The following is a 119,615-nucleotide window of genomic DNA, read 5'->3' as shown; positions in this document are numbered from 1 at the left end:
ATCCCGCTCCACTGCACCCAAGCAGCAGTCATATCTTGCTAGATAAGTTTGAAGTATCATAATAACTTTTATATTTGTAGCAATAGTAGTTGTTCTGTTTATATGCCGACAATAGAGTTTTACATATCAGTCAAAGTACATTATCATAAGTATCATTTTATTCCAGCCAGGTCCGATTATTCATCAATCAAGTGTCTTGTTATGCAGATGACACTTGTTTATACATAGGCTATCAGTAGAAACTAACAGCTCTGCTGCTCTTACTTAATGTCTTGAGGACATTTAGTCCTATTTGTCTCACAGGTTTCTTCTAAATTAAGCAAACTGGATTTTATTCATGTGACTCACAACATCATTTATGGAATACTGTGCAGTCATTAAGTATGTATCAGATTATCCGCCAGAAACGTGTTGATGCTGTTTGACCAGGAAGTCAACACTGATTTTCCGTCATATTGTCTCACATGTTCTACTTCTCTATTCTTCAAATAGTGACTGTTTTTGTCTTATATTTTCAAAATTTCAAACCAGGTTTATCCCATAATTAACCCTTGATATATGTTTCTTTTTCTGATGTTTTACAGATACTGAAGTGTGTATTTTAAAGGAGAGTTGCATCTTACCCTGCAGTTTTAAACAAGGTGATCAAGTACTGGTCCACTGGATCCAGGTGAAGGGAAACACTCCTGTCCACTCCTACTTCTATAATAAGGACCAGTTGGAACGTCAGGACCAGCGCTTCAAACGCAGGACATCACTGTTTCAAGACCAGATCTCCGAAGGAAACGCCTCACTCAGGCTGACAGGGGTGAAGCTTGAAGACCGGGGCAGATACAAGTGCTACACCAGCACCACCAACGGCAACAAGGAGTCATTTGTTGACCTAAACGTGGAAGGTATGACATCCATGGTTGATGCTGAAACATCAAACAACAGCAAGAATTGCCTTGTATACAGATCAACCACAACATTATGACCACATGTGCAATCTAATGCAATCAAATACAGGTCTACAAAGCTTCTACATTGGTTGACATGGTCAGACCGGTGAACATTTTAATTTTTGATTTATAATTGAGGCCACATAGGTGGTGTTGGTGTAATGGAGTGCATTATATTTAAATATGTTCCTAAAATTTGGTCCCCACTTGAATGTTAATGGGGTGGTCAAAAATATTAAATTTAACTCAGCACCACCACCTGCTATGACTTCAGTATTATAAACAAAGTACAACTATCACCTTTCTGACCATGTCAGCAAAAACTGAAAATGTAGAAGCTTCTTAAAAGTAGACATTATGGTTGAACTGTTTTATTGGATTGCAATAGATTGCACATGTGGTCATTATCTTTTGACTGATTGGTGTATATTTACATTGCAATAACTACTGTAGTCAACCTAAATGATCATTTAAACTTCATTCCAGCTGTACATGTCTTGCACACACACCTTTGCCTTCATTTAGTAGGAGTGGATGTTTAAATCTAATGATGTACCAGAATGGTTTCAAATTTGATGTTTTCTAACAATTTGATGTTTTCTCTCTGTAACAATAGCTCATAACTTTAATATTTAGCATGAACCTTAGCTTGACATTCAAAAAGCTGATATTGTGTTGCTAGATATAGTAAACCTTGGTACTTATGGCTAGCTCTGACAAGCTAAATGAAAACTTCCAAGTTTAAGATAACCATCACCTGGCCTGTTACATTACACAGTGAAGTTGAGTAGACTGGTTTGTTTATCTGTTTTGACATTTTTTTACAAACCTGTTTGTTTTTTTGGAGCGGAACATAAGTGACAAAGAGACTAACAGGACCGCCATAAAGAAAGTATTTTACATCAAAGTGTTCGTTTAGACAATAATTCCCACAACTGCTCCTTTAAATGTATCGAGTTCTATCACAGAGTAAATGCTAAATACACAACATGGATTTAGTGAAACCTTATTTTCTCCATGCCACAATCTGTAGAGCTCTCTGAGATAAAACAAACACAAAAGTAGTGAGTAACCTTCCACTCCCAGTTACAGGAAGCTGATACCATTTTAATGGAAGGCTGTGTTGAAGGTCGTCTGGGTGATAAGGACGCTTGTCCAGTAAATGTGGTCTCTGAGTTTGTGGGAAATTAACTGTGATAGTTAGAAAAAAACTGAAAATAATCAACAGCTTTCAGTGATGAAATAGTTTTTTTAATATCTGTGTTTCTGTTTTTCCTCACTTGTTGAATACTGTAAAACTACAATTCAAACTAAAAAAAAAAAAGAATTGACAAAATTGACTGTGCATGGAAGAACAAGCATTTGCACAAATAAAGCTTAACTCTTTTGTGATTTATATTTGTATAATGGAATGTAATGTTATGGAGTACTGCCGGATGGAAGGCAGTAAAAAGTATGATTAGCACATGATTTTTTATTTGGCATGATGGGAGAACAAAGTCCTGTTGTAAATGTTGCTACTTTCATTCCGTTATAAATGAATGTTCTCCTTCCCTTGACATTATATTAACTTTTAACTTATATTAACTTAGTTTTCTGGTAAAGACAGAACAAGAAAATTGACAGGTTGCTTTTGTCTAGGACATAAAAATTCAAACGTTCAATGGCTTTCAAAAATGGAATAAAAAATGAGTAGCAAAAGAACAGAATCTTAATCAAGTCAATGTAAGTCTAAAAAGCTCCCAAAGAGACCTGAATGAGTCATCACCAGGTCTCCCACACCACAATTTTAAATACATGTTCCAAAATGTTTAACTTTTTCACAGCTCCACCCAGTAAAGTTGGAATTCAGCAGGTAGGAAACAGGATCACCTGCAGCTCAGAGGGGATCTACCCTATGCCTAAGCTCACCTGGTCCTCCAGTCCTCCAACCAATCTGAATAATGAAGCAATAGTCCAGGAGACTGAGCAGTTCGGTCTCCTGTACAACATCAGTAGCTCTCTGATAGTTCATGTCGGTGTGATTGATCTGGACTACAGCTGCACCATCAGCACTGGCAGAAACAACAGGACAGCAACTTTGTTTAAACCAGGTACGTTTTTCAAAGAAAACTTCTGGTCACTGCATGGGGTCCTTCAGGCTGCCTTAAACAGCTGATATGAAAAGTTCACATTGACATCAACAAAATCCTTACAAATAAACTTTGTCATTGTGTGTAATTCTTGTGTTTTGTCTTTCAGCTTCCATCAATATTTCAGACACTAAAACCACAATCCCCTGCACTTCTTCAAAGACTCACTTAAAAAGCCTAATTTGGACATTCAATCACAATCAAAACATCGTGATCCAGACCTCCGCCGAAGTCCCCTTTGAAGTTTCAGAGGAGTGGAGGAAGCACGTGAAGGATGTGTCTGAGTCAGGAAGCCTCGTGTTACAAGACTTAACATCACTTCAGGAGGGAATATACAAATGTGAACTTAGTACTGCTGAAGAGACTTATGTCTGGAGCACACTGTTGAGGATAAAGGAAAGTCAAAGTAAGTAGCACCTCTACAAAAGAACAGTTCATCTGAATATCTGGTTACTTGTTATATTACAGCTCCTGCAGTCCAAGTAATGTTCAAGTGTCCTTAAAGAAGACACTGAATCTCAAAATGCCCCTGATGGCATTGCTTTGAGCGAGAGAAAGATGAATGAACTGAATCTTTTTTCTTTTTCAGGCACTCCTAATGTTGCAGGAATTACAGTTGGGGTTATAGTCCTTTTGGTTGTATTGCCCATTTGCATCTTCATTATATATAAGAAGTGTAAAAAGGTAAATAACACTACTACAACTACCACTTCTACTAAAAATTAAGTACCTGTTGTTTGTACTAACGCTGATGTCTTGTGAACTCAGAAACACAGAACACGAACAAATGTCCTATGAATGTAAGTTAACTTTATGTTCTGGGGGGGGGGGGATCTCAGCTTTTGTTAAGCATAATGAATGGTTTAAAAAATAAGATAAGTCAATGAAGTGAAGATAAAAGCAAGAACAAATCCCTAAAAATAAATGTTATCATGCTTTCTTTGATAGTTAATGTTTTCTACAGAAGTCGTTTATGATGAAAAAGAATACATGCTGGTTGTTTGAGCTCGATGTTCTTCAGAACTTGATTCTGTTCAATTTTGTTTGCAGGGAAAATGGTGAAAGAAACGAAACAACATTTCTAGACTGTGGAACAACAACAGTCAGCCATGATGAAGAACAAGACCACAGTTGATGAATGTACACAAATATTTATTAGAGAAAGTGGAATCAAATGGCCGGTTGCTAAAAGGATCCCGAACGAAGGATTCAACATCGGGATGTATGAATGTGCTGGGATTAGATGAACAAAAAGTTCTCACATGAGTAGGTACATGTCTAACAGCAAATATGTCAAGTGTTGCTGTTGGTTTGGGGACAGACACATGGTCAACAGGAACGTGAGGAATACAAAGAAGAAATCCTTCCTGCATCTTATCCCATAAGCTCTTTTGTGAAGCGCCTCAAGATAACACTTGCTGTAAATTGGCACTATACAAATAATGATTGATTGATAACTGATTTACAGAGAGCAATTGCACCACAGGAGTCGAACAAAAACAGCATTGATAGAGCTTTTCAGTCTCACTCAGTGCACAATACTGATTTAACAACGTGAATGCTAAATCTGGTTTGAATTGTTGCATGAAAGTGGGCAGGAAGATATGTTTGATGATGGAGAATAGTTTTCACGCAATTACTTGAAGTGATTACAAAGAGACAAATGTTTTTATGAAAAACTGTGTTCATGAGTTTTATTTTATGAAAGCATATTTATTTAAATCTGTGTTGGTAGTCTTTTTTTATGTTTGATAAATATGATGAAGTGATTTTTTTAACAAGGGGTTTGAAAACATTGTGTATTTGTAAAATGTACAGAGTTCTACAGACTGTTCAGCCAGCGTAAAAATAAATAAAGTAAAAGTGCACCTTAACCTGTGCAGGAATGTTCAAATCTACTCCTTCTACATATATTTATTTGATCAAATAAAATATTTAAAACTATAGACTTAAGCTCATATTTGTTCATTCCATAACCTGGTATCAACCCTTTTCAGTAAAGACATGGTTGTTTCTAATATATCCACCTGTTTCACTTTCATATACATATCCTTAAGGTGGAGCTGCCTCCTGAGTCCTGAACTTGAAATGCCCACTTGGATTTACGGGAAAGGTATTTTTAGCACTATAGGGACTGGTCTATAAACAGAAATGCCTTTCTGTCAGTCTTTGGACGGGATTATCAAAACACCTGTTGGATAGTCATGAACTGAACCCAAAGGTGACACCTGCTGGAGAAATGTGTGTCTTACACTTCACAACTCCTAAACATGGCTCTATAGTCTATATAAGACAGAGGGATAATGGACATTCATATCAGGCCAGGAATCAGGTTTCCCGTATTTCATTAATGTTTTTTTATTTTTACTTTAGCTTTGGTTGACTGTAAAAAGATCACTCTGTGTTTGTCGAAACTGTTTGTAGTCAATCACACGTCAGCGGCATGTATTCGCAGTGAGGTCACTCCATTGGCACAGGATTGGCTGAGGAGCTATAGGCCTACTACTTGGAGAACATCGCCAAGACAGAATTACTGAAAACCAGAGACGCCCCTTTTCAGCTTAATTAAAGAAGTCTACTACTTCCTATTGGTTCCTGTCAACAGTAGGTGCTTTGTTTGTAAATGCTGGATTAATCCTGTCCGACAGTAAATAAATACAGCTGTGCAGTACTAACCCTTTGGTAATAACAGGCAGGTACAGCAGGATTCTCTGAAAAATTACCCACATTACACGTGAACAGAGAACACTTTTACGACCACAAAATTTAAAGATAAATTCAAATTATAATACTACTACGTACTAGCTGTATATCTGCTGATTAATTGAAGATCTTGCTTACTGCCTGAGCATAAAAAACACTTTTTAAGTCAAAGTGAACGGTATGGCTCTCAAAGTCTGAAATTGGAATCTGTCAAAAATGATTACTCAAGACAACGCTAAAAAATTGTGCTGACAGTTTTACCACATCAGATTTACCTACATTTCTGATGTTACTCGTCAAAGTTAACCTACACCTGATCCAACTGGTTTGCTCCCAGCACATAAACGTATCACGGACCAGTATATACATTAAAAATAACATTTTCTTTGTTCATTACGGTCTGTTTCCTTTGATTATAATCACACCATTGTTTTTCCATTCCAAAAGCTCCTATCTAAGCGTTAAGTTAAGTAACTCATTGATATTTTAAAACACTTTCTTGCGTACCTCTTCAGACGACTTTAGGCCAAGTTTGACCAACATAAATGGTCGAGCTGCCTTAACCTTTGAACAGGTTCAGCACAAGAAAACTGTTCATAATTTAAGGTAAAACGTTGAAACCTAACCACAAACTTGGTAGGCATAATAACTATACTTACTACTTTCACCAGGCTCCGATTGACTTCAAATCACTATTAATGGGGTCAGCCCCTAAGTTCCCACAGCCCTATGTTCCCACAGCCCTATGTTCCCACAGTTCTATGTTCTCACAGCTCTATGTTCTCACAGCTCTATGTTCTCACAGCTCTATGTTCTCACAGCCCTATGTTCCCACAGCTCTATGTTCCCACAGCCCTATGTTCCCACAGTTCCCATATTTCTAAGATTTTTCTCAAAATTAAACCCTTTGTTCCCACATTTCTAGGACATTTTCAAAATTAGGTCTTGTGTTCCTACATTTCCCTTCAATTTAAGCCAGCGCAGTAGACTTGATGACACTGACAGGTTGACACAGAGGAGTTTTAACGTTTCCTCCATGAGCCTATGACGCCTCCAGAGGGCTGGAAAGTGACTCCAAGCATCCCAGGAGCACCCCCTCTCTATGCCAATCCGACTTTCCAGAGGTATTGATGCACTGCAAACTATGGTTTGCGTCCAGTTGCTGCGCTTCATTCGACTGATCTGACCGGAAGCTAGTCAATGCGAGGCCTCTGTGCTACTTAGTTTAGTTTGTTTATTTAAAAGGACAATGTGCACTTACATTAAATGATTGCAATAAACAAAGAGATGGGCGCACCAGATTTAGCTAAAAGCTACACTCCATCTGTAGTCCATTGCTACTGGATAATAGGTTGGGTGTAATTGGCTACCAAATTGGGAGAAAGGGGGATAAAATCTGATACAAAGTTATGAAAAAGGAAATGTGGGAACATAGGGCTGTGGGAACATAGGTCTGTGGGAACACAGGGCTGTGGGAACATAGAGCTGTGGGCACATAGGTCTGTGGGAACATAGGGCTGTGGGAACACAGGTCTGTGGGAACATAGGGCTGTGGGCACATAGGGCTGTGGGAACATAGGTCTGTGGGAACACAGGTCTGTGGGAACATAGGGCTGTGGGCACACAGGTCTGTGGGAACATAGGTCTGTGGGAACATAGGGCTGTGGGAACATAGGGCTGTGGGAACACAGGTCTGTGGGAACATAGGTCTGTGGGAACACAGGTCTGTGGGAACATAGGGCTGTGGGAACATAGGTCTGTGGGAACATAGGGCTGTGGGCACATAGGGCTGTGGGAACATAGGTCTGTGGGAACATAGGTCTGTGGGAACACAGGGCTGTGGGAACACAGGGCTGTGGGAACATAGGTCTGTGGGAACACAGGGCTGTGGGAACATAGAGCTGTGGGCACATAGGTCTGTGGGAACATAGGGCTGTGGGAACACAGGTCTGTGGGAACATAGGGCTGTGGGCACATAGGGCTGTGGGAACATAGGTCTGTGGGCACACAGGTCTGTGGGAACATAGGGCTGTGGGCACACAGGTCTGTGGGAACATAGGTCTGTGGGAACATAGGGCTGTGGGAACATAGGGCTGTGGGCACACAGGTCTGTGGGAACATAGGTCTGTGGGAACATAGGTCTGTGGGAACATAGGTCTGTGGGAACATAGGGCTGTGGGAACATAGGTCTGTGGGAACATAGGGCTGTGGGCACATAGGGCTGTGGGAACATAGGTCTGTGGGAACATAGGTCTGTGGGAACACAGGGCTGTGGGAACACAGGGCTGTGGGAACACAGGGCTGTGGGAACATAGGGCTGTGGGAACATAGGTCTGTGGGAACATAGGGCTGTGGGCACATAGGGCTGTGGGAACATAGGTCTGTGGGAACATAGGTCTGTGGGAACACAGGGCTGTGGGAACACAGGGCTGTGGGAACACAGGGCTGTGGGAACATAGGTCTGTGGGAACATAGGTCTGTGGGAACATAGGGCTGTGGGAACATAGGTCTGTGGGAACACAGGGCTGTGGGAACATAGGCACGCTCCCCTGTTGGCTATGCACTGAGCTTCCTCCATTCATATTTTGTACTCAAGTAAAGTCAACATATTTAATAACCTTCCCAATTAATTGTTTTACAAATATAAATGTACTGTAGCTATTTGACAAACGTTATGGGGTTAAAAAGTTTCAAAGTTGCATAAAATGATAATACACATGTATACAGATACAACTTGAAGTAGCTACTTGAGTAAACATACTTTTTTTGTATTCTACCTCAAAATAAACTTAATGCAAAAATTAAACTGCAGACATCACCTGTAAACAGACTACAACAGAACAGGCAGTTTTAATACAGAAATAGTTAAACAAAAGTTACAACCATCTCTAAAATTGTTGTTGTATCGATGTTATTATAACTCTGTAGTCACTGGCTACTCTTATTCATTTCTTGTGTTCTTCACCGCAATCATCACCTGTGAGGTTTAAAGTAGCTTTTAGCACAGACTCAGAATATAGAATAGGCTTTTGCTGTTGGATGGATATTCTCTCGCTGGGAGGAGCAAGCGAACAGCCAGGTCAGGAGAATATCTGCTTGACACCACCCAAAGTCAGACCGAGGGGATAAGTATTGCAAACATTTCCTGTTTCCAGGCATTGTGTAATCCTTTCCTCCCTGAGAGAAAGGCTAATTCAGCCGGCTCATGTGGGAGTCTCTCTGTTGCCATGACCTCTCTCCCGCAGGCTACACATAGACTGTAAATATTAGCAGTGCTGAAAGAAGAGTACGACGTATCAAAGAAGATGAGTGGGATAAAACGTGTCATGTTTTTTTATGTTCTTTTTTATCTAAAAGGATTTGCAAAAGGAGGTGAGTGAGGCTTTGTTATTCCAGTGTAAACATAAACCAGAGATTGAACTTTGTATACAGGAACGTTTGAATAAAGTTCTGTTGGTTTTCATGCGATGTTTGGCTGAACAGAGCTATGTCAAAGTTTCTGAAGACTGGCCTAATTCATTCGTAGCAGTTTTAAGCAAGAGTATGAAACATTTGCTAAAACAAGCTGGACTCTAATCTTTTCTGTGAAGTTTAAGTTTAACACACATCTGTGATATATTTGAACTAATATGAGCAACAAAGCTGTCTTCTTCTGGGGGGAAATGTCAAGTCACAGCCACCTTTATTGAAAATCTGGAGCTGCTAACATAAAGTTGTTTGTTCTGTGCGGTGATTCAACACATTATGGAGAAGAAAGTATACACTTTCTTTGTGATGATTGATGTCATACGACAGCAGAACAAATGGCATCAATCCAAAGTTTACAATTACTTTGTTACGTTGAGAGAAAAATGCATGCCATCTTGTCAGATTGGTGTGAGTCAATGAAACAGGGTGTAACCAGAGAAAAACACTTCTGGCCGAGCCTGCCTTACAATCCACAGCTGGCAAATGTTTCATGTTTTAAATTCCTTAAGTAATATAATCTTTTGTCAACTTGAGAAAGACAAACATGAGAAAGTTCTATCTTATCATCTCTCAGATTTCTGCCGCTGACAGAGGTGGCAACAAACCGTTAAACTCATCCTATGAGACAGAATAGTGCACAAGCATTACTCTCCAGTGATCAGGAAAATCTTTCTCTTGCACATGCAGTCTTTTCTTGCGAGCACCAGAAACCATCTTGTGCGCATGCAGAACCCTCTCCTGGGAACACAAAACTCTCTCGTAGTCACTGGATATTTCCTTGTTCACTGTGAGCACCTGAACCTTTTTTTTCTGCCTCTGTCCCCTAAGGGGCTCCGTACATTGGTCATATTCCTCCGACTCATTCAACCTGCAGCTTGTGAATATTATCATAATAGTTACTAGTAGTACCAGATGACATTAAATTGATCAACCAGTGTGTCTTCAAGGGGGCTGTAGTATCCAAAGAGGAACTTTGTCTACCTACATGAGGTATATGAGACTTTTAAATGTCAGTTGAAAAACATACGAGTCTTACCCAACTCAGAAAATAAAAATACTCAAAATCATTACAAATTGTAAAGGTAGCATTGCTAAATTACATCTTATATTTCATATTTGCAATGGAAACTGTCTTAACTGTTGATTGTCATGACAAAGGCCGCCATGTTCAAACTTTTGTTGATTTATGTTGTTTAAATTTCTGCAACGCCAGAATGTTTATGGAATGGCAGCATAAACTCAAGAAAATAAATCTATCAACATTAAAGCTGAGACGCAGAGGAAGAAGCCACTGATTAGAGAGGCTTTTGTTTCTACACAATTTTTCAAAAGTTAGGCTGTAATTGACTGAAATATATTTCTTGGGGGGTATATCATTGAAAAACACTTTTATAACCACTATTGTACTATTCTTTTAAATAAAAGCACCATCAGGTTTCACTGTTGTTTTGGGCCGTTTTCAATGCTTCCAAAGAGTGCATCCAAGTTAACAAAAACAATTTGAACTACAAGGTCACTTCTTAGACTGACTTTTAAGTTTCTTCAATGATTTTTTAACCCATTTTAAACACATTTCACTACATGCAATTCTGCTTTTTCTGAGTCTATATTCTGCACACCTGGAAGATCCACAATTCAGGTTATTAAAACTGTTCATATAAGGAAAACCACATCTTCTAACCTTGAAGAGGACATCCCTTCTAAAAAAAATACCTCCTAAAGGGGTTTAAGAGATCAATCTGACAGACTGAAAGATGATTCATACATTTGTAAATTTGGCAAAATTGATTTTTGAAATGATTGTCCTTGTTACCCACAAAATAAAAGGTGAAATTAAACATAATCAGGAACTATATTTGCCATAAAGGATGAAGAATAGTTCGAAAGGAAGTGCTCTTACAATACTACAGTATATACAACTTTTTACAGACGTTATTGACTTTGTTGTTTTTGTGCGACTGTTTTTATATATGCTGTTGTCATGAAGTTTTCTGTTTGTCACTTGAATGTAGTCGCCGTTATTTTCTCAGACTTATGTCTCATGTTTCTTCTTCAGGTGCTGCAGATGTAAAAACAGTGTTTTGTGGTGTTGAAGAGAGCTGCATCTTACCGTGCACATTCCCAACTGGAGAAGATGTAGTCATCTCCTGGAAAGAGACAACAACAAAAGAAATTCTCCTCCACTACTACAACAACCAAGACCATCCCAAGAATAAAGCCCAACGCTTCAGTGGCAGGACGTCGTTGAGCTCTGAAAAAGAGGCCTCACTCCGTCTGACAGGGGTTACAGTTCAGGACGAGGGAAGATATGAGTGCTATGTTAGCATACCAGATAGCCCAGCAAAACAGTCAACAATGGACCTAAAAGTGGACGGTACGAGAAACACAAAACACAAAAACTAAGTTGATAAATAAATCAATTGTTCTTTATAACCAAAGTTATTTCAGGACACTTAACAAAATACAGACTCTTTGTTTTAGCCCATTATTCACAGAGATGAAACATTAATCCAACATGAGAAGAATAGTGTGAAGTCCCCTCTAAAACTCCTGTAATCCAGATGTGGTCATGAAAAGTCTGTACCTGGATGAAGTAGATGAAAAACTGGATTGGATCATCATTTTTATCTGGATGAAACTTTCTGAACATCCAGTTTTTCACTCAAAGTTATCCTAATCCAACTCAAAAGCTTTGAACACCACAAAATGGATATTTTATCTGAATAAAATCCAAGATTGGATTACCTGATGTTATTTTATTTACATTAATTTATTATTATTATTATTATTTGCCTTTGATCTACCAGATTTCAATATGTAAAGGGAACTCGTAATTTCCTGATCCTGGATAGTAAAAAAACCTTCTGAACATCTGGGCCCTGGTCTCCCACTTCAATAACCTGTCTTTTGCAGCTCCGCCACGTAAAGTCAATATCCAGCAGGTGGGAAACAGGATCACCTGCAGCTCAGGGGGGATCTACCCTCAGCCTGAGCTCACCTGGTCCTCCAGTCCTCCAACCAATCTGACTGTAGCAGACACACCAACTGTCCATCAGAAAGAGAAGCTCTACAGCATCAATAGCTCTCTGATAGCTCTAAATGTCTCCAATCTGGACTACAGCTGCACCATCAGCGCTGGCAGAAACAAGAGGAGAGCAACTTTGTCTAAACCAGGTAACTTTAAACCAACCTGCAGTCAGTGTGAAGCTGCATGCCTCAGGCTGGCTTAAATGTTGCTTATAACAAAGTAACATGATCCTCAAAGAATGACTTATTATAATTCAGAATGTTTTGAATCTGTAACCACAGGGGGCTAAAACATTTTTTTAATTGATTTCGTTTTTTTCTTGTCCGTTCAGCTTTTATCAACATTTTCAACACTGAAACCACGATTTCCTGCAATCAGAACATCACAAACACCTCCCCAACAGACTTTACCTGGAGATTCAACCACAGTGAGGTCATCCTGAACCGAACAACGGCCAACGACTCCTACACAGTCCCAGCGGAGTGGAGGGTGTACGTGAAGAATGTTTCTACGTCAGGCAGCCTCATTTTGAAAGACTTAACTTCAGATCAGGAGGGGATATACACGTGTGAAGTGAACACAGCTGAGGAGGCTTATGTAACAAACACCTTTCTTAAGGTTTTAAAAGGTAAGACAAAACAAAGTCAGAGAGGTTTGTGGGGAATAGTCTGTCCTTTTTCTGCATTGTTAGGTATAACTTAACAAGAGACAAGCACCGCTAATTATTTCAACTCTAAGGGCTTTGAAAGATTTTGCTGAACATTGGGAACTAACCTGGCATCAGGCCACTCAGACCGCTACACTGGCTGCTCTCATGTAGCGTTAGATGTTTTACATTTTATGTAATGGCAGGACGCTTCTTGTTGGTGTATACTATGTGCAGCATTTCAGAACCCATAAAAATCCTTCAGAGGTATTCTAGTTGTCATCACACTCTTGGTAGTTACATCTGAATAAAGTTTGATTGCCTGACTCTTTTTCTGTTTCAGACACCTCTGTTAATACTGCGGCAATTGCAGGTTCAGTGATTGGAGCCTGTTTGTTTTTGGCAGCAATCACTTTCCTATTATGGTTTTTCTTAAGAAACGGACAAGGATACAGGACGGTTCGGTATGTATTGTTATATTACTGGACATGTTCCTTTTCTTCTTTCTATTTAAGATTTCTTTTTGGGCGTTTCTGCCTTTATTTGACAGGACAGTGGATAGGATAGGACATTAGGGGGAGAGAGAGAGAGAGTTGGTAATAACATGCAGTTAAGGAGCCACAGGTCAGACCCAGACCACCCGCTTGGAGGACTATAGGGCACAACATAACCACTAGGCCATAGACATCCCTGTATTACCTGTTCTTAATTATATAGCACTGTACTTGACTGATACGTCAAAGCAGAATACAGTTTTCATTGAGTTACATTTGTCACATTTAGTCTATTATTATGATATTAAGCACTAAGTTCAGGGCATGAATTAATCTATTGGTGAGGATTTGTGATGCAAGTTTTGTATAATTTTAATGCTGTGTATATGTTTTTGTTCCGATCTAATGGGATTAATGAATCCTTCCTCTTCTTTTTTTAGGTTAATATTGGGTCTACAGACCAACAACTGAAAGGAGACGGACATAAAGTGACAGGAGTTATAGAAGTTAGAGTGTTGATGACGTGCACTGAAAGGCCAAGAGCTGGAACCAAACCAAAGCCTACTGTGGTGAAGGCACAGCATCAATACATGAGTCACACACTCTACCAACTTGCTGCCTGGCATTCCCCTCCCCCCTATTTCTGCATTCTGATGATAAATTCTCAAGGCAAAAACATAACATTTTGTTATGTTTTGTTTGAGCCCTAAGTTTTGTAATGTTTGCAGACCAGTGAGAGAATGCTGGATAAAAACGATTCCTATTGATCTGTGCATATGAAGACATCGGTCACTCTGTACAGTTCTTCATGAAGAATGTATTAAATGAGTGTCGACAAATAGTCCATAGAGAAATGAATGTAGAAATGGAGAGGGAATGAAGATGAACCTCTCCACATGGGATTAAAGGATGAAATAATACTTGATGCACTTATTTTTAGCACTGGAGCACTCCAAAAAAACAACTTTTACTTGTGTTGGAGTTTGGAGAATCAATTGTTGAATTGTTGTCTGACCTCACACACACACACACACTGTATGCATCTCTGTGAGAGACAGCAGAGGGAATGCATGCATTTGAACGCACATTAATCTGTTGTAGAGTTTGTAATTCACTGTTTTCTTCTGAAACTCAGGATGGAAAGCTAAAACTTTATGACATTTAATACAGCTGTTTTTTTTTTAAAACAGGCAAGCATACAAACCATGATGAATTAATTGCTTCTTGATTGATAATCTACTGAAAAACCATCAGGAGTTAAATTCTAGATGGACATCAGGCGATAGATCAAAGAAAAACAACGTACTTGACAGCAGATTAGCTAGATTAGATGGTTCACTGATTGGGTGATTCTAAATTGAGGCAGTCTCTTCGGTGGTAAATATGTATAAATATATACTGTACGTGTATATATATATATATATAGAGAGAGAGAGAGAGAGAGAGAGCTAGTGTGGGAATTATTTTTCATTTTCTTTAAGATTTATCTTTTTCAACACACCTGTCACACATTCAGGTGTGCAGAGGTTTTTTTAAACTGTGTATAAGAATATGAATATCCACATTTCAATACCACATTTCAATCACAAAATGCCAATTTGCATCTGGCTTAACGTTAAAGCTCCTGTGAGGAACTGTTGGAATCTTTTTGTGGGCTTTACAGAAGCATCAGCATTCAGTTCAGAGAATTTCACAACAGTTAAGAAGAAAAAAAGATTTAATGTTGGCTAAAGTAACAAAGTTTGAAAGTTAAATGTTCCTATAAGCAGGCTGCCAGGTTTGTTCACTGCATTCATCAAAAATAAGCCATAATTAATCTGTAACACCTGCTGCAGCTTCAGAACAAATTCTGAGGTGCTCGATTGACTACTTTCGTCTTATTCATGAATGGTTTTGTTTTTTTGTAACTTAAAGTTGACGTGTGTTTGTTTCTGTATTTTTTTACTGCATAAATTAATTTGGATTTTTTTTCTCTTGTTCTGCTTGAATGTTATGATTAAGATCATACCGTTGGTGCTAAATGCAAATCCCATCAACCAACAGGGTTTTTATTAGTTTGTTGTGTCTTTATGTAATTAAATTGATATCCATATTCCAACAACCAAAACCAGACAATAGATACGAAAATAAAATCAAGATGTCTGCTGTGTTTTAATTTTTATTCAATCCACATGAATAAAATCATGGTAACAATATACTGATTTAGTTTTTCACTTCAATTTTAAGTTAGAAAAAATGCACAGCCCTGGGACAAACGAAAACAACTAAGAAGCAATAAAGCTGTGGATTCAAACACTGATATTAACACATAACTTTGTGATGTGTGTGTGTGTGTGTGTGTGTGTTACAGCAGGCGTGGGTTCTCCTCTCTGTAGTTGTGTGGGTCTCCTTTGAAGGGCAGGTGTGGAGGGTGGTTGCAGATGCCCATGAGGAAGATGATGATGGTCCCAATGGTCATCACCGGGGTAACCAGGAATAAACAGAGACGGTCCACAGTACGAGCAATACCACTCCAGTTATCTTTCTCCTGCAAAGACAAAAAACTCAATTTCTACATTTGATTTATATTCATTATCAATATTATGTGGACACCTGCTCGCTTGGACTCCCTGCTGCGTAAACACAGCATATTGTGTTGTTTCATAAAAATTGAGGCCTTGTCTTTCTGTCTTTGCTGTCTCCTCTAACAGCCTGTGGACTTTCTCTTAGTAAAGTTTTGACTGAAAATCAAAGGAATGTGATTGGTAATTTATTGGTTCTCCTGAGTGCCTTTCCTTTAGCTCCCCCTGGTGCCAACAGTGTGCAACAGCAGCAAATTCCAACATCAGAGCGAGGACAGCAGGCGACTGATGTGGGTCGAGGTTGGTTTTGAACCACATTGCTCTCAGTTGAAAACAGCATCATCAATGTCACTACTCCCTCACCGACCAATCAAAATAAGAAAGGGACAGGATATCAGCTTTGTCAACAGCAATTGTGGAGGAGGAACTAATCTGACACGTCTATTCGAGGAGACAATTTATTTTACTGCCAGGACTCGATTCCTTTACATTGTTTTCATGTTATCTTCAATAAAAGCACATATTTAGCACATAAAACTAATACAGTCATTACAGAAGGAAGTGGAGGTTAAATCTTGTAACCTACCAACAAAAGCACAGGTAAGAAGCGCTCTGAAACAGAGTTCCAGATAAAAGGCACAAATTGGCGAGCTTGCAATTACTTTGTCAGCTAGCGTTACAAACAGCATTTTTTCCCCTGAAAACTTCACACAGAACCTTTCAGATGGATAACAGTAACTCTACTCTAATCTACTCCTCTCTATGGGTCATCATCCTGTCTTTCCCTCCCTCTCACCTCGTTGTAGTCGTTCTTGTTGCGCATGTGTTTGATGATGTAGTTTGCTCCATCTACAGCCGGCTTGATCTCTCCATACAGCTGATCTGTCACGCCTCCATCCTCCTGTGGCTTCACAACTACACAAAAACACACAGGACACAGAGCAGGAATTCACTAATGAATCTTTGATAGTCTCTGTCTTGAGGCAATGACAAAATGAGCTCACTTCCATGAAGTAGCAAGCGGGACAAGATTATTTACAAAGTATGGACTGAATGAGTTGAAAGCTTATACAGTTTCTCGTGCATAGGTTACACATTAATACAATGTAGTTGGATAGTTAATTCATTGAGGAAAATAGTCTCTGATTTAAGCATCAGAAAACAACCCAGCACAATGATGAAAACAAACATCAACATTAAAGAAAACATAAGCATTGAAAAAACAAAAATTTAGGTTATTTAATGACAGAAAAGCTAGTTTTGAACGGTCGTAATATTCTCCTGTACTCTTGTCATTCAGCATTCAGAAGTTCATAAAGTTATCACCACTTTGAACACGGTTGATTCATTGTTAATTGACGTACTTGATGCGTGTGTGGTTCGAGTCATCAGTCCGTGTCTCACCGACTGTCTCTCAAACATCAGATCGCTGCGGGACTTGACGCTGTAATACTCCTCCGCAGAGGCGATGTAACCCACTGAGCTGGATCGCCGTGGCAACGCTGAATCCCAGTATGGCTCCGCCTCAGTGGGGCGGGACATACGCAGGATGCGGGGCAGTCGTTCGAGGAAGAACTGGACAGACAGAAGAAATAATGTCCGCATGTCTGAAGTCATGATTGTTTCCCAAGTTTGGTTTAAAATGAGCGGACTGTGTTTGCATGAGTATCTGTGTGTGTGTCCAGTTGTGTTTATTGTGTGTTATTATGAATGTGTGCGTGTTTGTTACCTGTTTGGTCCACTCAGACATGACATGAGTGCTTGGTGTCCTGAAGTGCAGGTTAAGGACGACCACACAGTTCAACACCACCACTGTCACCAACACCATGATGAACATCAAGTATCTAAGACACACACACACACACACACCCATGTACACACACAAAGCCGGGCAAACACAGACACACACAGATACAGACAAACACACGCATTTTTAATAAATTCTGTTTAAAAATTTGAGAGTTTTTTACTTTTGTAGGACAACTTTTTTTTTTCTTTTTTCTTTTTCATTTGATGCTTAAATGTGTATTTCTTTTTTTGATGATAAGTAACTTTTTGAATAACCAGAGTAAAAATGTCACCCCCCTAAATCCCCCACAACAACATTTTACGAGTGTGTACGTGTGTAACGTACTTGACAATCAGGGGAACAGACATGGAAGTCTCCGGCAGCCTTTGAGAGATCAGCAGCAGGAAGACAGACTGAGCCAGCAGCACCGAGATGGACAGAGTCATCTTCTCACCACCTGAGGACACACACACACAACATGTGTCATTGTTTATATGAAGACACTGAGGTTGATCTTGTGGAGGTGTTTCTGTGTCTTTTTTCAGTTGGTACTTAAATTGTTATTGTTGTTTTCATTTTTGAAAATCTACAACCCCATTTCCTTAATGTCAACAATTTGTAAAATGTCAATAAAAACAGAAAGTGATGATTTGCAAAACATTCAATCCCATAACTGATTGAGTTATGGGACACAAATAGCACTAAAACATGTTGAATGTTGAAAAAGAGAAATGTCATTGTTTTTGGAAAATAACATGCCCAATTTCAATGAGTCCAACACATTTTTAAAAAAAGTTGGGACTGTGCGAACGAAAGACGGGAAAAGTTTCACAATGCATGAAAAACTCCAGATTGAATATCTCACAGTTAAAGTGGCAACAGGTTAGTAACATGATTGGGTATGAAAAGAGTATCCCAGAGAGACTAAATCTGGCAAATAGTGCAACACTTTGTTAATAATGTTTTTGACATAAAATTGCAAAGAACTCGAGGATTTCATTGTTTACAGAACATGATACATATCAACAGCAAATTCAGAGAATCTTAAGAAATCTCTGTACGTAGGGGAAAAGGACAAAAACCAATATGTGTTGGCCCTGCATCAAAAACAGACATGATTTGTGGTGGACATCAATGCAAAGGCTAAGAAACACTGTCAAATTAATGCCTATGAACATAGTTCTGAAACTCTGCCATGCAATAAGGAAACCGTTTATAAACTAGATCCAGAAATGTCCGTCCTGAGAAAAACTCTCCAGAGTTTGTGAGCATCAAATTTAAAAACAATTACATTTCTCATTTTTATATTTTGATATGTTGTCTTTGTTCTTTTTTTCAATTGAGTACGGGGTTTCACAGTTTTCTAATCATCATATTCTGTTTTTGACATTTTACAACTTTTAGGAAATCGGGTTGTAAACGAAACCTTCTAGGAATCTCATTCAACACACTCCCAGGGGCAACCTAAACGTGAGAACTGTGTGAGTCTAAGTCATGAAATTCATTTTTAAAAGCTCATACTGAAGTGCCCTGCAGTTAAAATAATAAAGCGGGGGACTATGTGCACTGACTGTCAGCAGGGAGGTAGTAGACGAGCGAGGCCAGGAAGGAAATGAGCACACAGGGGATGATGATGTTGACGATGTAGAAGAGAGGTTTGCGTTTGATGACCAGGTAGAAGGTGATGTCCTGGTGCTTGTTGCTCTCCATGGGAATGTGCTTGTAGGTGTTTCTCTTGGCTGGACGGTGGATGATCTCCCACTCGCCGTTCTCTGACATCAACAGAAAAGTGAAGAACACAGAAGGAAAGTTTAATGAGGTTAGAAAAGTGACAAATGACAGGGTTCATGCAACCACTTTATCCGGTAAATTCCCATGACATTTTTGACAAATTCTCATGAATAAACATTCTCTGAAACGTCTATGTATACCTGGACAGTGAGAATAAAAACCTAATTTACACAGCTGTCCATTCAGGCGTCTCTGCTCGTCAACACAGTGGGATAGCAAAGGTGTATGTGTGTGTAAGCATGTAAAAGGTTAGCAACTTTAACACCAGCACTAGCACACGTCTGCACATCCCACTAAACTCATGTAAACAAAAGTGACAGCATCGCACAATCATTACATACAGAGGAGAATCCTGTGACGTTACAAGCCCCTTGTCTACACATCAATACCTTGAACAGAGTTTCTGAAAATCTTCACCCTGCAAGGACTTTTCCAAAATGTGCCGTTTCAGAGACCTAAAACGCAGTTCGCGTGAGTACGAAAACTTCGCTTTCAAAAAAATACCCGCCTACGTGTGGACACTAGAGAGAAAGTCATCTTTTTCATTTCATATATTCCTGTTACTATTTCCATCCATTCGTTGAGGCTGGGGGACTCAGGTTTATACCATCTCAACGTAATTCATTTTTTAACTAACATTAAATACTTTGTGGGTCAAGCTGATATTCTTATTTGCATAAAGCTGGACCACTGGCAGGTACGTATGAGACAGTAACACTTACCGGTAAAGCCCTCAGGGTCAATGATGATCCACTCCACTGTGAATGTGTTCTCATCTTCCCCCTGCTCCTCCTTCAGAAGCATCCTGATTTCTTTGGCATTGTAGGTCAGAGAGCTGCAAAGCAACATGTGGAATGGAGGCCAAATGCAAAAGTCAGGTCAAAGTGAAGCAAAATCCAACCCTCCAGGATATGTCTACAAAATAAACCACATCATGTCTTTGTTCATTACATCTCCTGGAGGAGCACCACTTCATCTGTTTCTGATCAGTCTCAGTTTAACTGTCAATAGTAAGTCACACAGAGGTTTCACTCTGACTCACTTCAGCAGTATGAACCAAAGGTTTGCCGAAATAACCTCAAGATGCAGATTTCAGCTGAGCACTGATAGGCTTCCGTGACAGCATCAAGTAGATATTTAGCTCAAGTTAAATTTTTTGACCGATAACAGATAGTTATTTGACATATTTGCACAAAGAAAACATGTAAACTTAAAATGTTCTAGCCTTTACGTGAAGCCACACAGGACAGCACAGGATGTGTTATGGTTGAAGTGCCTTACACAAATTTGAGTGTGCAGTTCTGCCAGTCGAAGGGGAAGTAGTTGACATTGATGGAGCAGGAAGAGCGGAAGATGGCGGGAGGTAACCAGTAGCAGAGACCGTCAGGATACACCAGAACGTTACTGTAGTAGGCTACCTCAAACTGGGCATCGTTACTGGCAGAGAGACAAAAGGCAGGTCAGATTTACAGTGATCATATTGCAGGAGAAGCCCAATCTAATACATTGACATAGTGCAACAATCTGGGCAATGTTTTTTTAAGTAATCATATTGGATTAGTGTTATTGGATTGAATCAAATCTTGAGAACAAGTTGTTCTGAAGAGTCAATCCGTTTGCACAGTGTGAGCACATAAATCTGTAGTTTGTACGACTGAATCATTTACGGCGCACGACCAGTTTGATTTCACCACTACTTTTTATCGTACAGTGTAAGCCGGGCTCACAAATTCAACTGTACAAATTTACAAAATACCCACTAATTTCACCTTCTTTCAAATGAAAAAAATGTATGTGCTTCAAGAGCTTCTTTAGGCTGTTTTAAATCACAAACTCAGTAAGATGACATTTTCAGTGCTTACTCATCCCAAGAAAACCTTTTTTGGAAACTTAAAAGCTCATTAAAATTTTTAATATGAATAATATAAAGTATAAATGGGGCGATCATTCAGCTCTTTTGATTTTTTACACAAAATACTTTTGCTTGAAGAACGTCAAATTGTTTGGCCATAGGTGCGATATCTGTTGAAAGAGTGAGGAACGGCCGATAAGGACACTCAGCCGATGTATCGGTGCATCTCTAGTTAAAATGTTAATGTATGAAAGGGAAACTAAATCTCACTTGTTCTCCAGCACAATCTCTGGCAGCCACATCATGCTGGGCGGGAGACGAAGAGTCGCGATGCCATCAAACTCTGACACATTCCACGACAGCCGGTAGTCGTACCACGTCTATCCCCACACACATTTATAGTGAGTGAAAAAACAAGTATTCAGGAAGAAACTATCAGTGGAGAGAATCTTTACTTACATGATCGATCCATACGTTAGTCAGCAGCGTCTCGTCAACCTCTTTCTAAGAAACAAACAAGTTAGAAGAATTAACTCGTTCCTGATTCTAGGATTGATCTCTTCCAAGTATTTATGAAACAAACTTGTTTTTTATTGGATGTATTGTATTTGATAGAATTGTTTTACATAGACATTTAAAGATATTGTTAGCTTGGATTCATTATTTTGTACCAGAGAGATGAGGTTAGAGAGTGTAAGTGCGAGATAAACATCAACGGCGTCCTGCTGCTTCTCGGCAGGACGCAGCTCTTTGTTGTATCCTCTCTCTTTAAACAGGTGGTTGATCAGACGCTCCTCCTCGTTTCTGCCCCAGCACCCTGAAACACACAAAAAGATGTTAACACTCAGAAGCTCTCAATTAAATCAAGAAACACATTTTCCAAACACCAGTGTTATAAGAAAAAACATCTCCAGAAACTTTTGCATGATCCCGAGATTCTGAAAAACTTTTTGAGATCTTGAGGAGCTCGCCCAAGAAATGTTTACAGGATCGCAAGAAACTTTTGCTAGACCAAGAATCTTTTCTTTTCTTTTTTCATTTTGAGAGATTCTGAGAAAGCTATGCAAGTTCTGGTAAAATGTTATTAGATCCCAAGAAACTTAGGAGAAATCCTGAGAAACCTTTGCAAGATGCTGAGAGTCCTTTAAAAATGCATAAATATTTTGTAAGATCTGAGAACTCAATTTCAATTTCTAATTCAGAAGCAGAGAGGAATATCTGCAATGTAAGAGCGCAAGCATCTGTGCCTCATGTACAAAGATCAGGCAAATGTAAGCTGCCAGCTCGGACGATCAAAATCAGGTTGTAGCTTGCTGTCTACCTAACTGTGGTTGAAAAAATATGTCAGTTTTGTTTCTCTGACGAGTAATTGGCCCAGGAAGGTAAATCCTGCGAATATACTTGTAACAATACTGAAGCCTTTTGGTGCCTGTAACTAAAAGTAGAAACTCACTAGAATGAAAACCTTTGGATCTCACAAAATTTGTTCTTGATCAACCTACTGTTTCCCGTCCATGTCCCTTCAGGGGGGATCAGTATGAATCCACAAAAACCCTCCCAGACCCGCAGAAAACATTTACAGATTTATAGAAGTTCCAAACACGAGAAAAAGTGTCCAGCTTTTCACGCATAAATCAAGTGTTTGTTGATACCAAAGTGACAGAAATAAACTGTAAATAAAGAATATCCACACACACACACACACACACACACACACACACACACACACACACACACACACACACACACACACACACACACACACACACACACACACACACACACACACACACACACACACACACACAGGGAAACAAACATGGTATGTGAGTGTGTGAATACTTTCATGCCGGTCATGTTTCAGGTTATGATGACAGCTGCTCTGAGGACTACCACTGCTGCTGTGACACCAACTGGCATCCACTCACAAAGGTACAGACATTTTCCTCATGTCAATAACCAAATACTTCTGGTTTATCTCGCCGCCATATTGGTTTGTTATATTACATCAATATTTTCTTTAAGAAAACAGCCCAGTAAGGGTCAGCCACTGAGATGCTGAAGCTGCAACAAATCCACTAATTATCTTCCTTTAATCTTGTGATTTTCATGTTTATTCATCTTATTTTGAGAAATATTACACTGATGCAGCACTGCAGCGAACAACCTATTGTTTTATGATTTATTCATCAGATGCTGTTTTGAGAAATAATTGTTTGGTTGTTGAAAAGTTGTAAAATACTTTAAAAAAAACATTCAGTCAAAGGCTCTTAAATCACAGGCTCACATCATCAAACTACTCGTCTTGTACGACTATTATACGTTATAAAATAAAACACCTTAAATATATATTTTTTACGCTAATGTTTGTCATATTAGAAAGAAAATTTCAAACAAACTATTGCACAATGTCAAAATTGTACAAATACACTGCCATGCTCTCTCTCTTCCGCTTGTTGCAGCTTTAAGCTAAAAATATGGTATATAGTGTAGTATTCATTACTATGATCATGAAAATAACAGAGCTGCGTTTTAAAACATGTCACCTTACATGTGATTACTCAATAGTTTGGACCAAGTTATAGTAACTTTGCAACACAAGTGAAATCTGAGGGTTAACTTTTATAAAACCCAGCAGTGACTCACCAGACGAGAGCAGAGCGAGCAGGAACAAGGGGCCCAGAGCTGCAGGCTGAAGCTTCATGGCTGACTGCTGCTGAGAAGTGCGACGTCCTTTTACCCACCGACCTTCTGCCAAAGCCTTAAGAGAGAGAGTGACAGGCAGCAGCTGCAGAAACACAGAGGACAGAAAATAGAAAACACAGAGAGAGCAGCCGGCTGCCACTCTGAGCCGCCCTCTGTACGGGAAACAGACACAGAGGAGGAGAAGGAGGGTCACATAACATCAAAACAAAGACCTGAAATTGTGTTTTGGATTTACAGGAAATAATTTTTAACTCTCATAAGACATGAAACAACTGTGATGAGAGATGAGCTCACAAAGTCACAATAAAATCAAATATGCACATCAACTAAATTTCAAAAAAAGGTTCGATCATGTTTTGCATAAACATTTGTAAGATTATATTAAGTGTATATAATCAATTGAACAAATTAGTGTATCTACTGTATTTGATAACCGATTAATCGGCTTGAGTATTTTCTTCACATCAGTTAGTCCTTTAACGTAAAAAAATGTTTGATAAGAAATTTTGATATAATTTGTGTTAAAGCTGAAAAACACAATAAAAGCATAATCGAAAATAATACAAATAAATGTTGGATAAGAAGGACATTTTCTTTGTACTTCATTACACCCAACATTAAAAGTACACGGATAAATAGTCAGCAATTATGATGGAGACTTTGCAAACCACATGTTGCATTGCACTAAGACGGGGGGGGGAACTAAACTAAACCCACAGCCAGAGCAATAGTCCTACGCTACAATGACATACTATCTGTTATTGAACATATTCACAGTATCAACCACAGAGCAGAGAAGAACAAAGTGGCAAAGGGGAGAACAGAAAATGAAGCAGCATCATTATGAGCACAACAATCGCATGATCATTCATTGGTCGTGTGATATAAACCTCCCAGTGGGGAATTTAAAGAATATTAACTGCAGCTTTCTGTCCCACTTACACCGACTTCTTGGAAGTAAAATTCAGGTTAACGTGCATGTGTGAAAACACTTTAACAGTAAAATGCTGCTTTTACACCAACGCATGAGCAATAATAATGCATTCACATCCAGGCAAATGGCATACCAACAGGTGTTGCAGCATTTGAAGCAGGCAAGCAAACTTATATATATGTTTCTACTTGATCTAAAAAGCCTCTGCAGAAAATGTTTAAAACTAGGGTATATATTGAAGATGCTTTTTAAAAAAATGGAGAGAGGTTTGAACACAGAAATGTTTCAAGACAGATGCAGAGCTGGCTAAACACTGAAGCTTCCGTGTCCGCGACATAGCAACCTGGGTGCACATCAACTCGAGGGAGGAGGGGGGAGACAGCTCTCTAATGTTTTGAATTTGGACTGCAGTACTCATTTTAAACGCTAGGTGTGAGAGATGCATATTGCTCCTTTAAAATGTACACATGCTGTGTGAGGGAGCATTGCTTGGTTACACAAAATAATTTGTCTTATTTCTCGCCGTTAAGACTTCTATGATTTTTTTTATTACTAATGTTCATATTAGGTTAAAGATTAAACTACAAAATATGATGCAGCCCTGGTGTTTACAGTGTTTTACTTTACGTCTGTCCAGAGTTTGTTCCCCAACAAATGTGATTTCAGTAGATCTGGTTTTGAAGTAGATCACATTCAAAGCATTCAGAGTTGTTGTTTCTAGGTAACCTGTAACTATTTACTATATACATATATATATATTTACTATAACATATTTCTGTATCAGCTCTCGCTCACTTTCCAGGACACACATTTTTGTCTGGATGTATAAAACCAAGACGAATACAGATCCATCATTTATTTACCAAACAAAAAACATATACATATAGACACATACATGACAAACAAAGATTCAACACTTATAAATACTAGTTTGTTTAGTACATTTACTGTAAAAAGTTCATTTAGTTAAAAAAGGAAATAATCCATTCAGTTTAAAAACAAATCTGATATGCCTGTTTCACTCATCTGCACAAGTGTGTGTTCCTCAGAGTGACAGGTTGACATCGCTCTTCAACTTGCCGCTGCTGAGACTGTGAATCATGGAGATCATGGTAGAGTGTTTGTTCAGCTCGTCCTCCTTCTGCTTCAGCTTCGTTTCCAGTTGGCTCTTCTGCAGTTCCAGAGACGACGCCTGGAAAACAGAGAAATCAAAATGTTCAAATCTCTGACAAAGACAAAATAGATCTGATCTGAACTCCAACCAATGTTTATTGGGCCTTTTTTTTTTGTATTTAAAAAAATCGATATTTGCTACCGAATTTGCCATTCGATAATTGTTTCTCTTGAGTCAGGACAATGATTGATTGCCATATTCATATTTTTTCCCAACCTCATTTCTGAGCACTAATGATTGAAAAGGTAGAGGAAATGTAATTATTGGTTATCTTTATCTGGGTTTCTTAATTTCCTAAAGACAATACTTTAAGAAAACAAACCAAAACAAGCGTTTGTCTTTTTTTATTTTAAGTTCTGTCTGTAATTTAACTTTTTTCATTGTTTTCACTTCCTGAAAAGATTTCACAGCAATGTTTAAACTGTTACTTTTTAACCGATAGCCATGTTGATTTTGTTGTGGGTTTTTTTCCAAAATAAGTGAATTGATCTCACGTCCAACTATAAGAAATTAATTAAAGCTCTAAATGCGAGGATTTGTGGGTATGTGGTCTCCAGTGTTTCTCCCCGTTGAAAAAACACAGTTCTCTTTGTTACCTTGATGCTGGCGTCCTTCCTGGCCTGCTCTGTCTTGTTAAGTTCTTTCCTTAAAACATCCACCGTCTCCTCCAGGTCTCTCCTCTCCTGATCCTTTGCCTTCAGCTTCTCCTCCTTGGAGCGCAGTTCACCACGCAAACCTGACAGAAACAGGGCACAGAATTAATGGAAGCAGTGTTAAATACTTGGAACTGACATTCCTGCTTGGACAAGGATCTCTTTCCAAATACTTTATCGTTCTTTTCCTGAGAAAAATACCAAGACTTTATCATAACGAAAAAAAATCAAAGCTTTGGTCACATCTATAACTCCTATGATCTTCATTATTCAAATAATTTTTAATTCAGGTAAGTTCTGTGGTGAAACTAAATTATATAGAAGTTGAAATAACCTGAGAAAGAGAGCTACACTCATTGGAAACTAACAATGACTTAACTGAAGCGAATAAAGAACATAGTCATTAGTTGCAGCCTTTATAAACATGCTGGTTTTAAAAGTGCTGAAAGTCAAACCTGTGATGTCACTGTTCCTCTGCTTCAGATCTGAATTGAGGGATCTGATCTCCTCTTCTCGCTCCTCCAACTCTGACGCAATCCTGAGGACACAAACGAGAGAGGTTGTTTCTTCCTTAACATTTGAACCTACCTGATAAATCAAGGGTCTAAAGATTCGGTCATTAAAAAAGCACGATGGAAGATAAGTGTGTGCGTGTGGATTACTTCTCGTGCTTCTGTTGCAGCGCCTCGTGGTTCTTCCTCAGAGCATCGATCTGTTTTGTGAGCAAGTTGTGAGACGACTGCAGCTCCTTGAACAGCCGCTCACTCTCGTTTAACCTGCAAAGATCGACCAGTTAAGCAATCTAAGAAAACAAAATCTGTTCATCCTAGTAAAGCTTAAGCCTCTAGTTGCCTTCACTTCAAACGTTTTAGTTTCATTCTTTGATCCAAAGGCAACTGGACTGGTTGAGGAGCTTCAACCAGTCCAGTTGCCTTTGGATCAAGCTTCAAAGATGTCAAGTGGCAAACTGAAGTGCTCTTAGGCAGGATTATGGTTTTTTGCATGCCATAAAATTTAAACTAGTATCCTGGGCACTTATTAATTTAAGTCGATGAAAGCCTGTCTTTTTTGGGAGATATAATTGTTAGAGGTGTGTTTGTTACCTAAGCTGCGTAGAACAATATGTCTTTTTTAAATTCAGTTAATAAGTGTGACATTTATTTAGATACATGACAGAAAATGTGTGGATGTATTTTCAAAAGAAAATTTCACATTTGCCCTTCATGAGATAATGACCTTCCTAGCTAGTGAAAAATGTGAAGACCTTTTTACATTGAAATAAAGAGTTTATACAAATGACATTAACACCACATAGCAGGCATCTATTTTACATTTGAGACCATGCTCTTCGCCCACAACAAATGTGGTTGCAGTAAATTAAATTAAGGACTATTTCTGAGGGAAATTACCTGAAGACTTTTATGCAACATGCAAACATTGGAATGCCTCTGTTCTGTGTGTGTCTGACCTGTTGAGCAGGGCGTTGTAGGCTTCTTTGAGGGCCTGGTGCTCCTCTGAGTCCTGCTGCAGCCTGGTGTTGTGCTGCAGCAGCTCCTCCATGTCGGCCTTTAATCGCTCCACCTCCAGCACCTGGTTACTAAGCTCCACATGCAAATCCTCACGACGCCGCTCCGCTTCCTTCAGCAGAGAGCCAAGCTTACAGGCCTGCAAGAAAAATAAATGTCATAAAGTTTAAGCTGTGGTTGACTTCACGAATAAAATTAGCGTTCCGTTTGAAAATTCCTGTAACATTGAGAGAAGTATTCAAATCCTACAAAAAAACACACCCTGTGAAAATCCTCTATTGTGACTGAGATGTGACATCATCATCGGCTTATACGTACAATCAGGTAGTTTGACACAAAGTAGGAGAAATAAATGACAAGATGGCACTAATGTAATGCTTGTTTAGTCCAACAAAAGTCCTAACTCTAAATTATTACAAATAAACTCATAACATAAAAAGGTTGGAGCCATTAATTTTTTTTATACATGAAGTCAAAATGATGATCAAACTGTGTGATGAATTGTGTGAACGTTACCTCGGCTTCAGCTTGAGCTCGTTGGAAGCGATACTGAGCGATGAGACGGTCGGCCTGGGAGAGAGCCAGAGCCTTCGCCTCCAACAAGTCCTGCAGTCCGCTCTCCTTAGACTGACAGGGACACACAAAGAGATGTTAAACTGGATAGACCACATTATCAAGAACAACACTTTAGATTCAGCTATATCACAACACCCTCAAGAAGAAGATGTGGTGAAATAAAAACACTATCCCCATCGAGTAGAAAGTAAAATGTAGCATTGACAATGACAGTGAAGAACTAACAGCTTTACATCTGTTTCTAAGAACGTTATTCAGCACTGGTGTTCAATGAGATGGATTTAAAGTATTTTGTCATTACTTTCATTATTTTTTGCCCTGCATATGAACAAAATAAGAGAAAAAAATAAATGGGGAAACATACAGTATAATTAAATCACATCAATATAATACAATTTTAGTTTAGAAAATGCAGACATTTCTGTATTAGTCACTGGAAGTACTCAGTGGATATTTCAGGGAAGTTTTCAGTTATAAAAACACATTAGAGTTATAGTGTCAAATACTACTTCAGCAAAAACATAAAAGCTTAAATATCAACATAGACTACTTAACTAAAATACTCACTGCAAACGCTGAGAGCTTATGTTCATAAACGTTGATGATCTCAGACACGTGCGAGTTCTTGCCGTGGTCCTGCAGCTGAAAACAACAAAAATGTCAAATTCCAGAAAAACTAGTTTGATGTGAATTCTCTTTTGTGACTTCGAAGAGATAAAATAAACCAAAAAGTGAAAAATTCTACATCAAAGCACGACCAGTAAGCTCCATAGAACAAGCACTTTGGATAAAAGGTAAAGATACAAGGAAAATGTCTTATAAGAGGACCATTACTTCAAATTCTTACATACAGTCCATAAAGACAAACATATTTTTGTAAATCTGATTTCACCTTTAAAACAGTAAAGTTCTGACTAATGAAAGTGAAACAAGAGAAAGCCTTTATGGAAGACAGACTCTATTAAATTCAGTGTCCACATGCACAACCATAAATCTGTGGACGTGTACTAATGGAGAGATGTCAGAGTGAGGGGCTGCACACGAAAGAGTGCCCGAGCAGTTTTGGAGTTCAGTACCTTGCTCAAGGTCAACTCCACAGTACTCGGGATGAGAGCTGGCACTCTCCAGCAACCAAACCCAGTTCCATACTTTTGGTTCGACTGGAACTTGAAACGGTGACCTTATGGTTCCAATCCCAAGTCCCTATAGACTGGTGGTTCTCTACCTTGTACTGCCTTCATGACGTCTGTATCGCACACAAAAGCACACACACACACAGTACCTCTAATCCGTTCTGTATCTTCTCAGCCAGACTGTGCACGCTCCTGCTCGAACCACCGGAAGAGTCCAGATTGCCTGAAGGCGGGACTTCCTGAACTGCAACACGTTTGATTGAGTGCTCAGCTTCCCTTTGACGATAGGCGTTGTTGGCGGCGATACTTTCTCCCAAACTGGAGAAAAATTAATTGATTTACACAGAGCATTAAAAAAAGCAAACAATCCTTAGACTTTCAGATTGTTCTGCGACATTTTATTTTAAGATGAATAAATTCAATATTTGTCCTGAATTCATTCTAAATGTAGTCTTTGGTTAAAATAAAAACAAGACGACAGATGTCAAAACAGACCGCAAACAAAGATTGCAGCCTTAAAACGCTATCGAAATAAATTCGTTCAGATGGAAAACTATGCTGCAATCCAATTGAACTTTAAAATACTTCTGATTTCCCTCATATTTTAAATCTTATAAATAATGACTTTAGTTGAGCTCTGTGTTTCCAATCTCAGCTTGTGTTTTTCATTTTTTTAAAGGACACAATTTTTCTTTAAGTTCAGCAACGCATGTTGTATCTAAACAGTTTGTTTCCTGTAAAAAAATCTTTAAATAACTTACATTTATAACTTAACTTAGAGTAGAAAATAAAACAGTGACCTGAATCACTCCAACTTGATTTAATCCAAAAAATGATAAATCTATCTCTTGTCATACATTTGCAAAGACAGTGTAGCACAGTTAAAAGTTACTATAGGCAACATGTTCATATGTTTTATAGACACCTACAGCATTTGTTTCCTTATAACCTTAGTTTTTAGTTATCCTGACTGGCAGCATGACACTACATGTAAATGCATTCTGTGGGTTTGTATTAACTTGTTTTGTTTTTTAACATAAGTGACTCACATCAGTGAGGGGAAGTCTGGGAGTGGTGTGGCTTCAAACAGCAGAGAGAGTCCGGTCTGCACGCGGTCTCTGTGGTGGGACGTAAGGGCGAGGGAGAGGGGCGTCACAATCCTCTGGTCCTGAAAGATAGAAGCAGATTTTATAAAAGAGGTGATGAGTATGTGAGTGTGTGAGTGTGTGAGTGTGTGTGTGTGTGTGTGTGTGTAAATCTACCTGTAACATCCTGTAGAAGCTGGTCTCCATGTCCTTCACCTGCTGCCTCAGTTTGCTCATTAACTCCAGAGTCCTCAGCAGAGCTTCTGCACACACCTGACTGAAACATTAACACTCTACTTTATTTGTTTATGATGAGGCTGGTTGAGGAAGATGTCAGATCTCTTGCTGGACTACAAATAGCTTCAGCACAGAAACAGAAATGACTACATAATAGAACAAGTCTTGAAGGTAAAGGCCTTAAGTTTAACAAAATGTTTGCAGTGAGCTGATATTAATTGATAATGTGACACTTGGAACTCTTTCGACTAAAATAATGAATACTATAAAACTTTGTAACGCTGTTGTGCATGTTGCAGTGGTTCTCAACTGGTCTAGCCTCAGGAACCACCGGCAACTCTTCCATGAAAAATTGCTACCCAAAATTCTGATATTTTTCATACAGATCAGATTTATTTGGTGAAAACTGTGCAGTTCGGACCTCAGAGGATACAAAACTTTTTGACAAGAATTCTTGAGACACTTATCATGACCCGCTGAAAATGGCTCCACGACCCACTTTTGGGTCCCAACCCACCACTTGAGAATCACTGCTAGAGCAAATATTTTAAAGAATATTTTTGTACTGCACTTCATCAAAGTAACAAAGGAAGCTGAAGGGACTTATTATTAAATAATAATTTTCTTCTACAAACAGTTGTAGAAGAAAATTATTTTTGGTTTTAACTGTTTTAAACACATTTGCTCAATAGTAACAACTACTCATTTCTCGTCTACAATCAATTTACCTCACTAAAGGTACACCATGCTTATATTAAACAGTCCCCTTATCACAGTACAGATCACCAAGCATTTCAATAAATCTACAGTACACCTGGTGATCAGAACTACAACATTCACTCACCTGAGGTCATTGTCAGAGCCAGGAGGCAGGCAGGTTAGAGGGCTGCTGCTATGACAACAGGAGAGGAGGGTCTCCACCTGCGTGAAGCAGAGCTGAGCGCTCACCTGACGGGACACTAAAGATCTGGTGGAGTCCTCGGCGCACAGGAGTGAAGGAGTTAAGGCTTCAGATAAAACACTTTAAATGTAAACAAACAGCAGACATGAGTTGTGATTTCAGGATATTAAGCAGCAGACTGTTTATGTGTGTGATGCGGTGACAGTATTTTCTCAGGTGAGCGTCTCCCCCTGCAGGATCAAGGCCCTTCAGGAGCGCTAAAAGGACTGGAAGCAGCATTTCAACAAAGCTCAGCACAAAATCAGACAAAGTTTCTGCGGCCAACGCCTCCTGGACAGAGAGAGGAGGACACAGGGAAAAGAAAAGAGAGAGTAAAAAGTTAAAAGAACAAAATCAACCTTTCTCTGATCCTTTCACAACATTTAAATAAGTTTTGAAAGCTGGACCAAGAACAGAATGACAGTCAAACATTAACTGTACTGTAGATTATATTCCTCAAATATTCCACACCCACAGATATTCAGTTTAAAGTTATAGGAGGCAAGAAACCAGAAAATATTCAAACTTTTAACTCTTTGAAGTTTAAATTGATTTAGTGATTATGAAAATATTTGGTAGCTCTAATTTGCAGCTCTAACTATAAACAGAGTTGCAATAAGTGTGCCAGTGTCAGCAGTACCTCCAGCAGTTCATTCAGCAACTGCAGGGTCTGCAGGGAGCAGGACTCTGCGCCCTCCACAGGTGAGCTCAGCCACTGCACCAGTGCGATCCCACCATCCACTCCAGCCGCCTGCCTGCGGCCTCCTGCTCTGAGTTTGGGTCCCGCTGGTCTGAAAACCACCTCGCAGAGGAGCGACCGCAACCCTGAGACGCTGCACATGGCCAGGAGAAGCTCCAACACCTGCAAACAACACACACATCAAGCTGGGACTGTGGTGAGGATCATCAGTGTTTTCTCACTTTCTATTGACTAAAATCATCAATTAAGAATTATTTGGATGGTTTATCAGTCAAGTTTTTATATATATATATATATATATATATATATCAGTGTTTCCCCTACCATTATATTAGGGGGTATATTAGGCTGTGTAGACCTATTGTTCTTAAAGAGTTATTTTGGGGCCTTTTTCTGTCTTTATTATAAAGCAGGATTATGGAGAGAGTTGGAATATATGGTGAGAGTGAGTGGGGACATGCAGGAAAGGGGATGCAGGTCGGACTCAAACCCAGGCCGCCTGCTTGGAGTACTATGGCCTCTATACATGGAGCGTGACCGTGCCACTAGGCCATCATTTAACACAAAACCAAAGTCTGTTCTACACAATCAAGATGACATTGCTGAAACATAACATTTCAGCACTTCATGGTTTTGTTTTTGATTATTAAGTCAACATTGCTATTTGGTTCGACAGCAAAGTACAGCTGGACCAGATGGAGCGCTTTTAGGGAAGCACGGGAACAGTTGTCAACCCTGCTTCTCAACCATTATGCAGAGTCAGTGCTCTTCAGTTTAACACCTGATCACAGAAGCACAGAGCAGCACAGTTGAAGAGCTTAAATGTGTTTAACTCCCTATGCGTTTATGTACGCTGACAGTTGTACAATAAAAAAACATGATGAGTAATGTGTGAAAAAATGATTCTCTCTTCTCACCTTTGCAGCAGAGTCTGGGTCTTTTGACTGCAGCAATCCTAACACCTGAGACACACATGCTGAGAAGTGCTCATACCTTGAAACAGAGAAAATGTTTTTTATTTCAACATGATTTCAAATCAACAGTGAGGTTAAAGTCTCCTTGCAGAAAACACTGGTGTACCTGGATAGGTAATCTGCTATCTTTGGGTTCTTCAACAGGTCGACCAAAAGGTCAACAGAGTATTTTCTGGTCAGAGTACCGTCACCGTTCACGATGATGTTAAATACCAGCTGGAAAGTCTGGTAGATGTTCTTTGCATCGAAGAGCTGAAGGGAAAAAACACAAATACTATCAGAGAAGATGAGTGCAACTAGTCTACAACTAGTTTATTTGTTTGTTTCACAGCGGTACTAAAAACTTAAGTGAAAGAGGAGAACCAACAGAAAAAGAGACAGTACTGTTCAGTACTGAAGAGATAAAAAAGGTCATCTTCAAACATGTTTCTAAATCTGTGTTCTGCCGCCCTAGTGCAATCAATTGATGCCGTTTTTTGCCGGTAAGAACTAAAGACTATTTCAGCTTGGATTTCTAGTCTTGACCTTAGCTCCTATAGCAAATTAGCTATCCACATGAAAGTAATATTAAAGAGATCAAAAAGCCAGAGTAGCATGCATCTCCCACTTACCTTCTCTCCGACCTTCTCGTTCAGCGTGAGGCTGGCCAGAATGGACAACGTGAAGACGACCACAGTCAGACTGTTGTGAGCCAGGAAGTTCATCAGAGTGCGGTAGAATGGCTTCACATTGTCCTACAAAAATACATGCACACATATTAGACCAAAAGCATTAAGACTAGATGTTTAGAACTAGCCACAAGCTGATAAATTATTGCTGTGTGAATATCTTGTTTAATATTTTATTAAGTTTAGTCCATTGTTGATTATTAGAAAAAAATTCTTGAGTTACAGTTCAGCACATCAGATGACATAAGTGGTTCATAAGAACTTAATCAGAAAATGGCAACCAGGAAAATAAAAACTATTTAAGATATTCTTGTTCAAGATAAATTTGATGCATGTTGTTCAATTTGCTCGTATAAATGCCATTAAACACTTTAACACAGACTACTTTATGTCATTAAGGTTGAACAAAAAACTTTTTTTGGGGAGAAAAGGCAAACCTCTCAAGGTTCTAGACCACTATAGTTCCATGCTTGAAGAAAATGTGCACACCATTTCTGATATTTCTTAGTCCAAGTACAGAAAACATATTATTCAATGCACTACTTTTCTCTGGTAAAAATGTTGGAATCTGTTAAAAAATAAGAAATCTAGATTTTAGGTCATTTTTTCAAACAGATCAGTTTCAGACAGAATCAATTTAAAAAGAAAATGCTTTGAAAAACATCTTTGTAAGCTTGTTTTCTTTTTCTTAATTAAATGCCATTAAAAAAAAAACTTTATTTGTCCCATGGGGCAATTCAATGGCGTTCAAGGAGGCATAAAATGTATTTTTTTTTGTGCAAGATTGACTGTTTCTGCAACTCTTTGTCTTCATTTATAGATTGATAATTAATAAAGTTACCAGTTAGTTTTCTGACCAGTTCTTAAGACATTGTTCAAGCTCTACACTTCAGAGTTTTCAGATGAACTTTGTGAGCCTGTGATGCAGAGACAAAAAAATCATTCTTCAGCAGACTCACCAGAGACTTGATGTGACTCTGCACTGAGTGGTTGTCATGACACAGGTTGGCCATGAGGCCGAGGCACGGTATGATGATGTCATCATTGTGAGAGTTGCTGCAGAGTACAACATGATATGCTTGTTTAAATCATTTAACCTCTCAGCGTCATTATGTCAGAGTGGGAGATGTGAGATGTGGTTCTTACATGTTGGTAACCAGAAAAGTGATGAGCTCATGGATGTAGATTGTAGACTGAAAGACCTGAGTGTTGTACGTCAGTTTCTGCAGCACCTGCAAACACTGAAAGATACACACAAAACAAATGTACAGCAAATCATGTCTTTACTGAATTTATCAAACAATGGTCAGACAATCAGCAGAAGTTTAAACATCAATGTTTTGAAGAAATCTCTAGGGACTGGCTTTATTTTGATAGTGTCAAAACAAACCAGTATTACGTTCTGGATTTGTCTTTAAAAAACATCAGAAAATACATTTCAATTCAAATACGAAGGAGAGAAAACAGTCATGTTTGGACCATAGAGGGGAAAAGGATTGGTCAGCAATGATTGACTTACCTGCAATACCAGGGGTTCCCCTGGGGTGGCGCTGTGGTAGTGGATGACAGAGGCCAGGGTGCTGGTGAGGTTGTAGCTGTTGTGAAGAATCCCCCAACCAGCATCATCACAGGCTAAAGGAGAGGTGAGAAAAAAGATAGAGATTTGTCATTATTCAAACACAAACTGTTGTTTATTGTCTTAAAGTATATCGTAGAGAATGGACAAATATCTACATACACACAGACACATACATAAATACAAGGTGAATGAACAATAACCAGCTACAGTAAAACAGTCCTCCAGGTCTTTTCACAAAGCAAACACTAGCAGTACAGTTATCTGCCTCAAGAATCACAAATAATCACAGTGAGATTCAATATCAGTGTTGCTTTCTACACTCGGAAAGTTGAGAAAATTCACATCAGCTCAGCCTGACTTCATAAAGAAAACTTTCTAGAGGGCTTGAAGAAACAATTCCAGGTCAAGGCGGAGCAATATAATTCTCAGTTTGCATTCACACATGCGGCTCATCCAATTCTGTTTTGTGCAAGTTTGAAAGCATCACTAAAGATTTAGAAAATAAGTAGGAGACTAGGGAACAGCTCTTCTTTTTTTGTTAAAGGTTTATTTTTGATTTCTTTTGATGCATTTGTTTAGAGATAGGACAGTGGAGTCAGAAATCTAGGACAGAGAGAGTGGGGGAACGACATACAGGAAAGGAGCCACAGGTCAGATTCGAACCCTGGCCGCCTGCTTGGAGGACTATAGCCTGCTTATATGGGGAGCACGCACTAACCACTAGGCTACCTACACCCCAGGACTCTTCGTTGAATGGCATGACATCCCCCTGTATGTATTTGTTTAATCCATTTATAGTTTTATCTATTATTCTACAAATCCAAGCAGAAATGCCGATGTTAAAAGTCTCTCAGAAATATCCTTACTTGATGGATTTGAAAATTGGATTTTGATGGATGGATGTAATGCCTGACTTTCAACTTAGCAGCAAAGCAAGGACTGTCTTGATGGCTATGTTCTATTACTGTTTGTGGGCATCTGAATTCTTGTGTCTTTGTTAGAAGATTATCAAAAGCTGACTGGATAAAAAGCTCCAGGTTAAAAAAGAAAGCACTGTCTCTTTTGTAGTGTGATGTAAACATGAAAAATAAATCTGTCAGAGCATGTAGTTAATGGTCCATGAATGAAGTGAAAGGGGGTTATGTAGTTTAAACACAGGTATACTATACCTAGTTGTGCTAGCAAGGAGATGATGGAGCTTGTCAGGATGGGGCTGGTGTTTGGGTTTCCAGCCAGCTCGACCAGCCCATTCACACAGTCACTGGGCAGAATTTGACCTGAGGACAGCAGCTGGTCACATTTCAGTCTGGAAACCTCCTGCAAACAAAAAACATTCAGATTTAGTTACTTTTGTTTAAAAAAAAAAAAATCCTCCCTAGTGATTGTTTCTTACACTTCATTGTAACCTCTGATCACTGGTGTTACAATGTTACAATTCACTTAGCAGATGCTTTTATCCAACGCAACGTACATCAGAGAGTAAGTACAACACTAATCCATTCATACACCGCCACCAAAGCAGCGAGAGCAATGCGGGGTTAAGTGTCTTGCCCAAGGACACATCGGACATGTTGCCCAGCTGGGGATCGAACCCTCAATCTTTTGGTGGAAAGGTGATGACTCTACCAAAAGAGCCACAGCTGCCCCAACAGCCACCCCACAGCCACAGCCGCCTGGTGTGATAAACTAAACAAAGTAAATGTACTTGAGTACTGTACTGTACTTTATACTTACTAGTCAATAGTTGTAAATACATTGTACTTTTATTCTATTATTTTTTCCTATCTATTCCTATTTTATCTGAACTAATATGCATGCTCTTCCTCTTTTTACTGCTGCAACACTTGAATTTCCCCACTGGGGATCCATAAAAGATTATCTTATCTTCTCTTAATTTGGTTCATTTTTTATCTATACTTTACTTTAGCATTACTCATTGGGTTAACATAATACTTTCACTACACTACATTTGAAAGACAAACATCGTACTTTCGACTACATCTCTATTAATTTCTCCAACATTCATAGAAATTACCATATATCTACACTCCCTCCCGCCCACTACACTCTGACAATGAAAGGCGTCTGATCCAACCTTCACAACAGGGTCCTAAGTCTCTGACTAGACTCTTCTCCTCTGTCGCCCCCCGGTGGTGGAATGAACTTCCAAACTCCATGTGATCTGCAGAGTCCCTCTGCACCTTTAAGAAAAAACTAAAGACCCAGCTCTTTCATGAAGACCTACTAACTTAATAATGATGGTTTCGATATCATTGATGATGATGATGGTTGTGACGATTGTTTTTGTTTGATAACGATGACTTATAAGATGGTTTCTATACTGATTAGAGCTCTCAAGAACTACAATCAATGTTGTGCTTTGCCTCTGGTCACTTCCTGTCAGCACCTGTGTGTCCAATCAGACTCAAAGCTGATCGTTTGCTCTTACTGACATTGTTCCCTTTTTTCTAGATCCTTGCTTGTGTTGTACTTACTCTCTGATGTACGTCGCTTTGGATAAAAGCATCTGCTAAGTGAATTGTAGAATTGTAGAATATCTTAAACCATGTTTGAAATGTGAAAGTTTTCTCAATGTGTAAAGCCTGGCTGACATATTATTTATAGACATCAAGACTCAAGTCATGAAGTTGTGTCCAGTGTTCACCACTGCCTCTAATGATGAAGCCTCTTTGAGATGTTCCTGCCCCTCTCTTGTGTTATCATATATAATATGTATAATACCCAACCTGTGCGCATGCTCAGTTGAGCTGCCATAACAGGAGCAGAAAAGCAGACTGAACAGTGCTCACCTCCACTTGTTTCTGAAGCTGCGCTGCATTCTGCGCCGTCCTGCCCTCTCTGTACTGCTGGATAGCCAGCAACAGAGACTTCAAACACGTAGTCATGTCCATCCTGTAAACAAATGTGATTTCGTTATTAAGTAGTGTAAAGTGAGGCATCAAATCAAAAGGCTTTCAAACGGCTGAAACTCTCTGACGCTAACGGCAGCTAAGAAACAAATAGACTGCGGTATCTTGTCAATAGTAAATTCAACAAACTCGACAATTGTTTTATAATTTTGACTCCTGCGCAATAGTTTCAAACATCATAAAACATTTCTATTGCATAAACATAATACCTGTGGTGACTACTCTCCTTCACGAATATCAACAACAAGCGACGACACAGCGGCTCCTTCCTCCCGCTCCGAGCTTCGAATCTCGGAGGAACGTACCATGTTAAAAAAAAGGGGGATGTACAGTTCAAATACAATTTCGTAACGTTTATATAATACTTTGTCTAATATTGTCAGATAGACTCTACATTTTAGTCATTATTGTGCTTCAATAAAAAAAACTCTCAATGGCTAAATGCATATATTTCATTCTAAATTGAGCGAATTATGGTTTGTTGGCCCTCCCGTTCAAATGTCCTCATTGAAGCAACGCGATAAATTAGGGGATTTGAGGGGACGGAACGAGAACCACCCCATGTACCGTAGACTGTATATTATTATTTAGTCTATGATCTGTTCACTAGTTCACAGTAAAAAAAAATAATTTAATTAAGTTACAAAAACTTAAATAAACCAGATTAAGGAAAACAACAAATTCGTTTTTGTAGTTTAAGTGTTGGAATTTATTAAATGTATTTTATACATATACGACATTAAAAATACAAACAAAGAAAAAAACAATGGGAGCACACTTTCTGTAATTTCTCTATTTACCTAGTTCATTTTCGAAAAGGATGTGGGATGTAGTAAAAGAGGCGTATCTGGTCTTAACCATTTTTTTTCTTGAGCTTTATCAATTATTTCAAGGCCTAAACTTTCAAAATAAAAAGTACAATTAATGCAACAAAAAGCAACAACAAATCAAATATATTACATCAATTGGTAGACGTCACACGCCTTACATCTGATACTATTCTATTTTACCACTGCTTTTTCAATTCGTCTTGAAAATTTGTTTGAACTTTCCTAATGTTTTCCAAGTTTTCAATTCCCTTCAGCTGTTCCATAGATGAACTCCCTTTGTTGTGATACAATGTAGTTTCACATCAGTCCTTACTGCTTGTGTTTTTAAACATAAATACACCTATGAGATTGTGTTTACTTTCCCTCTGCTGATAAACCTTTGGATACTGTTTGGTATCTAAGGATTTTTTACTCTGCACAGTTAATAGTTTGAAGTCAACCAGGTCCTTACATTATAATGTATTCGGTTTGATGAAAATAGGGTTTGTTGATTCACTGTAAGGACTCTGAAGCTCTGTAAATTTCACATAGCCTCAAAATCTCAAAGTTCTTCATTCTTTTCTGACTTAATTCCAAAAAGTCAACCGTCAAAATGAACCACATCAACAGTTCAGTAAAGCATGATTTTTTTTTTTAACTAAGCATACACTGATCCATTTCAAATGAGGGAGAATGATCTTAAAGTGATGCACTAACATCATGCAAACAGAGGTTACAAGCAAGTATGCTCTTGGATTTTGTTCATGGAGACTACAGCTCGCTATGGCAGTCTGAAATGTTTTAATTCATTTGTGATAAACTAATGATGGTGATGTTAATCTGCAACTCCAAGAAAGAGGGAATCATATCAACCAAATACAAGCTTCCCAATTATTATAAAAGTATCCTGTGAAAAATTGGAAATAAATTACTATTATTATGATTAATTATTTTTGTTTTTATTGTCCAAAATTGTAGTTAGGCTTACAGATTACCAACATTTGGGTACTTAAATAACATTACAACATTCTTATAAGATAGGAGAAGATTAAAGTCTTTGCCTTGTATCTGTTGACATAGCCTGTATGGATCTGTTTTTTCCTTCTTTTTAATATCTGCTTAAAGGAGCCATCATACAACCATATACAGAGAGAAGGTGACACAAATAAAAGAAAGGAACAATTAAGCAATTGAACAATTGAAGCACAGTTTGGCTTCATAGAGTTACCAATAAAATGTTTAGACATAAAAGTAATAAAATAAATTACAGAAACATAGATACAACAGTAGGGATGTAAAGATGAATCTTGAGGCAGTTAAAAATCAATTCAAAGGAGTCAATGTTCACATCGGTACTCTGAAGAAGGAATCGCAATAATATCGTGAGCGTCAGCAGCTGTAGAGCAGAGGCGGTTGGCAGCTGCAGAGCAAGATTTTGAAATTGAGGACGCACCACAGTCTTTTAAATCGGAGGTGTGGAATCATTTTGGCTTCCCAAGACAGAAAATGAAAGAGGTGAGAAGATAACAGACCAGACAAAAACTGTGAACCAATAGGACAAGAAGACAGAGAACTACACAAATAGCACAACCAACATGATGCAATTGACACCAAACCCCACTGACAAGCGGGTTTGCAGCCCCGCTCGCCCAAATGAGTGCAAGAGCCAAAGAGATTACGAGGTGCATTGGTGTTTTCATGAAAAAATTAAAGGAATCTTTTTCAGTCATTTCATACTGTCTTCAGTCCCGTGAATCATATTGTGAGTTGAGTGAATCGTTACATATACAACAATCAATGTTCCTTCAATGCACTTTGTCAACACAATCAGGTCTCAGAGGTTTGATGTGTTGCACTTTGCCCGATAGATCTGAAAACTTCTAGCCTTAAATTTTCTAGAGAAAGGGACCTTTTCCATCTTGTAAATCTCCACTGTCACATATATCCAGTTATTTACTGTTAGTCCGAACTGCATCATCAATCTTTTGGTTAGAGCCTTTTTCTGTGCCTCCAGCAACATATGTATTCAGTATTTGTCGATACGTTTTAATAAGATGTGGGAGATGTGGTTTTGAAACCAAATGTATTTTGGTGTTCCAGGGGGGGTGGTGTAAATTCGTAGATGTAGTTGAAGGCTGCTTCTGTATGATCTCCAAACCCACCACAGACTTTTTCAGCCTTTTTTCTTTTCATTTTTTTCTGTTTTTTTCTGTTTGTTTGTTTGTTTGTTTTTCTGCACAGAAATTAAACTGACAAGAAAAAAAATCGATAAGTTTAACGTGCATCAGCTCATAAATTGTCAGGGGAAAAAATTAATGTCTAAAAAAAGACGCCCATCTGTATTCAAAGTAATGCATAAAATTGTTCAGGGACAAATAAAACAACATAAACCCGGCTCAGTCATGAGCACCGCTAAGTTTGTCAAAGCAGAAACAGGAAGTGCAGTGGTTTTTGTCCACATAGACAGAGATATATAGAGTGGTTTATCATGCAATATTCAGTTTAACCCTCACCTCTTCGCTTTAGTACTTTTATAAACTAAGAGATGACAGTAAAGTTGAAGTGCAGGGCATTTAAACAGAATAAGAAATCATGAGACAATCAGGCCATAATACTTTTGTCTTTTATTGTGTTGTGTTGCTACATTAATATGAAAGCAGTGTGAATAATATGCAGTTTGCATTTCTAAAAACGCTGACATATGTCCTTGTGCTCATGTGCTAAATCTCTCATATCTGGCAAGTTAGTTAAAAATATGGCATATCTTTGCTGACTATGTGTGGTCTCCCTCTTTTGTGTGTTTGTGTATTTTTGTGTTTTCTGTTGAGCCAGGTTGAGATTAAGATTAAGATTTACTTATATTTACTTATTGATCCCCGCAAGGGGAAATTTCAGTTTTTACACTCTGTCAGTCATGAACACACACATAGGCTGAAATATATACACACATGCACAAACAGGATCCTATGGACATGCACTAATGGAGAGATGTAAGAGTGACGGAGCGGCCCACAGCAGGCGCTCCTGAGCTGGTGGTGGGGAGGGGGTTCGGTGCCTTGCTCAAGGGCACCTCGGCAGTGCTCAGGAAGCGATCTGGCACCTCTCCAGCTAGCAGACCAACTTCCATATTTGGTCCGCTCCGGTTCCCAACCCAAGTCCCTACAGACTGAGCTACTGCCGCCCCTACTGTGTCACAAAAACTGCATTTACCTACTTTCATTCTGGTAAAATTGTTGAACCTTTTAGAGTCAAAATAAAAAGGATCAAACAAAAATGACTACATGTACTGTGTGAGTCTCACAGACATGTCTTCAATCCCGGTGCCATGTAAAGCTCCACTGTTATCCAAAAGCTATTTTGGCTATTCTTTTTTCAAACCTCAGTGAGCTACACCATTACACAAGGTGACTTATTCTTTAATGAAAACGAACATAAACACACACAGTAGTATTTTTTGACTAAACCCCAACACAAAAACAGTCCTGGCTCCAAGTAAGCAACAAATGTGTAAACAGTCCTGGACTAATGCACATTTTCCTCCTGTTTGTTTGACAATAATTAGTTTACAGTCTGCAGCTTCCTTTAGAATAGAACTGTATACATATTTGTTGGTCTTAATTGGATAGGACAGCTTGAGAGAGACAGGAAGTGTGGAGAGTAAGGGACAAAATGCACCAAATGTTGTTTGGACTGTCAGACCTGCAAGCAGTGATCGCAAGGACTGTAGCCTCTGTACATGTGACACCTGCTGAGCTAAACCAGCCCTCATTCATTGTGTAAGCTCTTGAAGATTTAAATCTTAAATAGGATTCATTTATTTATTTATCAGTTTTTTTGTTAGGGATACTACATGTAGGTATTGTAACATATAATTAAAGTGCAACCGTTGCAATGTCAGACTTGCCATGGCTAATTTGCAGACTTCGTCCCTGGTGAGGATTTTAGGAAATCACTCACATGATCCAACACTGTCTAAAAAATACAGACATACAAACTGACAATTTCATCAGAAATTAACGGGCAGCGCCATGGATAGCATGTCATACATAAAAACTAACAGTAATGCAGACATAGATGGGCAGCTACATACAACGAGCACATTATTGAAATTGATCCTTTCATAGATTATCTTTAAAATTGCAGAGCAGTGAGCATTAACCAGACAATTCTGATGCAAACATTTTAAAAAGTAAAAAATGAAACAGAGGATATTTCGTCCATAAATATTTGACTTTTCTTTTTTTGAAATGACTGTTTTAAACCTTTCATTTTTTGAAAAGACTATCTTAAAACTCTGGCTTATTATTAAACTAAATTATCTTTTACTCTTTTAAATTTACAAACCATGTTGACTGTGATGTTGTCGAGGACTATGGCCGCTTTTCTGGTTTCTTGCAGTGCTCGAATGTTGTTTTGTTTGTCATCATGTTTTTGTTCTTGTGAAGCCAAAGATAATTTTCCACATTGTGGCCAGATAAAGTTCTATTCTATTCTAGTCGTGACTTAACATAAAAATAAGTAACCACATAGTTACAGCTCAGCAAGAAGCTGCTGATCGTTCAAGCGGTTAGTTCTTCTGTGAAATTCTTCTCTGCATGACTATGATGGTAAAGAATATTCCCCAGCTCTGACCTTAAACATATTAAGGTCAGAGCTGGGAAATAACTGAACTATACATCACTCAAACCACAGGGCGGAAGATATTTTGTATTTACTTCTTTAATACTTCAATGTTTTTCATTTGAATATAACTTTGGATGCTGCACTTGCAAATACTCAATGTTGTTTTCACAGTTTTATTTTCAATATTCTACCTTCCATTTCAGATGTTTCTGCGTTTCTGCGTATTTTACTGTTATCACAAATCTCTTGCCATTTCACACATAGCTGAATGTTTGACAGATGACAGTTTAGGTGTCATTATTGAGTTGACCAGAAATAGTTCCAACATTCTGTTAATGTCTTCAGTCATGTTAGCAACTCTGCGAGGCTGCATTACCTGTATCTGCTAACATGCTGCCCACAAACAGTGGGGTAAAACACAACAAAGAGTCTACCTGCTCATGTACCATTACATCATTTATTTATAGATAAAAAAAAATATGTAGTTAATTATAGATTGACAACTTGCCAAAGCTAATCCTGGGAAAATGCTGCATTTTTTTTAACCATGCAGGCCAGAAACATGATCATTTCTGCTGTTAAAAAACAAGCAGCAACAGTGAAAGAGCAAAATCCTGCAGTTTGTGGAGGGTCCACTTAAGACACTTTTTACAGCAAGAATTAACATGTTTACAGCCTGGTACAAAAAACATATTGGTCTGATTAGTTATTTTCCTCCTGAGAACACACAGTATGGGGGTGCCATTTTTTTTTATAACGCATCCATTTTGATTTTATGAAGAATATTTGTTATCCATAGTTAAGCGAGTAGCTGACCTGATTGACAGCTGGGCGTGATGTAATGATTTGTATGGAGGATTCAAATCCTCCTCAGCTCCAGCTCTCAGCCTGTCGTTAGACTGACTGAAAGTTAGATTGAGACAGTATTTCCGGCACAGTAACAGATGAGTAACGTCACTCAGGCTTCATCCATTAATATTAACTGTCCAAGGTAAAAACATTTTAACATGACATTACAGTCTCAAGTGGACACTCCGAGAACTGTTTTTTTCACTTCCACATTGGCTTCATTTTAAAACACAGGAGGTTGCAGCTTGAGTTTAACATTTACAAAGTTAAACATCTTTTAGCGCGTCTGCCTGCTAAAATTAGCAAAGTAGCACTAAATACAAAGTTATTCGTCTTGCAGGTATTAAAACCAATAAGAAAAAAAGAACATCATCCTATAGCACACTAAATACACATCCACACAACCACTTCCTTGGTTTACACCAAGTTGGGCATTATGTTGAAAGTTTTCTTCTCAATTTTAATTTTAAAGCTTTTAACAACAGGAAATCTATTTCCCTTTTTATGATAAATGACGTCCTGTATCTGTGTTAATGTTGAGGGAACTGAAGAATTTATCATGCACACTTGACAAAGGTCCAGAGTGATCGAAATGTTGTGGCTTTTTCTTTTAGATGGTGATGATGAGAGAGTAGCTCTCCCCACTGTGTGAAGGGTAAACGAGAAGCAGGAACTTACTATCACTATATGGCACTGCTGTTAAATTCATGTAGCGCATTCCTATGGAACACCTCAGTGCTAAATGAAAGGGCAATAACAACCTCTTTTATAATATTTTGCAACCCTTCTTAAATTATCTTCCCAGTAATCTGGTTGGATTGTTGCAGAAAGGATTCCCATTGTATTCTTCACAAATATGTCATTGTCATATTTTTCCATTTTGACATGTCAAAATAAGATTGTACCTGATATGATCATAAATATGTGTTATTGCACTTTTGTTCTTTCTGTAATCTGGTAAGATGTGTACTTTCTTTATGTTTGTTTCATGTTGAGCTTTTGAAATATGTAAAAAAGAAAAAAAGAAAAAGGATACAGCCCAGAAAAAAAAGAACAGAAGAGTACAGTTCATCCTCTGAGAACCATCAATGTCTGAACCGAGTTTCATGACAATCCATCCAAAGGTTGTTGAAATATTTCAGCCTCGACGACAGAAGAGGGTTGACATCAACAAAACCAGAATAAACTATTACTGTCAGAGGATAAGCAGACATAGAGCCTTGTTCCGCCGTTCATTTGTCCTTATTTATAATTCCTAATGTGATCCAGTTTGTGAACATGATCCACCCACAGTTCAGAACTTATTCCATCGACATGTCTCCTGGTGTGTTTGATGATTAACAGTCGAGTTCTTTATGGAGGCAAGACTTCAACGTAGTCTGCGTCTGGAACATCTGTAAGGAAAATAAAGTCAAAGTCAAATACATCACAAATCAAAACAGACACTTAGACACAATAGAGAAACTCCATCTGACATACTTTCATAGTCGTGATCCTCTTCATGTAAAGGCATCTGCTGTATCTGCGCTGCAGGTGGGTCTGGAGGGTGGATCAACAGAGCCGTCTTCCTTTTGACGGAGTGTCGCAGGTGTATGGCCAGACCCTGGTTCCTCCTTTTAAAGTGACGAATCAGCTCATCTAAAGTCTTAAAAAATGTCTCCGTTACACCTCCTGCAGTCTGACGGAATAACAACAGCATACAGTTAATTAGAAAGGAGAATAAGAAGTCTTGGCTTTATTGCAACATAACTCTCTGTTAAAGTGTTGTCATGTGATGCAGAACTAATTTAAGGATACATTTGAAAAAAAAAAAATTAATAACTGTTACTAAGATTTGATTCAAGGGGAATGTTTTGTTTGGCCTGAATTAAAAATAAATACATGAAGTTACCATTTTAATGTTATTTTAATGCTTATTTACATATGCAAATGTGCTCAAGTGCTCAAGAGAGATCTGTTCAAGATAACAGGAAAAAAAACATCACTTATAGCTATAGGTAGAGACACTCAACGCACTGACAAAGGTTAAAATAGGACATGGAAAGAAGAAGTGAAAAAGCATTTTGCTGACAGATTATAATGGTTTAAACTATGATATAAAACTTTTAAACTCAGTCAGTCTTCTGGTATAAGCCAATGTTTGGCAGCTTGGCTCCAAAAATTATCAAAATTGTCAAAAGAAATTGAAGGGGCCCGTAGAAAATGCAAACATCGGCAAATCCGATTAATCCAGTTCTCCATCAAACGCTAACATGTAAAAAAAAGAAAAGAAAAGAAAAGAAAAGAAAAGTTACAAATAGGCTAAGACTACCACTGTTACTGTCTGGAGATGTTTACAGAATGACCTGAATGAAAAATATAGTGAGAAAGGCTGAAACATGGACTGAAATAAAACCATTCATAAGCTATCTTCAGATTTTGATCAGCTTCATTAGGACACTGGTGACACTGGCAATTTGTTCAATATTTTAGCTTGAACATGAGTAAGATTTGGTCCAGGACGAAACACTACTCCTTTTCATGCCCCCACATTCATACCTACTGGATCAGTGTTTTTAAAAGACTTCAAATCCAGCTGGTTTCAGAGCCTTTCATTATTATTCTAGGAACCTCAGATGACGTCATCAAATGAGGCAAAGCACAACGACGTTTCCTGTCCTACAGTCTTGTCGGCATTCAAAAGCTGCTCACACAATGGAAAACTAAATAACTGCGGTGGCAGTGAAGTTACAAACACACGCCATCTGGAAAGGACAAGATAAACTCTTTTAGATAAACATACTTATTTGATAAAGATCACCTCTCTCACAGTATCTCACATTAAACTAGCTATCTTCAACCCACCAGAGGTTTTCATATTTGTTTATATCACGTATTGAGTGTTTGAAGAATGTATACCTTTAGTAGTTTAGTTTGTGGTTAGTATATTGTAACCCATGAGCACTTGCCTCATTCATTCGTTCACGAGTGTAAAATCATATAACATGTTTAATTCTTCTTATAAAAACACTTGAAAGAGTAAAGTCTGGAATTAAATGGTTAATTTTTTACACCCTTCTACCCACTTTTATGTCAATCAGTTGGTTGTTCTCCCATGATCTTACAGACAAAAGGACTGAGAAACAGACAAACAGCATCGAAAACAAGTCCTCTATGGCAGATTCATTAATATAGTTACTTCTTGGCTTAAAAAAAGGCTTCAGTCTGACATGTGGGAGGAAATATTGACGACATGGAAACACAGCAACACGTAGGAGGATAACACGACGCTCTGACAGGACAGAAATAGATATTTAGATCAAAGTAAGACCATAAAAAAACAAGTCTTTTCAGAGCTGCACCAGAAAGAAAAAAAAACAATGTGCCTGCAATCTCCAGCAGTCTTGAAATAGGGTTGATTTGACCTATTTGGTTTTACCCAGTGACTAAAAAACACTTTGAGGTGGGTAGTGAGTCAACATTATATTATGCAGTAAGTCTGTGATTGAACAGACGGAGTGGAGTGGGGGAAGAAAACGACACAAAAGATCAAATCTAATGGGTTCTCAGGGTGGTAGAAAGCTGTTTTTGTGTCTGTTTAACGTCAGAGGAGTTTCCCGTGATGAGGGGGTGACCTCATAACTGCTGAGTTTCCATTTATTGGGGGTGAAATGTTCCTTTAATGATCGGCTGAATGCTGTGATGTCTGGTATCTGAATAAAAGATTCTGAGGAAAAGAAACAGACTTTTATAGTCTGAAACTTGTTTTAAAGAAAGCGTAATAGTTGGATTATAAGAAAGAGTAAATGTTGTACAGTTGAGCTTTATTTTTTTGTATATATTACTGACTAAATATTTGCAGCACAAGGTTCCCAGACAGAGTTGCCCACAGGGACACAAAAGTGTATTGTATCGTGTCCTGTCGTATCATGTCCTTTTGTTTTGTATCGTATCGTTTTTTGTTTGTTTTTCTTCTTGTTTTTCTTTGTTTATGCAAATGAAAGATAATAAAACTCAAAAATCCAACTGAACAGTCGGTTCAATAAAAAAGATCAAATAATTAATGCTAGTATAGAACTGAGGCACGAGGGATAATGATGCATGTGTGTGTGTGTGTGTGTTTACCATGAGAGTGTATTGCCCAGTGTGCGTCTTCAGCAGTCTGTATGTGTACACCACTTTCCGTTTACTGCAAAGACAAAGGAGACACATGTTGATTATTGAAAACTGCACGATTGAAACCATTATTAAATCACTGAAAGGGATTTCAGCTGCTGTTTTTAAGTGTGGATAGTAAACACTCTGGACTGCTTCTTAACTCAAACAACAAACATGATGCTGGTGAAAAACATGACAAAAGTAAGGTTGTTACGTCATCCAGTTACAACCATTCATGAATACCTTTGTCCTAATGTATGAACCTGCAAACTCCACGGTACCCAGTGGTGTCGTGCACTATGATGCCCACTGATTTTTCAGTCTCCATGGAGTAATCCCACTCCTAAATCTCTTCTGATTTACACCTTTGATTGATTGACAATGCTGCACTTTTTTCCATGATGGTGAAGGGATGACTCTCCCTACTCCGTCTCTAAATGGCTCGTACACACAAACTAAATATGTAGGAGTAGTCCTACATGTCACTGTTTATAACAGAGGCTGTTTACCATCTGCTGGACGGGCCAATAAAAATATATATATAATATAAAAATATAATATATTATATATATATATTGAGGGAAGAAAACTCAAGATGCTTGATTTCATTTTTAAGTGAAAAGAAACAACTTGATACACTATAAGCCCTTTTTTGTATGGGTTGTTTTAAACTTTGATATGATACTACTTCAAATCAAACAATATATATCCTTATTTCCATACCTCAGCAATGAAAAAATAAGTCCTTGGCACCAAATACTGGATCATTTATTATTTTTAATTATAGTATAATTGCAGGTAAACTTCAACATGCGGCCTAAATTGCATACATTTTTGGATGTATTCGTTCCTCTCCTGACCACCTGCCTTATGAAACAGATGTAGATTTTTTTTTAACCTTTTACTACAACTTTCAATTAAAATAAAGAATATTGTATTGTTAAAATATGTGGATTTTTCAGAATTAGTTGAAAATTATGAATCTTAATAAGCATTTTTTTTAAATCTCTTTTGCTGCAGAGTAAAATGGTTATTAATAATTCACACTTCAGGGTCACTGGTGGCGCAGTGGCACAGTGGCGCTGAGGTTAGTGCGCGCTTCCCGTGTATCGAGGCTGTTGTCTCAAGCGGGTCAGCCCGGGTTCACATCCCACCTGTGGCCCCTTTCCCGCATGTCATTCCCCACTCTCTCTCTCCCTGATTTCCGACTCTATCCACTGTCCTATCTCTCCATTAAAGGCACAAAAAGCCCAAAAATAAATCTTTAAAAAAAATAATAATTCACACTTCACACACAATAAAAACAAACAGTAATTATGTACTAAAATAATTTGAGAACAACCATAAGAGTGTGTGTCATATAAATACTAGAACCACTACTATCACTACTATCACTACTATCACATATTTATGCCTAAACTAAAAGAAACGATTTACTCTAAATTAGACTATGGTTGACACAATATTAGAATGTTTTAGCTACAATCACCAAGAAGGAAAGAAGCAAAGATGCCAGCAAAGTATTGAGTTCAGTACTCACTAAACACACAGACACATGGCTCCCTGGATGGTCTCGCTGTCTCGGATCAGGTAAGCTCCGTCCTTGTTCTTCTTCCCCAGCAGATCCTCACACTCCGTCTTGCTGAGGGCTCCGTGGTAGCACCCCGGTGGAGCTTCTGCCATGTTGAGGACCGTGCAGGCGACAGAGACATCCACCAAAATACTTTTGCTTTCTCACAACTGCTTCATTTCTTTCTAAGAAAATACACTTTAACGAAAATACACTTTGACGCCTTCTCCAGCAGCTGTAATCCAACTGCAATAAATCAGATCGGGTGAAGAAAGTTGTCTTTTTGGTGAACTGGATTTTACTTTTGTTTCTTTGAAGTCTGATGGCTGAAAAGAAGACAAGCACCGAGGGAGGTCAGCAATCAATATGCGGAGGTGCTCAGCAGAGCGGCGGAACACAGAAACACGAGAAAACCACAGTTGGCCTGACAGTTTCACAGGAAGTGTGTGTGCATGTGTGTGAAAATGTGCAAAATAGAGTGTAGTATCTATCTCTGAGGATATCAGCACTATTCATTTAGTTTGGAGAAGTTTAAGCCAGTGCAGTTTAAGCCAGTGCAGTAGTCATCAAATGTTATAGTAGAAGAAAAAGATTGACTGTGTTTTTAAGATTGTGTGTAATCTTAAAAACACAGTTCAAAGTGCTTTGCAGAGTTTTCGAGAAAAATTTTAACAGAGGGATAGATGGCATGCACACGAAAACTATCAAAAGGTTCAATAGAAAAATGGTGCAAAGACTAAATCAGTCGTGTCATAATAATCTTAATCCAACAAGTGGTAAACTGCACACCTTTCAATCCTAGATTTTTCACTTAACCTGATGAGTTTTCTACAAATGTAGTTGCCAGATTGCTTGGAGAAAAACCGCCTCAGTAAAAAGTTCACTAGGCCAAAAAGAAATAGAGCCTTATTTGGTTAAAAAAAATCCTTGTTATGTCACTTTGAACTTCTGCCCCTCGCGGTTTTCTAAACGTTCTGATTATTTTTTACTGCTGCAGTTTTTTCTTTTTTAGTGGGAAGTTCTGTCTTGTGTGCACAAGATGGGTAAACATACAATACTGATACTGACATCAGGTTTCACAGAAAATAGTTCAGAGTTTGGTTCCATTTTATACACAACAAAAGCTCAAACCGATTTTCCCTGCAGGGTCTGTTTTGGTTCGTCCCCTGGCTGGATGTCATCCAGAAAGTCGACCTGCGGACTGTTTCTTTCAACATCCGCCCACAAGAGGTCAGCAGATCTTCTAGCATTACACAGTTCCAGTGCTGCTCAGTGCAAAACTGTAGAATAAAAATCCTGTTAAGACCTGTATATTGAATTGATCTGATCCACAAAAGCAGCACAGCGAGTACACCGTGGAATCATTTGCTGTATTTTCTACCATTCCTGCTCAGGTTCTAACTGCAGATGGGATGCCATTAAGGCTATATTTCTATTATTAATTATTGTCACAATAAACAAGTCAGTCAGTTTACTTTACCTACACTGAGCAACTCCTCAAAGTTCAAATAGTAGTGAAGGGCACTTTTTAATTTACCTACTTTCTCCTGTAGGAGGTGCTGTACGCTGTGGAGAGAGTGGAGCTTTAAGACTTGACCCTCCCCGTCCCGTCTCTCCACAGCGCTGCATGGCTTCAGAAGCTGTGAGGCTGCCAGGAAGGCAAGAGCCAAGGTACCTGAACAAACACTCTAACACAAACACAAACATGCACACGGAGGTTCACATGTGCTCCCTGTCACCTTCAGTTCCTTCTGTAACACAAATAAGAAATATCAGACAACAGTCAGACATTGAGGGACAGACGGTATTATAACAACGTACAGATGGAATCGGCCACATCCACCAGGCAGGTGGAGGTGTGCTGAAGGAACGTGCACTGAGTCATTTTTGTGTCTTATTTTTATCCAGTACGTAGTCATCGTCACTCATCTCTGTAAGTTGTCTTTCACGTCATCATCGGCATATGTCAGGATTTCTGTGGTGCACCCTCTGTTGTGTACTTTTTTTCAGTTATTTTGAACTGTGCAGGTTATTTCCTATCACAGCATGTCTGTGTCATTAATTCAGCAAGTATGAGTCAAACTCTTCATACACTGGATCCCACACATCCCATAATGCACCTCTTTAGTATGTAAATCAGGATTTATTTTGATAACTTGTGCTCACAGATTATGATAAGATGATTTTGGCTGAAGGAGAAGTAAAGGCGTCCCGTGCTTTAATAAAGGACTCTCACCTGTGGCCTTCCAGCTCAGATACCTGCAATCGTTGTCCTCGGTCCAACACAGAGCACCTCGAGACACTCATCTCAGCCTCAGCACATCAACACAAGTGAAAGGACCCGAATGTCTCTGTGATGAGACAAAAAGGTAGACTGAGCCAAAAGTCAAACTTACAGAAACATAAAGGTTTACTAACTTTGAGAATGATGATTGTGGTGATGAAGTAGCCATAATCCGTTTAAAATGATTGTAAAGCTGTGATTTATAAATATATCTAATTATTACTCTTATTTCACATAAGATATTTTGTTAATAAATTCTCCTTGAACCTGTCGTTCAGACAAACAAAGTGTGAGTCTGTTGTTTGTTTTGGAGCTTATGTTGATGCAGTTTGAGCTCCTGCAGGATAGATCAGGCTGTACTTTGTCCTCTCATCCATTGAAACTGTAGTTTCCGTACTCGTGACATTAACCAACTCTTCTATGTAGATCCCACACCAACAATCCCATCATTATATCTGTGCAGCTAAAAGAGCTAAACGTGGACTTTTCACTGCTCTCTGGTGGACTGCAAACAGAACTGTTGCAATTCTCAACAACAATTTTAAAATGTTTGGCCACTGACTGAAAAAAACTACCTGCTGATTTATCAGATTTTCCACTTCAGTAAAGGATCAGATGTGACACATTTTGACATGATCTTTCCAGTGGAGACATATAACAGCCAGTAATAACCGATAATACTTCTCGTGGTGTCAGAAAACGTAAACGATGGATCATCCAATTATCATTACCTAATAGTTCAGACACATGAATATGGTCAGGTTCATCGGTTTAGCTGTGATTATCTCAGCAGCTTTAGCTGAAGATTCTTATAATAGAACATCCAGACCCAGCCGACCTCCTGGCCTTTTTAACCCAGCTGCAGGAGCCTCCCATCGTCTCGTTTACACAGATAATAACGGTTTATCTGAACCCCGGGCTGATGAAATAAGAACAAGCAAAGGAGTTTAATCTTGTCCGTGTGCTCTTTGCACCATCCTTCTCCTGACCTCGATTAAACCAAACTTGAATTAAACCATTTAAGTGATTCTATCTGAATCGTGTTTGGCCTGTCGCCGCACTGATGTCCATACAGTACCCGTGCTCAGATTAAAGATTACAGAGAAACCTCTATTACCCTTTATTTACATCCAATCCCTTTACAGTAAGTCAGACTTACTTTAACAGACACCCTTTTTTTCTCACAACCAATCATCAAGTAAGATTTAAATTTATAAAGCTTTACATTATCAATAACATCTTCTCATTTTTTACAGCTTTTTTATTTATCCACTTCTTAAATTGTATTGTTTTAACTTCAACAGCCTTTTCAGACCTGTTGGTTCTATTTTAATTCGTCATTTGTATTTATTCTTGTTGATCTTTTTGCATTTAGTAATAGCCATTTGTTTGAATTTTTTAGATACTGTCTGGGCTGGACTATTGATGCTTATAATGTTAACTTCCTGCCTTTGATTTGTAAACATTTGTTTATAGAGGAGCTGTATAAATGAAGAATGATATGTAATCATGTCATTATGCAAAGATGTGGAAAAAACAGCAAGAAAATCTACAAACGCTTTATTTTTTTTATATCACTTGTAAACTTGTTTATTTCTTCTGAAAAATCATAGTCATGAATGTAGAATTAATTTAAGTGAACAGTGGTGGCGCGGTATAAAAACAAACCTTCATAGGGGCGCTGGATGGATTTTAGTCTTTCCTGAATTAATCTATTAAACTGTCACAACCTTTTGGTCGATCATTTTGTAGATCTACAACAGAAAAAAAAACACAATTATCTCAAGTGAAGGTACTGTTAAACTAAAGACTGGATTTGCAATTGGCAGCAGGAGATCAGCCAAACATTAAATATTAGAAAGAAACAATGTCAGTCGCAGAGGCATAAAAAAAAAAAAATCAACTGACTTAATTATTCAAAACAATTCTCAAGTTTGACTCCATAAACAAAATGACAAACATTCAAACCCAGCATGCCTGTTTTTTTATGGTGTTCTATCCAATACTGCTACCCGACAAGCTGTGCCACCAAGCAGCTCTGTACAGTACAGGAAGCATTATTTAATCAGGAGTTTTCATCGAAGATACACAACCTCTGAAATCAGTATTTCGGAAAATCTATTTGTTACTTTGCTGACAAACATTTTGCACGTTTTCTCTGATCTCTTGGAGCTGTTCCACATCAGCGTCTTTTTACAAAGTCATGTGACTGATAAGAGGGTGCGACCTCAAAGGTAAGCTCTTTAACAGGCCAGAACATCGTGACCTTACATAGACCTTTAACCTGGCTGCTCACCAGCCAATCACTGTCTGAGACCCTGAGACACCCACCAAACCCTGTTCAAGTCTTTTTAATATAAACAAACATCTGCAGTATCTTCTTATTTACCTCATATTTCTCCTGTAGAGTAAAATGTGTTTTTTGTGCATGTATTAGAATGTAATAATCAGCTTGCAGAGTCTTGAAAACTGTAAACAATCACAAGACATCTTCTTAATTTTTTATAAAAGTTGGATGTTGCTCGACAACACAGTGCAGATCTTCTACTGTAATATGGAGATAAATTTGTGCAATGAAAGGAAATGCAGCCATTGGACATTTGGAAGAGAATAAAAAATCCAGAAACATGAACAAGATTAAAAATTCACACTGAATTTTGTCTTTTTTTTCTGTCTGAAAAAGATAATAAAGCAAACCAGCAGTAAAAGAACATTGATGACCTATCATCTATTTACAGTTACAAAAAAAGTGAGGAGGTGTAGGTTATATTCACCACAATGCTCACGCAAATCACAACATGTTTATTTTCTGGTAGCGATTAAACAAAAGTAGAAACATTTTTATAAGAGGAATTTCAAAGGTCTCGTTGGCTGATTTTAAAAATCAAACCCAAGCAACCGGGGAACAGCGGAAGCAAAACTTCACACAAAGCTAACTTGGCGGTAGCTTTGTTTTAAACAGACAGATATGAGTGCTGTATTTATCTCATTAGCAAATAAGTGTATGTCTAAAAATAATGATAGGTGATTAATTTCTTCTTCTCTGGATCAGAGATCAACAAAGAATCTGCACACTGTATTAAAATCTCCCAGCAATAACAGTGTGTTGAGTTTAATACAGTGTGTGTGTGGATCCTTTTTTGATTCTTGCCCTCACTTTGAAGCATTGACCATGTGACATTTCTTTATTCCCTCTGATAAACACACTTGCTGACGCCAGGGTGTAATCCAGTTGTAATTCTGAGCTCCCGTCCTGTTCTGTCAACCATTTACTGAACGTTTTGAGCGTACACTCTTACATTACTGTAACCCTCGGCTCAGTTTTACTGCCTTTGAAGTGTTTTCGGAGTCTGCCGCTGGTGCCGGCTTACTGGATGTTAAATTACATGTGTTTAGGTCGAATTGAGTGAATACAGGGCAGGATGGGCTGGGTGCAGTGTGGTCAGAGTCTAAAGAGCTATTAATAACCATCTGTAGTATAGCTCCCACTTGAAGCAGCAAAGATTACCCATAATCATATTTCCAGTTCACTAATCAGAGAGGAGAGGAGGACCAACTGTACTCTGTTTTAATGTAAAATGTAGTTTTAAACGTTGTGTTTAATATCTTTATCTGACAGATCTTATTTCATAGATACAGTACAAAAATAAGATGAAGTACAAGTTTGATTGTTTCCTATATACCAAGTACCAAAGTACCACTATTTCACAAAACTTAAATAAGAGATCGTTATTGTGGACACTCGGAAATTACTAATAATAATTGGACCTTCATTTTCTGTCCATGGTCCTGAAATTTGCACCAAACAAGTCAAATTTTCTGAGCTCTTACAAATTTGAGGTGCTTTACAAACTCTGATCAACAACGTAATGTAACTTTTGCGTCCTTCTTTTGATTTCCTCAGTCTACTAACACTGTAATATTTTATGTCTGAATCTTTATTTACCGGTATATGGCACTTCAAGGTCATTTATATGGATACCAGTACAGCAGTGTTTTATATTACAAACTGTAAATTACACAGTAAAACTGTAACAATAATTATATATGACATCCATATGGTATCTATAGTTATAGTTAAATGGCAAAACAATGTTTCTTTCGAAGGTAAACATTTGTATTTCACTGTATAATTTTCAAACTCCAACCTTAACCATTAATTCCACAGTAGAGATATAATTTACAATAATAGCAGAAAAAGTTGTATTGTATTTTTTACAGTGAGGTTCTGGTAACCACAGCTGCCAGTATATTGCCAAAAATACTGCAGCTGTTTTTTTTTTTACAGTGTACATTAGAATTTTTGTGAAATATCCTCACTGTTCAATTTGTCCTCCTCACCCTCCTTCTAGAAACCAAAGAAAGCTTCTCTCCTCCTCCCTCCCTCCCTCCCTCTCTCTTACAACAATCCCTCCCTCGGTCAGTCGGTCCCTCCTTCACTCTTCATTCAGAACCCCTTCTCTCTCTGTCTCTCTCTGTCTCTCTCTGTCTCTCTCTGTCTCTCTCTGACTCTTTACCTCATTCCTGCTTCGTCTCTGAGGTTGGAATAAGGATGCTACCCTGCAGGCTCCTGGGTCTGCTGGGCCTCATGATGCTCTGCAAAGGTAGGAAAAAACAACAATAATTCTGCTTATTAGTTAAAGAAAATAAGAACTTTGCTCATTGTGAAAGCTCAAGTCTGCTTAGAGTTCAGCTCTTATAGAAGGGATTGTTCCTGCAAGAATCTAAGATTAAATAACTGTGTTGCACTCAAAGTGCCCACAAAAAGACAAAACAAGTGTATGACTACAGACAGAAACAGCTTAGTGAAGCTTGGGAAAAGACAGATTGTTTAAAGTTGCTCCACATTGAAGTTTAAAATAAAAGAGCTTGCTTCTGTTTCATTCTGTTGGTGTAAGAATAAACACACACGTAAGTAAAGACCACCCCGTCTCCTAGCTTGTCATCAGTAGGGTTACAAATGTGTGTGTTTGGGGCTGGATTGAGGCCATTTCAGTCTCTTGTTTTCACAGCAGGGCGGGTGGTGAAGGGATGAGGTGTTTTTTATAGCAGCCTGATCCTATTGAGGGCGGTGTGGGACTCCTGTGTGAGATAATTGCAGAGCAGGAACCTCCAGCAGCTACTGGGAACCACTGGTGGCTTCGATACTAAACACTCCATGTAGTCTTGTGTACAACAGCAACACAATGTTCGCCTTAAGTCTGTGTTATCAGTGGTTGTTGCTCGGTTAGTTTGTCTCTATCCATGTCGCTCTTTCCGTCATTCCCCCCCATCCCACTTTCTGGGTCCCTCCGGTCATGGCAGATGGCCGTGAGTCTGGTTCTGCTCGAGGTTTCTGCCAGTTAAAAGAACGTTTTCTTCAGACAATGTTCTCATACGTTGGAGAGTCCTGATAATAATTTATAACTGATTTGGCGCAATATCATTAAAAATTGATTGACTGATTGGTTAAGATAGACCAGGCTGGGGCGCTGATGGCCAAGTGGTGAGGTCACATCCCATGTAAGGGGGCCGAAGTCCCCCGAGCCAGCGGCCCGGGTTCGAGTCCGACCTGCGGCTCCTTTCACCACTCTCTGTCCTGACTTCATGCTCTATCTACTGTTGGGATGTTTATACTGAGAGCACAGCGCTATCAAAGGAGGGGATCAGGGCTTTCTGACAGAGAGTGTAACATATATCAAACAGCTCAACCCATTACATTTTTCATGAAACATTGTGGAACAAAACATGGACTAGTTCAAATTCAGAAAGGCATCACTCTTTTGAAGCTGTTCTGAAGTTGTTAGCCCCCTGCACAAACTTTGACTATGGACATCTGTGCGACCATAAAAACCATAAAAACACCTTTAAAGACGTGACTCATGCAAACATGAGTCAGTCTGTTTACCTTTGACCACTTAAAGGATACCACGGACTTATTAGATTGACAAGCCAGTCTCAACTAAATCTCAAATATGTCTAACGAGTTGAATAAACAATTCACAAAGACTTGTCTCGAACTTTTAGGTAATTTAATGTTTGTATACGGGGAGCATCGAGGACACACTTGGCTGGAAAACAACTGAACCAGCAGCCTTTCTTCAGCCTGGAAACAACCATACGCAGGCTGAAGACACTTTAAACAGGATAAGGAGACTCCACGTTACCTTGATCGGCATCTTAATCCTCACATCATCGAGCTAAAGACGTCTTTACTCAGCGTCATACAGCAGACTGAGGATTGATTTTCAGTCAGGCGGATTGAAGCGTAGATTCAAAGTCTTTTCAGTTTGTAACCTGTGAAAACAAAACAAAAATGTTCAGTCAGAGACATGTGAGCAAGCGTTCAGATAAAACCCGGGTAAAAGGTGTTTCTGAAAGACAGATATTCCTGAAGGTAGTTCTCAGACAATTCCTGTGAATCCAGTTTTAAAAGCTGCTGAGGTCAGAAAGAACAACATTTTTTAGCCTCAGAACAGAAGATGGAAAATAAGTTTAAGAACTCAATGCATGCTTCCTGTTTTCTCATAACAGGTTAAATGACCAAATATATCACCATGGTGGATGATTAGTAGCAGAATGCAGCGAACATAGATGAAGCAGATCACTTCAAAAACAGTGTAGTGATAAAAAATGTGGCGGCGAAAGAAAATGATAGTATTGGATGATAAGAGTAGACTCTTACATTCTTCTCATTAATATCTGACACAAAATGTTTCCATATTTTACAACTATGTCCTCTAAGTTTATCCTCCTCTGAAATAGTGTAATGGTTTCTGAGGAGGGAATGATGTTGGCTTTTTTCTTAACTGCAGACGTGTGAAATAAACTAAATGCAAACTTCTCAGCTCTCTTTTCTAAAACACAAAATCTCTCCCGTGTTGTGAGTTCAGGTCAGGAGGAGAGCGGGGCGGGAGAGTCCTGCGATAACTTCACGGACTTGAACTTATCGCACTGCTTCATGGGAACCAGCCTGTACGTCCGCCTGCTGCTCTACACCCGCAACAACCTCGACTGTGGCCGTGAGCTCACCCACCACCACTTGTCCTCTCAGCCGCTCTTCAGGCTCCACCTCCCCACTGTCTTCGTCATACACGGATACCGGCCTACAGGAGCGCCCCCGATCTGGATCGACCATATCGTCCACCTGCTGGCCGAGCAGGAGGACATGAACATCATCGTGGTGGACTGGAACAAAGGGGCGGCTAACCTCAACTATTTCACAGCTGTGACCTACACCAGGGAAGCTGCTCACAACCTGACCAGCTTCATTATGACTATGGAGGTGATTTGGAGCTTTTGAACCTCTTTTAGCTCGTTGTTTACGTTTTTCAGCATTTGTTTGGCTAAGTTTCATTACTTTCAAGCAACTTTAAAAAAAAAAATAAAAAAAATGGCAAGAATCAGTAATTAAAGCATACAGATCCAAAGAAGAGGTTCTATGTCAGTGCATCTGTAATCTACTTTTTGACTCCTGTGGTCCCTAGAGTTTGTTTTAACATTGTACAGTTTTCACCAATGCATGGAATATGAAGACAGGAATCGAAAAAGAGGAATGCAAAGAGATGAAATAAACTGTGTACCTTGACTGTAACAGGGAGTTTTGATGTTTGTTTTGCGTCTGCAGGAGGAAGGAGCGTCACTGAGCTCAGTTCACCTCATCGGCGTCAGTCTGGGAGCTCACCTGGCGGGATTCGTGGGAGCAAACCTGAAGGGGAGGATCGGACGCATCACAGGTAAAAAAAAAATTTAAAAAATATAAACAGAGGAGAAAAAGACAATATAAAAGTTTTTATTTTGCAGCATATTTATCATCTGAAGTTTCTTGCAAGCAGAGATAAAAAATACTTTATTAAATGAAACATTTTCCATGAACACAATGGTTTCGTAGCAAATCCAACGCGCCTTGAATGACGTAGATTTTTGTTGCCGCAGACGAGCCGCTGAATGAGGTTTTAATCAACTAAAAGAATATTGGAGACGATGAAACTTTAAAAATGTATTTTTCTCAGGAAAGCATGATTTCAGGAGGATGAAATAAGCATCTTACCTCCTCCCGTCCTCCAGGTCTGGACCCGGCAGGTCCCATGTTCACCAGCGCTGCGGAGGACGAGAGGCTCGACCCCTCGGACGCCATGTTTGTGGACGTTCTTCACACCGACATGAACTGTGAGCATCACATTTTAATTTAAACACATAATAAATGATGATTCAACACATTGCACTCTGAACTGAATCTGTGTTTTTTTTATTTTTTATGTGCAGCTTTTGGACTGCGAGGAGCTCACGGTCACATTGACTTTTATGCAAACGGAGGAGCTGACCAACCAGGGTGTCCCAAAACCATCTTTTCTGGTAAAAACACGCATAAATGTAGAAATGTGGTTTAACACACTCTCATTAACGCACACTTCTCACCTCTGTCATGGACCATTTCTCATCCCTGAGTGACACTTAATGTAAGACTTTAAGAACACATTTTTATGTCTTTTGAGCCGAGCAGGCCGATTCCTTTGTTATTTATTTCTCTGAATATGAGCATTGTTCAGGACTTTAATACACTGTTCAAAACTAAATTAAAAATCTGCATTGCACGCTGATTAGTGTTTAGAATCTAATCAGCTTGCAATAAAAACAATTGTAAGTTTGCATAAAACATTGTTTCTGACCCAAACCATGTCTTAAAAAGTGAATCCAATTAGTAACTTTCAAAGCTCTGTTATCATTCAAAACTAAAATTACATGTTGAGCTTACTTCAGGATCAATATGTCCTGAAGGGGATAAATACTGTCACCTGTGATTACAGGGTTTGTTTTTTCTCTTATTCTTGACTGTTCCATCATGTTGAAGTATAATAACACTCGTCAACCTCCCACAGGTAAATCGTACTTTGTGTGTGACCACCAACGCTCAGTGTTCTTGTTCCTGTGTTCTCTGAACCGGACCTGCAGCCTCACAGGTTACCCCTGCTCGTCCTACAACGACTACCTGGAAGGCCTCTGTCTGCAGTGCGAGGCCTTTAAACCTGCACCCTGTCCGGTGCTCGGTAAGTGGGGGGATACTACAGAGTCGGTGCTGATTGTTGAATGTAATATTTCAAACTGATCTCCTATTCGGTCTCACCTGCAGGTTACGATATCAGCCGGTGGAGAGAAACTCTGCTTCAGCTCGGACAGACCAAAGTCTTCTTCAGCACCACGGCCACGCTGCCCTACAGGAGTGAGTCACACACAGTCTCAAATACAATCTCACATGTACAGTACTTAAAGTGTGCTTTTATTTTGAGTTAAATTCATCAACAGTTCACAAAACTGCAGCTGAAACAAGAAGACTATTTTGACGACTGTTGTTTATTTATTTCAGCTTCCCAAATTTGATGTTTTTATTTTTATTATTTAATTTTTAGATTGATGTATTAATCCTGAATCATTTAGAGGCCTGACCTTGAAGTGTTTTGTTGAAATTTGTCACTTTTTTCACACACAAAAATCACTTTACTATACATTTATAAATTTGTTTCCTTTGAGTTGGCAAAGTTGAAACACATTATTGATAATGTGGACTGTATCCCATCACTGCTGTTTATGTGTCCAATAAAAGACCTCTATAAAACCAGTTAACAATGAGAGATAACATATATATTTCCCAAACTACTTCTTATGTTTATTTAAGAATTCTCAGTTTTTATAATCACCATCTTCAAACTAAAACATATTCCTGCTTTAGGGCAGTTTAAATGATCTCATCTCATTGTTGACTGAGGCTTGGTTTTATGAGTCAGACGTTTGATGCTGTCTGTGTCTCTTTGTGTGTGGCAGAGCCGAGCTACAGAGTGGACATGGTCACCTGGAACCAGTACCTCCGCTGGGGGGTCGTCTACATCCGGCTGCACAGTGGACGAAACTTCACTGAGGCCCGAATAGACCAGTAAGTCTGACCGAGAAACACCTGGATCACCTGATTCTGCGGTGGCCCTGAAGGTCAAATGCACAAATATTTCATGATTGCAACCCGAGTGCACTTACATGTGCAACAGTATCCTATTCATGGTCTTGGATTATTTTGGTGAATGTAAATATCGTATCAAGGCATATCACCTAGCAGATGGATACTGTTATGATCATGTGTAGGCCTACAGTGACACAAAAGTCAATTTGACATGTCTGATGAAAGATCATAACCTGTAGAAGATTAGACCCAGAATAAGGATTAAACCATGATACTCATATACATGATAACTCACTTCACAACATTCAAAAATAAATAATTACATAACACAACCAACCAAGAAAAATGTTTCAGAAATAAACTAAATAAAATGAAAATAAAGAAGCAAAAGCTTCATGTTTGTTCCTGTTTCTAACTGGACATGCAGTACTCAAACATCACCCATTTCCTCATTTTCTTTGAGAAGCAGGAAAAGTTCTCCCCGAGCCTCTGCCCACAGCTCCTTCTCCTTGTATTTTTCCACGATCACGCTTATAAGGCGCTTAGCACAGAGAAAGCACACGTTAATTAAAGCTTTCTTTCTCGTTTGGATTATAGGATTAGATGGGTTAGTTTCTGGTATAAACATCTTCAGAGCTCTGGTGGAGGTAAATCTTTGTCTAAAATCCTACCTGCTGCATGTGATCACCCCACATTCAAACTCGCCGCTGAGTAGATGGCCATGTTTTTTTAACTGATGTGTTTTGAATATTTATCTTGATTATGACAATGAATAAATAAATGTTGGCTCCTTGTCTGTATATTTGCTGTGGGACATTTCCAGTAAAAAGTCTCCTTCAGCCTGCTGTAAAGGAACATGTACCTCTAACTCTCCTCTTCGTCACTCACAGTAAGCTCCTGCGGTTCGAGCAGTACACCTCCACACGGCTGCTGGCTCAGTTCGATGATGATCTGCAGCAGGTTCAGAAAATCTCCATGAGGATCAACACGGGAAACGTGATTGGACCTCGATACAAAATCAGACTGCTGAGGATCCGCTTGACTCCACTGGACCGTCCTGAGAGGTCAGTCTTGGACCTGCAGAGTTATTTCCTGAAGTTTAGATTAAAGATCAAAGTAAAGCTGCAACAATTTAGATGTTGGAGATTGTTTACCTCCTGACTGACTCGAGCAATGAGGACTTTTTGGCATTTCATCGAAACATAACCTTAAATAAGGAATCAAGGAAATAGCTCCTAGTTTCTTAATATTCTAATAATTTACTGTTGTCTGTATTTGTCTCTTTCAGGCCTGTAATGTGCCGCTATGACATCATCATGGAGGAGAACATGGAAGTAGCTTTTCGACCTTTACCCTGTGGGCCTCGTTTTTGACTCCCTGGCAGGAGACGCCTCTTCTTTTTTTCCTTCTTCTATGGAAACGCATCCACCAGACCGCCCGGTGCTACAGGGTCTCCCTGCCTTTGGTTGGACATCCACTGGAGCAGGTGCAGCCTCCTCTCTGGATGAAGAGGACCCGCCCGGTGCTGTGGATTACCTGGATTACTGGTACATTATCATGTGGTTACTGATTTTTGAAGCCACTTTGCTACTGTTAACGACAAGCTTTTTGGTCACAACTTAACTGTTACAAGAGCGAGTTAAACTGTGAGAACTGGAAACACAACAAGATACAAAAAAAGCTGGGACTTACAACACGGTGAGATCTGGTCACTTGATGTTCAGTATATGTCTTTGTTTCTGTGTACATTTTCACCCTCTTCACCAATTTAGTTTCATTTTGATGAATCAATATTTGATATTTAATCTCCCCTTGAATACGCTTTGAATTTATCAGGACAGCAGTACAAAAATAACAATAATTATCTGGCCTGCCGGGCGTACTCTGTACGATTTCAGCACAATTTTTGAGAGGTCTCACAACTGCACACACTTTCACAGTAAGTGAAACAACTTCAATACACATAAATCTGACTTTGTCCGTGGGAGTTTTCTGTGTGAGCTCTCAGGTCGCTCCTGAAAATCGGGTCGTACAGCATGAGTACATAAATTGGGAGCTTTGCTCATGCATCATATACATTAAATCGCACAGTGGGAGCTGACATTTTAACATGACTAATACAATCTTACAGTGTACAATGGTCTTAAGGGATTTATAAAAAAAAATACAATGACAATCTTTTCTTTTATGTAACTTTGTGTGAAATACTTATTTGACTGAAAGAGACCAATGCAACTAATTTAAAGGTTTTTGTTGAAAAGAAATGTTGGTGCTTTAATCTCTGGGTTAACAGCATCTTCAAAAGTTTTGAGAACTTGGCCTAAAAACTTTTCATTTGAATGATTTCCAAATATCCCCCATAAATAAATGGCGGTATAATAAATTCTAAAAGGGGAAAATTACACTACTCTTTTTTTACACTCAGAGAACTAAAAAGCACTTCTTAGGGACTTGAAAATGTTTCACTGATTTTCTACCATGGATCAATTTCAGTAAAGAAAAGAGAAGAGCAGATCCCAAAAACAATGTTTCTTGTGTGCCTTTTACCAGCAGCTCTCAGCCTTAAACCATCCAACAAAAAATCATGTTGAAATGCAGTTTTGGGGTTTGTAATTTGAGGTTTAAAGCTGCTACATAAACACTGTTGCTGCTATGACGTTTATCCACAGAAAGAAAGCGGTTGTTCTGTAGTAGTTTTGTACAAATGTATGAAGTTGTAAAATGTGACTTTTGACACCAAGAAAGCTAGAAAAAAAGTGCGAGTCTGTGGTGTATTCGAGGAATATGGCAGCTTAAGAAGAAGCTAAGAATCACCCACAGGTGTAACTGTATTTGAACGATGTTATGGATTTTGTATCAGTAAATGTGACATGTTGTGATTGGTGACAAACTGAGCAGCCAATACAAATATTTACTCTGATGTTTATGTGTCAGTGTTGAAATGTCTTTTATATCATTATTTTCACACATGGTTTGAAATGAATATTAGATTAAAATCTGTATTCAAAGAGAATTCTTTTGGAACCTTTTTTTTTGGGGGGGGGGGGGGGGGGGGGGGGGGGGGTCTTTATTTTAAAGACAGGACAGTGCATAGAGTCAGAAGTGGTGGACAGAGTGGGGAATGACATGCGGGAAAGGAGCCACAAGTCAGATTCAAACCCCTATGGCTTCTTTGTCAACAAGGCAGCAGCTAGTGTGTCCTCCTTCTAAGTTTAGACTCTGGTGCAGAATGGTGTTTTTGTTTTGACCACAGAAGGTGGGCGGTTTTAAGGCAAACCCACGCGGCAAACCAACAGGTGTTGCAGAAACGGAAGCACAGATTCTTAAAAACTGAGCCCACTTATAAACGCTTTGATGTGGTTTTGATGTGGTTTGTGATCGTAAACTCAATATCACTACGACATTGATTCCATCAAGTATTCATGATTTCGATATAGGTGTTTAAACAGACGGTGTATTTCAGCTTACTGAAACGGTTTTCACTGCAAAAGTTTCAGTATTTTAAGAAAAAAGTCAACGTACCAATTAGCGACAGGTATGATTTTCATACCTGTTCACAAAATCAAACAACAAAAGTTTAATTTGTTCATTAACACTGTCGCGCCGTGTCTTTGAAAACAAGGTGGCATAACACTGAAATTATGGGCTTGGTAAAACTGAGACAAAAGGGAAAAATAGCAGGCATCAAGACAAAGTAAGGAGGTGATTAATAACAGCCCTGGTCACGTTTAATGACCTGATGATTAAATAAATAACATCTGTCATTTTAAGTCCAGGAGTGAATTTTATTTCAGTTGCAGACATTGGAAGTATCCTTATCCTGATAAACTCGGCCGTCTGATAAAAAAAACTTGAGAGTTTATAATCAGGACCTCACATCCAAATAGACAAAGTGTTAGAAGTCAAATTATAGACATTAATCAACAGAAAGACACAAATAAACAAAGATGGAGGAACAGAACAGGTGTGAGCAGGACATAAATCACTCAGGTATCAATATTTCACATTCAGGTTAATTAAAAATTTCACTCTGTCTCACTTTGCTGGAAAACACAGCAGACACTCCTTCAAAGTCTTATTCATTGTGCTGTTGATGGACATCAACACGGGCACAATTTGGCTCAAAAAAGAAGAAAATAGTTCCTTTGAATCTGTTGTTTATTAAAAGTTGTCAACAAATGAGCAGAAATCCAAACCGGATACTTTCCAACGTCCAATCACCAGCTGGGACCTGTGAGTGGTAAAGAAAAGAGATACAGCGCAGAGGTCAGAGATATTTAGGTCAGAGTAGAAAACAATAAAAGAAGTCTTGGGCCGTGTGAAAGGAGAAAGAGGAGGGATGGGAGAAGATGGGATTTCAGCAGCTCAGGCCGTTTAAAGGAATCGGGGGAAACCTCCTTAAATACAGTAACCAGTCAGTGGGTCAGAGGGAATATTTCCACTCCTCTTTGACCTCACTGAGAAGCTGCCAGGAAAGCGCAGGAGGGCTGTTACACAACAGGAGCAAACAGAGTTCAACGTGGGAAATATCTGGCTAAATGTGTCACTCTGAGCCCGAGAGAGTCGCAGCATGAAGAGCGGGTTCTGACTAATTTCTGGTCAGTAGCTTAGAATGATAAAAACACTAAATAAAGATGAGGGTGTACCATCAGTTTAAAACAATGTTTATCATATGCAACATTTTTGTTCACCTATGATTAACATTTCCCTGTTTTTTTTTTAATTAAATCCCTAATGCCAGGCAAAAAGCACCAAAATAATCATGTTTAAAAATTTAAAAAAAAAAGAGCCAACACCATCGTTAAACAGAATTAAAATCTCATCCTGTTATCATTTCTGTTGTCCAAATCAATAATTGGAAGCAAATTATATCTGAAAACATAAGCAGCTATTCTTTAAAAATAAGATGGATAATTCAAATTCAATTGATTTATAGTATTTTAATTTCTTTAAAATAAGATAGATACATGTCATTGTCATTTCGATAACGTTTGCACACCAAATGTTTGTGTTTCTGTTCTATTATGAACATTTTGTAGCGTTTCATCTTTTTAAAATACGAATGACTTAAAACCTGCACATGCGTCAACTTCTACTTTCTATGCACACATTCATACTCCTACAGACGAGTGGTCAGCGTTAACTCAGAGATGTTTGTTCATGACTTTACAGTGAGTTTTCACAGCTTGCACAGTGAACCCAAACGGTAAAGTTCTGGTTTGACAGTTAAGCAATAAGCTGAAACTCGCTTTAAAGCTTCGTAGTGACCAGGATGTAGGATTTGATGAGTTGTGGATTGAAAACAATTGATTATAAAAACTTCAGGTGGCTTGATTCACGGTGTTTACCTGCAGGGCTGTTACGGTAGTTCTGTCGCCTAATTTGTCCAAGCCGGCTGCCGAAGCGATTATTCTTGCGTTGGGGGCCGTTGTTCTGCCTGAAGGGGGCGCCTCTCCTTGTTCCCTAAAGAATGAGAGAAATTCTAATGATCCATTGTGACTTCTACATGTTATGTCTGTTACATTCCCCCAGAAATAAAACCTGGTTGACAGGGTTTGCAAGTTGGGGAACTAACAAAACAATGCACTTGTCACAGGGAAAATAAAGTGTTTCTGAAAGGTGGTGGAAGGAACAAAGCCCCCCACAGCCAACCACTGATTCAAAACTGAAGACAAACAAAAAATTGGAGGCAAACAAAAGAGAAGGTTGGAGTCAGTGGACATAGACTTCAAACACACTAACTTCAATTTCCAACTCATGGTGTTGACTCCCTGGAGACACACAGCCAACTGAGCAGGAAACCCCCAACCTCCCTCATATAGCCCCCCCATCCCAGCCAATTCTCGTCAGCCATCAGCTGAGGGAGAACATCACAGGTGCAGGCAAATGCCCCGAGGAAACCTGTGACCTAGTTCCTTGTGAATGTGTCCATAACAATGTCACATGACTAAAAGGAGAAAAAGTCAAACTCCACTGACAGCTGAGTCTTAGGGTGCACTCACACTAGGCCATCTGTACCGTGCCCAAGCACGCTTGACCCCCCAAGTCCAGTTTGTTTCACTAGTGCGTTGGAAGAGGCGGGCTTTGGCACGGTTGTTGTTCATGCACAAGAAGCACAGGACTGCAATGTGGACATTGTGTATAATCAATACTTGCCTTGCATTATAGAGAAATGCAGGAGTGTTTAATGGCTGTGTAGAGGCTAAGCTGACACTTTAAGCCACTAAGGCGCTGCAACTGGATTAACTAATTGACGCGCTAACATTACCTTGTCAGATGAATTAAAGCCCAAGTCAAATTTATTTTATGTCCGGCCCCATATGTCCATATTTCCATACCAAAAACCACCCGCTTGTAACTCTTGCATGCATGCAACTGCTTAGTGGTCAAAAAACTGTTTTTCCTTCCGGGTGTAACACCTGAGCAGTAACCATGGCTCCTACCTTATATAGATAACAGCCAATCACCCTGTGAGATCCTTCACACAAACACCACATATTACCCTGATAATCCGCTCATACAGGATGTATCTGTAAATAACTCCTACCATACATTGCCCATCCTACCTGAATGAGAGTTCCTTTTTTTTTAATTTTCTTCTTCTGTTGTTTTTAGCTGTGGATGTTTGTATGTGCGTGTACTTTAAGGTGAAGCCAAATAATTTCGTTGTACAATTGTATAATGACAATAAAGACATTCTATTCTATTCTAAGCAAAACAACTCAGAATAAGCCACAACACATCATTAGTGGCAGTCATGTTTCCCTGTGCTATTCTTCATTATTAGACCAGACAAAATTCATTGTGATGTTGTCATACAGTCTACAGCCGCTAATTAACAACTACTGGAAAAAGGTGGAGTGTTTTTTTTTCATGTTACTTACTGCATGAGTTGACGTCATGAATCAGTCAAGCCACTTTAAATGTCGAAACAACGACTCACCATTATATGTGTCTGATCGTCTCTCTTGCATGACTTTCACTTAAAAGTACTGGTCATAAAAAAATGGCTACAAACTTTAACAAGATAATGCCAACTGGAAATATTTTATTTCCTAACTTGGAGTAAAAAGCCCAGAAGCCCCATTCCTGTGCGCTCCGGCAGCAAAACACGTACAATGACGATGTATGTGCAAGAGGTAACCATGCTCAGGCTCGGTTGGGGCTGAAGCAACGCGAGTGTAGGCCAGCTGGGGAGGGGGGGGACAATCACACTTCGGCACGGTACAGGACAACTGGGCCCTCAAGCTCACCATGTTTCCTTCTCGACTCCTACTCTGCTCCTCAGGCCAGTCTAAGAATTCCTCGTCCTCCAGCTGATCCTCATCGTCATTGTACTCTGCACCCGGCTCACTAACAGAAACAGACAAAATTTATACAAAACTGATTTAGAAAACGAGACAAAAATAACATCACGTCAACATATTCAGTGTCAGTGTTCCCATAAAACTTTTGCAGCTGATTATTCTGTTCAGGCGAAGGTTATAATAATCTGAAATCAGTTGTTGCAGTATTTGTTATATAATTTTATTTGACAGATTTCTGATTCTCACCGACTTGTTTTAGGAACAAATAACAATATATTGGTGGTCGTATAAGCTTGGACACATTTAGAGGACACTCATTTAGTATCATTTTAGCTACATGACTTAAAACATTATGATTTTGAAATTTAAGATTATATCAGCATCTTATTTATTGATCAATATAAATGTGAGCTTTTCTAAAATCATTTCACTGTATATATATATATATATATAATCCTTTGATTACTTTGTGAATTTCTATTTTATTGAGGAAATAAAAGCACTCCTATGAACAGTATTTAAAAGCTGGCAACAAATGCTGGTAAAATATGAAAATGGTTGGTAGATTTCACACATGAAATACTTCTTTTTGACAATAATCTCACCTGATTGGTGCTTGGAGGCCCTGTGACAAATTGTTTCCTAATATTGTAACTTTGACCCCCTCCAGCCTCTCCTGCCTCCTCCTCTCCAGGTCGTGCCTCAGGTCCCCCGGGCCTCGCGCAGGCTGTCATAACATATTCAAAAACATCAATTTAATTTATATTTTTAAAAAAAACATCTACTGTATCTATCCAGTCTCCATGGTTTGCAGGGATTTCAGGACGTAAAAATAGTTTTAGAGAAAAAGTTCTGTATATTTACCAGCAGGGATCCCAGCCTGGAGAACAGAGGCTCGTTGTCATCGAGCAGCGAGTTCATGTTCAAACTGAAACCTCTGCGAGGAGCAAAGCATGAAAGATAAGAGAAGTACATTTATTTTCACAACATAGAACACTCCTCCAGGGAGAAAATAACAGTAAAACTCTCTGTTTAGAAAGCAACCACAAGATAGAGATTTACAAATAGTAAATGATGTTATTCAAAGTACAAAATTTGAGTGTTCAAACGGCCCTCGAGTGATTAAGTGTGCGAAATAGTGTGACATAACGTTTTTACTGCGAAACCGTTTTTATTTTCCTTTCTGTTGCTCATGTAGACATTTCAGTTCAGAGGCCCTGGCAGTGTCCACAGGAAAACTTTTGATTTTCTTTCACACTGGAGAAAACTTTATTTGGCTCCACTTTTAAAAAAAATCGGCTGAAAGAATCCAGTTAGTGACCATGGTAAGTACCTGTTCGAACTGAACCTCTCATCCAGCGTCAGCTCCTCCGTCTCTTCCTCGAGGTATCCGCCTTTTTGAGGAGCTGAGAAACGCTCATTCAGGGTGACCCCATCCCCTCTGAAATACAGCTCTGTGAAGGCAGAGCAAACACACTTTAACAACTTCAACTGTCATGGCATGTTTAAAACATTATACAACAAATTAAAAGCAACGCATGAACAGTTCAAAACTGAAGAGTGGCAGGAACTCGGTGCCCTAAATATTGATGTTGATCCTCATTTAAAAGTTTCATAACCTCCTCTGAATCTTTTTTATTTTTTTAAGATTTACTTTTGGGCTTTTTGTGCCTTTATTTGAGAGATAGGACAGTGGATAGAGTTGGAAATCAGGGAGAGAGAGAGTGGGGAATGACATGCAGGAAAGGAGCCACAGGTCAGACTTGAACCTGGGCCACCTGCTTGGAAGACTACAGCTCCCATACATGGGGCGCGCGCACTAACCACTGCACCACCAGCGCCCCCACAACCTCCTCTGAAGACCCGAGAGAATTTAGTGTAAAAGTGAGCCTAGCGCCTTTCTGAAATTAGAATCTATGGAAGACACTCTGCAATGTGAATTGGCTGTTAAACTTGTAAATCAATTGATTATTCAGCCAAGGTCTTCGTTTTTGACATATTCAATTTCTTTAAATTTAGTTGTTTTTTTATATTTGCAGTACTTTATAATTTGACGGCTTAAATCATCAATTTTTTATATAAAAGTGCAGAAAACACTGTTTTATTTTAAAGGTTTACCTTGGTGCTTTTTTTGCCTTTATTCAGAGATAGGACAATGAATAGAGTCAGAAATCGGAAGAGAGAGAGTGGGGAGTGACTTGCAGGGAATGAGCCACACGTGGGATTCAAACCCGGGCCGCCCGCCTTGAGGAGTACAGCCTCCGTACACATGCGCTTGCCACTAGGCCACCAGCACCCCACAATCCTGTTCTTTTTTGCACAAACACTATGCATCTACTTCCTTGAATTTACTATAAAACCTTTCACAACATTATGACAATCTTCTCTTTCACCAAACACTTTTCTAAAATAAAATCACATCTGAATTGTTTCAAATGTTTGGATGATAGAATCAAACATCAAGGTAAATTCTGAAGCGTTTTGTGAATGCAGTGCTGACCTTTGACGCTGTGCACTAGTGTGATGATTTCCTGGGCAAAAGTCCCAGTATGCACTGCTGTTTCTCTGTACGTCCCAGAGTGCTCCAGCATGGGCAGAAAGTCCAGACGCTGGCGACCAACGTTTACCAGGTCTAGAGAGAGCTGTCTGTCTGAGGAGTAACACAGCAGGCTGCAGGAGAAAAGGAACAATGAAATATAAAGTGGTATCCATGAATGTGAGCTCCTGATTAGAGGTCACATTTCATGGAATTGTAGCTTTGGTATCCCCAAAACATATACAAAAATAGCTTTTACTGCCTCTTATGATTATTATTAAATGGAATTAAACACTGCATGATCTTTCAGGTGATATTTATAACGGTTTGAAGCTGTGCAGTGTTGTAAGAAGGCTGACAGTTTCTATGTTTGAGAATCAGGTTGATCAGACAAAAACAAACCCTTTTTGTCAGTTTTATAAGCGACTAAAATATAATTAACAGATAATTTTATGTTCAATTGTATATTTAGACAAAGTAGGTATTTGTTTAAAAAAATGATCACGTTGATCTTACATCTGGAAAAAGAAGTAGAATAGAAACATCTTTACCTTACCCAACAAACTTACCTTTTGCAAGTTCCACAGATGACAATATTTAAAATAAATACGCCCTGAATGTTGACTGAAAAAGGCGATATTCACCCTTTAAGGTACACTGAATAATAGTTTTTAAAAATATTTTCATTTTGTTTTTCATGGAAATAAGTTCAAGCTAAAGGTGAGTTAAAGGTTGGGTGAAAGTTCACACTTATTTTCTTGGTTGATTAATTCTTCAAATAGGCATCATCAATCACATTGGTTGTCAGGTCATCAGACATATTCCAGCCACTGTGCTGGAATCCAGCCACGTTATACGACTCCTGCAGTTGATTACCGTTGACTTTTTTAATAGCCTTATTCGTCAGCTTCTGATCACTGATGGCGTTCTTCAAACTTGCCCCAGTTTCACCAGCTTAACTTTTATTTCTTTTGTGCAGAATCCAGGGTATTTGTCATGAGACCAATTTCTTCTTAAAGCAGCCTTGATAACGCTTCAATGTCTCCGTACTAAATATTGCAGACTTTAATATCCCATCTTGCTTCTTGGTCATTTGAAAAGGCAGTTTAATTTCCTCCTTTCAACAATACTGACGTTGATGTCCCTTCCTCCTCTTGCCCTGGTCTATTTTCCAGATGGTTGAAATGTAACGACTTCATTTTCTTGCTTTAAACCTCATTGATGGTGCTTCAATTTCCTCCATTTTTGGCATTTTTCTTCATGGCTTTGATTACTTCTTGTCTGACAAATGATGACGCTGCAAATTCTCATCTTTCCACACTTATACTCTTCATCAATGCTTCTTTTGCACACCAGTGTTACTCCAATGTCTCGCTTTTAAATTGGGAGTATTTTCTTGATTGATTTTATTTTTCTTGGCTTTGGTTTCTCTTATCAAAAGGCCATCATTAGGCTGTAATTTCCCAATTTATTTTCATGACAATCATCTTTGTTTTCCTCCACTTGTTTTTTTTCCAGTAGTGATAGATATACATGTTCTTGGCATCCCACATAAAATAATGGGCTTTGGTTTCTCCTTTTAACATAGGCAATGTTTACGTTCATGGCTTCATTTTCCTCTTCAAACCGCGGTTCACTGGTGCTGTTCTTTGGAAGAATCGGCTGTAGGAGATCTTTTCCTTCATCAGATCCTGTAAGCAAGACGGACATAGACAGCAGTCCTTAAGATGATCAAGTTTGTCTGAACTTGCAAAAGTTGCTTTGACACAATATTTCCAAAATGTATCCCACTTCACAATCAATATCTGGCCATGCAAGGGCACAAGTTATCCTGGCTCATCCTCACAGGTGGTGGAACTACGACGGAAAATCATCAGACCATAGCTGATGTGATTGTCTCCTCTCCCTCGTAGTACATAGGTCGTCACTGTATGAAAGTCCTTTTCGTTTTGGAACATGAAATTGCCATGTGGACCAACAGCTGGAGATGGAGCTCATCTTCTTGTCAAATGTCTTGACTTTCTCCTTTATGACAGATCACTTGGTGCTTGGTATGTTCTTCATTTAATAACTTGTTTCTTTTTTTAGTGTCCAGAATCATTTTAGTGCTTTCTCTAAATCTAATCGAAGTTGCATATTGGCAAAAAAGTATAGAAAACTTTGTTATCACAGAGAACCTTTTTTCTTTTCCACCATTGTTTAGTAATCCTCCTGAAAACAGAACAGGAAAAATTTCATCTTCATTTCAGCGATGTTGGTTTGACCTTTCCTGATGCACCAACTACACCAACTGAAGTTTCTTCAATGGCGTCAGAGAATCCTGAATGCCAACTATTTAAATCCACCCATCTAGAGGCTTCCTTCTGGAGAGACCATCCATATACTGGGAGCTTTGTTGGCATGTTGAAGTTTCTTTGTTGCCTATCCAGACCTTGACCTTGTGATGTCAGCAACATCCATCCATACAGTGTTTTGGGGAAAAGCAACAACTGATCAACGCCTGGTTCCATAATGTTACCAAAATGCTTTTTGCTTCAGGGAAACCACACTGGTAGGGCAAGGGTGCAATTCCTAGAAAATCCCTGTCTTCTCTTGCTTCTTTGGTAATCTTTGTGAACAAATCAGCATATTGAATGGCCATCGGTGAACATCAGATTGTGTCTGCAAGCTTGGTTTGTTAATCCTGCAAAATCACCTCGTTTGTGGCCTCTTGCGTCAGCCTCTCAGCTTTCTAAGACTTTTCGATTGATCCCAGAAGTAATCTGTACATTTGGTGAAACATACTAATTGATTATCAGCTTCACCAGAGTTCACTTTACAACCATGAATATGACCAGCTAATCCTCAGAAGCCCTTGTTTTCCTTGATTTTCAACCAGATGATCCTAGGAGAAGTTAATCCGTCCCCTAAGTCAGTTGTCTGCTTCTGGACAATTGACTTGGTGACTGAGTACCAGATCCGCAGACATGCCAATTTCACCTTTGCTGCAATAAAACTGTGACTTGCGAGTCACTAAATGAAAGCAGAAATGTACTTTGCGACAAGTTTCCAGGTGATTGGCGAGTGTCCCCTGTTCTTTGTGTAGAATGTGATGCAACTGGACTCCCATTTGATGTCAGCTTGTTTCATGGCATAGTGACTTACATGAAGGCCCCCAAGGCTCCTCAGTAAATGAATGTTAACTGTAGTTTGTTTCCTTCAGGAGGTACAAGCTCCTTTTACTGGTTTTCTTCAGTAGAAGTACGAGTGAAAGCAGTGTGTCTCTTCCTGGCTTCTATCCACAGCTTCTATCAGAGGGCAACTTGAGAGTCTTCTTTGAGGCCATCTGATCATACAATTGACAGTCAATATTCCTCAAAGACATTTGGACCTGTATTGACTTGCAGTGTCCATGAGGAGAAACATTTAAAGCCGGGGTTTTGGCAGTATTCTCCAAACTGCAACAAATTCCAGTTAAGCTATAAACGCATCATGTGTCCTGCAAAAATCTTTCCGTTTTTAACAAGTTCACAATATCCACAAGGTTTATTTTAACTCTTTCCGCAGCTTACCATGTGCATCAAAAGAAAAGTGTGAACTTTCACCTCTCACCGTTGATAATTTGATGAAAAAAAATACTCTACCTGTTTTTATTCACGGGTTGGCTCATATCCACTTTGATCGTTAGCGTTTCCTCCGCAACCGCCATGTTTTTGGTTTTCTGTTTATTCCATTCACGTAACCTCTGACGGGGCATTTTAGGGTCCAGATCAATGGTCACTGGGCTTCGATCCAGACTTCCAGACCTGTCTGCTTTCCATCCGGGAGGTCCATCCTCTTCTGCCCAGTTGGGCTCCTTAATGGGATCCTCATAATCTCCCCTGAAAGGTTGGGACCGTTGTCTTGGCCCTTCTTTGCGGTTATCTTGATCTGCCTGGAAGGAATGCTGTAGGTGTGGTTGATTTCTAGGGAGTCCAGTCCTTCCAAACTGGCCACGGCTGGCACGCCCTCTTGCTGGACGAAAAGCGCCCCTCCCCCTATGGTTCATGGTACTATCTCGACTTCCGTAATTTACAGGGCTTGGTCTTTTTTCAGGGGTCCTTGCACTGCCATGATAGCTGGAATCCCTTCTATTATCTTGGAAGAAATGTGGTCTTGTGTCCCGATCTTCCAACCTACTCTCTGATGCCCTGAAACGCTCCTGAGAGAATCCTGTTGGACACGGACTCCTCTGCCGGTCAAGGCCAGGGTCCAGATCTCTACGATCCTCAAATTTTTCCCATTGGGACGGTTCTCTTCTGTCTGTGATGCCATGATCATGCTCAATAATGAGTGGCCCTGAGTGTCGACCGTCTCCACGGGGGAGGTTCCCCTGACGTTCTCTTTGAAACCCATCTCTGGGTGAGTCCATCGAGTGACGCTGTTCCCCAAAGTGCTCCTCATTCCTGTACCTGTGATGGCATAAGAGGAGGTGACACTGTTCAACAGCTGTTCATGCATTTGTCAACTCTTTACACCTGGTTCTAACCTTACAGTTAAAATTAGCTTTGGAATTATTTAACACTATATAGAATATCTGACTTACCTACTCACAAGGTAAAAAACAACCTTTGCAAATAAAAGCGCAATATAAATTCACAACATGACTAACTTCAACATAAAACATCCAGATATTTTCAGGCGTTAGAAGAAGTTGCAACGCAAGGAAAATGTAAGCCATGCAATATTTGTAGGATTATTTTGTGTTATAGAAAAAATAAATCATGATGAATAACAGGGAAGAATTTTGCACAATAGAAAAAAAGAAAGATGAGAATCTTCTGCATTCTTCGTTTCCTTTTTTCACTGCGACAGTGCTGCAAAGCATTTGGCTTAAAATTTACCCAGAGTTATTGGTGTCATCCATTTCTCTTCTTTGCCTTTTAAAGTGTGGGTTCCTCTCTTGATGTGGATCTTCCCATTGTCTTTCTCTATTTAGACTCTGTGTGTTCCTCCTTCCTCTTTCCCTTCCTGTTCCTCCTCTTTGGTCATCTGACCTAGCACTGGGGCTGGGGTCTCTGAACCTCCCTCGACCTCTACCCTGCCCCTCCCTCCTCCAGCCAATCCCGGGCTCTCTCTGCTGGTGGTCTGAATCGGATCTCGGTGTCAGCGGCAATCTTTCCCTCTTGAACCTTGGAGGTGAGTTGGGCGACCTCCCTCTGTTTTCAAAGTTTGGGTATGCTTCTCTAAACCCTCCTATGCGTCTTGCTCCATCTTCTCCTCCATCATGTATGGGGGAAAGCCTTCTTTCCTCATATCCCAGCATATCATGTTGAGGTGATGGCCTCCTGCGATAAAACTCCTCCTGGTTTGAATGACGCTGATGCCCAAACTGGCGGTCATCCTGGAAAGGAGAACATCTTCTCTGGTCTTCAGGGTGCATGTCTTCCCTGACATAGTTCCAGCGTTCTTCAGGAGCTCCTCTGGGGTGGTGGTGGTGGTGGTGTCTCCGGTCCATCTGATCTCCGTCCAGTTCTGCAACAACTTTGTAAGGATCAAAGTCAGGTTCGTCCCATGGGAACCTCCTGAGAAAAAAATATTAGACTCATGTCACCTCAAGATGTATCAGCTTCTACAAAAAAAAAATCAGACCATCCAAAGCAAAACATAGAAACATTGTTTTGTACTTGAGGATAGAATTAGGATGATCACATTTTAAAACAGCAAAGTTTTACCTGTAATGTGGCGATCGAGAACGTGGTCTTGACATTTTGTCAACCTATAAGCAAAGAAGAGCTTTTATATGATCTGATCAACTTAATCTTATGAAGATGTTAGGAGAAACCATCGTTTTACAAAATATAAACTGTACTTAACTAAACTGTAAACAAGGACCAGAGTATGCCAAAAGTCACCTCAATGCATCAAGTATTGGATTAAGTTTATTCATATTTTTATGATAGATAACACCTGTTTTAATAAATTAATCTTAACTATTCTTGATGGGTCAGGGTTATATTCAGCAAACACAAGTTGCAACCTAGTTTGGAGACAAACTCTGGTATTCAAAAGAAAAAACCTGCCCAACCACCTGCTACAAGACTGTGGTTATTTTACCGGCATACATGGCTATTCACTTAATCACAATGATCTTAAAATTGACATATAAAAGGGCTGAGGGATTTCTGCTGATTCACATCAAGCAATAAATGTAAATGATCATGAAACAACCTTGTTTTTTTCTGACTGTTTAATCTTTCATTTAGAATCACCTATATAAGTTTTAATTTATTTGACTATTTTTTAAGGGTTTGTTTTACTGTATAGTGGATCATAATAGTCACCAGATAATTTGTTTGCATATTAAATGTCTTAACTAGGGTTGAACCAGAATATCAGGAAAACAATAAAGATTTCAAAACCGTGCATAACTACAGAATTGTATTTGACCACATTATTACACAATATTTTAGAGAAATGTCTTCTGTTTCTTTTAATTTTGATTCATAACAATTGATAACTGTAATAATAATTGTTCACTGTATAATGGGACATTTTCAAAAATTTTGCAGAATTAGGCCTGCACAGTATGAGAAAAATCTGTGATGTGCGATAACATCATTCAATATTGTGGTAATGATCTGAATTGCAATATACAGAAAAAATACAGTGCATATTAGCTATAACTCACAGTATGCTCGTGTCCCAGGCGAAAACTACAACGTCTCTATAATTATTTTTTAGTTAGTTTTGTAAACACAATACAGTTTAGTTAGTTATCGTTGTTTGATAAAGCCTTGTTTTTATCTTACTTTCAGTTAACAAATTATTTGTATTTTTTTGTAATTCAACTTTTTATTTTAACCTAACATTCAACAAACAAAACAGACAGCATTGTTGTTGTACAATAGTATGCTCAAAGTCCCATAACAACTGAGTACGTAACTGGAACCAAAATAACAATTCAGTAACCACAGTATACACAGTGCCACATCTTTATCTTTACAATGCACCAATGGTACTACATGTATAAGCAAAACAGTGACCCCATAACCTCTGGAAGTTCTCACCTTCATTATTGATTCTGGCTAACACTTGTTCATAAGACACAGTTTCTGACATAAGTTCCATCCATTGCTTAAATTGTGGGGGGGGGGGGGGGGGGGGACGTACTTTTCCATAACCTAAGGATCAATCGTGCGGCCGTTACGACCCCAACGTTTATCACAACAAGGTCATATTTCGATACTTAGGGGATCAAACTTTAGGTATTGTTATACCCAACCCCTTACCTATGTGTTCCATGACTTTGTCCCAAAATGGGTTTACAAGTTTGCATAAGTAAAAAATGTTCCTGGTTCTAAATGGTAAATGGCGTTTATAAAGCGCTTTTCTAGTCTTCCGACTACTCAAAGCGCTTTTACACCGCAGGTCACACCCACCCATTCACACACTGATGGTAGAGGTCGCTATGTAGTATCATCCATCAGAAGTAGCTAATCCCATTCATACACCGCCACCGAAGCAGCGGGAGCAATTCGGGCTTAAGTGTCTTGCCCAAGGACACACCGGACATGTTGCCCAGCTGGGGATCGAACCCTCGACCTTCCGGTTGAGTGGCAGCGACTCTACCAACTGAGCCACAGCCGCCCGACTTGTTTACAAGTTTGCATAAGTAAAAAATGTTCCTGGTTCTATCTGACACTTCCAACATAAATTATTGGCCAGTATGCCCATCCTATGGAGTTTAGAAGGAGTAACAAATTATTTTTCATTCACAATATTAACCTTGTCTCTGTGGTTGAGTACTTTAAGGACCTGGTCTTTTAAGTTAAGTATCTTGACATTTGTTGTGAATTGGCATTACGTTTAATTAATTAAATGAAGCCATAAACTATGACTGGTAGTCACTTTGAATCAGGGTTTTCATAATACCAGAATTTTAAAAGTCAATATAATATGATACTAATAAAAACAAACAATATCAAACGTTGTCTATACCTGCATAATGTAATTTAGTCAGTGTGAGAGAGTTTGTGATTGATTTATTCTCCTCTGAGCACCTGTATTATAAAATAGATGTCATTGAAATATATGTAAGTATTAAAAAATGAAAACCTTGTACTTTATATCTCTTAATAACAGTGTACAGCTAAACCTCCTCCAGGCTGACACACACAACATGACCTCATGTTTTGACTTTTGCTCTTTTTTTAGCAGGAAGTTTAGAGAGCACACAAGCGAATAAAGAAGTGTAGGGTTACTCTAAATACTCTGACATCGTGTAGTTCGTCAATGATAGTATTGTGTTATATATCCTAAAAGCCTTATCATATCCACTTAAGGATTAATGCTAAAGCTAACGAGCTAACGTTACGCAGCTTGTCTTACCTTCGTATGAAGCACGCGTCAGGGCACCGCGGCTAAAGCGAGAGCTACCGGCCTAAAACACAAATATAACCGTTTGTAAATAAGAAATAAATAAGACAACCTCTCTAACATCTAACAGCTAGGTAAATATGTCGTGCTCCGTTTACAATTCCCAAAGAAAATGGCTGTGTTGATTTAAAAAGGTGAACGTTTCTAAGACCACTATTAGGCACCGATTCGGCACTTCCGGCCCGTGTTTTCAGAATAAAAGTATTTGTTGTAAATCCCACAGGTCAACATTAAAAAATGTAGTATATTGAGCCAGCTTTGATTGTGTAATCGTCCATGCTACAGTAAAAAAAAGTTAAAACTGAATGTCAAGTAAGGCCTACAGAATATAAGGTTGCAGCACTAACATCAGTCCTCAGGATATAACTGACCTACCTCATTAACCATCTTTCTCACTTATTCTAATTTTTAAAGATAAAGATAAAGAAGAGATAGAGATAAACTTTATTGATTCTAAATGGGGGAACATTTTGTATTACAGCAGCTCAAGAAAACAGGAAAAGGGGTTAAAATTATTAAAATAAAAATAATTATTTTTTTAATAAAAAATAAATTGCAAGATGTCTTCATATATGCTTTTACAATTCTGACCATTGGGCTTTTTCGTTTGGTGTTTTTTTACGCACAATTTTCAGCATCGATAAACTAACAAATCGAAGTTCTTATAAATATTATAAAGTATTATAGTCGGTATATTGAGTTTAAGCAATGCCGCACATAAGGGGGGAAAGGGGGGGCTCCTCATTAAACATAAAATGATGGTCCAAACTAAATGTAAGCGATGATAACCATATTTTACTTTAAATCTTAAAAATAGAGTCATTCGTTTTTTGTATTTAAAAATAAAATATAGACTAATACAAATACTTATGGGCCCCGAATGCATTTTTGGTGTTGATTGCCTTGATTGTGTTTGCCTGCTTTCTACTGGACGTACAGGTGCCACACACAGGCAGTTTGCTTGTTCTAGTGTACGTTAGCCTTCAGTGTTGATACAAGCTGTAAACATACACACTACTTCCTGCTGTGAGTTTGTATTTCTGAGTCCAGGAGGAGGGGCCCAGCTTGAATGTTGAGTTTACACGCTTCAACGAACAATGCTGATGACTCTACCTTTAATAGTCACCATTAATTATAAAAGCACAAAAAAAAACTATGCTTTGTTGCCGGTTAAAAAATGAAACCCCCTCTTCTTAAAACAGTATGAACCTTTTTGAACTAGGGAGCTGGTTGTAAACTTGGGCGCATAACTTAGATGATAACTTGTGAGCACAATGATATTATATTGTGCTTCCATGTTAACTCGTTCTGCCAGTATAATAACATCTTTTCACAAGTTAATTATCATGTGCAAACCAGATATTACCAGGTTCCAACAGTATAATTATATTGTGCCCACAAGATAATAACACTTTTTGGGACTTCAGGGGCTGCGTAAAACTTTGACCAGTGAATTCAGTTTAGGGTAAATCATCTGTACATAATTCTTAAGTTTTAAAAAAAAGCCTTCACTCCATATTTTGCAGATCAGTTTTAATGTCAGTGCAGCATAAAGTCAACACACAGTGAGATATTATGATAAATAAAAGTGGCTGCATTGGTTAAGCCCTACACTAGATTTGTCATTTCATATTTCACATTATGAATGTCAAAGGCTAAACATCTTATACATGTTTGACTCTTTAACATTTCCCTTCATTTCAAACTTAAATTTTTACATTTGTTCATTTATCCAGCTTACTGACACAAATGGCTTGATGAAACTTTTATTGTTCTTTTATCAGCAGTTATCCATGCACCACATCTACAATGATATATTCCACCAAGCTGCAGTGTCACAGAGTTAAGTAATATTAGGATAAACATCATGTCCTTTATTTTTACTTCATATACAAGGGGACCCAGGAGACCCTCTTACAAATGAGCTTCAGCAGAATCTGGAGGAATAAAGAGCGTACATGGAGAGAGGGAGGCCAGCAGGAGAAAGAAAACATAAATATACATTCAGTGAGCAGATGTGAAGTGCAGTGGAGCCCCTTTTCCCACAACAAGGAGATTTTTAAAGAACTTTCTTTGCACCTGGATTTCTTTCCAACAATTCTTACCCCAAAAGACTCTCTGGGACTTTCAGCCATGGCAGCATTTTCAAATATTTGGAGGCCTGAAGACAAGAAAGTTTCATGTGCCCACAAGAAAGTATTGTATGTGGAACTCTTTAACATACCGGTAGCTCAGATTGCAAAAGACCACTTAGTTCAACATATGAAACAGACAGCAGAAACTCTTTGGAGCACATGCAAAACTTGATCAGGAAAAACTTTCTTGTGCCAAGGCAATACCTTCTCATTATCACAGGAAACTTTCTTGTGCTCGCGAGTGATTTCTGTTCACCCCTGAAACTTAACTTTTTATTTTTCTCTGCCCATTTCCACTTTCGGGGCTCCTTACTAGAGCAGAAGGTTTTTCCTGAATGCTGAAAAAAATGTACAAAGTTTGGTAGGTGTACGGACGTAAACATAATGAATTTATTTGACAAAAAAAGGGCATAAAGTGATTAGCACTAAACCATTATGTAAGGAGATAATGTCAAATTAAAAGACTTAAACCTGAATAGTAAACTAAAAAGAATTTGACTTTTTAACTGTGCTATAAAAATGGCACATTTTGGTTGGTGACTGACCCTTTTCTTTTTTAGGTTCTGCTGGTAGAATTTGCAGGCAGAGTTTTTAATATTTCCTTAATCTCGGCTCTTAAAATCAGCACAATAAAACTGGAGCTTTTCAGGCCCCCAACAGCCTGTGGCCCCTGAGCAACTACGCACTACTGCCGATAATCAAATCCTGCTTTCACATAAATGCACTTCCTTCCTTCAGGTGAAGCTGCAAATCAGCCACAGACTTGCATAAGAAACATTTGTTATTCTCTTTTCTCTGCTTACCGGATCTTTTAGTAGAAAAAGGGGCCTTTAAGTGCACATGCTGCATGAAGCGCAGAGGGACGGGTAGTTTTTAGGGGACGTGTTTGACTGCACAGAGGTTTAAGGCCTCAGTGGTGATGGGCTAGAGGTGGTGAATGCTGTTTCACACCAGAGTCTGTTATCAATCGATGAGGTATATTTTAGTTGGGGTGGGATGAGTTGTGGTGGAGATACAAGCGTCTTCAGAGCAGTGGAACACACATCTACTGTAAGTGCATATTATAGACTGCAGCTAGTGTGGTTACAGTCAGTGCCAAACATATACACAACACACTGTGTCAACGCTGTCCTGATAAAAATGCAGGATATTTCACATACTTTTGACCACTTCCAGGTTTTCTTCATATTCTTGGTGTAGATTGTTTAATCTCCACAAAAACGCCCCTTGAATCAAGTGATAAGCAGCAGAAACACAAAGCGAGAGGCCATGAGTTTTGGATCAACAGCAGGGTTATAATATCAGTTTGTTGTTTTCTCACGTGTCATGATGACAGGAAAGCAGTAGAGCAGGTCATAGGTGAGATAAACACACAGGAACCATCAGAAACACTGACAGAAAGAGAGTGAAAACTCTCACACACTGTTCAAGTACACAGCTACAACCATTAACAGCTCAACTAGCTAGTCCTCACTGAAGATGCTACACAGGATCTATACAATAGTGTCTCTTTTTTACAGCTTCCCTCCAGATTAACTGCTACAGAGCCGCTCACTGCCTCCAGACTCCTCGACAATGTCACATCTATTTACAGAGTTTTACAAAAGCAGGGATGAGAGATTAGAGCGGATGATATTTGAGTGATATTTACTGGAGTGGCAGCACAGCTGGGCAACTCTGGCTTCAACAGGAGCAGATGTGGAGAAGGTGGTTTAAAGTAGAAGGTAGATGTCTTGAGCTAGTTTTATCTAAAATCATGCCTTTACTCAAATTTTTGTTTTAATCTGTGTTACTCTATTTTTTGATAAATTAACCTTTTTCTGTCCTTTTACTATCTCAAACTTCAGCTGATCAAAAGAGAAACACAAATGCTGATCCCAAATTATGCTCCGTGTCCTAGAGATACACTTTTGTCAAACTGTTTTATATTTGTAAGAGTCAAAGTTGCCCATGCGCACCCTCAAAATTTTTGCCAAAAGCTTTGCTGTTATGCAGGTTTTGTTTTTCAGGTGGGAAGTGAGTTGTTCAGCACTTGTTCCGTGTGGAAATGATTGTTGCTGTTGTTGCAGACAGAGGTGATGATTTCTTGTTATTTTTCTCCTGTTTGTACTGAACCAGCAGGATCCTCCTTAAAAGAGAGAGAAAAAGAAAAGATTGAAGACTGTTCAGGTTAACCTTTATTGGTTTTTAAAATCTGCAACACCTTTATCCATCCATTATCTATATCGCTCCTTTTTTTGGTCGCTAGGGTGATGGAGCAGACCGCAGCTGTCACTGGGCGTAGACCAGACTGGCACATACAGAGACAAACATTCATACTAACAACTACAGGCAATTTAGAGTCATCACTTAACCGAATGGGCATTTCTTTGGACTATGGGATGAACCCGGAGAGAACCCACGCATGCACAGGGAGAACATTCAAAACCCACACAGAAAGGCAACCGCCCAGCCGGGGATCAAAACCAGGAATCTAATAACAGCGCTAACCACTGCACCACCATGCATAAGTCTGATGACAAGATAAGTTAAAACAGTATTTTATGGGTTTGATTTAATGTACCATTGTGCAAGAGTTTGGACTCAAAGCTCATGGACACACTGAAGTCAAAAGTTGTCTCTACCTGTTACTGGATGTCCAGTTTGCTCAGGCCGACACTGTGGATGAGCTGTGAGGATTCAGAGGCAGCGCTGTACCCTTGAATAAGCAGGTTCTTGTTGAGGTCTCCCACCCCACTACCAGCCTGCATTTTGGGGTACGGGGGTGTTTCTGCAACGTGACGCTGCCCTCGCCCGTGGGAGTCCATGTCCATCAGGTGGTCCAGAGGGCAGCCGTCCGTCCCCTCTGTGACCGGTGAGAACTCGTGAGCGCTCGCCTGCTCCTCCCTGGACACAGGACTGATGGAGACAGATGGAGAACTTAAAGACACGATGATGACAGAGACAGAACATTTCGTTAATTTGTACTTTTCCAAACACATCTGCAGTATTCAGTCAATTGGATCTTCATTAGGTTTTGTTATGTAAAGATTTCTCCTGTGCGTTAACGTGTGTAAAAAAAAATGTTTCTGTCATCATTTCTAAGATCTACTTTTAGGGGGCTTTTTATGCCTTTATTGGAAAGATAGGACAGTGGATAGAGTCGAAGAACGGACTGCTAATAATGCGATAACAATAAAAAAAGCTAATAATTGTGCGGCCTGTTCTGTAGATGAGCATTGAGAGGATGATGGGCTATGTAATGCAAGGATAAAAGATGAAAAAACAGGTGATCTGTATGTGTGGAGTCACTTCAGAACAGACAAACGGAAATGTGTAAAATATCTCTACTCTGCATTCATTCAAAACATGCACACTCACACTAAGATTCATGCAAGATTTTTTTTTAAAAGTCCCGTGAGAGTTGGCTGTAAACATCTGTAAGAGATAAGGACGTCTTACCTGACATCCATAGACTGGACTCCGTCTGACAGCTCGTCCACACAGATCTTGTTCTCCAGAGGTCCCAGCATGATGACGGGGGCTTCAGCGGGAGTCGGTGCATCTTCCTCCGAGCCGATCGCAGTCTCTGCCCTCATGTCAGCTGCTAACGGACAGTCTTGTTGATTTAAATGGATTTTGGAATCCTTATAGACAATCATAGTGCTGTAGGCCTAATTACATTTATAGGACAACTCACACTTTTCTTGATATTTGGGATAGCAGAGCTGATTTTCAGATAAGGATTTATCTGATTATTTTGAGATAACAGAGCTTGTTCTCTTACGATATAGACACAATGTTTTGGTGATCTAGAGTGCGACATGCCATGCTGCCATTGCCCACACTTATGACTTTATTTCTTTGTTGGTTTTGGGCTTTTGAAACTCTGGGAAAACGGAAAAATCAGTCAAGACCACGAGAAAACATCTGTATATTACCTGTTATGTGTAGATGCAGGTTTACTTAGGGCTGCCTTTAACTGACTAGTTAAAAAGTGCAACTTAATTCTTAAATCTATAAATAGTTTGAGGAAGAGATCAAATACATATTTCACTGTAAATGAGGCGACACACTCCTCAGACTTTGTCTTGTAGTTGATCTATACGTACGTTTTTTAACTTAGTGTGTATTCCTTAATTTTATTGTTTCCTTTTGGTTCCCCTGTGCTGATCCATTTGTCCTAATATAACCCAGTGCAGGTCAGAGAGTTCAAAGAATGCTGCAGTGCACTGAGTGTTTGTCTTACTGCTACCTAACCACTAGGTGGCGCTGTTCTCGTGTCTGTCTGATACTGCTGAGTCACTCTGCAGCTGAGACACTTATCCGATTAGATTTGGAGGAAACTAATTGTACGGGAGGGAAAACTGTTTTCCACAGGCAAATTAAAAAAACGTTTTGAAAGAAAGCAAATAAAAACAACAGAATACGTGATGTGGACAAATAACAGAAAGAGTCACTGTACACATGGAATGAAAAAGATCAAATGGAATTGCCATGACGCAGGAAAGCAGGAGTCATGAGGGGGATGAGTTTAGGGAAAATAGATCAATGTAATCAAACGTCCTCATCACTGACATGCTTTACATGTGAGGTAGTCGAGTAGTGATCAGTAAACTTTTAACTCCCGGTACTTGCTGTCTGTAACGGTCTCTTTGCTCCTCGTACAGCTCCGTTCTACAAACAGCTTTTAAAGTTGATTTGAAAAAGTGTGTTTTTATGTTTTGTATGATTTATTTGTGCAGGAATCTGGCATTGTTTATTTAACGCCCTTTTTGCTCTAAGCTTTAAAAGTGCTATACAAAATAAATTCATATTACTATGAATAAAACAATCAAGTTTCAGGATGTGTCTGACATTCACCTGCAGCACCAGATAGAGGCTCCACTTCACTCTTTCTTGTTCTCTTCATTATCTCTTCAATTCTCTGTGAAAACACACAAAACACAACTCAGCTGTAAAATAGTGTAGCTGTTGTTTTGAAGTAATTTTTCCAGACTGTCCTTTTCATCCAAGTATTAGTGTTTTAACATGGGTTCAATTTAATCTATGATCTATGATATGGTTCTCATGATACCAGGTTTTTAATCTTTATTAAAAATGTTATAATAATCAAACAATATCCTCAACAAAAATAAGTCGTAGCTACTCACCACCTACTAATTTCTTGTTTTTAATGATTACAAATTGAAGGAAAACTCCTGCCTGATACTGTCTGTTGCTCAAACGATGTCCTTGTGCAGTTTAGACAGTGCTCTCTCTCTTGAAAGCAGCTTTTGATTAAAAATAAGACTGAAAATCTGAATTCGTTTGAAGCTTTGGTACTATTCAATACTATTGGTCATGAGAATAAGAAAGATTGTGTCGTTTTGAAACACGCTATCAAATATTTTAACAACCTTAATCTATGATGTGATCTCTGTTTTGATCACTGATACCTTCTTCCTCTGCTGCCTCTCCTGCTCCTCCTGGATGTGCAGCATCTCTCTCTCCTGCCTCTTCTTGTCTGCCTCTTTCTGGGCTCGCAGGAACGCCTCCTCTCTCTGAAATAACATACAGTAAACATCCAACCATTCACTTTCTCTTTCTGTCTCTTGATGTAAAGGACGAGTATTACTGGGTTGTTTGACATATTAACTTAAAATACTTTTAAGTGCAACATAAATTCCATTGATAAAATGTTGATGAAGCTTGACCTCTCTGTCCAGCTGATCCTGCATGTCCTTCCATCTCTGCTCCTTCTGCCGTCTCTCCTCGTCCTCCTTGTTCCTCCTCTCCTCGTCACGTCTCACTCTGTCCTCCTCAGCCTGCAGGGCAGCTCTCTCCTGTCTCTCTCTCGCCTCCTGCAGCCTCCTCTGCTCCTCCTCCACCCTCAGTCTGGATGCACAGATATACTTTAAGCTGAACAAATGACCATACAGGAATGTAGGAACGCATCTGTTTGTAATCCTAGTTTCTGGACGCAGTAATTGTTTTTAAATGGATGATGTAGTGCTGTTGTTTTATTGTCATTCAGTGAACTGGGACTGGAAACTAGCTTATACTCATTTGTCCCTGCATCAACTGGAGACATTCAAATATATTCAGTTTCTCAACTTCAGAGCAGTAATTAAAGATTATTTTGAGCTTTTTACTTAATTAATCAGTTATTAGAATATTTGATGACAGTTTAAATTTTTTTGTATCAGCTGCTAAGCACAAACACAAACACACCTCTCCTCTTCCTGCCGTTGCCTTTCCTCTAGCTCCTTCTGTATCCGAGCCAGACGTCGTCTCTCTGCCAGCAGTCTAGACGCCTCCTCAGCGTCCGTTGTCCCACCAACACTCCTGCCTGTGGGCGTGCCCGGAGATTCTGAGGGAGGGACATGAGAGGATGGAGTGAGGAGATGGTGCAGCATGACTTAACAAAAATAAACATGTCTGGGCAAATCCTTCAATTATGTTTGTCCAGCCCATGATGTAATTCTGACATTTTACATAAAAAAAAAAAGATCTACCATTTTTAAAAGAGGAGATTTACATTTACCAAAGCAGCTACATTTAACAGAAACAACAACTGATGAATAGAGAATTTAGTTTTTAGTTACAAAAAGCATTTCAGTTCAAATACATATTTTTGCATTACTTAATTTCAGGCCAATTTAGACCAGATTTTTGAGTCGTACAACTGACTTTGAAGTCAGGCAATTTCAGGCCGTTCACGCCTGGCCAGTTGTTCGACCTGATCAGTCGAGAAAAACTTGCTAATAAAATTTGGGTTGTACAACTGGACACAATTGCACATTGAGAGCAGAGCCACAAGGCAATTGCCCGAATCCCAGATGTTTATCCTAAATGTGCCTGCATAAACTGCCAGAGAGCATCCGAACAATTGCATAATTGTATAAATTGTATATTGTATAATTGTATTACTATTGACACCTTGTCAATAGTAAGCATCATAAGCTGATTGTATAACTGAGAAAATCAAATAAAGAACAATCAAAATTAATCACAACAACGGTCAATCGCTTGTCATTTTGTTATTGCTGCATGTTCTTCGAATGGATGGCTTTTTTGAAACTTTGAATCATGTGACATTTATGAGTAATCCATGTATCTCAAACACAAACACAAATTTGGTTTTCAACTACATTTATAATAAATTAAAATGTGCACAATGCCTCCTCCTTGTGTCATGGTCAAAGAACAAAATGTCCCACAGCGATCTACTATAAATACACTCTCAGCACACACACACACACACACACACACACACACACACACACACACACAAACACACACACACAGACACACACGCTTGTCCTTCACCTGCGTTCAGTTCTCTGCTGGTGGATTTCGGGATCTTTTTCTCCGAGCTCTCAGATTTGGTTGATTTCCTCTCCAGAGTGCTGTGATCTCTGTGGTTCCTGTCGTCATGTCCGGGGGTGGGGGCTCTCTGCCGGAGCGGAGAGGGAGGGTACTGCCCGGGTGAACAGGGTGACTGTGCCCGACTCCTGTTTGACCTCACCCTAAAAAAAAACCAACACCAACAGATCAGGTCACCTGTAAAATAATCCAGGTCAGGCAGGTGTGTGTGTGTGTGTGTGTGTGTGTGTGTGTGTGTGTGTGTGTGTGTGTGTGTGTGTGTGTGTGTGTTTGGTACCGTTTAGGTGTTGCAGGGCCCTTGCTGTTGGACCTGAAGGATGAACTGCGGGCAGGTGTGTTTGGAAACTCGCCCTGCAAGAGATTTTAAGAAATATCACAGTAATGGTAACAACAAGACTACTTACATTTTCTCTTCCTAATATCTTCCTTTTACAAATAAAGCTCTAAGGTTTATGGGAAATGTGGTCTTAATCCAAAATAAAAGAAAAGGACAGTAATAATAATGCCATTGTGTGCATGTCTGTAAATGTGTGTGTAAAAATGTTAGTGTGCAAGCGTATGATAATAACTACTTATTCTAAAGCCCTTTTCAAAGTACAATTCCACAACAGCGCCAGTATGAAGCTCCGCAGTCATTACGCCTTAAGACGCTCATTTTGATTCTGCAATGGCATAATATTGGCGTCCCAGTCTGTGAATTCACTTTGCCTTATAGTGTTGTGAAGAGCACTGCACAGTAGGAACTCCACATACACACACAACACACTCAGACATGCACACACAGTGCTGCCCCCCCCCCCAAGACTCCGCCGCGTCCTTGTTACACGTCTGTTACTAACTCAAAAGGGGGCTAAGAGAAAGGATTTCTTCATCCCCCCATTACGACTCCACAACATTCATATTGAAGACGAAATATCCCAGGGACATAAATATAAAGCAATGAAACGACTTAAAGGGGCTTAAAATAACAGTGCTGCTGTGCCCTTTCTGACCCAGTCACTGTTAATTAGGTTATGTATGTATTTTTGTGCGTGCAAGTGTGTGCGTTTGTGTGTGATTATGTGTGTATATGTCTTGGCCTACCGTGGGTGTTTTGGCTTTGGATGGTTCTTCAGGGTGTCCAGCAACGCTCCTGCGGTTGGAAGAACTTCTGTTCGGTCTGTGGTTGCTGGGGGAAGCTGTTCGTTGGGCGACAAAAGACACTGACAGGTCACAAAACACCACACATGAACACACAGACACAGACATAACCACACGCACATACACGGAGAGGTTTACAAAAACACACACAAAGACACAAAATGCACACACCACGACGATAACACCAGGAAACAGAAGAGGAGAAACTTGAGCAGAATGTTCAGAAAATGTCAAAAAGATGGTCTCTGTCTTTTCTAATCCTTATCCCCAAAGAGACATATTTTTACCGTTTGAGATTAAAAGCTTTGGTACCTTGACATCCAAAACACTAAGTAACATATTGTGACTGATGCAGGTTTATTTTTAGAACTAAATCCAGAACATTGTCAACTGCAGTGAAGAAAAATCAGTGTCAAGCTAAATGTTCGATGTGAATGTGTCATTCTTATTATTCCTGTGTATTTTTTTAAACATATTAATGTTTTCTGATGTGTTAAAAATGTTGACTAGACAAGGCAGATGTCTTTAAAGAAAACAGGCAAATGAAAATAAAAGAATTTGAGTATGTGTGGCTTTGATACAGGTCTCAATCTTGGATATTTTTATGTTTTGATATCTTAAATAAATGGAGAAACTTATTTTTGAGAATAGTACAACAATTGTTTCCCATTATCTTGTGGCGGAAAAGGATGATAGTACATATATTGGCTGGGGAGTATGGGTCCAATGAACTTCTGGTAATCTTAGCGGTCATTTTATAGTTTGAGCTTGAATTTGGGGATGACTCTTCTTGTCAGGGGTTTTGCCTCTAAGGCTAAAAACAGTCCTGTTGGAGCGTTGTGGAACCTGATGAAGCCTTTACCTAAGAGTTCCTCAAACCATCATCCTTTGACGTGAATCTTACCTGCTGTGTTTTCTCTATTTTGCCAAATTACTAACTCCGAACAACTTGTGTTGATGATGCAAACATGTAACTCCTTGGCATTAATCATTATGGCTGTAACACTTTCTAATTTGGTTAATTAAGTAAGAAGTTCCTGGGTGCTGCAGCATCACTCATCAGAAGAAATATTAGCTTTGTTTAAAATCCTGCTCTTTCTTACCTCTCTCTGGTGAATGCAGGGCGGCTGAAGAGTTTGACAGCTGTTTGTTGATTGGTTGCTCCATTATGGGTGGAGACAAGAAGTCACCAACTGACAAAAAAACGACAACAATCAGTCGCACGGACAAAAACAGTGAATCAATGTGCTCGCTGCTGCTGCTGCATTGAGGGATGATGTAAACGTCACAAATAGGTTCAATAAACTAATCTCACACAGCAAACACAGAAGTGCAGGCTCACACAGAAAATAATCCTGCCGATCGATGAGCCATGCAGGCTGCAGGATAAATTAACCTTGGTGATGTAAGACAGAAATGAAGCAGCAGAATGGAGAGCAGAGTCTCTCTGCAGCCTGCTTCATCATGAAATGGAGTATATTGATACAGACGCGACGGCTGCAGAGCAATGAAACTGAGGGGCAAAAGTTAAAGCACACCTAAAGGCACCGTGACAACCAGGATGACCCGATATAAAGATCAGTGTACATGCACAGTCATTTTTTAATTAAAATGAATTAAACATTAAATCCTATTACTGTGAATCAGTGCTGAGAGAAGTATTCAGATGTAACTTAAACAAAAAAACTAAAACCACAAAGTCAAAGGCTTTGTTTCAAGTAAAAGTTCTGCCTTTAAAATGTTAATGAAGCGTTATGAAGCCTGACAACAGTGGTCGCAATATTGGAAATGCTGACTCCACCTAACTCTCAGTCAATCTAGAAACAAAGAGGTTGAGCTGAGGCTGGCCAAAAGCCTCCTGGAAAAACAGCTACAGCATGTCCACCAGTCAGTCAACTCAGCCACGCCTCAAATTATGCAAAATAATGCTTACCTCTAACTCTTCGCCTTAAAACGATCAAAACAGATTAAATTCAGCCCCAGACCAGAGATTACCGATACAGAAATGAGCTAGAGATCAAAAACTGTTTATGAACCAGGCTGTTAACATGTTTCATTCTACTGTAAAAATTTACATTTTAAACATTTTTTTACAGCCAGCCTCAAGTGGACCGTAAAGGAACTGCAGTCTTTTTTGCATTGGCTACATTTTTCAAATGCATTTTATATTCGGTCATTATTAACCAAGCACCTTTGTAAAAGTGGGATTTCATTTTGTATTTGGTTTGCACATTTTCAACTATTTTAAAGGACTGCACCAATAATACTTATTTTCATCAATGACTGATCGGTGAAATATCTTCTACCTTCACTTTTCCGTTATTTCATCTTTTACATTTTTATATTTCACTATTATCCTCTTCATTTTTCTCTTGATGTTTTTACTTCTTCTTTTTGCTTTAACAGATCTATTTGTTACTTTCTCTTTAATAATGCCTTTACCTCCTTTTCCTGTTTTTATTATTATAAATCTGAAAACAGTTTGAACACCCAGAGCCCAACGTTACACATTCCCATAGTTAGAATTATTTTTAAGCAATTATTGTCATTTAAGAGGCTTGAACAATGAACTACACAAGATGAAATACACAGATAATCAGAGTAGTACTTAATTAATTTTTAGGTGCTACATTCAGAACAATAACTCTACAAACATTAGCGAAGGCTTCAACGTCTAAGTAACTAAAACATACATAATCTTTTCAAAGTACTATTCAAAAACATCCTATGCAATTGCAAAACACTGACAGGGACCACTTTATTCTAGCATGTCTAATATATTTAAGTACATTTAGAATGCTTCAGTGAGATTTTCAAGACAGAACTTTTACCAATATTTGAATATGTTTGTGTTTTTCACTGTTACTGAAGTACAGGATCTGAATACTTATTAAACCCCGCTCAGGGGTTTCAGGCAAAATACGTGAAAATGATGGATACTTTTTATTTATTTCTGCAGGGGATCGTCTGTAATATGGGACAGAGATGATTGGAAATGTCTGGTGGATGTTGTGTGTGTGTGTGTGTGTGTGTGTGTGTGTGTGTGTGTGTGTGTGTGTGTGTGTGTGTGTGTGTGTGTGTGTGTGTGTGTGTGCATGTGGGATGATGTTATTGCACTACCCTGTGTGTAGGTGAGGAGGAGTTAGTTTCCTACATAGCTAAAGGGTAAACGTCTGGTATGATGTATGGTGTTGGTGTGCGTCTGCATGTGCGTGTGTGCGTTTGTGTGTGTGTGTGTGAGCACCAGAGGGGTGTTACACAGACCAGGCTCCCTGCTGAGAGTGAAATGTGTGCATCACTAAACACAGCCCTCAGCCAGGAAGACGGGAAGTGGAGCAGTCCTTTGTTGTGATAAGGGTGGGGTATATGTGTGCATGTGTGTGTGCGTGTGTAATGGGAGGGCGCTCCAAACCAGACACTCGTTAACCACAGAGGAGAACGTCGATGGAAGTACTGTACGTGTTGTGAACTGTTGATTAACAGGAATGCACAGTGATGTTTTTCTGATTGGTACAAACAAAAATACAAAATGAACAGTCAATGTTGCAGGTCATATTTGTTTCCCTTAAAGGAATGAAACTGAGTTTTTCTTTTCTCTCTGTCTTTTCATCTGATCCATTTTCCCTTTTGCATAAATTAAGCTGAAGACTGTTTTTGCTTTTTTAGAGCCGGACCTATCCAGAGTATTATTTCAGGAGCTGAGCCATTTTCTCGCTTTACTGGAGTTCTTTGTCTTACAGTATCATTAACAGAAACACTCTCAGAGAAACCGTTTTAAATGCATTTTTGTATTAATGCAAAATTTAACAGATACAGAATAGATGAGCAAAGGGCTAAACTGGAATATCATTAGTATGGTTTAATTTTATTGTTTCATATTCATGCTGTGGTACTACTCATCTGGATCTTTTTGGTCTTATTCTGAATTATTCAGCCTTGGATTAATAGATTGAAAAAAAAAAGGGGGGAAAGACTTAACACGTATTTTCTTTACTTCCAGCTTTTTTATCACCACCAGAATAGTGTTGTCATGAAACCAGAATTGTGACTTTCGATACGATACTAGTAAAATTCTAGTAAACTGATATCCGTACCTTTTTCTATATCAGGACAACCAATATGGAATTTTTGTTTTGTTTTTAATCATCCAAAATTGCAAGCAAACTTCTGCACACTGTCAGAATTGCATGGTACCGAAATGTAAATAAAGTATTTGTGCAATATGGGCAGTGCTCTCTCTCTCTCTTCCGGTTCAAAATAAATTAATATTTGTAGTTTTTTCAGCTATATCAAATGTATTGTTCTCAAACATGTGGTATCCAAATGTATCAAAGTGTTGAACATTTCGACAACCGTACACCAAACACAGAACACACACATCGTACACAAACTGCAGGACCATAAAACAGCAGCATGCAGACAGAGGAACAGCTGCAGGTGAGACAGCGGGATCCCTGGTGGCAGGGGAGCGGTATGAGCGTGGGGCACACACAGAGTTATGTGGTCTGTACCGTTACGGGATTGGCTGGCGCTGGAAGCAGCAGGAAGCCCATTGGGCTGCGCGGAGCCAATGGCATGGCAGGGCGGGGTCTTAGGGTTACCTGGGCAGCAGGTGAAGCAGAGCGGAGAAAGCAAAGCGTTACACACTCTCAGCTCATCAACACAGACACACACACACACACAACGGTTGCTGACATGACATTCAAACAGGAATTAACTCCCGATGTCCGTCTACATTCACACACGCTGAGATAAACAGAAAAGACACATTTCCCAGCAAAAAGTGCCACATCAAAACCAGAAGGTAAGTCGAAACCATTTTCAGACAAAACAAGATTCAAAATGCAACGTGAATGCTTCTTGCCAACATGAGAGTGGAACATCATGCAAATAAGCAGTGAGGCCAACACTGCCTTCGAAAGAAACTTTGGAGGTTAAGAAATCGACATGCGGGGCTGAACATTGTAATAACTGTTGCTATGGTGACTGGCCATAACAACAGTTTTAGAGACCTAACTGAGATTTTGAGCCAAAATCCACAAAGACCATAAATGACTCACAGGATTTGATGTTTATAAATCCAACAGCTGAAGATACATTTTCCCAATCATGACAGGTCAATGTCAATGTAGCACAAGAAAAAAAGTGAGAGGATCATCCAAAAAATATTTGGGATTAAACCCCTGATAACCATGAATGTCACACAATTAAATGGAAATCCTTTTAGTAGCTTTTGAGATAATTGAGTCTGATGGTCAACCGACTGTCATTTTTGTCGCCAGGGTTCTTTGTTCTCTTTGCAGTGGGAGGAAAAATTAACTGTTTGGAAGTTTAAAGGTACATCAGCACCATCATATGATATACGTAGTTGGTGGCATCAAAGAAGATTTCTTGCCTTCCGCTTTCTTTCATTGAAAACTAGCTACACAGAAATGTCTCAAACAGAGGAAATGGTGTGCTAAAATATAAGTGCAGAGGATGTAATGAATGATGATGGATTTTCTTGTGTACTGGCTGACTTGGACATTCAGCTGTATTTACTCCATCCATAGTATACAGCTAAAAAATGCAGCGGAACAAAGTCCAGGCTTACAAGCAATGCATTCTGGTTCATGAATAACCCTGCTGTCTTAGCTCAGCTAGCAGGAGGAATCATCTTTCTATGTGGATACATCAGCACTGAGGAACCTATTGCTTCAACCAGTAATTGGACTTCTCACAAAAGAGGATAAAAATCTAATTTAATGGTTGGAATAGTTCAAGATCAAATATTTCAGATTGTTTTCTGGATCTCTTTTAAACAATTTTAGACTTATAGTTGAGTTCATCCTTTAAAGACTCTGGGTTTTTTAATAAAATGTAGAGTTCTGTTTTCATGGTTTCAACGATGTTTCTACTAGCTGTCAGTTTACATACTTTTTGCATAATTAATTCTGAAGCATTCCATGATACCAGGCTGATTTATGGTCTAAAAGGCCAGCTTTGATTATCCATTTCTTTCAGATAAGACAGCTTTGCAGGATTTTTAGTGGACAAGTTGAAACCAGAGGAAAATATGCAGCACCCACACACATACACACACTTTGCGTCTTTAGTGAGTGTCTGTCCTTTAATCGAGTGGTGCTGTAAGATGAGATGCTGCTGTTTCTGCTGCAGTGAGCGTTCTGCTGGGCCCAAGCGATCCCAAAACAGCCTCTCTGCCTCTCAGTCAGCCGGGCCAGAGCCAGACAAGGCGCTGATCCCGAATCAGTGCCAGAACGGCTGGGCCTGATGGGTACTGTGAATAATTGATGGCGTTATGAATGCACCACAAGATCTGGAGCCTGGTTGGTGGCGCTGTGGCCTTCTGCCGGCCCGACATGACAGCAGAAAAAAATCCCAAAGATGATGTGATAAGACAGAAAAAAATACGCAAATTAAAAAGAGATGGATGTTGGCAGAGTAAACCGCCTCGTGTCGCAGTTCGTCGGAGTTTATGTGAGTGGCCTTGGTGTGTTCAAGGTTGATGTGTAACTCCAGCTCCTCTGGGAATGAGACAGCCCAGCTCGGAAATAACAACAGAGCAATGACACACACATAAACACACACCTGTGGCACTTTTACAGCTAAAAACACCAGCTAACACACACTGCTGATTACATATGTGACTGTAAACACACTTAAAGCCTCTTCTACCCCTGACGAGGTTTACAGACAAAGCACTGAGCAGCTCCTGCATTGCAGCCTCCACACCCTTTTCCACCCGCTGCCCCTCTCCTCTTTACCTCCATTACTTCTCCTCCTCACATCCCCACCTTCCTCTCTTTATCCTCATTTCACCTGCTCTCCTCCCACAGTCTCTGCTTTGTCTTCCCCACCCTTTCATCCCACCATCCCCCCTCTATCGTCCCCCCCTGACCTCCAGACCTCCCTCATTACCTCTCCTCCCAGCCCCCATCAGTATCCGCCCGTTTGCTCTCTCCTGTTCTACATCTCAAACCAACCCTCCAATGACATCATCGCTTTCCTTCTTTCTCCACCACAAACCCCCCCCCCTCCTTCCATCACACTCACCCTCCACTCCGTCAGGCGGTCCTCCCCACGTCCAGCGTTTAGGCCTGTTATCCAGGTGGTCTCGGGCCTCCCCCCCTTCACCTCCACCTCCTCCTCCTCGTCTCTCGGTGCCTCCGGCTCTCCGGCGCACCAGGGCCTCCAGCCGCTCCTGCTCGTTGCGTTCAGAAACAGGGAAGAACAGACATTCTCTCACTGAGCCATCGCTACGACGACGGATGCCAGGCGATGCACAGGGAGACGGTTGCGCCATAGTAACCGCATGCACACCGCAGCGGCCTCGCCCCTCCGTCCTCTGTTATGTGTCTGCCGTCGGTCACCAGCACTCGATCGCTCAGTGATACATAATACAGCAGCTCTCTCTCTCTCTCTCTCTCCTCCTCTCTCTCTGTCTGCTGCTCCCTCTAGGTAGCTCTGACTCCCTCTCTCTCTCCCTCAACCTCTCTCTCTCCTACCTCGCAATTGCTAACCCCACCCTCCCTCTCCCTCTCCCTCTCTCTCTCTCTCTCTCTCTCCCTCATGCTTTCTTATCTTCCTCGATCTCCCTCCCTCTCTCGCTCTGTAATGACTAACTCTATATCACAGAGCAGTTTAATCAGACAGGAAGAGGCTAAACACAACCTGTCACCACCCCCACGTACATGCATGAACACACACACACACACACACACACACACACACACACACACACACACACACACACACACACACACACACACACACACACACACACACACACACACACACACACACACACACACACACACACACACACACACACACACACACACACACACACACACACACACACACACACACAGTGGGTGGACCGGATACTGATATTGGTTGAACTGGTTTTATCTCCAATTCTCCAGTTTTTGCCCCCCTAGTCTCTGATTCTATAGTTGTTTTTATTGCTAATTGATTTTAAATGTCTTCTTGCTTTGCTTTGAATTTTCTTTGTGTCTGAAACATAAACAAATCTACTTTTCCTTTTTCTACCTTCTCCAGCCCTGTTTCTACACTCAGTTTAATACATGTAAAACAAACAGTCATTTATACATTTGTGTTCTTAGCAATAATACATAAAGCACAACAGAAAAACAGTACGATATCCTTGATACATAATATGCCATAGCACAAAAAAAGGAACTTTCCATATTTTATTTGCCTAGCACTTTGAAAACATGCTAATTTATTTTATTATTATTATTTTAATCAATTGATTTTGTCTTGATCTTTTCCCGAGTTGTGCATATTAATTCCATCTTTTGTTCGCTGATAATGTTTTAAATTTATAGACATAGAACTGGCTTGACTTAATCTCTCATCTCTCTGATGTTTATTTAATTTAATTGATGCTTCTTTTATGTTATGTATTTTCTCTGTTTTTGTCTCGCTTTTTTTACATTTTACATTTTTTTTACAAAATAAATACTTAATATAATAAGAATTTGATCTTTTTTTGGAGGAGGTCCTTAAAACCAGCCCTTTCTGGTTTCATACTTCTCCTCTACACATCTAAACATTCCTTGTTTTGAAATATTGTTTTTATTAACAAAAAAATTAAAAAAATTAACAACAATCTTAATTGTGTGAACTTTAAAGGAAGAATGGATATCCTCTGTAAATGTCTCTCTGATTCATGACTGTCTACAATGAGTGAGAAGCTTGAGTCCCACCAGCTGTACTGTTGTAGGAGCCATGTTTACATCATGTTTACATCATGTTTACATCATGTTTACATGGATGGGACAGCCTTGTGTATAAAAGCTGTTTTGGTCAAGAAGTAGAGCAGCCTTTCCCAAACTTAAGACTGCCGCAGCCCGCATTGAAATACAAAATTACTCCGGGGCCCATTATACAAAAAAAATGTATGACTCATCTATTACTTTCAGTAAGGGTAAAATTATCAGACATGACAACATGATATTATGGCAAGATAGACACAAAAGTTTACTAAACATTATGTCCATGAATAGTCATGACACACCTTACTAATCACTTAAAGGGTTGACTCATTGTAAATCATCATTATTGTGATATTTATTTTATTTTTAAAATTGGTTGAGGGCTTTTCGCGGCCCACCTGCAGTACCCGCACGGCCCACCAGGGGGCTGCGGCCCACACTTTGGGAAGCACTGAAGTAGAGAAAAGAACAATAACACAGCCTACTCACTGCTTATTTGGATGTCAAGTTAGTGTCCTTAGATCACGGTCATTTTATGTGCAATATGAAGCTATGAGCGCTAACATTAGCCTGCTAACACAACAATGCAGGCCACAGGCAATTGCAGTACAAGCACAGGACAATTCGTGCAAACGCGAGTGGAGAGGGGTTTGAGGTGTGCCACTGGAGGAGAGCGGACGCTTCAGAATAGCAGAGGTGTCGAAAACACATGCTGGTGATCAAGGGCGACTTCTACTGGATGAAAAAGTTGCACATTCTTCCTTTAATGTTTTATCTAAAACCTATTCATAAAGCTACTGGTTCAGCTCAGTCAACAAACTAAATGTGCATTTTTAGAATAAGAAACAGTTTTACCCACGAATAGGGGTGTGGCTTGACTATTTTTGAAGAATATAATCAAATCTAATCTGCCATTTCCTGCTTTAGATTGAGGTATTCATTATGTAAAAAGCAGCACTTTATCTAAGACGAGACACTATACTAGGGATATACCATTTATACCATAATGATGTGGGTAATTTAAGATATAACAGCCCAGTGTATATCCATTATTCACATATATATTAATATCAGATATTCTAAGAGATTTCATGGGTTATTACAGAGTTTCTGCAGGCTGTTTGAAATTCAATACCTCCTTTATGATGATATTAAATGAAGAGGAAAGTATGATGGAAAAGATAACAGTCCTGGATTAATAACCCCATGTTTATAGTACTGTCAGCTGTATTAAACACACGAATCATCATGTTTTAATTGATCAAAGTAATAAACTTGGAAGCAGGTAAGCCTCAGAAAATGTGTGAACGGGACCATTAGTTATTTATGGGTAGCATTTTTTACTAAGAAAGAAAGAAGTAGTGACAGTGTTTGCTGTGGGTCTTATGGCGTCAACTGAAACTTGGTAGAAAAATAGGATGTAGCGCCTCGTACAACAAAGCCCACTGTCACTACAATCCCACTGTTAGCTTAGGTGTGTAACATCTCTTGACAGCCTGCACTTTTTTATGTGCAATAGTTGAGACATGAGGAAAATATTTCTATGTATTAGTTGCTTATACTAGAACAATGTAATATTTCCTTGCATGTGCATATTGGTATCTATGATCACATGTAGACATTTTTTTTGTAGAAACTAAGATGCAAACACAGAGAAGTCTTTCTTTCTCTTTAGCTCAGTTGTTTCTCTTTCTGCTAATTTTGGATCTGCTTCTATTTACAACCACATCCCAAACCGTTTGTTTTCATCTACAACTGTTGATGTTGCAGAGTTAGAAAGCAGACAGCAGTTCTTCTGTATATACAGAACCTGCACAACATAAAGCTGATACACTGCTCCAGTATACAGTCTATACATAAAGGATGGAAATGCCCCACATCAGCACTGGGGGTGTGTTTGCTGAAGGTGCATGCAGAGTCACGCACAGACTGCAGGAGGGAGGAGAGGTGATGGGACAGGACGGGGGATGGTGGTGGTTTTGATCGAGGTGGTGGGGAGTCAAGAAGAGAGATTTAAAGAGAGAGACATAACATGGGTGGGGTAGAAATGTAGAGAGATACAGATAATCTGAAGATGCAGATCAAAGGCTGCAGAGTGCTGCGCGGCCATTTTCTGTGATTCAGGGTTTTTGCTGAATCCCTTCACCAATAACCCTACTGACTCAAAGTCCCCATGAAATCAAAAATGCATTTCCTGCTTTTAATCCAGCGTCCCCGTTTTAAATGTTCATTTATCTGCCACATATATTTCAATGAAGCGTTATCTAAGTATTTTTACATCAAAATACACGTACAAAAGAAAGACTCGGAACTGGCGGACGAAGTAACAGAGTCCACTATATGATGCTCTGATGACAATATTTGCCTTTTTATTAAAGCTAGGTGTAGTTCAACAGAACCACAATATCATTAAAAGAGGGGAGAAGAACATAAAACATACTGCAGCAAAGTGAAGTAGTCAATTAACTGCTCAACAGAGGATTCATCTGCAATCAATTAGTCATCTACATAAATAGATTCTGCATGGCATCATCAGATAAAAGCTGACTGGTGATTTTTAGACAAAAAACAATCAACATTATTTTAAGGTACCAGGCACAAAAATGTACAAATGATCTCTTGTTATAGATTTTGATAATGACGTTTAAAGAAATCCTTTATATCCAAAGCAATCGGATTTTGATCTGTTCATTATTCTTTTACACATCTTTATTTGTGTAGATCTTTTAAAGGAAAAGTTGTATCTTCAAACATATTTAAAAAGCAAACGTAATGGTTCAAATTTTAATTGTATAATTTCCCTTTAATTTTTTTTCTCCAACAGGTAGCTTTACCTATTTTCTTACATTTTATAAACCAGATTATTAAAGGTATATCTTAGTGCAGTGAATTCTTAGCAATAAAACACTTCATTGAAAATATACAATTTTATTCATTATTCTGTTTTTCCTTTTGTAAAAATATATTGATCTTGTTTGATATCGTTTCCTTTTCAGAGGTGAAATATGTGCTTGTCACTGCACTTCGAGCATCGACCGTCTGTTCCAGGAAATGCCATATGATAGGCCGGCTGTGATGTCATAGCCCCGTGAGACTGACCGATCATTATGTCATTTAGATTTGCATATGAGTGTGTGGAGGGGAGGAAGGGGGAGGGGCTATTAGCATGCAAACACAGCCTTTAAATCAATAAGAACAGTGACCCCCCTCTGAGCAGCGAATGGTGAACCCTCTGTGGATCAGGCTGTCACTGGCTCGTTAACCCTTCATGTGCTGCTTAGCACTAATAATTTATATGCTACCTTGAGCTGAAAGCGTTATCGCACATACACAGAATCCAGCTCATGCTCGACTCACAAACGGGATTATAATAATGTGAGTCAATGGTTCTTATCGGCCAAGTGATGCCCACTCATGACTCATGCAGAGTGATGCGATTTATTTATGATCTAAAGGCACTGACCAGGAACAGAAGAGGCTTACAGCCAACAAATTCAGCTCTGACGGTGATCAAGAAGACTATTCTGATCAATTCAGCCTTCTATTCCAGCTGTGTTAATCAGGATGGAAAGTAATACGAATTGTTATACTCTTCCATTATTGGCCTGATTCCTTTAATTCTGATTCTAACCTGAACTCAGGTTAGAATCAGAGTTAAATAAAGGCATGCATGTGACTCTGCATGGCACTAATATTGTCAGAAATCAGGATATTTTTTCTTGGTCAAAGGCATGCACAATTAATTGCAAATTCATCGTTATTGCGGTATGAGCATTTGCCCACTAACAACCCGGCTAGCGAGTCGTTTTCAGGCCAGCTCCCCTAACCAGAACACATCCCTGCCACAGCTTTGTTAGCCACCCTCTAGGTCAAAACATAAAGTCAGAGTCAGTGTACTGGGACTGTAGGTCTGATGCAGAAAAGCAGCCACACTTGTCATGATTCAGTTCAATGCACACAATTAGTCAGCCGACAGAAAGTCATTAGAGCTTCTGCATTAATTACTTGGTCTTCCCTTAAACTTCGGTTCAGTCGAACAACAGCTGGAAATACACTGACTCTGTTATGGATCGACACAATTAATTCAGCGGCAGAGGAAAAAATAGGAGAAACAAGAGGTGTTTCCTGGAGGAGAAGAGGCCTCTCATCACAACTGCTCAGTTTGAGTTTGTATATGTAAATACACAGAGTGGTGGAGGGACAAAGGGAGAGGATAGATGATGGATTTGCAGACACACAGAAACATGTAACATAACATTTTGCCACATGACTTAAAGATAATATGTTTTTTTTTTTTTTTATCTTCCTAGCACTTCTGTGATATGACCAAGCAATGACACAAGATCCTGCTTTCTCACTTCTTAAAACATGCAGTGAATGCATCATTAGTGTGCCATGAGCTCTGACCTTCTCTGCCTCCTGCTGCTGCCGTCTCCTATCCTCAGCAGCCGCCCTGCGTTTCTTTTCCTTCCTCCTCTGCTCCTCCATCTTCCTCCCTCGCTCCTCTGCGCAGCGCTCCAGCTGCTGCTGCACACGACGCTCCTTATCCTGCAGCAGCTCAGATATCTCTGAACACACACCCATAACACACAAAGGATTTGCTGAAATACTTAGACACAGATTCTGTGTTGAAATTGGGAAGATTTTCTACTTTTTTTCTGCACAAAATGAGGGAAATACTGTACTTTTGACTACTACAACATGAGAACAAGGGCAAAAATGTGCTTGTATGCTACCGGACTGGGCAATAAATGTTTAAGTAGTTTCTTTCTTAATTTTATAACAATAAAATTACATAATGTGAATTAAACTTCTCCTGTAGTCACAGAGGATTTTTATTGGCATGTTGGGTGTTTAAATATGACATCATTTAAAAATGTCTTTGGTTGTTGTTTTGATTATGAAAGCCTGAAAGTTGTTGAAGATATACAATAACATTTAGACGTCTTGATGAAGATTACCATTCTGTATGCAAAACTGTGTTTAGGATCTTCTGAAGAAAACAAAAAGACCCAGTATGTTCGCCTAGATTAAAAATACAACTCATTTTAAGTACATGGGAAAAGTTCCACACACATTACAGGCTAATTGAATTTGTTTGAAAGAGACGTAGAAACCTTTAATACGGAAAAACTTGCGTTACATGGATTGACATTTCATTTTAAACTTGAAAGCAGAGGTTGGCTTTAATAACAGTCCTACAGACCTCTGATTCTTTGTGCTGATTAATTGCTGTGTTGCTGTTTTTTACCTGTTAATTCTTGCTTTTATTGTATTTTTGCCTTTTTAGCCTATTGCTAAAATCTAAGACTCAATTGATCATATTCAAATCTGCACCATGCTGCTGAGGGAGACGCTTGGCTGTTTTGTTGTTTTGCACAAAGACAACTGAGACTAAAATTCTGAATACATTTAAATGTTAACTTTTGAATAAATATGTATCAGCACTAAAATAAACTTGGAACAGTTCTTATCAGCAGTTTAATGTTCTACGTTGCCATAGAAATGGAGATGTTTTCATAATCCAGACAGCCTCTCTGTGGAAGTGCACGTTTCCATGGCAACTGATCAAACTCAGTCTGCTGATAAAGATGGTGTGATACAGCTAAAGCTACACAACAAGCAGGAAGTGGACCTTTATTTAAGACAGGTTTTATCATTTAGACTATCATTTAGTATTATTGTTCATGCTTATTGTGGTAAATTGCAAAGGATATGAATGCTTCAGGTTCCTACACCATAAACAAGTATACCCACACTGCATACAATGTGTGTGTGTGTGTGTGTGTGTGTGTGTGTAGATTTGTTTATGTTTCAGACACAAAGAAAATTCAAAGCAAAGCAAGAAGACATTTAAAATCAATTAGCAATAAAAACAACTATAGAATCAGAGACTAGGGGGTCAAAAACTGGAGAATTGGAGATAAAACCAGTTCAACCAATATCAGTATCCAGTCCACCCACTGTGTGTGTGTGTGTGTGTGTGTGTGTGTGTGTGTGTGTGTGTGTGTGTGTGTGTGTGTGTGTGTGTGTGTGTGTGTGTGTGTGTGTGTGTGTGTGTGTGTGTGTGTGTGTGTGTGTGTGTTTGACACAGATGAACAGGACAGACCACACAGAGCTCCACCAGCTGGAGAGTTAGTCATACCTTGTGTCTTCTCTCTGTCCTCCTGTCGCTCTGTTGCTAAATGATGTCGAGAGCCTTGGGACAATTAGAAGAAAAATGAAAGGTCACTTCAGATCCATGCAGGTTGCACATATGTTTTAAACTTAACTGTAGAAATATTTAAACTAGTAATGCCCAACTGTGAAATTAGTCCACTACAAGTATCAGTATGTCTTCTTTATTTTCTGAATGACTGCACTTTGATGTGTTTTACAGGTTTTAACATACATTTCCTTTGATATTATGTGTCCTTTAATAGGATTCATTCAATTATCTGTGTTTTTTATGTCTGCCATTTTAACTCACTGTGAAAGATTTTTGTAAACTTTTTAATCTGCAATATAAAAAAGTGGCTTGGATTGGACTGAAAAACACCTGCAAAAAAAATCTGATGAAAGTACAAGTGTGTAAGTAAGCAGTGTTTGAATTAAAAGTAGTTAATTTGCATACAAACATAGGGCCTACTTAAAATCACAAGAATGTGCACTCATGTGATGTGAAATATTATCTCAAGTCAAAACAACATTGGGTGCATGAACAACACTACTTTTGAAATTCAATACTTTATTACTATTTTTATTTTGACTGAATGTTTTCACAGCACACATTTAAAGAAAATAACACTGTTTTTGTTTTAGAAGAGTAGAGGTATAAAGTTTTATAAAACAGAAATATTCAAGAACAAGATCCATCCATTTGCAAGTACAGTACTTGAATACAGTGCTGCTTCTAATTTGCATCTCGTCGTTGTCATTGGTTTGCCGATTTGTAATAATTCCATGTGATTTTGATGACAGTTACAATCTGTCATTTCAACAACAAAACAATTCTGCTAAATGAAAAGTATTTTCTCAACCCTGCAGGGAATTAAACATTCAATCAAGGCAGAGGAACACAAAGATAAATAAAGATCATAAATATTTGAGAGGAAAATAAAAGACCAAAATAGAACTCAAACACGATGTTCCCTTGCAGCATCTTCACTTGGTCTTCGTTTTCTTCATCTTGTTGATGTTATATTTTTAGTTTGCTCTGCCCTGGATTATGAGGACAATGGAAGCTAATCAAAGCGTGTGAAATGTGACGAGAAATGTACCTGTAGGGCTCCTGTGATTGGACGGTGATCGACAAGGAGAAGGATTCCTACTGGTAGTCAGTGTTGTAGGAGGAGGGGCCAGCGCTGTGTTTTGGAGAGAACAGTCAGACATGATTCATGGCACAGCTGGCCAAAAGGCAAATACAGCTAAAAATATTAATGCTGGAGTGCGAAACGTGACTGCTGTGTTTATCAATAAGGAAGAGGCTGCAATACTGGCAGTCATGGCATGCAAATGCAATAAATCTTCTGTCAGTCAACGTATCACCTTTGGGGTCAGGGGTTAGTATAAACTGTCAGTGTGGGACCCCTGAGTGTAACCCTCAGACCTCTTCCTGCTATGTTGGTTTTGCTCAGTATGTCAAGCTGACATGAAAACTGCCTAAGGATGACAATGGACCAACGTCTATGTACTCAAACACACAGGAGGGGAGGGCTGCTCTTCTTAGCCACTTACACACATATGTCATTAGATATGTAAATACATGCAAATCTGAGCTAAATCCCAAGTGTCCCATGGGTTCTTCTACTCGGCTGCATCTGCACTGGAGATTACATCACATGCAAAAATAGATCTCATGTTTTAAAGGCAGTAAATATTATTTCTATGTAAGTAATAAATGACTTATGACCAATAAGCATTTTGAATAATGAAGGATTTAAGGGATATTTAGCAGTTATCCCATCTGGGATCTAATAGGAGACAGAAATGAGAAATGTTGTGAATAATAATAATAATAGAAAGATCTTAACGTATAAGAAAAAGCCACATGTTCTTTTTTTCTATAATTAAAAAAGAAACATTTTATGTTACATGTATGTTTTTCTTACATTGCAGAGGTTTTTTTATAAAGATCATATGTCCCTCACCTTCTGACATCAGTGTAACACTTAAACTATGTTTTTCACTGAACCTTGCAGGTTTTTGTTAATCTAGGATAGGAATGCCAATGTGTTTAAAAATGACCTCCATGAATTTCCAGATAGATGGCAAAAGAAGCTACCCTGCCCGCTCTTCTTTATTATTATTATTTTTTAAATCAAAAACAAAGCATCCTGTAGCATTACATGAAGAACTCTGGTGCACCTTGCCGTCTTCACAGGCTCTTTTAAAGGAAAGCTGTTTTATTTAAGTCTTATCAAGAAGGAGCCTTACACCTTTAATATGTCTGCAACACCCATTTCCTCGCAGCTATGGGGAAATGTACAAATGAGAGTATTAATCCTCACCTTGCATCTCAGGGAGGCTTGAGGCCACTTCAGTCATCTCAAAGGTCGTCGAATGTTTTCACCGGAGATACCTGACAGGAGCCGGAAAACCGTTAAAAACCACCGGGGACCGCCCGGTGCTGCACAATGACTCAGGAAAAGACGGAGGAAAATATGATGCTGGGAGAGAGAGGAGCCTATGGAGGAGAAAGGGAGGGGAGGGGGGGGTTTCTTTCATATGGCTCAAAGCTAACGTAAAGATTCAAGTGTGCGGTCATCTGTTTACTTTAAGAGATAAAACTGCTTATTTTGAAGCCATGTTTTAATTACGTTAAAGCAGCAACGTTCGGAACTACTTTCCCCTTACCTATACCTTTAAACATTAAATACATTTTTTAAAAACCTAAATTATTTTAAGAGCTTTACATGTTCCAAATATTGAAAAAGATAGACAAAAAGATTTATTTAATCGTGAAAAAAATAAATTAATCATGTTTGTTCATTTCAGATGTCAGTTAACATGTCACCGGGACCGTATCACAGTTGATTTATTTAAATATTAATGCGCCAAAATTCACCACTCGTCGCTTGGCAACTAAAACGCTGCTGTACAAGAACTGCTAGCTAATTATAAAACCAACTTAGTTTAATTTAAATGTTTTTTTCTGTTTTTTATTTTTTTGTTTTTTTTAAAAACGTTAATATTTTGATTTTCCAGTAAAAATATGATGACATCCTTTTCAGATGTCTCTACACCCTCATATGCTCACGTGCGTTTTCGGCGAGGCTGCTTGGCTCGTGTAGGGGCGCACGTGCCAGGCACAATCCGAGCCCCAGCGGCGTATTACGTCATAACTTTAACAAACAATATGGGTCAACACACAGAAACACACACACACACACACACACACACACACACACACACAAAAAGCAGTCTACTGAGTCATGTCAGATGGCAGCTCTAAAAATAACTATACAGTATTCACTGGAAATAAAGCAACATGAAAACAATCATTACCACAAACTGCATGTCTGAGTCAGCAGATGAATTAACTACTGTATTTAAAGAGGAGATATTATAATCCTTTTCCACCTTTTCAAACATTCCCATGTGGTCTAAATTAAACATCTGTGCTGTGCTTTGGTCAAAATATAACATGAATCAAGCACCAGAGGAGGTTTGTGACCCTGTATAAACCAGCTCTCTCAGAACGCTCCGTTTTGGTGTGTCTCTTTAAATGCAATGAGCCCCCCCTGAATTTTCCTGGTAGACATCACTCTTTGCAAGATTAAAAATGGCGGACCTGCGCAAAAGTTTTGCTCTAGACTGGGGTGGAGTCCACAACCCTTTTCACACATACAGAAATCTCCTGAAAAACTATGGAGATTACCCGGAGGAGCTGTATTTGTGAACGCGAACAGTGTTGTTTTTCATGTCTTACCTCGGGAGACCCCCCCGCCCCCCCTCCCATTTGACAGGGATATCTCCAGCTGTGAGGAGCATATGTGAACAGCCAGGTCGGGAGAATCTCCGGAGCAGTCCTTCTGTATTATCTAGAAAGTATCCAGAGTGCAAACTGCTCTGGAGTGGATATAGCGTGGGAGCGGAGGGTTTTTTTGTTTTTTTTACTAGAATCCCTCTGTGATGTCACAAGGAGAGCACATTTGAAACAGAGCATTTTCTCTGTGTTGTAAGAATTATGTAGACAACAAACAAAGGACTGGATGTGTTTATTTCACATTTTGTGGGTAGGTAGACACTCAGGTTACACAAATATATGTTCAAAAACACTGTAAACGTGGATTTCACATAATATGTCCCCTTTAAGTAAAAAAAGGTACTTGTTTTTATAATTTCCTGCAACCATCTTTTTTAAATGTATAATCTTACAGAGGAACATACTATTTATTTCACAATTATATCCGCTAAACAAACATGTCAAGTGTAAATATTACTGTGACGTTTGGAGACACAACAATAAGGGTGTCACTTGGGGCTCTGTGTCCTTGTTACAACATTTCTCACAGATTTGATGAACCACGCAATCAACTGACAATTAATGCAAACAATTAATGAAGTGAGATAAGTTGCAGTCATATAAAAAAAAAAGTCTAAAAACTGAGCTCCAACATGACCCTCTCCATCACTGACATTCTTTTACATAAAAACATTTTTTTTTTTCATGAATTACATTTTTGATTCTACCTTTTCTATTTAAACATTCTGATTGCAGTGAAGTGAAAAAAGTTGATATACTTAATTATTACTTAATTAATTACATTAATTCATAAAATGTTGTTTGTGAATACAATTCATTACCTTCATCACTTTCCTCACTCAGCAGTAGTGTGACAGTGTGGACAAACTACTATATAACTTATAACTAAATAACTTAGGTGTAAAAGACAATATATTTTAGGTGTATTTATAAGCAGATGAAGCATTAAAACCAAATCATAAATGGCCAAAAAGATAGAAATGTGTTTAAACATGTAAAGCTTTAAGAGTTGGATAAATTCCCCCTGCTTCAGTATTTAAGGTCTTATGCTAAACGGAGACAAATTAACTATGTTTTGGGCAACTATAAGACATATATGGTATTTAAAAAACGTTAACGTAATTTTCAAGGATTATAAGAGGAGATAAAGTCAAAGTAGATAGCAGACTGGTCAGAGATCAGGTTCAGATTCAGAACAGGGATGTGGATTTACTGTGAGGGCTGACGCCTGCTAATAATATCTCTCCTGTCTGCAGACATATTGTTCCCTGTCAGCACCCAGCAGCCATGGATGCCCTTGGCTCTGAGATCTGAGGGGCATAAAACTCCTGCTACTTCAGCTCAATTTCGCCACCCTTAGACCGACATAGGAAGTGCACATTCAGTCCGAAAAACCACCAACAGTGGAGTTAAGATCTTTATTGGAAACCCAGCCTTCAAACATCATAGTACATTTTTTATTTATCAGAGTTACAGCAACAGCAGCAACAGGGCCCCATGTGGTCTGGAGCAGTGGTTCCCAAACTGAGGTGCTAGGCCCCTCTCAGGAAACTTGGATTTTCCAGAGAGGGGGTTGGGGGAGGAAAATAAGGTGTATATTTGGCTGTTGAAGGATTTTTCTCGAGGTTCAGAGAACCTTTAAGCTCAGATCTGAGGTTTTACTGGTGTGAGTCTGCAGTGGAAAAGGTTTGGGAACCACTGGTCAAGCATGAGGCGAGAGTGACGTACAGGGCTGCGCTTCACGCTGTGCTGAAGCCACAGAGCGAGCATGCAGCCGATAGAGAACATGAAAACAAAACACAGAAACACAAAAAGGGAAACAATAGAAAAATACATTTCGATTCTTCTTTTGATTTCAGGGGAAAGGGATCACCTTCATTTGGCCATGGTTGAATCTAAAACGAGCAAATAGTTCATTGAAATACTTTGTCAAGAGGTATATGATGTTAAAGTGAAACCCCTACGGAGACACAGAGCCGTACTCGGTGGTATTATTTTTATCTCCTGTCATTGATAAACAGGTTTCAAACTTCCTTACAGGCTACAATGATACAGACTGCCAAAGGAAACAACAAAACAAAATGTTTAATCTTTTTATTGTTGAATCCAGAGATTCTGTACTTGTTACTATATTCCACGTAGTGTGAAATCAATATAAATACATTTTTAAAAAGATGACACACTTGTTGTGAGATATTTTGCAATCATAGTATCGGCGTGAGCCTCTTTAGAGTAAACGAGTGTTCCTTTAATACAGAAAAAAAGAAAGAAAACCTCTCTGGATGAGACGAGGCAGGTTGCTGTTTTGTGTTGATGTTAGAAGCACAAATGAGGGGAAAATCTTGAAATGCTCCAGTTATTCACCTGAAATAAGATGCTGGTGATCAGCCTACACAGATTCTCCAATCCAAATGCATGAAGGAGGAATAAGCAAACTGCCTGTCGCCCTCCAGTTGCTACGACTGATAACCGAGACAGTCTCACTAAAGCAGCATCTCATGTTCATTCATGTCAAACAATAAACCCAAAGGACTGATGTAGTTTTTTTTTTTTTACCCCCCTGTATAAAATGCACTCTGAGTTCTCCAAAACAACAAAGACGCCTACAGATGATGCGTAACAAACTGGAATAAAATGAAACGTATTGGATTTTAATGAACTGTATTGGATTGGCATAGGCTGATCTTAATAAAAATAATCATTATTGGTGCGGTGTATCGGCTCAAAATATTCCAATCAGAGCATCTCGAGAAAAATCCCACTTTCCCCCTCCAGTAGCAGGTCTTTAGATCTGGAAAAGACAGAAAACATTTCAACTTCAGTCATTTTGTGAATTATGCTCATCTCCTGTATTCATAATAAATTGCTGAAGATGGTTATCCAGCTTTCAGTTTCTAAAGAAAAGAGATGAAACTAAAGATCGACTTGTTATAATATAACAGGCCAGAAATGTGTCAGGGGGAAAAGTCATGTATTTAAATTCTTCTTATTTCTTTCTATCAAATTAGACGTAAAAAGCAAGAGATTTTCATATTTGTGAGGCAGACAAAATACATTAAATGTCTAGGATCAGCTGAACAATTTCTTAATGAGGTTTATTTCTCAATGTAAGGTTCGTAATATATTAAGAACGTACAATGTCAAATCTGCAGATAAAATAAAGGATCTTACATCATCAATGTCCTCATCATCATCGCCAATGTCATCAAACTGGATCTCATCATCGTCTCCAGGCCCGAAGGTGTCTGTCTCGTTGATTTTGGCTGTGAGGAGGAGACGAAGGCGGGATTGTTAGAATACTTTTAGTCATCATCTCTTTCTACTACACAATATATTACAGAAAACTGATGGTGATATGAACACTGCTGGTTAGTGGGAAGGAGCCGTAATGACAGTCAGGACATCTGCTGTTTAAAGTCAGCAACTGCATGTAAGACATTTGTGATTCCACTGTGGCTCAACAGGTAAATTTGTTGTTTCTGTGTCATGTGCAGATGAACTCACCGTGCTCTGGGAGCTCTCCATAGGCTTTCAAACTGCGAGCTTCATCTGCGTTATACTTGAGGATGACATCAGCTTTGTTATCCTGAAAATGAAGTTGCGAGATGAGGGAATGCAGTTTTTAAGTTAAAACTGATGAGTGTTAAAATAAGTGTTTTAGTGATAGAATCCTGAGCATGTTGATCAAAATCACAAACTAATATTAATTACTGTAAGAACAGATTTTATACAGCAGGACTTAATAACAAAACACATTTTCTAAACCAATTAAAACTCTGAACAAAGGAACAACAATGAATAGTCAAAATAAAAACTGATGTTTTGTTGACATGAAGCCACATGATAGTCACCATAACAGAATGAGTACTTAAAGAATACGGAATTTTACAGATGTATTTCTAAATTAAAACAAATTTTTTAAACACATGCTGGTATACATTTAAAGGCAAAAATAACTTTCTGCAGCTCAGCAGCAAATTCATTTTCAAGATTGAATGGTTAAAAAACATAATCTCTTTGTACTTCATATCCTAACAGTCCCGTAACTATCGGATCATTGTATCGTCAACACTTAGCAAGTTTTTCTGCATCAAACTCAGCGAAAAAACTCACAATTCAATCAGTAAGAGCTCCACCTTCTACTTCACTGCACAAAACTTCAACGCTTTAGAGACGCTGCTGCTCATTTACCACTGTGAGGATGTCAGTTTAGTGTGAACAGTTTGATCTCCGTCATGTGTTGGGAGCAACCAACATACCTGATAATCTCTGAGTCCGACCAGGATGATGTCTGACGTGTTAATCCAGACCTACAGGAACACACAACAGAGCAGAGATTACCCCGTGTCACACATGCAACGCTCCGTGACCCTTACACACGCACGCTCAGTTTTGTCAATGCTGCCATGAACAGGTCCGACTGACCATTGAGAACATGCTGATGCAGCATTAAGTCAGGAGGGGGAGGGGGGGGGGGGGGGGTTGTTCCTGTCCGTGTGTTGCTGGGGGGGGAAAGGTGTGAGAGGATGGTCGGGAGATTCCTACCTTTTTCCGGAGTTTTCCTCTGATGTGGCAAAGCCGCTTGGTTCCATCGAAGCACATGGCCTCCAAGCGTCCGTTCCCCAACATTTTTATCACCTGAGCGTATTCTGGGAGACACAAAAGACCAGAGGATACATCGTTTTAATGAGCAACATAAGTTTGAAATCAGAGAAAGGGAATTCAGAGCGAGGTTTGACAAGACAGGTTTTTGGACATAAGTGAAGTTTCAATAAGATTACAAATACATCAAATAATTTACATATTATGTATGTTTAAGTTGGTTTCAGCATATCTTAATTGAGGTAGAGTACTGTCCAACTTAAAAATCATGATTGCTTTTTCAGAAGAAATGTATAAGAAATATAGTAAACACTGTATAGTGCTGGGCTAACAAAAACATTGTTATATTTTTATTTGCATTATTAACACAACTAACATGACACAAACAAGTCCTCGGTTTAATGGACAAAAGGATGACTTTGAAAACACTAAGATATAGCTCTTTAAAAACGTCCAGAGCCCATCACAATATACAGAACATCTGCTTTTAATTAAACTTGTTTGCATGAAGTTCCCTTCCCCATCACTACTTGAAGTTGTGTCTTAAAGCAGCAGAGCCTCCTCTGCACATTCGGCTCACATTAATGCCAACAGGAATTTTGGCAGCACTGAGCACTGCAGTTGAAACTGTTAAGGCTGCTCAGTACTCAGGCAGTAGTATCAGGCTGATACTAGTGTCTGAAGTATGAATTCATTAATGATTACTCAAGCGCCATTACAACTGAAACTAAAACCCTTTTCACACATACAGAAATCTCCTGAAAAACTCAGCAGATTTGGCTACCCGGAGGTTCTTTAGGCTATGTGTGAACGCAAACAGCCGCATTTCTCGCACGGTCTTTACCCGGGGTTTCTCCGGCCAGACCCCTAGTATTTTTTCCGTAGAAAATCTGAGTGAGTTGATGTCTGAACGCGGCAGCATATACTCTGGTGATTTCAACTCGAGCCAATGGAAAGAGAATGACGTTTAAATACAGTGACCTGCTAAAGTGTCTGCCCGCGACCACTACGATCTCCGTGCACGTAATTAAACGGCTGCATTATGTTTTCTGTTCGTCAGTATGTTGTTCTCCTCTCTTTTGTGAATGTTGTCATTCCACTGGATTACACATAACATTGATATAAAGGCTAATATTCTCATTTTCACGCCGTGTAGCGGACTCTGTTGCTTCGTCCGCTGCTTCCGCGTTGTTTATTTACGTCACGTCTTACCCCAGGAAATCCCCCGCCCCCCCCTCCCCTCTGACAGGGAAAGTCCCCCGCTGTGAGGAGCATATGTGAACGGCTAGGTTGGGAGAATCTCCGGAGCGTTCCTCCAGTAATTATCTAGATATTATCCGGAGTGCGTATGTGAAAACGGCTTAAGTGTGTCACTCTGCAGGAACAATGTAACGGAGACCCAGGCATTAGCAGGAGGTGACTATTCAGATAAAATTAAAAAATGATTTTTTGGACAATCAGTTTCAGTGAGAGCTGCAGAAAAATGGAACTTAATTACCAGCCATATCAGAAACCGTACAAGCTTCAGTGTTTTCAGAGCAAAAACTTAAAACAGGGTTCGAGGGAAACCAATCAGGTAATCACCGATGTCAACCTTTGTACGGAACCATTTTGAGGAGAATGAAATGCACCTTTAGTTTTAAATGTTTTCTATTTGATATACTGTTAGTGAAGTTGAAATTATTTTTGTTGTATTGTTATTTTTTTTTTTAGATCTTCCTTCCCATGGACCACAGCTGTAAATGAGCTATTCAATATAATTCAATTCAAAAAAACTTGATTTGTCCCCAGGGGGCAATTCAAAGGCACACAGAGCAGTAAATTAACGACAGTGCAAGTAGACCAAAAATATAAAGTGTCAATTTAAATACAAAATGATAAATACAAAATGATAAAAGTTAGAGCTAAATCTGGCCCAACAGTTACATTGTTTTCACATATGCAGTGCACTACTGAAAATATCTAAATCATTTTAAGAGGACTGCTCTGGAGATTCTCCTGACCTGGCTGTTCACATATGCTCCTCACAGTAGGAGAATGTCCCTGTCAGACAGGAGGGGGGGGCGGGGGGTCTCCTGAGGTAAGACGTGATGTAAAAAACGGAAGTAACGGATTGGAGCAACAGAGTCCGCTATAGTGAGAATATTTGAATTTATATCAAAGCTACGTGTAGTCAAATGGATAACGTACATTCTATGCACCGTGCAGCAGTCACAGTATATAGCGGTAAACGTCACTCCCCCTTCTATTGGCTCGAGGTGAATTCTCCGGATAAAATCCTGCGCCGTTTGTACATCAGCCCACTCAGACTTGCTGCAGAAAAAATACTAGGTGCTGGCAGGAGAAACTCAAGGTGAAGTCCAAAAAAATCGTCTGTTTGCATTCACATATGCAGCTGCTCCTGCAAATATCTTGAGTTTTCCCAGGAGATTTCTGCCAGTGTGAAAGCTCTATAAGATTTCCTCTCGGGACAAGGCTTGACTCATATTTCTTCTTGTTCTGAACCATAATGTAAAAAAAGTTCCAGTATGATATCTCTTCTTTGTGCAAAAATATATTGCAATGTAAAAAAAAACACAGGAAGTACTTCAAAAAGAATGTAGTGGGTTTCTATACACTTATATATATATATGGGCAATTCAAACTTAAATGTTGCAGTGATCATTTCATTATATTGAGCTTTAAGTCTATGTTACCTTAGGCTCGCACTATAAGAGAAACACGTGATGCACAACACTTAACACTTAAATATTGTGATAATGATATCAAGAGTAATAAACTAATACTAAAGAATCCTTATTAGCTTTGGCTAAAGCTGTTTGCAACATGTTTCTTGTGAATCCAAAAATGAAGTAAGTAAGCATCTTTAACCTGTAAAGCCTGTAGAGCCTGTAAAATGTACACCTGACTGAGAAACCATTGCTTGTTTGCTTATGACTGTTTTCTCATTTACAGGGCTAAAGGTGATCAATCAGACCTTTGCTATGTGTTTAATGCAAAAAGCTAATGTTTTCTCATTTATACTGACTACAGGCATGCCATATGGTAAGTAAAGAGTTGTTACAGTGTCCCCAGTTTATTCTGTGGCTTTAAAAGGGGGAAAACTTCACATATTTGCCCTTAAAAAAAGGTACATAAACCTAATGCACAAAGACAGTGATGGCTTTCAGTTGGCCATTTCTAATGTACTCTCTCAGACAACAGCTGTCTCCTTCTGACCCCACATCACCTGATCAGGTACTCACCCTGTCCGTCCTCTTTGAACACCAACTCTCTCTTTTCAGACTCATTCTCGTTCTTTCCACGTCGCCGATTCTTTCCTCCCTTTCCTATAAAGAGAGGTGTGTTAATATGATATAATCCGTTTATCGTTACGGGTTATATTCACAGTGGTTATCAGTCAGCTGTCGGTTCAAGTGAAGCAGAGGAGATGAGACTCGCAGATTCCCTCAATTCTTTTAAATCCCTTCTTAAAACATACTTTTACAGACTTGCTTTTATGTGATGTCGTCTTCTTAATGTCTTTTCTTACTGGTTTTACTATTTTTATCTTCTTTTACTTCTTACTGTTCTTTTATTTATGCTCTTATCTCGCATTTATGCTCATATCTTAATCTCGTCTTATGTTTTAACTCAGTAATTTCTTATCTTACTTTATCTATTTATGTTTCATATTTATATTTACTTTTTATTTTTATTAATATTATAGTTTTGGGTTTTTTGATCCTTTAACCACTTGTTTCTATTTCTTTTACTGCTCTTACCTTCTTATTGCTGTTATCTTTTTCAGCTCTTTTAGTTTCTTACATCTTTTTAAATCTTTGGTTCCTCTTGGTCTCAGCTCGTGTTGTTGGGTTCTTGTGTCGCCTGGGTTCTTATGATGGTTCTTGTGTCGCCTGGGTTCTTATGATGGTTCTTATGATGGTTCTTGTGTCGCCTGGGTTCTTATGATGGTTCTTGTGTTTCCTGGGTTCTTATGATGGTTCTTGTGTTTCCTGGGTTCTTATGATGGTTCTTGTGTCG

At 39.1% G+C, this 119,615-nt stretch overlaps 8 protein-coding genes and 1 long non-coding RNA gene across 20 annotated transcripts in view; 2 read left to right on the top strand and 7 right to left on the bottom strand.

The window, feature by feature from the left end:
• Positions 1-8,735: 8,735 nt before the first annotated feature.
• LOC132993933 (butyrophilin subfamily 3 member A3-like) lies at positions 8,736-15,548 on the top strand. Of its 2 annotated transcripts, XM_061063925.1 has the most exons (6): positions 8,736-9,148; positions 11,301-11,618; positions 12,158-12,418; positions 12,604-12,900; positions 13,262-13,382; positions 13,853-15,548. In XM_061063925.1, the coding sequence occupies exons 1-6, from the start codon at positions 9,082-9,084 to the stop codon at positions 13,881-13,883; spliced, it is 1,095 nt and encodes a 364-aa protein (XP_060919908.1). In that variant the 5' UTR covers positions 8,736-9,081; the 3' UTR covers positions 13,884-15,548. The 2 variants fall into 2 exon arrangements, with proteins under 2 accessions (XP_060919908.1, XP_060919907.1); XM_061063924.1 differs by having other exon boundaries at positions 13,262-15,548.
• On the bottom strand, positions 15,540-24,202 carry chrnd (cholinergic receptor, nicotinic, delta (muscle)). The gene is made up of 12 exons (XM_061063918.1): positions 24,052-24,202; positions 22,077-22,222; positions 21,865-21,909; positions 21,676-21,785; positions 20,835-20,990; positions 20,276-20,388; positions 19,334-19,534; positions 18,108-18,219; positions 17,703-17,817; positions 17,338-17,548; positions 16,770-16,888; positions 15,540-15,939 (listed from the first exon to the last, which is right to left on the bottom strand). The coding sequence occupies exons 1-12, from the start codon at positions 24,107-24,109 to the stop codon at positions 15,757-15,759; spliced, it is 1,569 nt and encodes a 522-aa protein (XP_060919901.1). The 5' UTR covers positions 24,110-24,202; the 3' UTR covers positions 15,540-15,756.
• Positions 24,203-25,886: 1,684 nt separating this feature from the next.
• Positions 25,887-39,526, bottom strand: cip2a (cellular inhibitor of PP2A). Its single transcript, XM_061064514.1, has 22 exons — positions 39,430-39,526; positions 39,101-39,203; positions 37,460-37,607; positions 36,231-36,343; positions 35,858-35,952; positions 35,671-35,767; positions 34,655-34,777; positions 34,150-34,295; positions 33,987-34,062; positions 33,010-33,231; positions 32,498-32,660; positions 32,274-32,421; positions 31,370-31,469; positions 31,157-31,275; positions 30,257-30,425; positions 29,542-29,616; positions 28,915-29,025; positions 28,341-28,537; positions 27,535-27,648; positions 27,328-27,410; positions 26,816-26,955; positions 25,887-26,237 (listed from the first exon to the last, which is right to left on the bottom strand). Exons 2-22 carry the CDS (start codon positions 39,200-39,202, stop codon positions 26,091-26,093), a joined length of 2,688 nt encoding a protein of 895 aa, XP_060920497.1. The 5' UTR covers position 39,203; positions 39,430-39,526; the 3' UTR covers positions 25,887-26,090.
• Positions 39,527-45,090: 5,564 nt separating this feature from the next.
• si:ch73-264p11.1 (uncharacterized protein LOC100000923 homolog) lies at positions 45,091-51,947 on the bottom strand. Its single transcript, XM_061064398.1, has 4 exons — positions 51,179-51,947; positions 49,606-49,669; positions 46,981-47,179; positions 45,091-46,895 (listed from the first exon to the last, which is right to left on the bottom strand). The coding sequence occupies exons 1-4, from the start codon at positions 51,319-51,321 to the stop codon at positions 46,855-46,857; spliced, it is 447 nt and encodes a 148-aa protein (XP_060920381.1). The 5' UTR covers positions 51,322-51,947; the 3' UTR covers positions 45,091-46,854.
• Positions 51,948-57,978: 6,031 nt separating this feature from the next.
• Positions 57,979-66,140, top strand: lipib (lipase, member Ib). The gene is made up of 10 exons (XM_061064640.1): positions 57,979-58,096; positions 60,365-60,756; positions 61,099-61,207; positions 61,539-61,640; positions 61,737-61,826; positions 62,351-62,518; positions 62,602-62,691; positions 63,291-63,399; positions 64,311-64,484; positions 64,709-66,140. The coding sequence occupies exons 1-10, from the start codon at positions 58,045-58,047 to the stop codon at positions 64,791-64,793; spliced, it is 1,371 nt and encodes a 456-aa protein (XP_060920623.1). The 5' UTR covers positions 57,979-58,044; the 3' UTR covers positions 64,794-66,140.
• On the bottom strand, positions 57,992-64,419 carry LOC132994334 (uncharacterized). 5 transcript variants are annotated; one of them, XR_009676653.1, is made up of 8 exons: positions 64,309-64,419; positions 63,570-63,653; positions 63,319-63,446; positions 62,596-62,683; positions 61,522-61,638; positions 61,055-61,179; positions 59,639-59,768; positions 58,092-58,827 (listed from the first exon to the last, which is right to left on the bottom strand). It is a non-coding gene; the product is annotated as an uncharacterized LOC132994334 (long non-coding RNA). The 5 variants fall into 5 exon arrangements; XR_009676654.1 differs by having other exon boundaries at positions 63,332-63,446; XR_009676655.1 differs by lacking the exon at positions 58,092-58,827 and adding an exon at positions 57,992-58,088 and having other exon boundaries at positions 63,319-63,653.
• Positions 66,141-66,982: 842 nt separating the features above from the next.
• zgc:112982 (uncharacterized protein LOC503771 homolog) lies at positions 66,983-81,817 on the bottom strand. Of its 3 annotated transcripts, none has more exons than XM_061065022.1 (11): positions 81,613-81,817; positions 78,957-79,000; positions 78,126-78,806; positions 76,887-77,693; positions 73,228-73,397; positions 72,061-72,181; positions 71,592-71,664; positions 71,333-71,454; positions 70,674-70,773; positions 68,769-68,883; positions 66,983-67,651 (listed from the first exon to the last, which is right to left on the bottom strand). In XM_061065022.1, exons 2-11 carry the CDS (start codon positions 78,989-78,991, stop codon positions 67,638-67,640), a joined length of 2,238 nt encoding a protein of 745 aa, XP_060921005.1. In that variant the 5' UTR covers positions 78,992-79,000; positions 81,613-81,817; the 3' UTR covers positions 66,983-67,637. The 3 variants fall into 3 exon arrangements, with proteins under 3 accessions (XP_060921005.1, XP_060921006.1, XP_060921007.1); XM_061065023.1 differs by having other exon boundaries at positions 78,126-78,803; XM_061065024.1 differs by lacking the exon at positions 78,957-79,000.
• Positions 81,818-83,178: 1,361 nt separating this feature from the next.
• On the bottom strand, positions 83,179-109,683 carry map7d2b (MAP7 domain containing 2b). Of its 5 annotated transcripts, none has more exons than XM_061064195.1 (17): positions 109,513-109,683; positions 108,283-108,366; positions 107,169-107,222; positions 105,431-105,591; positions 99,336-99,483; positions 96,794-96,883; positions 93,386-93,475; positions 92,226-92,344; positions 91,420-91,493; positions 91,086-91,285; positions 89,988-90,126; positions 89,471-89,651; positions 89,213-89,317; positions 88,638-88,701; positions 87,237-87,378; positions 86,420-86,714; positions 83,179-85,923 (listed from the first exon to the last, which is right to left on the bottom strand). In XM_061064195.1, exons 1-16 carry the CDS (start codon positions 109,547-109,549, stop codon positions 86,423-86,425), a joined length of 1,980 nt encoding a protein of 659 aa, XP_060920178.1. In that variant the 5' UTR covers positions 109,550-109,683; the 3' UTR covers positions 83,179-85,923; positions 86,420-86,422. The 5 variants fall into 5 exon arrangements, with proteins under 5 accessions (XP_060920178.1, XP_060920179.1, XP_060920181.1 ...); XM_061064196.1 differs by having other exon boundaries at positions 86,420-86,693; positions 109,513-109,682; XM_061064198.1 differs by having other exon boundaries at positions 92,226-92,320; positions 109,513-109,682.
• Positions 109,684-112,394: 2,711 nt separating this feature from the next.
• eif1axb (eukaryotic translation initiation factor 1A X-linked b) overlaps positions 112,395-119,615 on the bottom strand; it is an 8,821-nt gene continuing 1,600 nt past the window's right edge. The window contains exons 2-7 of the mRNA XM_061064185.1: positions 118,838-118,921; positions 115,536-115,639; positions 115,250-115,300; positions 114,495-114,576; positions 114,162-114,253; positions 112,395-113,781 (exon numbers count right to left, since the gene is read on the bottom strand). Of these exons, the coding sequence (XP_060920168.1) occupies positions 113,776-113,781; positions 114,162-114,253; positions 114,495-114,576; positions 115,250-115,300; positions 115,536-115,639; positions 118,838-118,921 (419 nt within the window). The 3' untranslated portion in view covers positions 112,395-113,775. The remainder of the gene's footprint in view (positions 113,782-114,161; positions 114,254-114,494; positions 114,577-115,249; positions 115,301-115,535; positions 115,640-118,837; positions 118,922-119,615) is intronic.

The sequence above is a fragment of the Labrus mixtus genome, chromosome 19 (genome assembly GCF_963584025.1).
Source record: "Labrus mixtus chromosome 19, fLabMix1.1, whole genome shotgun sequence".
Taxonomy (NCBI): Eukaryota; Metazoa; Chordata; class Actinopteri; order Labriformes; family Labridae; genus Labrus; species Labrus mixtus.
Note: the sequence above shows the minus strand (reverse complement) of the source record. Positions and strands in the feature narration are given on the sequence as shown.

Excerpts from the sequence above, each read along its gene's own strand:
- LOC132993933 (XM_061063924.1), top strand. The coding sequence starts at position 9,082 with ATGAGTGGGATAAAACGTGTCATGTTTTTTTATGTTCTTTTTTATCTA. Across the intron at positions 12,419-12,603 it reads AGCAACTTTGTCTAAACCAG|CTTTTATCAACATTTTCAAC; the intron begins GTAACTTTAAAC and ends TTGTCCGTTCAG. Across the intron at positions 12,901-13,261 it reads CTTTCTTAAGGTTTTAAAAG|ACACCTCTGTTAATACTGCG; the intron begins GTAAGACAAAAC and ends TTTCTGTTTCAG.
- chrnd (XM_061063918.1), bottom strand. The coding sequence starts at position 24,109 with ATGAAGCTTCAGCCTGCAGCTCTGGGCCCCTTGTTCCTGCTCGCTCTG. Across the intron at positions 21,786-21,864 it reads CTAACGTATGGATCGATCAT|ACGTGGTACGACTACCGGCT; the intron begins GTAAGTAAAGAT and ends GTGTGGGGATAG. Across the intron at positions 19,535-20,275 it reads TGACCCTGAGGGCTTTACCG|AGAACGGCGAGTGGGAGATC; the intron begins GTAAGTGTTACT and ends TGTTGATGTCAG.
- cip2a (XM_061064514.1), bottom strand. The coding sequence starts at position 39,202 with ATGGACATGACTACGTGTTTGAAGTCTCTGTTGCTGGCTATCCAGCAG. Across the intron at positions 35,953-36,230 it reads GGGAACCCCTGGTATTGCAG|TGTTTGCAGGTGCTGCAGAA; the intron begins GTAAGTCAATCA and ends TGTATCTTTCAG. Across the intron at positions 33,232-33,986 it reads ACCCAGACTCTGCTGCAAAG|GTGTTGGAGCTTCTCCTGGC; the intron begins GTGAGAAGAGAG and ends TGTTGTTTGCAG.
- si:ch73-264p11.1 (XM_061064398.1), bottom strand. The coding sequence starts at position 51,321 with ATGGCAGAAGCTCCACCGGGGTGCTACCACGGAGCCCTCAGCAAGACG. Across the intron at positions 49,670-51,178 it reads GCCATGTGTCTGTGTGTTTA|TAAACGGAAAGTGGTGTACA; the intron begins GTGAGTACTGAA and ends TTGTCTTTGCAG. Across the intron at positions 47,180-49,605 it reads CTGGGCAATACACTCTCATG|ACTGCAGGAGGTGTAACGGA; the intron begins GTAAACACACAC and ends TTATTCCGTCAG.
- lipib (XM_061064640.1), top strand. The coding sequence starts at position 58,045 with ATGCTACCCTGCAGGCTCCTGGGTCTGCTGGGCCTCATGATGCTCTGC. Across the intron at positions 58,097-60,364 it reads CCTCATGATGCTCTGCAAAG|GTCAGGAGGAGAGCGGGGCG; the intron begins GTAGGAAAAAAC and ends TTGTGAGTTCAG. Across the intron at positions 63,400-64,310 it reads ACTGAGGCCCGAATAGACCA|TAAGCTCCTGCGGTTCGAGC; the intron begins GTAAGTCTGACC and ends CGTCACTCACAG.
- zgc:112982 (XM_061065022.1), bottom strand. The coding sequence starts at position 78,991 with ATGTCAAGACCACGTTCTCGATCGCCACATTACAG. Across the intron at positions 72,182-73,227 it reads ACTAGTGCACAGCGTCAAAG|AGCTGTATTTCAGAGGGGAT; the intron begins GTCAGCACTGCA and ends CTGCCTTCACAG. Across the intron at positions 71,665-72,060 it reads GAGAGGTTCAGTTCGAACAG|AGGTTTCAGTTTGAACATGA; the intron begins GTACTTACCATG and ends TGCTCCTCGCAG.
- map7d2b (XM_061064195.1), bottom strand. The coding sequence starts at position 109,549 with ATGACTGAAGTGGCCTCAAGCCTCCCTGAGATGCAAG. Across the intron at positions 105,592-107,168 it reads GGACAGAGAGAAGACACAAG|AGATATCTGAGCTGCTGCAG; the intron begins GTATGACTAACT and ends GTGTGTGTTCAG. Across the intron at positions 91,286-91,419 it reads GGCCCTGCAACACCTAAACG|GGTGAGGTCAAACAGGAGTC; the intron begins GTACCAAACACA and ends GTTTTTTTTTAG.